At 33.6% G+C, this 115,244-nt stretch overlaps 4 protein-coding genes and 1 long non-coding RNA gene across 6 annotated transcripts; 3 read left to right on the forward strand and 2 right to left on the reverse strand.

Annotated features, from left to right (window-relative positions):
• Positions 1-23,530: 23,530 nt before the first annotated feature.
• Positions 23,531-26,285, forward strand: LOC109163451 (scarecrow-like protein 32). Its single transcript, XM_019312199.1, has 2 exons — positions 23,531-24,281; positions 25,588-26,285. The coding sequence occupies exons 1-2, from the start codon at positions 23,569-23,571 to the stop codon at positions 26,171-26,173; spliced, it is 1,299 nt and encodes a 432-aa protein (XP_019167744.1). The 5' UTR covers positions 23,531-23,568; the 3' UTR covers positions 26,174-26,285.
• Positions 26,286-37,852: 11,567 nt separating this feature from the next.
• On the reverse strand, positions 37,853-50,018 carry LOC109163452. 2 transcript variants are annotated; one of them, XR_002051274.1, is made up of 2 exons: positions 50,008-50,018; positions 37,853-37,940 (listed from the first exon to the last, which is right to left on the reverse strand). It is a non-coding gene; the product is annotated as an uncharacterized LOC109163452 (long non-coding RNA). The 2 variants fall into 2 exon arrangements; XR_002051273.1 differs by lacking the exon at positions 50,008-50,018 and adding an exon at positions 37,988-38,121.
• A 1,947-nt stretch (positions 50,019-51,965) lies between these two features.
• Positions 51,966-55,916, forward strand: LOC109163450 (BTB/POZ domain-containing protein At3g22104). Its single transcript, XM_019312198.1, has 3 exons — positions 51,966-52,444; positions 53,754-54,848; positions 55,339-55,916. The coding sequence occupies exons 1-3, from the start codon at positions 52,382-52,384 to the stop codon at positions 55,777-55,779; spliced, it is 1,599 nt and encodes a 532-aa protein (XP_019167743.1). The 5' UTR covers positions 51,966-52,381; the 3' UTR covers positions 55,780-55,916.
• Positions 55,917-66,692: 10,776 nt separating this feature from the next.
• Positions 66,693-67,822, forward strand: LOC109163415 (uncharacterized mitochondrial protein AtMg00810-like). Its single transcript, XM_019312158.1, has 3 exons — positions 66,693-67,083; positions 67,184-67,475; positions 67,792-67,822. The coding sequence occupies exons 1-3, from the start codon at positions 66,693-66,695 to the stop codon at positions 67,820-67,822; spliced, it is 714 nt and encodes a 237-aa protein (XP_019167703.1).
• An 8,717-nt stretch (positions 67,823-76,539) lies between these two features.
• Positions 76,540-79,248, reverse strand: LOC109163416 (probable terpene synthase 12). The gene is made up of 5 exons (XM_019312159.1): positions 79,100-79,248; positions 78,232-78,450; positions 77,979-78,117; positions 77,494-77,742; positions 76,540-76,845 (listed from the first exon to the last, which is right to left on the reverse strand). Exons 1-5 carry the CDS (start codon positions 79,246-79,248, stop codon positions 76,540-76,542), a joined length of 1,062 nt encoding a protein of 353 aa, XP_019167704.1.
• Between the last annotated feature and the right edge of the window lie 35,996 nt (positions 79,249-115,244).

A 115,244-nucleotide genomic window follows, 5' to 3' on the forward strand; every position in this document is an offset into this window, starting at 1 on the left:
CAGTACGTATCTCTTCTCCCTAATCCAGTTTTCACTGGAAATGCACCAAAAATCGTACCCCCTGGCGTACGCCCATCCAAGAGGCCGTCCCAACCTGCTCTGCATCTTTTTAATCCCGTTTTCTCTCATTTCTACATGGTTTTGACCCATGGTTGAGCCATAGCTTCTCTCTTTCACTTCCTTTCATATTGTAGTGTTAGATTAGGTTTAGATTTAGGTTGCTTAACATTTTTCAATCTTGTAATCAAGGATTCAACACTTGGATTCCAAGATTTACCATCCATTTCTTAGTGAAGTTTTCTTCTCCCTTTTATCTCTTTATTTTGCAAGATTTATGTTTGTTACTTATGCTTTTGTGTTTTTTATGCTATTTAATCATGAGTAGTTAGTTTATGGACTTGATTTAGGGTTGTACTATCTATCTTGATGCTTGATTTGTGATTATTGCAAAAAAAGGGAAGAACTCCAACCTATGGTTCGTGTGTTTGTGAAGGTTTTGTATTTATATCTTGTTAATGTTTGATGTACACATTCATTAGCTTGTTTCTGGAGGATTCCTTGCCTCAACAAGAGTTGGATGATGAATCCAAGCCACCCCTTGCATAGACCCGATTTCTTCCTACGAAAATAGGGGAAATTGGGGGCTTTAGATGCTTTGTGTGCTTGATGGACTTGGAATTGATTCACCACGAAAGTGGGGCAATTCCTTGTTCTAATCCTTGTTTATTAATCACGAGAATGGTTCATAGACTAGGATACCTACGTGCATTCCCGCTTGTTTCCTTGGTTACTTGTTCTCCCTAATCCCTTAGGTTGTTAAAGCATCTAGATGATAATGCTCCCTAGCTTGAGTCCTATCTCTTTATTTTGTGTTTATCTTTGTGTATATGTGTTAGTCTTATCATTTCCTTAAACTTATAGTTTGCTTAGCTTCTTGTTGGTTTCCTTATGCTAGTGCCTAGTTTATTACGATTGCATATTGCGTGTCATAACTCTCAATCCCCTGAGGACGATATTACACACCCGTACACTCACCATCACTCATTTTTGCTACAATCAGCTAGTACCGTGGAGTAATGGTCCCAAGGGACGGACCATGGCATGGTCCGTCACCCAGGGCCGTCGCTTGGCGGAGCCAAGTGGCGGGGCTTCCCAAGCCTCGCCAGGCCAAAAAGCCTACTGGCCGGGCCCTCTGTGGCTCAGTTATGTGTCGTTCGGACCGGGACTCGTGGGCCCTTGAGGCTCGGACACTCAGGTTCGCTATGACGCACTAGTAGAAGTTAGTTTCGTTGAATTTGGAGTTAGAAAGCATGATTTACAGTTAGAAATGTTGAAGAAGAATTCTCTATTGTTGTTTGTCTGTGAATTGAGAATCTGTAAATGAGTGTATAGCTTTTGGGCATTGATATATTGATTTAGAAGCATATCTAAATACTTGATAGTATTAGTTGAGAAGTTTTACTAAATGTTTGAGAATTTGGCATGAATAGTGTATGAATTCCCTATTTCACAGTAAAAGGTTTTTGCTGGCATTTGAGTATATTTTGAGTTGAGAAGCATGACCAATACTTGATAGTATTTATTGAGAAGATTTTCTAAGTGATGAGATGTTAGTATAAAGCAGTGTATATTTCCATTTCACAGTAAAGAGCATGTTAGTAGGCAAAGCATGAGATTGATCCTTGAGTATTTATTTAGATTTTGAGTTCAAGATATGAATTATCAGAGTAGCATTTGCTTACAAGAATTATTTAACTAAATGTGCTAATTGCATTGCTTAGCTCATGGTTAGTAGAATTGTTGAGATTATTGAGATTTCTTGCATAAGTCACGGTTTTGCAAACTTGCATACAAAAAGGGCATTTTGCCACTTTTAAAGACTAAGCACAGTAAAGGTTCAAAGTGAAGCCTTAAGCTATTATCAAAACCTATATCCATTTTGAAAAATCATTATCTAGTTTGCATTGAGAAGATTGCATGAGATTTGATTTCCAAAATGTGAGAAAGAGAAGTTGTTTGAGATTTATGTGCATGAGCTTGCATAAGTTAAGTTTGTTGCATAAGAAAAGAAATTGCATGAGAAAGAAGTTGCATGAGATATATATGTTATCTATCTATTGTGAGGAAAATAGTATTTTTGGAGGACCGTTAGGACTATGTCCTTTCGGAAGAAAAGAGAGAGAAAGAAGTTTGAAAAAAGAAAGAAACGGTCAATGAGAAGCGAAAGAGATATATGAAAGTGACTTGGTCGATATTCCCAAGTAAGAAACGGTCACAGAGGACCGACAAATATTTTAGAAGTAACGAGGTCGATATTCCCGAGTTACTAGGTTGGAAAAACTACCCGCCGGGCTTGGAATCCTGGTTAGGGGATGTGCACACTTAAAGTACGATACCTGATTCCACAGAGAAAGAAAGAAAGAAAGAAAGAAAGAAAGAAAGATTAAGAACCAAGAGAGTAGTTCTGTGGGCGAGTTGAGTATTAAGCCGGCTAGATCGCCGAGCCTGTAAAGGTCCATTCACGGATCGTGAAGGTCCTACCTCCCCCACGAGTTAGAGGTTGCGTTGATACGGATGTGGCGGATGCACGAGATTAAACCGTACGCTAGGGCTTCGCTATAGCAGAGTACATGCCTCACATAAAGAAGAGTAAAGAGATTTATGAGTAAGATTGAGAAGGAGAAAAGCGAGTTAAGTAACTCAATAGAAAGTAAGTAAGAAAGAAAGAAAGCGAGTCAAGAGACTCAAGTGAAAGAAGAGAAAAGCAAGTCATTGTGACTCAACAAGAAACCTCCACAGAACAAGTGTTCCTTGTTACAAAAGAAAAAATGTATATGTATAACTATCTATACTTATACTAAAGCATCATGTTCATCTTATTGCATGATTTTGTGAGTTGCATGTTTTGCATGAAAGTATTAGAAGAAGCATGACTTTATATTGTCATTTATTGATTATCTTGATAGCATGAGATTGCTTGTTAAAGTTTAAGTATATCTTTATCCATCAGTTTGAGCATGAGTAGTGTATTTCGCCAGGATAAGTTATATCTGTGAAAACATGAGATTGTTGATGAATTAAATGTTTGAGAAAGCATGCATATTTAATGATTAGGTTGCAAGCATCTAGAACTTATTGTTGAGTATGTTTAAGTCTGTTTAAAGTGATTAAGATTACTTGATCTAAGTGTACGTGGTAAATGTTTTCCAAAAGTATATCTATAGTACTTTGCAGGATTGAGTGACATTATACTTAGCATTCGTGCTAACAGGTTGTTTTCTATTTGCTTGTTTGTTAACCCCTTTCAGGTGGGCCCAGTGTTTGAGAGCGCACGAGATACTTTAGTGCGTAGATGTGAGTTGGTAGTGTCTAGATTTAGATTCTACCTAGATGTTTGATGTTTAGACTTTGTTTTAAACTAATATTTTGTGGTGCGTGGCACCAGGGTTTGTTCTCCTAGTTTTTGATGTTGTAGAGCTTGACTCTAGTTTTAGTTAGCTGTTTGTAGCTTGTGCAGTCACCGTGAGTGGTGGCTGTGGCGATAACACCCGTAATTGTTGTTTTGGTTGGTTTAAGTTATCCAAACCTTGTTTAATTATCTTGTTTAAGCTTGTTTATTTAGGAATTTGATTTTAGAAAAGTGGGGTGTTACATGGCTGCCCGGCGATACTGCCAAACTCGTTCGCTGCTCACTCGCATCACCGGTCGAAACAATCTCACCCCGCGTCGGACCTGCTGTCGGGATTAGCCATAGATCCCCCACAGCCCACGGTCCTCCTCGACACCCGCACGAAAACCCTCCCCATACGAATACTGTTCAACTGGGAGGGTAGAGTCTCTCGCCTTCAGACAGAACTTATACGAATGGCCTAAAAGTCCGCAAAAGAAACAGTAGGTATGTAACCTCGGCCTCTCGTACTTAAACGTCACCTGGTAAGTGGTTTTGTCCTGCTTTAAGAGCTTCATGCGCCACTTGAGTGGTTTAGACACGGGCAATGAAACCCTAATATGGTAGAAGGTTATCCAGGGAGCTCCCGCAAAACGATCATCACCTCTCACAAAAGAGCCTTGGAAGTTCCCAATATGTTCTAGTATGATGTCAGACGTATACCCCATAGGAAGCTCATGGCACTGAACCCACATATCAACAGAATCCAACGCCACCTCGCCAGGCAAAACACCATCCTTAACTTATCTGCAAACCAGAGTGTTGTTCTCGAAAAACTACGAAGAGGAACAGATTTGGTTGTAGCTCGGTGACTTGAACACCCTTAACCGACTGCCACACCGAAGTCGTGACTTGAGGCATGAACTCCACATTCACAAGCTTACGTGTTAAGAAATGTCCAACTACCGACCGGGAGTACTCCTCCATGTTAATAATGAGTATTCGTAAGTACAAAGGAATTAGTGTTCTATAATATCATATAGTTTGGATAACATATGCACTATAGCGTAGTATTCCCTTATAGAAAGAGAAAAAGAGGGCTCATATCCCTAATACACCTTACTGTGAGATTTTTGAATACATAACTTCAACTAATCATTATTCCAAAGGCTAAACCCCAACCTTAAGGGCCCCCCACATCCCGGCCCGACAGAGCATTTTGGGAGGATGTAAATCATGGTGACTCAACTGAACATGAACCATAGAGGCTAGACCGGTGCTCACTGCGCACAAGGAAGGGCCCCCCACACCCCGGCCCGACAGAGCATTTTGGGAGGATGTAAATCATGGTGACTCAACTGAACATGAACCATAGAGGCTAGACCGGTGCTCACTGCGCACAAGGAGCACCCCTCACGTTGAGAGGTTGCACCCACACTGCCGCTGGTGAGACTCGATCCCTGGTCATTATTCCAAAGTTTCACCTCTATGACCAGTTGAGCTACCCATGCGGGCATCAAAAATATAATCATGCTTAATTGATTAGTAGAGAAAAGTGAAAATTGAATTGCAATTTTGGTAATCAAAGAAATGTGAGAGAAAGTTGTAAAATTAATGGAGGAAGGAAGAATCTTGCCCTCTTCAATAGTGGTGCGTGATTTGTAGAAAATAAGTTAAATAACTAATGAGTTTTGGACAATATTGAAAGAGACGTTAAGAAATGTGAACTTATTACATGTTTTTCTTTTAAAAAAAATATTAAACGATTAGGTCAAAAATAAATATTGAACCTTCTAAAATTAACGTTATGTACTTTACGCATTATACACGGACCAAAAACCGGCCCTATGACCCTCATTTGTTTGGTTTAGGGTTTACTGGCAAATTATGCCCTGGACCCGTGTCCATAATGCATTGTGGACACGAGTCCAAAATGACGTCGCTTTTAAGAAAAATGCGTCATTCCAGTTTTAAAAAAAATTGATTTTGTCTTGCCGTTAACGACGTTATTCGTTTGTACCATTATGAATGTACATTTATGCGATTATGAATGTACATTTATGGCATTATGAATGTACAGTTATGACATTATGAATGTAAGTTATAAAATTATAAATACAGAATTCTGACATTATTAACTTACAATTATGAACATATAGTGATAAAATTATGAACATAGAGCTCTAAAATTGTGAACATGGAGCTTCGAAAAATATGATTTTACAGTTATTGAATTATGAATGTACAGTTACGGAATTATGAATGTACAATTATGCAATTATGAATGTACAATTATGCAATTATGAACACAGAGCTCTGACATTATGAACTTACTATATGAACATATAGTGATAAAATTATGAACATAGAGCTCTAAAATTGTGAACATAGAGCTTTGAAAATTATGAAGTTATAGTTATTGAATTATGAATGTACAGTTACGGAATTATGAATGTACAGTTATGGAAGTATGAATGTACAGTTATTGAATTATGAACATAGAATTCTGACATTATGAACTTACAATTATGAACATATACACCTATAACGAATCTGAAATTAAAAAAAAAAAAAAAAAAAAAAAAAAAAAAAAAAAGAAGATAACAGTGCCTAACGGCACTGTTACCGGCAATTTATATCCTACATCACGGCGCGCGTTGCACTATGCGCCCAGATGCAAACGACGTCGTTTTAATTTTTTTTTTTTTTTAATTTCCCACCCCAGTGAATGGCAGTAGTTTTTTCTTTAAAAAAAACCCGCTGTTCAAGAATGTACATAATGTTATACTAGAATACACATAATTGTATACATGAATGTACATAATTATATAACAAAATATACACTCTTTTTAAAAGATAATACACATAATCTAACATAATACATAATAAACATAAACTTTTAACATAATACACATCAACTATTAACATAATACACACAAATTTTCTGATTCGGATGTACATAATTGTATAAAAAGAATGTACATAATTGTATAAAAAATGTACATAACTGTATGAACCAATACACATAACTGTATGAACAAATACACATAACTGTGTAAACAAATACACATAATCCCAACAACTTCCTACCGCGCCTCGCAAAACGACGTCGTTTTGGGAGGCGCGCGGCGCACAGTGCTATGTGCGTCGTGGTGTAGGGTATAACGATTGACTGTTACCCGTGTCCAGCATACATGCCGGACACGGGTCCAGAGCATAACGATTGGGGTTTACTTTAATGGGTTAAACACATAACATTTATTTAATCATTCTACCCATATATAAGTTGGATTTCACTTGAACCCATACTTTGATGGGCTATACAAAGGCGCAATTATGTGGCCCACTTTGAAAAACTCAAACGCAGGCCCAATTATGGGCTGACTTGTTTTATTGAATGGGTGGTGATACATCAGTCGTTGGCAAATTATTGTATGGACCATGGTCCACACAATGTTACGTGAATCATAACAAAAAGTACATTTTTAATATACTAAATGTACATTATTTTTGTACTGTATGTACATTATACAATATAATGTACACTTAGTACAAAAATAATGTACAACCCCTGAATATAATGTACATTATTTTTATACTGAATATACATTATTTTCGTACTGAATGTACATTATTTTACACTATACAAAATCTACTATACTAATAAGAGCCCAAGAGTAAGCCTATAATGGGTAGAAAAAATGGCGGTCACAGATTTTAATTAAATGAATGGCTCAAATTGATTAAAAGATTGATCAGATTTAAATTTTACACTAAAATTTCCTAAAATACCCACACACCATTACTAATTCCGTTAAAATTTTAAGAATTGCCGTTAGTTCACCGTTAACTTACTCATTGATTTCAATAAAAAAAAAGGTCTTAGGTTCGAACCTCATCCCAATCAAAGTTGGCATAATTAGTACTCTATTTTACTCTTATTAAATTATATAAATAATAATTTAGTAGTTACAACAAAAAATAATACATATGCATTTCTTTAATTTAGAATTATGTGTCCACAATGTGTTTATTCAAAAAAAAAAATATTATTCATTATCAATAAATTAAATAAGATAAATAATTTTATTAGTTATATTGTCTTTATTTTTCTTCAATATAAAAATTATTTATATTCAAATTTATTAATTGATTATATTCGCTACATTGTCCTTACAATGTCTTTATTCAGTGAAAAAAATTATTAATTATCAATAAATTAATTAAAAAAAATATTTTCATTAGTTATATTGTTTTTATTTTTTTTAATGTAAAAGTTTTTACATTCAAATTCATCAATTGATTATATTCACTACATTATCTATTATCTTTTTTGTGCACTATTTTTCTAATTAAATATCAAAGTTATAACATAAAATAATGCTATATATTTATTTGCCAAGTATTTTATTAATACCATGAAAAAATTTAAAAAAATATAATTAATAAAGCCAACCATATTAACTACTTAAGAGATTTTGTGACAAAGAGAGTATTCAAATCACACAACAAATTGAAGTGAGAACTACCTCGCAATGTCCTTGTTTGACAATCAGCAGTTAGCGGTTAGCGTTAGCGGATTATACTAGCGGATTTGACCAGCGAATTTATTTAATTATTAACATTGGGTAGAAAAAATGACCGCCAAATTATTAAATCAAATGAATGATTCATATTGTTCAGGTTTTAATAACCATTGAGTCACCGTGATTTACAACTTCCCACAATGCTCTGTGGGGTCGGAGTGTGGGGGGCCCTTGGGGTTGGGGACTCAACCTTTGGGAGAAGAATTACCTATTTAAATAATTATCTATGCATGAACAATTTCAATATAATCTTGCCTTAATATACTTTAAAGTACTTATTTTAAAAAAAAGCATTGGGCATTATCCCAATCGCGCAATGCGCGTAAAAAACTAGTATGATTCATACAACTTGTGTGGACCAATAATGATTGTCAATCGTTATACAGTACACCAGGGCGCACAATGCATTGTGCGCCCCAACCAAAATGACGTTGTTTTTATTGTTCAGATTTTATGTGTATTATGTTAAGAGTTTATGTGTATTTAGTTATGAGTTTATGTGTATTATGTATTATGTTAGATTATGTGTATTCTGTTATGAGTTTCTGTGTATTCTGTTAAGAGTTTATGTGTATTATGTTATGAGTTTATGTGTATTATGTATTACTAGTATTTTACCCGTGCGATGCACGGTATATAAAATATAAACATATAAAATATTTATTATATAAGTTATATATAAGGTATTTAGTTCAAGTGTTTTATTGTAAAACATTGCTTAATTAAAATCAGTTTGTAAAGTTTGGGTAATATAACAAAAAAACTAATAAAAAATTAGATTTTTTAGAAAACATTAATAAAAGTTACAAATTAGTGAAAACTTATATACATTTTTCCATAAATTTGAGAAAAATTCAGAAGAGAAACACTACGAATTTGTTAATGTAACCCCATCTTTTATATATATATATATATATATATATATATATATATATATATATATATATATATATTTTCATATGGTTTGTTAAAATATTTGTTTTCATTCATTTCACAACTATCTTTACAGTTCTCCTTAGAATTTATACATGATTTTTAAAATATTGATCATTTTAAAACTTGATAAGTAACTTTTATTTGAAAAAATTCACCATTTTAAAATATAATATTTATGTTTTTTCATAATTAATAATGATTTAATTTTTCCCTTTCTGTTGATAAGAAATATGATTTTAAAAAAATAAAAACTCTTTTTTTTTTATTTATTTTTTATTTTTTTAGAAGAAACGAAATACTTAGATTAAAGGGAGTCTAGCTCCAAAGCATGAACAACAAACGAAAAAAGGACCGAAAAGCAGTCAACACGATCAGACTTAAGGCCTCCCTAGCTAACAAATTAAATGGGCGACCCTATTCGCGGATCGTTTAACAAACAAAAAGCTGAGGTTACAAAACTCTCTAGCTATGTCTCTAATGTCTTGCATAATAAGATCAAAATAAGTAGTCATGGAATGACTCTGTCTGCCATGGATAACTTTCATGCAGTCACTTTCAAGTTGAATACAATCCAGATTATGAGCCTTTTAACCACTTCAGAGCTTCGCGAACAGCCATGGCCTCTCCTTTATATGTATATTAATGCATGTTTTCAACTATATGTATATTAATTAATGCATGTTTCTTCTAAAACAAACCGTATACATATTAATGCATGTTTTTTTCCAAGGTTTCAAACGTTACTTGATGGATAAATATTTTTTTTCCAGTCCGAGATTGTGATTCTTGTTTTTTAAAAGAACACTTTAACCATTTATCAGTTTTTTTTTTTTTTTTTTTTTTCAAATTTACACTATAATGCTCATTGTTTTTCTGGTTATGTTTTCCCACATAAAACAAAAACTAATTTTCTTTTTCAGTTTTCGAGTTTTTTCCCACATAAGATAAAAAAAATTCTATTTTTAACACACACACACACACACACACACACACATATATATATATATATATATATAGACACACACACACACATCAAATTAAAAAATAGCGCATTATAGTATACTTGGCCCAAAACATTTTAAGAACAACTTACATATTTAAAATAAGTACAACCTAATTTTTTTTTTTAATAAACAAATGAGAGTTAACCCAATTTTTTTTCCAAGCGCATTTGACTGTTAGACCCAAGCACAACCCACACCTAAACCCTAACCCTTCAATATAAGCTTAAAACGGTTCATCTTCCTCATAATCTTCTGATAAAAAAAACCACTCAGCTTCTTCTCTAATTTCATCTCCATTTTGTTCACAAATAGAATCTACTCATATTCCGCCACCTCTTTAAAAACTTCCAGATCTTTTACCGGAACGATTTGTTTCCCACGACTGTTCTTCAAAACATGGCTGAACAATCCTTACCAACCCTAGATAAATTGGAAAAAATAAGGTTATACCACAAGATTTTCTGCAAGATAACGATGTCATTATGCATAAGATAAGTTCTTTCTATTCTGAATTTGTTAACATCTTCCTTGTACTATATTCTACTTCAATTTGGATTTCATTTTTACATTTTCTTTATATTGTTTAGATTTTCCTTGCAACAGATTCACAAATTTGTTTTGCAATTTAATAATATGAAATGTTCTTACTGCGAATTAGGATTAGAATTATAAAAGGTAAGTTTATTTATAAAGTTAAATATCTCTTTCTGAACTATAAAGTTAAAGTCGTTTAATGTTTAGTCTTGAAGATTGCAAAAGTCATATTCAATTTAAATTTAATTTGCAATTCTCCATGTATTGAATATCTTATTATTAAATATGTTCTGATATGTAAGTGACATTTCAAATTTCAAAACACTTAAATATCAACGTCATTAATGAATTTGCCTTTCCCATAAATCCAAAACGGCGTAGTTTTGCTTGGGCGGGAGTTGGAGCAAAAAATTGTGGTCAGCCCATTTTGCTTTATTATAGTTAAGATAAGATGTTAGATTATGTGTATTATGTTATGAGTTTATGTGCATTATGTTATATTATGTGTATTCTATTATGAGTTTATGTACATTCGAAACAGAGATTTTTTTTTTTTTTTTTTGAATTTAACTGTAGAAACGGGAAACAGGATTTCTAAAAAAAGCACATGGCCAAAACGACGTCGTTTTGGCCAGGGCGCACAATACATTGTGCGCCAGCTGTGCATCGGACGGGTTCAGACGGATTGGATTTTTCATCCGTCCACACGTTCAGATTTCGGATGCTTTCATTTATATCCTATCCGTAAATTTTAAACTACATAACCATCTGATATTTTACATTTCAGATTCGGACGGATAAAATCGGATTTCAGATTAAATTCGGTTTGAAAAAACAATTAAAAAATGCAAAAAATAATAACCTAGCTAATTATGTTACAAAAATTTACACAAATACTAAATTAGCTAATTAAGTTAAAGAAATTTACACAAAAATGACATAATCACAAATAACACTATTAGCTAACAGATTCACACATTCAAATATTAAAAAAGCAATTGGCTTTCAGCACTCCAATTCAGCACATGTAAACTATAATTCCACATCTTCCTGTTAAGAAATGCAAAATGGTGAAATAGCACAAATTAATAATTAAGCAATCATTCAAATATTCAATAAGAAATTGGTTTTCAGTACTCCAATTCAGCACATGTAAACTATAATTCCTCATCTTCCTGTTAAGAAATGCAAAATGCTGAAATAACACAAATTGATAATTAAGTAATCATTGAAATATTCAATAAGAAATTGGCTTCCAGCACTCTAATTCAGCAAATGTAAACTATAATTCTTCATCTTCCTGTTAAGAAATGCAAAATGGTGAAATAGCACAAGTTTAATATATGTTGTACTAAATACTGACAGAGTAACATTTTAACATGTGTAGACCTGGCAATTCGTGTATACGGGTCCGTTAACGGGTCGACACGATAATGACACGAACACGATAAGGCTAAACACGGACATGACATGTTATGGTTAACGGATTTAAATTTTTAACACGAACACGAACATGATTTGTTAACGGGTTAAACGGGTTGACACGATAGACACGTTTTGTTAACAGGTTTCAAGTCGTGTCGACACGATATGACACGAAACCCGTTTAAACCCGCTATTTCTATTAATATATATATATTTTAAAAAAAACTAAAATGTAAAGTTAAGTTCTATAAAAAAGAAATAAAACCTACAGTTCAATCATCAAACAAACTAAAAAATATTCAATCCATAACATTCATAAAATGATAAAATAACATCAAAAAATCATATTTAAAGGAGTCCATACTAGTTTTTAGAATCAAATTGAACACAATAAAAATTCAAATTTCAAATTGTTGAATGGTGTAGGATCTTGGCCTATTGTAGTAAATTCATCCTTAGTCATGTTCATAATATCTTTTCTAACCTCATTCATGACCATGGTTCTTACCTAAATGACAATGGTTCTTAGCGGGTCACAAACAGGTTTAGTAAACGGGTTAACACGATAATATTAACGGGTTAAACGGGTTCTTAATAGGTTTAACGGGTTGACCCGTTAAGACATGAAATATAACGGGTCAACCCGTTAAGGACCCGGGACACGTTAAGGCTAAACACTAACCCGTTATTTGCGTGTCCGGTTTCGTGTCGTGTTAACGGGTCGTGTCTATAATTGCCAGGTCTAAACATGTGGGACGTGAGCATGTGGCTCAGATTGCTAAGTTTTCATATCAAGGTAAAATTGGGAGCAAATTACTACTCGAGTTTTGGAACAAAATCCAAAACTCAAAGCAACATATCAACCAAAAATCCTTTGATTCAGACAAAGGTGGAAGCATCATCATAGCCAAAAGAAAAGAACTGAATAAGATACAGAATTACAGAACTGGAAAGGAAGTGTAAATCTATCATTATAATAAAGCAGTAAGTTTAGGCATAAAACACTTTCCCGTCCACACAAAACTACGCCGTTTCAAGAGAATATATGCATCAGTTCGAAATTGTTGTTTTCACATTGGTTTACAGTTTCCTATGTGGCTTTGCTGCCCACATTTTGCATTGGAACTATACATATCCGTCTGATCTGATTCAATTACAATGTATTCAAACAGATATATAATTAATGTAATCTTGGATGTTGAACCGTTTTGTGTAGCCTTCATAATTCCAAGAAAGTCTTCAATTTTGAAAGACACTATTCAGCATCTATATAAACCTTCCTTGATAGCAATTTGCACTCCCAAATTCTCCATCTATCCAGCTCGAACCACCTACAAATATACAAAGCAAAAACAAAAAATCTGATCGAAAATAACATGCCATCACAGTACATATCTGTTAAAGATATTGACCCTCTGCATACTGACTCTAATTTGGTAATAGCTATTTATTTTTATTTTCTATTATATTCATGTTATTTCTTTGTTTTTGTTTTTCTTTTGAATTTTATCATGTTTATAGGTAAAATAAAGGGAAATCTGTCCAGTTAATTCACTGCAATGCAGGAACTCTGAATAGATGGAAAGGAAGCAGTAATCATGTTGAGTGAATGAGTGAACTCATTCTGCACCTGTTGATCAAGAAAAGGATCCTATTTTCAAAATGATAGAAGAATGTGAAGATGATGAATCAGACATGGCTTCAATCCTTCATAACTTTATATATATATATATATATATATATATATATATACATATATATACCATATGGAACATACAATGTATACACATATATAATACTTCGGATATTCGGACGGATCGGGTGGCCAAATCCCTAACCCTACCCGAAGTATATAACAGCGCGGAAGTTAGTAATCGGATTCGGATATAGCATGTCGGGTTCATATATCCACCCGTGCCTATATTCGGATTTCGGATCGGGCCGGTTCATCGGGTTGGGGCAGGTTTTGCACAACCCTAGCCCTGGTGCACGGTATAATTTGCCGTGATACATTTCTTCATTTATCAAGTGATGTAGTAGCAATAGGCAAATTGAAATTTTAGAACCATGATCCATATTGTAAGGTGAATTACTGATAAATGTTTATTTTTGATAAATTATAATAAATTCATTTTTAGGTAGTATATTATATAAGGGATCGTGATGATTGAGCGACAATGTAAATAGTTACACTACTGACTCTATTACCAGATATGACCGAGGTCCCGATTCCGATTTCTCAAACAGCCAAACTAAAATCGGAACCTTATATTAAGACTCCGGTTAATGAATCGACGGTTCCAGTTAGAACCGCCGATTCAAACCGTTAGTTTTTTTTTAAATTTAATATGTATATATGTTTTGTTTTATGTTTTGCATCGGACCAACTGGCCCGTCAGTGGCGTGCCATTCGAAAAAACGAAAGTTCAATTTTTTTAAAAAATAATTCCCAGAACCGGACCCGTCCGGTTTCGAACTCCGGAACCCGATTCCAGATTTTCCATAACCAGAATTTTTTTTGTTTTGGTTTAAACCTATGACCTTCCATTCGGGAGAGCCATTTCGTGCCACTAAAGCACAAGGTCATTGGCAGCCACAATGTATTAGACTATTATTAATTGAGTTAATACCCAAAATCGTTCTCGACTATAGTTGTTTTTCTCAATTTCGTCCTAAACGACTTTGGTGACCTAATATCGTCCCAGACTTTTGTGTTTCGCTCAATTTAGTCCCAGACTTTTGTATTTTTGCTCAATTTAGTCCTTCATTTGTTATTTTGTTCATTTGGTGTTAAATAAATAGACAATTCAGTAATTTTAATATTGACATCTCTTTACTCATAGACATGTGAACTGCGAAATCTTTTTTTTTTACGAATTACTCCTAAAACTGCGAATATCAAATTTGATTTGCAGGTCCGGGAGTAATTCTGGGTGTAATTCGTACAAGAAAGAGGAATTTCGCACTTCACAAGACGAAAGTAAAGAGAGATCAATATTGACATTATTGAATTGTCCCTTTATTTAACACCAATTTGACGGAATAACATATGGAGGACTAAATTGAGCGAAACACAAAAGTCTGGGACGATATTAGGTCACCAAAGTCGTTTAGGACGAAATTGAGAAAAACCACTATAGTCGAGGACGATTTTGGGTATTAACTCATTATTAATTCATCAGTTTCTTATTTTTTTTAAAGGAAAAAAAAAAAAAGAAACTGATGAATTAATAATAGTCTAATTCATCAGTTTCTTATTAAAGCTCTATTTTCTTTGTTTTTTTTTTTTAATTAAAAATTAAAATACAATTGTCACAAAGTATAACAATTTATACTTTTTTTTTTAATCACAAGGGAGGAAATTAAAAAATTACATAAAATTAGGCCAAATAATGCACACAATGTTTTTCTAAGAAATTTTGGGCAAATTTTTATGTGGACCACCATGAATAAAATGAACATTTTTAATATATTAAATGTACATTATTTATGTAATGAATATATATTATTTGATAGTATTTTTTTTGTGTGAGAATATTATTTGATAGTATACAAAATAATGTATATTTATTATTTAAATAATATATTTTTAAATAATATACCTTTAATATATAAATAATGTACCATTAATATATTAAAAAGGGAAAATGGCACTTTTTACCCCTGAGTTATATACTTATAGCACTTTTCCCCCCTCAATTATTTAGGTAAGCACATTAGCCCCCTCTATTATTCTAAAAGTGGTGTTTTTTCTCTCTGATATATTAAATTGACATTTATACCCTTAAAGTAAACATTTTATTTATTTTACTACTCCAACAAATTATTGCGTATACGTAGGGATGACTACGGTTCGGTTTGAATTGAACCGGATACTAAAGCAATCGAATTAATAGTTTACGGTTATAATTCAGATCTAGAACCCAATATTTAAATGTCAATTTATTAAAATTATGTATCAAAAAAATTGAATCTTGAACCGTGAACCGGCGGTTCCGGATCTGATTCGCGATTTTGAACCGTCTTTATTTTAAAATTTTATTTTTTATTTTAAAATAGTCTAAATTCAACAATAAATGTATTTTATTTTTTCAGTTCGGAACATTAACCGTCCGTTCCGGTTCACAATTTTAATAAACTCTAAATATCGAATTTCGATTCTAAATTGTAATTGGAATATTTCTGTTTGGTTGCTATAGTGTTTGTTTAGTTTGAACCAAATTATGGTCATAATTTGTTGGAGAAAAAAAATAAATTAAATATTTAGTTTAAGGGTAAATATGTCCATTTAACATTTCAGGGGAAAAAACAGCCACTTTAATAATTTAGGAGGGAAAAATGCTATAGGTATATAATTCAGGGGAAAAAAATGCCATTTTCCCTATTAAAAATGTATATTTTATTTATAGTCCACACAACTATATAAATTATGGTCGTACACTCGTCCATGGAATAATGATCGGAAGTTTTGAGTACGCACAAGCTTGAATAAGAATGGTCAGGATTGACCACCACTAAGTTACACGGAAGATTACTATCCTTTACATAATTTATTCATTTTACTATCATCTATACTGCAAAAATTAGAATTGTATTTGATTTGATATGAGTTTAGAAATAAGGGTAAACTAAAATTAGGGGTTGATGATAATTGGGAAAACATTTTTTTTAGTACTATTAATAACTTTGTTACAATGTAATATTTGTTCATAGTTACTTTTTTAACCTACTGAAGTATAAAGAATCAATACCACTTTTACTGGGGGCGGGGCTCAACTAATGACCTCTCATTTGGAAGAGCTACTTCATAACACTAGACCACAAGGTCATTGGCATTAGAAAAACATTTATATTCCTTAGCGCATATATATATATATATATATATATATATATATATATATATATATATATATATATATATATATATATATATATATATATATATATATATAATGACCATTGTAATTACCATAACACGGGAATACACTATTGGTGTATTTCACTGTGGTGTGTTTTATTACACTATTGGTGCATGTTGTCAACACTGTTGGTGTATTCAGGAACCCGCCCGTTATAAATGACCACTGTAATTACCATAACACCCCCACTTACCAAAACGCGCAAAAATCCTTAGAATTATCATTGCCGTTAGATTAAACTGATTCAACGACACAGATACGACCACACCGCCACACCTAATGACATGACCATATATGAACGCTCTTCTATATATATATATATATATATATATATATATATATATATATATATATATATATATATATATATATATATATATATATTAATGAAATATTAATGAAATATTTTGTTAAGCACATTGTACTTAGATGACATGTAGTGACCTTTCCCATGTGGAGGCGTTGTTAACTTTGTGTGTTTTATTATGTTAAGAAAATTTGTTTGAACATATACTACAATCTACTAGACTTAGTAGCATTTTTTTAAAAAAAAAAAGAAATATTTTAGATTCCTCCAATCCCCTACGAATAGAAAGATCTAATAAATAGAACAATAATGGAAGTGTCAACAAGACTAGACATGACATTAGAAAAAAAATAAAAAAGACAACATATATTAAGGGAAAAAAACACATTCATATGTAGCAGCTGTCCCTATTGATGAAGGATACGTAGATCCATGAAGAATATAATCCCTATGTTTTATTCTACAAAAAGAAGACAAATCTCCATTTTTCTCTATGATTTCCTAATTACATGGAGTAATTATTTTTCATCTTATCAAATATAGATCACTGCCATTTATTAATGTCGTAAACAGTGAAACAAAAAAAAATAGAGTTTTAACAAAACGACGTCATTTAGGACCAAAATCTATCTTGTAAAGTAAACTTTGGTCCACATTGGCCATATGCGCAATCCTATTTACACATTATGATAATTATGAGTACGTCGGATATAATTAACTAACCCTCACAAATATTAAGGTTATTTCTAGTACAATTTACTTTTTTTTTTTTTTTTTTTGGGTGATTTGTAAGTTATTACATAAAATTGAAGTTTATCTAATATACAATTTCAAGTAATGGTCACAAGTTTCTATTGTCACTTAAAAAAGGGAAGGTTCCTCGAATCTTCATCAATAGATGTTAGCAATAGTCACATCTTACATCAAGGTCATCTCAAATCGATCATCTTAATAATGAGTGCCGTCCAAAAAAAATGTTCTTTTATTTTTTACTACGTGATATTTTCTAATTGATTCGAGAAAAATAGGTCATAATTATTTGATGTATTCATTTTTTGTTTTCTCTAATAAATTTTAAGCACGTGATAAAAGTTTTCGTTGAAAGTTCTCTAAAACATGTTTTGCAACTCTTAATAGGGGTAAGATTAGAGATGGTATACCTATAATTATCATGAAAAGACATGAATAAACTTAAATTTAGTGATTTTTCTTAAAAAGTTGAAAATTCAAAGATCAATAAACTTAGGTGGTTTAAAGCCTTAGCATAGTTAGGGGTGACCGCGGTTCCGGTTCCGGTTCGGTTCCGATTTGGAACCGCCGGTTCCGGTTCCGCAAATGGGGAAACCGGAACCGGAACCTTATATTAAGGTTCCGGTTCCGGTTCACGAGCCGGCGATTCCGGTTAGAACCGCCGGTTCTAACCGGAATTTTGAAAAAACAAAAACAAAAACAAAAACAAAAACAAAAACAAAACAACTAAAGTTAGGCCATGCTATTGGCCTACTGGCCAATAGCATGGCTATTGGCAGCCAGCAGGCCACTGGCCTGCTGGTTTAGACTTTTGAAAAGCCAAAGCCTTGCGGCTTTGGTTTTTCAAATTTCAATTTAATTTTTTTTTTTTTTTTTTTTTTTTACGGTTTGGAACCGGAACCGTCCGGTTCCGGTTCCAATATTATAGGAACCTTAACCGGAACCTTATAGGTTCCGGTTAAGAACCGGAACCGGAACCGTACGGACGGTTCCGGTTCGGTTCCGGTTAGCACAGTGACGGTTCTGGTTACGGTTCCGGTTTGAACCGAAACCGTGGTCACCTCTAAGCATAGTAATCTTAATTGCTTTTAAATTGCACTAATTAATGATGTTTATATTATAAATATCAACCCAAAAAAACATAGGTGGTCCAAAAAAATTCAAAAAATAAAAAAGAAGTTATAATAAGTGACATACCTATCATTCATCCATATTCTCTAAAATACTCCCAAAACTCTTAGCTATCTAATTGGCTAAATTCATGCACTTGCATTATGCCAAGATCAACTCAACATGATGTTTTGAAATCAATTGTCAAGATTAAACATTTATCACTACATCAAAAGTTATAGCTAGTAGCAAAGACACGTCTTTATTTTCTTATACTTGTATAGCAGTTAGCGCCACCTTTCGATAACAAGATGATAGACTCACCCCTCAAATTAAAGCCTCCGCCCAACACATCAACAACAACATAGATGATAGGCACATAATTTTATATTGCTCAAAACGACTATTTGGCAACATGGGTGTTTGGTAAATAGTTGTTAGCGGATTGAGTTAGCGAGTTTGACTAGTTGATAGCATTAGCTGGTTGTAGAAAGATATTTGGTAAATTAGCTGTTAGCTAATAACTGATAGCGGATTACATGCAAAATGGCCTTTAAGGGTATAATTTATTTTCTCAAAAAACTGTTTTGAGCATTTTTGAAATTTTAGCATTTTGAAGTAATAAACTGTTATAAAAAACTAATTAACCAACCATTCATATTGGTTGTTTAATCAAGTCAAACAAATCAAAATTTACTGTGGGCGCGCGCGCACACATTCAATTTTCATTTAAAAATAATTGTGTATTACTTATCAACATTCAAATGCCATCATTGCATCATAACATGTATTCAAATTCTAAAAAGAAAAATTCATTTCAAGATTAAAGATTAAAGATTAGTGAAATAGTTGGAAGAATCATTCAAAAAAAAAAAGGGAAAAAGGTCAAATATGTCATCTAATCAATTTTTGGACTCCATTGCATCAAAATATAATGTTGATGTGTTTACTTGCTACTTTAAAAAGTTTAGAGATCTAATTGACTTCTTAAGTAAAGTTCGAGAGCTTATTTGACCATTTTTCATTTAAAAAATATCATTTCATATTGTCTCGACTCTTAACAAGCTGATAACGTATCATTACCCACTACTTGAGAAGCGGCCCAACAATTATAAATTAAAATTTTCAATGATAATCCATTATATTATATAACTAAAAACATTATTCTATATTGCCCCATAACCAAGTAAATGGAGAGACATTCGAGGATTTGGAGAATTGGAGGTGACCTAAAATTAAGGTTGTCTCAACAGATGCCCGAAGGTTCATATTGTCCTTTCTTGCGGCTATATGTGACACTACACACCAATGTATGTATAGGTGTCTTTGGATGGACAGTAATGAAAGGTAGCAATCAGTCACTAAACTCAAACACCCAACAACATAATTTATTTACTAATTAATAAAATAAAATAAATTCCTGTCCTAATTAACCATATATTTTCGTGATAGCTTAATTTGACAAACGACCGGCTGGCTGGGATGGATCCTTTAACATTTTCTAAATAATTAGTCCATAAATATGTCAATTATTATTTTGTTTCTTAGCAGCAATAATAATAATAATAATAATAATAATAATAATAATAATAATAATTATTATTATTATTATTATTATTATTGATTTTACAACTTGAGTAATTGACGGTTGCACAACTTGTCAAAAATCAAGAATATTGCTAAGAGAAAATGAGGAAATATACATACTATTATTGCTGTAATTAAAAATGAAAGGTTCATAACCCCATACAAGTCACTTTTCAAGGTATTTATAAAGCTCGAAAACTATCATTGATACTTGGCTTAAATTAGAAAAGTAAAGCTCACTAATCACGCTTAATCCAATGATGTGCAAATATGCCTTACAAATCTGAAAAAATGGGCCTGGGCCGACCACTTAGGACGAGGTCAATCGTTAGGCTACTAGCTAGTACCCAATCTATCAATAATAACAATAACACCACAACAATTATAATAAGGAATTGCTAATTTTACATCTCAATATTAGTAAAATTTTGCTTGACGACATAACACAGACATAACACAAACTTGTATGGTCAACATGCAAGAAACGGCTAAAGAGTATCGATGGTGAAAATTTATAGACAATTATATTAAATCATGTGAGCATATAACCATTAATGTGTATCTAACTATCAGCTTAGGCTTTTAGTTGAGATGGAGTACATGCTTCAATTTGGTATCATGGCCAGACCGAAGGTTATGAGTTCGAATCTCAACGCCACTTGAACATATAACCATTAATGTGTATCTAACTATCAGCTTAGGCTTTTAGTTGAAATAGAGTACATGCTTCAATTAATCAATCATCTATTCATCTATCACATACATAAAATTAGATATAGGACTTCATTAATGTGAAAAGTGAAAAACAATATAATAACGAAAGTCATAGACCTTTAGAGATCAAGTTTTTACTACATATAGAGTACATATAAATGACCTTAGAAGTCATTGTCTAATAGCCATGGCCATAGAAAAGGATAGATAGAGAGAGTTTTGTATGAAACTAGTGCATGTCTATTGTCCGGGTGTGAATTTTAACTTCATTCTTGGGCTGCATTATGTAATCATGACTAATGACATTATAGTGACATTAATTTGTTCCTTTAGTTGCTCCTCTCTTTTATTTTTTATGTTTGACTGTCAAAAAAACTTGCAGTAATATAGTGGAACTTGTAACATTTTAAAATGTTATAAATAGGAATTGATACTTGACCTTTTAGTTAATTTAATTAATACTATTGAAACCAACTATGTTATAAACACTTGGCTGATACCTTTATCTAATTATATATTTATTTATGTCATTCACAAGTATTATATATAACTTATTTATATTACATTTATTACAAGTATTAATTAATATAATTAATTGTATCTATATATAAATATTAATATAAGGTTTATTTATTATATAAATTATATAAAGTTATAAACTATATATTTTATAAACTTTATAACTTAATAATATTATAATTATAAAATAAAAATATAACATGTAAATAATATTAGTATTAAATATAAATTAAATAAATTATAATTACATATTAAAAATTAAAATTTAATTACACACACATATGATGTTTATTGTAAAAAATTATAATGTGTTTGATTGGAAATAATGTTAATTGTTAACTTAGAAATTAGGGGTTCAATTCCAAGGCTATACAAAAACTATAAATTTTAATACATTTTTTATAAAAAAAAAAATACTAATAAGTGGGCTGACGGATTGACTGTCATCAACACGTTAAATCACGAATTGGGTTGTGAAAATCTAAACTCATATAAAAAACGGATCAGTCCATTTCTAGACAAATTTGATATAGGCCAGTTCGTATAGGTCGAGCTGATCTATTTTGACAGCTCCAATAACACTAACCCCTTTAATTTACTATTTTTGAATGATCATAATTCATATATACTAAAAAAGAAATTGCTTGATTAGGTCATTTGGGATATGCCAAGCACCATGTGTTCAGATAGCACATCTGTGGCTCTCTTTGAAGAAGGTCACATGATCAAACTCTGGTGGTGGGTATTAACTCTTTGAGTTACAACAAATAGAGAAAGTACATCATATACTACATTGTAATAGAATTAATAGTATTAAAAAAATGTCATAGTATTTTGTTTAAATAAATAAAGGACAGCAGTACTCAAGACAAATTATTTAACACACGTGATTTATTTATCATTAAAAATTCCAATTTCTACAACAAAAAGAAAGCTGGAGAAACAGGCCCAGACAATCTTGAGTTTTCCCAACAAATAGGAATGGAGCACGTATCAGATCTCATTACCGCCCCCTCTGTCGTACCATTGTTAAATATTTAAAGAATTATTTGTTCATAATTAACATATTATGTGTATTTTTTTTTTGAAAGTACATATTATGTGTATTTGAAGATACATAATTTATTAACTACAGACATAATATATTAATTAAATTTACATAATAAATTAACTGTGTGTTAATCATATATTATGTGCTTACCGTTAAAATATTATCAGTAATGTTATTCTAAATTAGATGCTACAATGTAATATATGAACCCTAGTCCATAACTCTTTTATGCAACAGTTATTGTGTGGACCACGTTTTATGCGATCCGCTGTAATATACAAATTTTATAATTCATAATGTACATTATTTTAACACACATTACGGAAAAGTATGGAATTTTCGACCACCTGAAAGTGATGTTAAATCAAGTGGAAAGCCTTGTTCCGACCTCTTTTGGTATCCGGAAAAATCTTTATTGCTATTTCTGACCACTTTTTGCTTTCAACTTGATTTAAGATCACTTTCATGTGATCGGAACATAATTTCCAGTAGTGACATAACGTAAATTATCTTAACTCAGAAGTTTCATTACTATGTACATTATTCTAACACATAATGTGCATTATCTTAACCCAAAAATTTTATTATTCTAACACATAATGTACATTCTTTTAACTCATCCAATTTAGCGACATGATTTTGAACCGTGATCTCATTGGATAGTAATTTGCCCTCTTTTAATACCAGTGGTCAGTGGACATCTTCTTGTCACCGGAGAGATCGAAATAACAACGTAGTATGGGGCAGGTGGTACGAGGAAACCCTACTTTTCAAAACCTCGCAACCTTCCTAAACAATAATCCTCAGAGCTCTCTCTCCGCCGGCGCGATCGTGGGAGGGTGCCTGCTCGGAAGCCTCGACGGCGCGTGCACGGAGAGGCTTCTGCTCCAATGCGCGAGCGCACTGGAGAGCAATGACGTCACGCTGGCTCAGCAAGTGATGTGGGTGCTCAACAACGTGGCTTCCGCCACCGGCGACGCCGCCAACCAGCGGCTGACGTCGTGGTTCTTGAGAGCGCTCGTCTCGCGGGCCGCTAGGGTTTATCCCAAGAGCTACCCCATGTGCGGCGGCGGCGGCGGCGGGAGGGTGATGGCGGTGACGGAGCTCGCCGGCTACGTGGATCTTATTCCGTGGTATCGGTTCGGGTTTTGCGCGGCGAATAGTGCGATTCTTGAGGCGGTTCAGGGCTGCGCGAAAGTCCATATTTTGGACTTTAGCGTCACTCATTGCATGCAATGGCCGACTCTCATTGACGCCTTGGCGGATAGGCCGGAGGGGCCTCCGTCGTCTCTCCGGCTATCAGTCCCTTCGTGGCGGCCGCCGGTGCCTCCATTGCTTAGCCTCTCCGCCGAGGAAGTCGGGCTGCGTTTGGCCAACTTCGCTAAATCCAGATCCATCCCTTTCCAGTTCAGTGTCATTGACATCAACAATGGCGGCCTTGGCTTATTCGAGTAATACTTTATTTACTCCCACTTTTTACTCCACGTTGAAGTGTTAAGTTCTGATTGATATAAAACAATAGTGCACCACTGCTTTTATTCGAGCAAATATCCATTTTGGTTGCACGAGTATTTAGTAAAATGACACTTCTGGTAATCCCTACCAATTTTTATTCACGACTATTGTTTTAGTACTAATTTTCATTCACGATTATTTTTTTAGTGGCACAATTTATCAGACGATCACCCTCCGTTTAAACCATTCCGAAATTTAAAATTTTTAAGAGTATTTTCGTCTTTATCAACTTAAGATTCCAATTTGAACATGAATAAAGGGATTTAAGCGCTAAGATCTATCCCAATTCGCAGTTCTCAACCTCATCGATCCTAACTTAATTTGAGGATGAGAATTGCGAATTAGGATTGATCTTAGGGCTTAAATTCATTTATTCATTCTCAAAATGTAATCTTACTTTGAAAATGACGAAAATACCCTTAATAATTTCATATTTCGGCATATCTTAAACGAAGAGGATGACCGTCATGATGAATTTTGACAATAAAATAATAGTCATGGATAAAAATTGGTACTAAAACAATACTCGTGAATGAAAATTGGTAGGAATTAAACATATTGACCAAAACTGTCATTTTGCTAATATTCATGAGACCAAAATTGGTATTTGCTCATTTTATTCTTTCATTTTTCTTTACTCAATAAAATTTGTACATATTGGGCAAAGGCATTAAGGGCTAAGTCAAAAATTGTTGGAGGAAAGCTTGGAAGGCCGGCCAAGTCGACCACCATGCCTTTCAATATTTGATCATAATAAATCTTCATCCCGGTGGGGTAATCCCGACCGAGTTGATCAGCTGTAAGGTTGTTGGTTTGGTAATTACTAGATTTCAAACTCAACTCCCAGTGATAGGTGTCTATTGACATTCTTGATTTGAACTAGTTAGCTATTGACAAGACGACAGACTTTTTTACCTCCTTAGAGTTTATCTCATGCACATCTTCAAAAAATATACTAAAATATAATATTTTAAAGTACATTATTTTGTATACTATCAAATAATATACACTCAGTACACAAATCATAATATATAAAAAAAAAATTCACCATTCATCTTTTTATGATCTACATACAAATTTACTGTTCAAAAGCCAAGTTCAACACCCTGTCTTTAAAAAATATGACCCTAGCTGCTAATATAGTAACATTTCATGACGTGAGTCGTATTCCATTGATTACATATATTATTTTCCCTTAATAATACACCAACAATAATATTTCTCTTCTTTAATTAATTTCAGGGACGCCGACGAGGCTCTGGTGGTGAACTGCCAAAACTGGCTGCGATATCTGCCGTGCCGCCAAACGTTTCTCGACACCATCAAATGCTTAAACCCGACACTCATAACCGTCATCGACGAGGACGCCGATTTGGACGCGCCAAGCCTGTCGTCAAGAATCGTCAACTGCTTCAACTACCTGTGGATAATCTTCGATTCCTTGGAGACATTCCTGTCCAAGGATAGCCAGCAAAGGACGGAATACGAGGCGGATGTGGGGCAGAAAATCGAGAACATAATTGGGTTTGAAGGAGGGCAAAGGATAATAGAGCGGTTAGAGTCCAGTACAACGTTGTCAACCAGAATGAGGAACAGTGGGTTCGTGAATGTTCCCTTTTCCGAGGAGACGGTTAAGGAAGTGAAGTTTATGTTGGATGAACATGCGAGTGGTTGGGGGATGAAGAAGAAAGAGGATGGCACGTTGGTTTTGACATGGAAAGGCCACAGCTCAGTTTATGCCACCACTTGGGTTCCACCTTATAATAATCATTCAATTCATGATATTTCATGCATATTAGAATCTGATCATTATTCGATCATGAATTAGTCATAGTTGTTGGTTTGGTAATCACAAGATTTCAAATTCAACTCTCAGTATAGGGGTCTATTGTATGGCATTCTTCGATTTGAACTGGTCAGCTATATATATATATATATATATATATGGACAATATAGATTATTTTACCCTCCTTAGGGTTTATCTCGTGCACAACTTTGAGTAGTAGTTGCAGTTTTCCTGATCACCCAAAAGGCCAAAACCTAATCATGGTACCACAATTTGTTTGATTGTTTATTTATTTATTTTTACATTTATGTTCGAAGTTCAAACAACGTACTTCTGTAATATTTCATCATTTGAACCATCAAATAATAGAGAAATTTGTTGTGTTTGCTTGTGAAATTAAGATGGAGATAGAAGGAAAAAGACAACGGTCATGTTTGGTAAAATAATTAGTCTATCAATTAATTTTGGATTGTTTGATCATTATTAGCTGTTTAACTTTGTTAAACAATCAATATAAGTGTTTGATTAATTAGCTTTTTGTAACAACTTATTACTACAAAATAAAAAAATTCAAAAAGCTGCTCAAAGTAGCTTTTTCGATCAACTTTTGAGAAAGTCATTTTGCATGTAATCAACTATCAGCTAACAGTCAATTTACCAAACACTTTTTGCTGCACTATCAACTAGTCAAACTCATTAACCCAATCAGTTAACATATATTTACCAAGTACCCCATCATCTTAATAAGATGCTTAATTTGTGCATGCATGTGATGTGCATGGATGGCTTAGAATAGGTTAGGGTAATGAGTTTTCGTTCTCATGGTGCATGGACCATTACGACAGCAAGTTAGCAACATACTGACCGACACCTACATTCCTTTTTGGAACGATATATATGATGATCCAATAATGGAAAACTTCCGTCGTCCTTGGACAATGGCCCATGGGTTAAAAGGCAAATTTTACTGAGGTCTAGGTCAAAAAATGATGTCGTTTAAAATTTTAGACGAAAAATCTGTTATGGTCAATGTAGCAACTACCAACTACTCTTATAATTTAGTTTCATTTTATATATACTGGAATTTTATTACAACACTACCACAATATCGTTCTAATTCAACTACAATTTCATTTGACAATATATACTCAGTATGTAAAACATGCTATTTAATTGCATTTTATACACAATATAGTTTCATTGCAGCAACATTAAAATTATTCAACTATAATTTCATTTGACAATATAATTTCACTTCAATATGTGAAACTTGATATTTAGTTTCATTTTGTACACATTGTGTTGGTCCCGGTAGTGTAAAAGGAGAGTCGGGGGGGGGGGGGGGGGGGGGGAGGGGGGAGGGTTTGAATAGACTCTTTTCGAATTTAAAAACGAAACACGAGAGGATGATGCACAACGAAAATTTTGTGTGTTCTTTTTAGTGTTTTTTTGCACGCTTTTGTTATAGAAAGATTAAGATGTGATGATTGTGGATGATATGCAATGCAAATGATAGTATGCACGAAAGTAATAACCAAGAGAGAGAGAGGATTTATATAGTGGTTCGGTTATTAACAAAGCTTACTCCATTCTTCATTCACAACTCGTGAAAGGGTTTGCACTATCACTCCTTAGTACAAACAAAGCCAAGCTATGTCCTTGATCACTAAGCCGGACCACAACTTGCTAGATTTTTCAACTCCTTGAGTTTACTCCGCCTCTATCAACTTCTTCAGAGTTGAGGGTTGGAATATGTTGATGTAGTTTCTAACTTGAAATCTTGGCTTGAGATTGCTTGATCTTCGATAAAAAGCAACAAGATTTCCTTGATGTTATGAAGACTTAGATGAATGGATGATATTCATGAAAATAAGTCTTCACAACTACACACTGATTTTGAAAGCTTAGGATGATCTTTTTGAAAGCTTTTTAGATAGCAAAGAGTGATAAAAACCAGCACATTCTTCAAGTGATGATGAAGATGAGTATTTATAGGCCGGGTGAGAAATCCATCCGTTGGAGGGAGATGGAAATTTCAAACATATTAACCATGTTGGGAAAAATACATCCAAAGAGTGCGTTTTAGCAAAGAGGCTTGTCCCACATTGGTTTCCCAAGAGGATATTTCCCACTATTTCACTACCAACCCAAATGGGCCCTTTGAAGTGTTTTCTAGAGAGAGGAAAGGGGAAGCCTCGCGCGCGTCACCGCCGCCGCCCGCCCATTCGGTTCGCACGCGCGTCGCGGTGTGGTCAAAGTTTTATTCTTTGTCCGAAATTTTTGCTCTTGAATTAGTCTTTACTAGTCCCATTTTTGCGCTCCTGAAACATTCTTGTGGACAGGAGAAATTCGAGCTACGTAGTGGATGGTTTATGCGCAGCCTCTCCTTTCTTTGCGCTCATTATTGTGGTAGTAGTGGGGAAGGCAGTTGGTATAAACTAATATAAATACCCAGCCTTCCCATAACACAAATGCAATATAGTTTCTGCATTAATACGTATACTCTGTGCAAACTATACGTGAGATACTTCTGTGTTTGCTGGTCGAAAGCCCCGGAATTAAAAGACTTGCACGGTCTCCGGAATTAGCTTTTAAGGCAGTGTGTCTATACACACGTCACAGAAACTAAACAAATAACTATCTATTAATCTCATATCCAACACACACCCAAAACACAACAAACCAGTGTGTAATGACCTCTAGGTAAGGAGACTTAAATGTGGTTGTACTGTGTAGCCGTTGGTTTCAAAAATTATCCAACCAATTTGTCATTTTGTGCATATAAAATGTACTAATCATTAAATGCTCTTTGATATTTGAAATTTCATTCCTAGGGCACCAATTGTCTAGGACGATTTACCCCAGCACTGAGACTTAGACAAATATGCTTCTGATAGCATATGAATCTTGTCTAATCAAGTCAGGCTTTGACTTGTAGTCTCGGGTCATGAGATAACGAAAGATTGACTTTATTTTTCATTAATATCTTCATACACGAGAGATGAATCCTTCCATGACTTTGGACTCAGTTGATCTCTCGGCCTTCTCTTGATCTTCTCTCTTCTTCAAATAGTTCTAACTTACTAAATACAACTCTGTTTCGTGTAAATATGCTACTGAGCACGAATCACATGGTGAGTTGTAACAACTTTCGTCTAGCGCGAAAGATGCAGAATAGAGTAAAAGAGTGGTCTACATTCCTAGTTAGTTTGGTATCATCAAAATCTAAATACACTTGTTCCTAACACATTGTAGTTTCATTACCGTACAACTATAAAGCACCATTATAATTTAACTACAGTTCCATTTGACAATATACACTCAATATGTGAGATATGTTATATAGTTTCATTTTATACACTATAGTTGATAAGTGCATTTTTGTTCATATTTTTAACCCTCCTTAATCCATTTTATTTATGGAATTGCTTTAAAACCTGTGCGGATTACGACTCATTTGTGTTGATTTTATTTGAAGGTACAATTATTCATGACAAGTCAGAAATTGAAGAAATTTGGGCGATTTTAAGCAATACTTGAGCTAAGGAAATAAGGAATCAATCGAAGAGCATAGGCGTCCCCGTACCCCCTATTTCATATTTAAGCGTTTTTGGGAACTTTTTGAGGGGGAAAGACCTTAAGTCTTTTTCTTTTTCTTTTTCTTTTTTTTTTTAATTTTTTTTAATTTTTTTTAATTTTTTTTTTTTAGTTTAGATAAGTTTAGAATACCTATGAACATTTTTTACAATATTTCATTTATTAATTCATCGTCACTCATATTTTTAATTCTTAATAATGAAGCATTAAGAAGATTGTATGGAATAATATCAAATATTAATTAAGTCAAAATAAAATAAATAAAAACATTTATTTATTATATTTATTTAATCAAAAATCAATATCCAAAACAATAAACATTGGCTCCTAGAACATACATGCCTAACACTATTATCTTTTGATACAAATTTATTTTTAATAAATTGCACTTTTATTTTGATGCATGTGTTGCAACTCTAATGAACCACAACCACTAGCTTAGTACACTAAAAATGAAAATTCAATATATATATATATATATATATATATATATATATATATATATATATATATATATATATGTATATGATCAATGATTCATTATCTTTCTAGGTACGGTGAGCCTTGTCCACCGCATAAACATGCATGTTATTAATCTCACCTCTTGATTTTTGTTTGATTGTAAGTTTTTTGTTTTGTTAAAAAAAATCAAATAATAGAGGAAATTGTTGTGTTTGAGAAATTAGGATTCGATATGATGAAGATGGAAGAAAAAAGACAGCATCCTAATAAGATGCTTTGTGCATGCATGTGATGTGTTAGAATAAGTTGGGGTAATGTGTTTTCGTTCTCTTCGTGCATGGACCATTACGATAACAACATACTGGCTGACAACTACTTCCTTAATTGGATCGACATATATAATGATCTCATCATCATCGAAAACTTAATATATAATGATCTCATCATCATGGAAAACTTACTTTTTGGAATTGAGATAGATATTGCTTATAATTTTGAACATTAATGTTTTTTTGAGTATTTTCTTATGTTTATTAACCCCCACGCCAACACATATAATTAGGATCACATTAAAACAAGATCAGAACAAGACTCTTATAAAAAAAATGTAGAGCAATTTCATCCATTCATCTTTGTTGATTTAATAATGTAACTGTTTTTTTTTTTTTTTTTTTTTTGGTTTTTTGCATATTTTGTCGTGCACATGGAGTTTTTTCGCCTACTACTACTAGCTACTATTGCTATTATTATTATTATCAGTGTTGCAAAAATCCCGCTTAGGCACCGATTAATTGATGCCTAGGCGCTAGGCGCCCCTAGGCCGTGGTGATTTCCCCTCTAGGCTCCCGCCTAGGCCCCCACCTAGTGCCTAACTCGACCGCCTAGCGCCGAGTTAACTCGTCCATTTCTGTCGAGTTAGCTGAGTTAACACGGCTAACTCGACCTTGCTAACTTTTTTTTTCATATATATATATATATATATATATATATATATATATATATATATATATATATATAAAATGACATATATGCACCTACACACGTGCACTGATTTTCTTTTTTTTAGTTTGCCGCTTAGGCGCCGCCTAAGCGCTACTCTACCGCCCAAATAGCGCCTAGCGCCTATTGCAATCATGATTATTATTATGTCTTATCTCTAGGGACATTTGCCATCATCGGTGGTTCTGAGCGGTGGTTCTAAGGATGCACATTGGTGCGCTTAGTGCGGTGCATTATAGGACGTTGGGATGTGCATTACTTCGAGGGCGTTGGTTGTGCACCGCATGATCAGTTTTGAGGGGTATAGGTGTTGGGAATAACACCCAAATAAGTGTGAATTATTTTCATCCACAATAAATTGTGGAGTGAGGTTTAACTCCTACAAATGTGGTCCTATTTTAGTGGAAATTTAATGGCTAAGAGAGGAGGACCAGGTAATTCTATAGCTATAAATACCCTGCTCCTCCCTGAGCTCTAAACGCTCAATACATTCTTCTCTTCTTCTCTTTTGCAATCTTGAGTTTCGGTGTTAACTGGTCGAAAGCAACCGGTAAGACTGTTACCGTCTCCGGGCAATATTTGCTTTTAACGTAGTGTCTTGCGCACGTCACCGATTGATTCAGGATTTCTTCTATACTCAGCCTATATAAACAGTAGCCTAGATCTACGACATATTCTGACCAATTTACCAACAGTTAAAAGCAAATATATGTGCTTAAGTTATCATGTCGACCTTCGGATCTAAACCTCCTCTGACCTCGCCAAGCTCGAACCTCTCACCGGTCTGAACTACTGCCTATAGGCGATTAAGATGATGATCCACTTCAAGTCTGTCGAACTCTGAGCTAAGTATTATTTCTTTAATACATGTGTGTGTGTTAATTCTTTTAATGGGTGTTAGAAATATTTTCATGCGTCATCACCACGTTATATTTCATCTTTTGGTTCGTTCTTTTCAGTGTGCACAACATGAGGATTGACATAACTAAGAGATAATTAGCTACATGCTTTTCAGCACACAAAATTATTAATATTCTGTATATATTATGACTTAGTCATTATTAAATCTTGTGCTCTTGAATTTAAAGTGTAAGCAATTATAGTTACGATGATGATATATCACATAATTATCTTTTATAGCATATTGGTCTTGAAGAATTGAAATAGCAAGACCATTATATTACTTAAACATGCTCTCTCACTCTTAACATCCAAGATATATAAATGGTTAATCTTGATGATCAATATCTCATGCATATTGTTATGTCTATGTGTAGGCATGTGTTTCTTGGATTTAGAGTTGTTCGAAAATGTTATATATGATGTTCTTCACAAAATGAGATCAAAAAGTGATTATGCGTTAGATAACTGGGAAACATAAATTTAAGTGATGCATGATTAATTTATTAGTGGGGGCTATTTGTTCCTTCAAATTGAATATGAGATGCATATATAATTATATATCTTTGTTACATGGTTTTAAAGATTTGAATCATGTACTAAAATTATTTGTATAAAGATATAATAAGTATATATATCAGTCTTTGGTTGCAATTTGTTTGTAGCATGGAGTTGAAGAGTCATTATTCATGTATACTCTTTGCATAGCTCAGTCTTGCCAATGAGATTTGCCTCCTCATATTTTAATATGACACATGCATACTTATATGATAATAGACTATCATATGCAAATGATTGTCTTGAGCATTAGTAGTCATATATTATTGGCATTGACCATGTCCCTTAAAATTATCATAATGACATAATTTAGAAGATGGTTTGCCTATATCTTTGCATTCAATCGATTATTATCTTTTGAGAGCATGTTAAACGTGAAATATATATTGTGACAAGCATTTTAGAAATCACCATTCCATATTTTGTATAGTGAGTGCTTTGAATATTATATAGAAAATTAACAGCGGTGTACACGAAGATAAGTGAATTGTTATTATTCACATGTATGAGCTTTATGAATTTGTTGTGTTAGACGTGATGATTTAACACTACTGCTAAGTGATTAAATCATCAATATGATATAAAGTCTATAAATTGTGTACTTATGCACATGTCAATTTACAACATTATGTGTTATTATTGTGGATATGTTACAAACATTGCACTATTTGATGAGATACATACTATATTACAGTCACATAATCTTAAATATTTAAATTGTGTACTGAGTTTAATTTCAAAGGCTTTACTCACATTTATGGTGGTAGCATGGAAAAGTCATTGTTCTTGAATACTCTGTCTAGGAAGATGGTTTTTAAGAAAACTTCGGTTTTACCACTCGACCTGGGAGATTTAAGAAGTATGGTGTTGATCATGCAGGCTAGTTAGAGCGCCACTTGATCTTCACCTGAAATGAGGTTGACTCTCATATGTTGTTAATCAAAGCTTTGCAATAGAAATTGTTGAAGTACTGCAATAGTAATATTGATCTGCATCTTATGAAGGCTTTATATGAGTTTTAATTTTCTCAAGGGAATGGAAAATTGTGCAAGTGGCAACTCTGAAGTCTCATTGTTGAGAGATATTTCCGAATAAATATGAGTTCGAACATATTCCTTGTGTATAACATTAATTTCTTATAAGAATATGATGTGAAATTTGTGATTATGTTGTTCAACTTGATGTAGCATGTAGACAACATTATTTCTATGGCTTACTAACAATGAGCGTTTGTATATATATTATTTAAACTCTTGCTTGAGTCATATTGAAATACCTATAATTCCTAATTAAAGGGTAATTGTGATCAATTGAGATAACCAAGTTTGTTGAAATATATTCAACTGTTGAGCATGTATCAGGCAGAGTGCGAAGCTTCTATAATGCTCCACAAAGCAAATCGGCAAAACTCAGTCTACAAAGGAGCTAATGTTGGGCACCAAAGATCAGTCTGGGTAAGAGATCAAATACATTTGACAACAAATATTTGTAAGTGTTGCATTGTGGGGGTAATAAACTCCTTATATTCTCATCAGAAGTTTCTTTGTGGTATTGAGAATAATGATGAAAGAGAATGTTTCATGTTCAACATGAAAATATCAAGGGATTATTTACGAGTAAACAATGTACTCGTCAAAGTGCATGTAAGTTTGGTCAAGAGAATCAGCTTACTTGAGGGCTAATTATGAGGATTAGTCGCTGACTCATTGGAAGGACTTAAAGTCCAAGTGGTAATGAATTCGTGGTGGATCCCACTTCTGTGGTCAAGCGAAGCCATGAAAAGAGTTACAAAATAGTACACTAGTTGGTCATTCCGACAGTGTGTGTACTTGTGAGGTTGAGCTACAACTCTTAATGAATTCATAACTCTTTGAGAAAGGGTGGTTTTGTTGAGACAAACCTAATGAATTCACCGCATAATGACATGAGTACAAAGTGCTCTTGGTGACTTATACTCAATTGGGATGGTCTATGTTGAGGTAAACCTAAAGAGATCCCTAACTTGAGTAGAAAAGGGCTAACCGCCTCTTAAGAAAGATAATGGGATTATCCCAAGAAGCTGAGTGGCTAAGAAATATGTTGATAAACGGCGAGTTTTGGGGGTGTCTAGCTAACACCTTCACTACATATACATTGTGATTCACAAACTGTAGTTTACATTGTAAAGAACAATGCCTATGATAGAAAGAAAAGAGTTACAACTGATTTATGTACTTAACTACTCTATAAGCCTTTAAAGGTGGTCTATACTGAGATAGACTTGATAGAGTTAAAAGTCTATATTGAGATGGACTTGACAAGACATAAAAAACTATAATGTGATTAGACTTGTCAGAGTTAAAAGTCTGGTGAAATAGACTTAGACATGGTGGAAGTCTATATTAAGATAGATATAACAGACTTGTATAAGCTAGATCAACAATGGAGAATGAATTTATACCTCTTGATCTAGTTGGGCAAAAAGCCGAGTGGCTGAGAGACCTACTGGCAGACGTGCCATGGTGGGAGTGTGCTACACCGTCTATGCCCATACACTGTAACTCACAAAGAAGGCACATTACGGTCATACATGAGTCTGTAAGACAGTTGATTACGACTGGAGCACTCACATTAGAGTATATGGAGCCCGAGAAGAATTGCAGATCCTCTCGCTAAAGGACTAAATAGAAAGGCCGTCCTCGATACGTCGAAGGAAATGAGCTTAAAATCAACAAAGTAGGCCAAGCTTACGTACTCATAAAGCAACTGAACATGAGATGTTCTAAGCTAGGGTCTACACAGAGGTAGACCACAAGTCAAAGAGTTTGACTTCCGAAGAATCTGCATAATGGGTGCTGATGTGTGCACATGAGTTCAAAACTACCTCTCCTTTGCTAGTTCAAGATTCAATTCACTTAAGGAGAAAGTTACTCAAGTCACTACGTGTCAGTTCAAGGTTTAAACCACTGGCATTAAGGTCAGCGCTCACTTCCGCTCAGACATCGACTGCATTCACACTTGTTGAGTGTGTGGGGGATGTTGGGAATAACACCCAAATAAGTGTGAATTATTTCCATCCACAATAAATTGTGGAGTGAGGTTTAACTCCTACAAATGTGGTCCTATTTTAGTGGAAATTTAATGGCTAAGAGAGGAGCAGGTAATTCTATAGCTATAAATACCCTGCTCCTCCCTGAGCTCTAAACGCTCAATACATTCTTCTCTTCTTCTCTTTTGCAATCTTGAGTTTCGGTGTTAACTGGTCGAAAGCAACCGGTAAGACTGTTACCGTCTCCAGGCAATATTTGCTTTTAAGGTAGTGTCTTGCGCACGTCACCGATTGATTTAGGATTTCTTCTATACTCAGCCTATATAAACAGTAGCTTAGATCTACGACATATTCTGACCAATTTCCCAACAATAGGGTTAGGGTTTAGAGGTTTAGGGATTTAGGGTCCACTACTTACGTAAAGTTGTACAATTGTGTACACTTGCTTGCGGTGAATACATTATGTGGGGTAGTGATGTGCATATACTGTGTTAGTTTTGGTGAGCTATATGTTTAGGTTGTGTTTGCAAAAATTTTGTGAAATGGATGTGATTGATATATTATGAACGGAGCAAACCAACCCAAGAAACAGAGCAAGCTATGTATTTCATTGTTTTGAAGGGAAAACAAAGCCAAAAAAAAAAAAAAAAAAAAAAAAAAAATCTTTTAGTTTTGTGGCCAAAACAAGAAGAAGAAAAGACAGTATCATCTAAATAAATTGCTGCATGTGATCTGATGTGCATGGAAGGGGTTCTGAGTTTTCGTTCTCTCTGTGTATGGACCATTATATATTATATATGGTGACAGAAAGCCACTTCTCTTATTTGATGAAATGTATGATACTATGATCTTAATTGTCGAAAACTTTCTAGGAATTAAGATCCATCGTCTAAAGGCATAACTGACGTAGGCGTGGTCCATCCATGTACAATGAGTTAATGTCACCATTGTCTCTTATTTCTTTGTAAGGGTTATTATTATTTTTTTTTAAATGTTTTCTGAGTAAAAGACATTTTTTATCCTAAACTTATAGTGAACAATTTTAGTCCTTTATAAAAAAATTTGTCATTTTATGAACAGATTTATTGTGACGAGGACATTTTTGGTCCTCCGTCTATATTTTTTGTTAGATAACCGTCTGAGAGAGGGATAATTACGTCAATTTAGGCTATCTCCTTCTATCTATTATATCTATGTGTGTTTTGTTCGGTCATTATTCGAAGGAGTCGAAGAGTCCAAGTTGCAGTAAAGGCATGGTTGTGGGGCATGGTTGTGGGCAGAGCATTTCGTAGTGCAAAACTACAAATAAATGAGGGTCAGAGTAAAAGCATGGTTGTAGGACCAAAATTGTCCATCTCACAATAAAAAGATAGCCTAAATTGACGTAATTACCCCTCTCTTATACGGTTATCTAACAAAAATATAGACGGAAGACCAAAAATGTCCTCGCCACAATAACTCTGTTCATAAAATGGCAAATTTTTTTATAAAGGACTAAAATTGTCCAAGCCACTATAAGTCTAGGACCAAAAATGTCTTTTACTCATGTTTTCTTGTACGGGTTTAGTATTTTGTTGAATTGAACTTACCTGATTTTGTTTTTTGGTTAAAAGAAATAGCACAGTGAAATAGTCCAAGAGGAACTCTTAATAATTGGTAATAGACGCATATATACACATAAAACAAACACAAATACACAAAAATAAGACTTTAAAATTTAAAATTTTCCAAATCTCATTTTTAAAAAATTGAAATAATTTGATAGTTTCAATCGTAACTCATAATGCTCAGTGGAAGGAGAAGTCGTTAATTAGAGGGCTCACGGAGAAGGATTAAAAATCCAACTTTTTCCCACTGCCCAAAACACCAAAGGTGTTCATCTCATCACAGCATTCAAAAAAATCAATTCTTTTTACAAATCAAACATATTCAAACCAAGTTTCAAGAAAAAAAAATCAAAAAAATGTTATCCTTATTGTTGAAAACAAGAGGGGGGCTTCAGTGTGTGTAACAATGAGATCATTGATGAATTATCTCACTGAAATCCGCTAAGATATTTTGTATTATCATCATAAGCCCAAATCAAACTAGATTTGTTTATAAAAAAAAAAAAAACAATTGCCAGAAAGAAGATATATGATTATAGAAATGAAGAAAGAAGGAGATGAAGGTTGGGTGTGCTCAGACAGCCAAGGGTTTGTCTTCAACCGGAAGATCAGAAACTCTAGTCCACATAAATTGCATCCTCACCGCACCCCATAAAACTACTAAAGAGAAAACAAACATGTAAAAGAGAGAGAGAGGAACTTACAGAAGAGAAGGAAAGATGGGGATGAGAGGAGAGGTATGGGGGTTTGGAATATATAGATGCACATTAGGAGGAGATGATTCAGTTCCGCATAGATCTCATCTCCTCCGGCGGCTCCGGCTAGGGGTTTTGTTCAGAGAGGAGACTTTGTTTAGGGTTTTGTAGTGGCCCTTAGGCCCAACCATGGATTAGGGCTCCATTTCAAGCCCATTTACTTCAAACGGCCCAATCATTCAGTTAGCAGTCGTTATATCATAGCGCAAATTATGCTGTGCAACCGAATGCACCTTGCAAGGTGCATACGGTTGCAAAACAGTGCCGTTTTGATTAAAAAAACGCGCGTCCCACTTAAAGAAGAAATCAGGTTCGATTCCCGGCAATAGCATTTTTATATATCCAGAAATTCATAACTATATATCCACAAATTCATAACTATATATCCACAGTGAATGAATGAAATAAAAATTCACAATGAATAAATGAATGAAGTAAAAATCCACAATGAATGAATGAATGAAGTAAATATTCACAATGAATGAATGAAGTAAAAATCCACAATGAATGAATGAATGAACTAAATATCCACAATGAATGAACTAAATATCCATAAATTCATAACTATATATCCAGAAATTCATAACTATATATCCATAAATTCATAACTATATATCCATAGTGAATGAATGAAGTAAATATCTACAATGAATGAACTAAATATCCACAATGAATGAACTAAATATCCATAAATTCATAACTATATATCCACAAATTTATAACTATATATCCAGAAATTCATAACTATATATCCACAATAATGCTATTGCCGAGAATCGAACCTGATTTTTTTTTAAGTGGGACGCGCGTTTTTAATCAAAACGACGTCATTTTGCATCGTATGCACCATGCGCATGGTACATTTGGTTGCACAGCATAACTATTGATATCAAAGACCGCGGTGCATGTGCACCGCGGTAAAAAACGGCGCCGTTTCTTTAAGTAAAGAAATGGCCCGCCGTTATAGTTAACGGAGTCCGCTTGTTTGGTGTATTAAACATCAACTGACACTACAGTATATCTAAACCGACACTGCAGTTATATCAAAATGATACTGTAGTTATAGTGAAATGAAACTGCAGTGTATATAAAATGAAACTGAATAACATTTCACATATTTGAGTGTATATTGTACAATGAAGCTGTAATTATATCAAAATGATCATGTAGTTGTGTTTTAATGAAACTATAGTGTATATAAAATAAAATTAAATAACATTTTCACATATTTGAGTCTATAAATATCAAATGAAACTATAGTTATATCGAAATGAAACTGTAGTTGTGTTGAACTGAAACTGCAGTGTGTACAAAATGACACTGAAGAACAGGGTTACTTTTTGCAAAAGGGTGCGAAACGGCGGAAAACAAACACTGTTTATTTTCATTTAAAAAAAAAAGACGCGCGGTGCATAATATAATTTGCCTTCAGTTAGCAGTCGTTATATCGTGCACCAGGGCGCACAATGGATTGTGCGCCCCGCCCTATCCAAAACGACGTCGTTTTGATGCATTGTCTAAAAATAAATAAATTATCTGTTTCGAATACACATAAACTCATAACATAATACACAAAAACTCATAACTGAATACACATAATCTAACACGACACATAATACACAGAAACTCTTAACTGAATACACAGAAACGCTTAACTGAATACACATAAATTCTTAACTGAATACATAGAACTCTTAACCGAATAGTGAATACACAGAAACTCTTAACTGAATACACAGAAACTCATAACACAATACGCAGAAACTTTTAACTGAATACACATAATTGAAACGTGCGTGTTTTGTGCCTGGGTGCACATTGCTATGTGCGTCGTGGTGCATGATATAAATTGCCTTCAGTTAGGGCAAATTATACTGTGGACCGCGGTCCACAATGTATTGTGGTCCAAGAATCAAATCGACGTCGTTTCTTTTAATGAAAAGAAACGGTATATGTTTTCGCGCCGTCCGCAAAAGTAACTTTGATTGTATAACATATTCAGTTTCATTTTGTATACACTGCTGTTTCATTTCAACACAACTACAGTTTCAGTTTGTATACACTGCTGTTTCATTTCAACACAATTACAGTTTTATTTCAATTCAATTGCAGTTTCATTTGATAATATAAAAATAATACGTGATGCAGTGTCATTTTAAATACACTGTAATTTCATTGGTAATTAACACACCAAAAATATGTACTCTATTAATCTTTAACGACTGCCGTTTTTTTTACTTAAAGAAACAACGTCGTTTTTGGACCATAGTCCACAATATAATTGCTGACAAATTATTATGTAGGCCCGGATTCACTTTACAATATACGGGTCGAGTCCAACCCGTTTGCTCCAATTGAAATGTGCAGTCTATTGTTCTGCTTGGCCCAAAGTACGACTGTCTTTTTTTACTTAAAGAAACAACGTCGTTTTTGGACCATAGTCCACAATATAATTGTTGACAAATTATTATGTAGACCCGGATTCACTTTACAATATACGGGTCGAGTCCAACCCGTTTGCTCCAATTGAAATGTGCAGTCTATTGTTCTGCATGGCCCAAAGTAAAATGGGTCGAGATCTTCACTACTGAATTGGGCTTCTTGTACAGTTGTTGCTTAACACCTTAGGTCCAATCGTTATACCCTACACCATGGCGCGCGTAGCACTATGCGCCGCGCGCCTCCCAAAACGACGTCGTTTTGGGGTCGTTTTGGGAGGCGCGGCAGGAAGTTGTTGTGATTATGTGTATTTGTTCACACAATTATGTGTATTTGTTCATACAGTTATGTACATTTTTTATACAATTATGTACATTCTTTTTTATACAATTATGTACATCCGAATCAGAAAATTTGTGTGTATTATGTTAAGAGTTGATGTGTATTATGTTAAAAGTTTATGTTTATTATGTATTATGTTAGATTATGTGTATTATCTTTTAAAAAGAGTATGTATATTTTGTTATATAATTATGTACATTCATGTATACAATTATGTGTATTCTAGTATAACATTATGTACATTTTTGAACAACGGTTTTTTTTTTTAAAAAAAATTACTGTCATTCACTGGGGCGGGAAATTTCAAAAAATAAAAAAAATAAATAAATAAATTTAAAACGACGTCGTTTTGAATCTGGACGCACAGTACAACACGCGCCGTGGTGTAGGATATAAATTGCCCCTTAGGTCGGTTTTCTTTAATTTTCTTAAATTTATTTTTATTTAATAATATCATGAATTTTGACATGTGTACTCGGCCCAAAGCTTAACCGGTCATTGTTATATTATAGACAAGAGTGAGTCTACCTTACATTATTAACTTTGATCTAAAACCAATTGTTATACAATGAACCATTGTGTATATAGTATTGTGTGGACTATGATCGTCAAATGAAACTATAGCAGAATTAAAATACTACTTTAGTATTATTATAATGAAACTAGTGTGTAAAAAATGAAACTAAAAAACAGAACTCATTCAATAACGTATATTGTCAAATGAAACTGTAGTATAATTAAAATGATACTTTAATTTAGTGTTGCTATAATGAAACTAAAATCAAAAGTCATACAATAACATTTATTGTCAAATGAATATAAAATGTAATTAAAATAATACTTCAACATTACTATAATTAAACTAACTAGTATGTTGATCAAGATTATGTGGTTTAATGGTACCCGAGTTGGATTTCTATTTGGAAGTTTGTGAGTTTGAGCCTCAGTGTAGGCATTATTGGCTTTTTATGTTTCAATAGAAAAAATGAAACTGGAAACTGATGCTTTCGTATTGATATTTACTACAATTAACATATTATATATGTGCTTGCAGTTAACATATTATGTATGTACATTCAATTTATTCATATATGTATAATCTGTTAGCTGAATGTATATAATATGTTAACTGCCGTCACATATATAATCTTAATATCATTTTGGACAAGAGTCCACAATGCAATGTGAACTCTGGTATAATTTGCCTTAACTAGTTAACCGATTAAAATACGTTGAGAAATTTTACTTTTCTAGCCGTCCACGGGTACAAGGTGCATTGTTCGAATTTGACTTTGTAGTGAGTTCTAATGTACGAGTATTTGGAGATCTATAAAATAATTGAAACACATTCCACGATTTATTTATCTACCCGTCTTTAAGGTAGAAGCAGTAAGGGATGTTCAAATTTAAGCTTTAAACTTATAAATTTTGATATGTGATTATGTATGTGGTTACTCCATATAAATTAAGGATTTATACTTTAAAGTTGGTACCATGGAGCGATGCAGGGTTTATAATATTATGAATTTCTAACCGTAGTTATGTATCAATTAGTGAAGACCGCGATTTGGATTTGGTTCCAAACCGACAATTCACGGTTCAAAATAGTTTTTAAGTCATGTAAATCAAAGAAATAGTTACCAGTCAATAACTATGATTTGGAACCGAAACTACAGTTATGTCTAGTAGTAATGTTTTTTTTTTTTTTTTTTTTTTTTTTTTTTAGGGGGGGTCAAACATCTACATTATAAGTTATAACAACTTACAAAATATCCAAGTAATTCAGTCACATCAGCAATCAACATTAATGTTATTTTTTGGTTGATGAGAGAAATTTGCAGTTATTATCTGAGAATGTGCACTTGGTAAATATTGCTTCTGTGTGATAGTCCGCAAACTAAACACAAGAGATAAATTGCATTATAAAGACTTGTGCGATGAGTTGGACTGAGACGGTATCAACAAGAATCAAATTCATGATATTCTAGTACATAAATCACACTCCACCCATTCAATCATCCCTTTCGAGGTATCAACATTAATGTTTAGATCACTAATTAATTTTGATGTGATTTTGATATTATCCGCACTTATGTTTTTGAACCATGTGTTGAGTTATAAAGTGATTTTTGAATATACAAATCTATTTGTTATTTTATTATTCTCTGTAATTTTTATGATGATATCAATTTAAATTCTTTGATTTATGAAAAAATTTATCATCGCTATCTAAATATGCATTATGAATGAAGTCTATCTTACGATTTTAACCAGCAAATTAAAAATCGATATTTGTTTAGACTAAAAACATATCGATTTTAACGTCGTTTTAAGGTGGTTAAATTTTGGACGGTTGTTGGATGATAGAAAATACATTATTGTGATGGTCACCAAATGAAAGAAAAGTGACAAAACGAGACCAACTGCATTTATTCATAAATGACAAATCTAAGAGATTCCTTCAATCCAACCATATCTTATGAGATCACCGACGAAGCAACCAATTCCAATGATTACAAGGACTGAGGTCAATAGTTATATAGTGCATGGATTAGAGGTCAATATTATTGCAAAGTGAATTATGGTAAAAAAAAATAAAAATTATATATATAGATTGCATCATGTGAGAACGTGTGCGGTGTGCCTAAATATGAACATGTAAATCAAAAGTGCACAACACAAATTACAAAAATTGCACTATATAACATGTAAAAATGTAATAGAAAAACGCACGAATTCTAAAAGTGTATTACACAAAATTATAAAATTCACCCGTCATTGAATTACGGGAAAACTCAAAAAATGTAGGTATTCTAAAAGTGTACTACACAAAATTACAAAGTTCAGCAACCTGTTTTGTGATCCTAGTCGGCAAAAGACCTTGTGGCCAATTGTCAACTCCCACATGAATACGAACTTGAAACATTATATTGTAGTTATCGAGTCAATTGTCTTTTACATATTCTTTGATTTATCGAAAAACTTGCAAAAAACATGCGTATTCTAAAAGTGCACTATACAAAATTACTAAGTTTACAATAGGTTTGAGCTAAAGGAAGTAGTTATATGAGTTTATATATTGAAAATATTCAATTCAAATATTTTTAATAAGACTTTTAAATAATACACTATAAAATTATGGCACTTAATAGATATATTTGGATATAAATTAATATATATTCAATTCAAATATTTTTAAAAAAACTTTTAAATAATACACTATAAAATTATGGCACTTAATAGATATATATGGATAGAAATTAATATGCATTAGCTGTGAGACATTATTCTGATTTCTGAACACCAACTTCAATAATATACCTTTAAAATTTGGACTGCCACATAAAATATCAAATTAGGTATACTCATAAAGTTGTCTTCAAGTGACCTTATTTGAAGCGAAAATATGTTGTGATTATGACAAGAGAACATATACTAAGAGCTGAGCTACTGTTTCGAAAAGAGCGGTGTAATAGTAAAATATGTTTTTAATTTTGTATTTAAAAGTTTTGTTAACGTTACATCAGTTGAGCCTATTGCACATGGACTGATAGACTATTTAGAGTGCGTTTGATTCAAACATTAAAATCAAAATAGTAATGAGCAACACTACAAATAACACCACCAAAGTTTTATTAATTTCTAGTTTTTTTTAATTGATTTTAAACCCATTATGGATTTGAAGTAAAGTATGTAGAACTTTTTCCATTCAGGCTTTATATTTGAATTCAAATTCAACCTTTTTGTGACATGACCACTCAAAACATGCAAGAAACAATTTTAAGCAGGCCAAGCACGTGATGAGGCACTATGTCACCATGTTCTTTATTTTTAATAATAATAATAATAATAATAATAATAATAATAATAATAATAATAATAATAATAATAATATTATTATTATTATTATTATTATTATTATTATTATTATTATTGTTGTTGTTGTTGTTGTTGTTGTTGTTGTTGTTGTTGTTGTTGTTATTGTTGTTGTTGTTAATTTAAATTGGCGAGTAAAGTAGAATGATATATGAATTGAATGAAAAGCACTAGCATAGTTATTTATATGCACCTACTTATGTATTAAGCTAAGGTACAAAATTAATAAAAAGAAAATTACACATTTAGTGTTTGTGTTTAGGGTAATATATAGTGGACTCAGTTCTCGTGTTATAAATATTATCGTTTCCAGTCCTCAATTTGATAGTGAAGTGGTATTATCGATTCCTTCAGTAATGAGTGTTGCAAAGTTTGCTATTACTCTTACTTGACGTTTAGTTCAAAGAATAAACATAAAAAGAATGAAATATAACTTCAATCGAAATCGAATAATAAGAAAGGAATATAATAGGAATAATACTCTACTATTTGGTTAACAAAGGGAATAAATATGAAATTAAATTATAGGAAGAATAATATTATATTCTTGTGTTTGGTTGGACTAGGTATAGAAAATATAAAAGGAATATCATTTAAATAACCAAAATATCCATAATCAAAATAAAGCACATACAATATATGCATACTAACCTACCATAAAATAACAAAATACAGAACATAATAAAAATTATTATAAAAAGTCGAATACTATTACAGGGCGTTTGGTTGGAGGGGGGAATTATGTGGGAAAGGAATTGTAATTCCATGGGAGTTGAATTACTGGGAATAAAGTGGGAAATTAAATTCCAGTGTTTGGTTGACAGGAATAGAATTACTGGGAATTTCAATTCCAATGTTTGGTATACATGGGAATTGAAAGGGAATAAGTAGTATAAAGTCCAAAATGTCCATTATTGTTGTTAGACATCAATTTTAGGTTAAAAAAGGAAGGGATAATTTTGACTCATCACTATCTTTTTTTCCCAGGAATTAAAATACCAGGGGGGGACATGGGATTTTAATTCCATGAAAATGGGGGAATTGCAATTCCATGGAATTGCAATTCCCTCCAACCAAACTACGGAATTTAATGGCCTTTGGAATTAGGTGGGAATTAAGTGGGAAGGGAATTTAAAATCCCTCCAACCAAACGCCTTGTTAGGGTTTCTTTAATTCTCTCTTGTCGTCTCTGGTATTCTACACGACTGTCGCCTCCGTGAAGCAAGCGAATCACGGAACGCGGCGTCTGATCGTCTTCCCATGCTATTATCTCCACCGCAGGCAACGCCCGCCTTCACCATTTTCTCATCCATCTCCACCGCTACCGGTCGTTACTTTCTTATTTTTGCAATGTTGTTTTCTTTTGCTTTGTTTTACTAGTTTAATTTTGTTTACAGTTTCTGTGTTTTTCCTCTTGTTGTTTTGACGAGTTTCTTCCTCTCGTTTACTTGGCGAGTTTTTTTTTCATAAAGCGTGAAATGATAAAACTGGTCATGGCGTATGTGAATCTCATCCTGGGTGACAAACATGACAATGAAAAAGAGCTGAACTATGATGACAATTTAGCCCGATGGAGTTATTGTCAATTGATAGAAGAATGGAAATAGATACTCAAGTGGTGTGCAAGAATATTCAACCTATGTTAGTCTTGGGTATGTTTGACCAAATTATTAAATAATCTTTAAGTTCCTCCAAAGAATTCAGTTTTAAATTTGTGAAACAGTAAGCAAATCAAGTTTTCAGTAGCATTGCTAGGGAAATAGTTTCTGTGTCTGACTGTAAAGAATGTTTGACCATTCTATGGATCGTTATTGTAAACGTTTCGGCCTATTATTAATGAATTAGTTTCTTTATTTTACAATAAAAATAAAAATTATTATATTATCTAAGAATTGCTCCATGGATCTCATAGGAAATGTTTGATGCTTCTTGGGGCTTCTTTGGCGACCGTGAAGTCACTGGATAAATTGCTAAGTAAAATAGTAAATGGCAATTTATATCCTACACCGTGGCGCGCGTTGCATTGTGCGCTCATATGCAAAACGATGTCGTTTTAATTTTTTTTTTTTTTTTTTTAATTTCCCGCCCCAGTGTTTGGCAGTTAATTTTTCTTTAAAAAAAACTCATGTTCAAAAATGTACATAATGTTATACATGAATGTACATAATTGTATAACAAAATATACATACTGTTTTTTAAAAGATAATACATATAATCTAACATAATACATAATAAACATAAACTTTTAACATAATACACATCAACTCTTAACATAATACACAAAAATTTCCTGATTCGGATGTACATAATTGTATAAAAAAGTGTACATAATTGTATAAAAAATATACATAATTGTATGAACAAATATACATAATTGTATGAACAAATATACATAATCACAACAACTTCCTACCGCACCTCCCAAAGCGACGTCGTTTTGGGAGACGCGCAGTGCACAGTGCTACGCGCGCCGTAGTGTAGGGTATAACGATTGTAAGTAAATAGATCAGGTCCGAATCGGACTCAGTGTACAATGATTTTGATCAAAAGAGTATATTTATAATATTCTGAGTGAATTCCATTTTTGGTCCTATTGTTATAGGGGTTTTTTTAATTTTAGTCCACCATAATTATTTTTGCCACATTGCATCCACTATTACTAAAAGTGTTTCAATTTTAGTCCATTTTAAGATTTTTCGTGGACTAAAATTAGAACACTTTTAATAATAATGGACGCAATGTGACAAAAATAATTATGGTGGACTAAAATTGGAATGACCCCTATAACAATAGGATCAAAAATGAAATTCACTCTAATATTCTAAATACGAAAATCATATTTTACTTATCTAGTTATCTTTTTCGGACTATTGATGATTTTTTTTATTTTTTATTTTTTGAAAGATGGAAGTAGATACAAAAGGAGGAATGAGATGTACATGTATACATGGAAAATGACGAATAGGTTGCCTTTGATTAGAGGGCGGCAAACGGCATTCCTATGAAAACGAATCACGCGACTCCCGTTCTCAGTTTTGCGGCGAGGTCACGTTGTTGCCTCCTATGAATGTATAAATATTTACCGACATATTTTAATTTCTCCCCCAATTCTTAATTACAAACATTAATAACATGTATAACTATAATGTTAGAAAATATCTGAATGCTACTGACTCTATTACATTGTAATATCTGTTTAAAGAGTTGAGGCTCAATCTCATGACCTTCCATACGAGAGAGGTCACTACATATGCCATCTGAGCACAAAGTGCTTAGTTGTCTTGAATATTATTTAGTTAAATCATACATGAGAAAAAGTTATGTATGATGAGTTTGATTAAAAAAGATATTAAAAAGAATGAAATTCGTGACATTCAGAATCATTCTTAACCTACTCGACCATTCATTGGGAACTGATTTCTTTATTTTTTTTTATTTATAAAAAAGCACACAGTCATACTAGAAAAGTGCGCTCCGAGAGACGCCACCTTGTATGTAACCATAGTCGACAAATGATCATAAAGAGGTAAGCCAATCTAAGTTGCTTATAGTTGACCGGCTCAAACGAAGAAGATTGAGATAGACAATTCTCATGGAAAGTCGATCAATTTTGGAACCTTGCAAATCCCCACTATTTATTTATTTCTTTGCCTACAAAAGGCAAAATTATATCGCCCCTAGGACCCCAACACCTCAGCCAGAACCAGAACCTAGAGTCTAGTGCCCACAATGAGTCCATAACATCGTGTAAACTCCCACACTGTGACTATCATGACTCGATCGACTTAAGAAGTAATTGGGATTTCCATACGAGTCTATTTGTTTATTTCTTGGTGATAGTGAATTTCGAGTACGGATTTTAAATTGTCTTTATTTGGCTAATTGATGGAGTAATTAATTTAGTAAACTCCTAATCCTTCCTAATCAAATCATTACATAACTAATGCTCAACTACCTATTTTGGCAGGAGTCTCTATCCAATAGTATCCATCATATTATGCTAACCAAATAACTATTCCGTAATATTCTGCATACCATATGTATTAAATCTTTTAATCTTTTTTTGAATGTCACCGACTCTAATATATTGTAGTATATATTCAAACATACTCACTAAGGCTCGATCTCATGACTTCCCATGTAGGAGAAGTCACTATATGCCATCTAAACACAAGATGCTTGGCAAAATCTTTTAACTTAAATTCGATGATAATTTAGAATTTTTCATATATATATATATATATATATATATATATATATATATATATATATATATATATATATATATATATATATATATATATATATATATATATATATATATATATATATTCCCTATTGTGAAGCAGTGAAGTACACATTCCAATAAAATATTATTTACACTGTAAAATTTTAAATTTAGTTCACAAAATATTTAAAGAAGCAACTTTTTTACGTGTATATTCTAAAACGCAATTTTTTAAAAAGAAGAAGGGGGGGGGGGGGGGGGGGGGGTAAGAACAATAAAGATCCTTTAGGATCAGGAGTTGATATTTTGTAATGTGTATGTATCAACTTGCGGTGTACGGCAATGCGCGATATGGAGACATGGTGGGTGGGAGGTGATGCCAATGTCTAACGGTTGGTCATCCACGAAGCTCATGAGTTTAGAGTTAGCTGGGAATCTAAATCTAAAAATAAATAGAGCCTTTAAAAAAAAACGAGTTAATACTCAAAATCGTCCTCGACTATAGTGGGTTTTTTCGATTTCGTCCTAAACGACTTTGGTGACCTAATATCGTCCCAGACTTTTGTGTTTCGCTCAATTTAGTCCTCCATTTGTTATTCCGTCAAATTGGTGTTAAATTAAGGGACAATTCAGTAATGTCAATATTGATCTCTCTTTACTTTCAACTTGTGAAGTGTGAAATTCCTCTTTCTTGTACGAATTACACGCAGAATTACTCCCGGACCTGCAAATCAAATTTTATATTCGCAGTTTTAGGAGTAATTCGTAAAAAAAAAAAAAAAAAGGATTTCGCAGTTCACATGTCTATGAGTAAAGAGATGCCAATATTAAAATTACTGAATTGTCTATTTATTTAACACCAAATGGACAGAATAACAAATGAGGGACTAAATTGAGCAAAAACACAAAAGTCTGGGACTAAATTGAGCGAAACACAATAGTCTGGGACGATATTAGGTCACCAAAGTCGTTTAGGATGAAATTGAGAAAAACCACTATAGTCGAGGACGATTTTGGGTATTAACTCAAAAAAAAAAAACATATTTATTAACATTAACGAATATGTTCGTAAACGTTAACAAACACTAATGAACGCTTAACAAATAAACACGAACACGATTTTCAAAAATCTTAACAAACGAACACGAACACTTCAAAATTTTTAACAAATGAATACGAACACCCTCCGTTTGTTTATGTTTGGTTCGTTAACAACCCTAACTAGGCCTTAGTTAGCAAACTCTTTGGATGACCGCACAACCCGCATCTGCAAGATGATCAACTCGTCAACCGAATCTTTCAAAAGGGATATATATTCTCCAATCACCACCCTGCCCCACGTTAACAAGAAAATCGACACATCTGTTCCCTTCTCGAGACATGCATGACTATGAAGCTCTCAAATCTATTGGAAGAAACATGAAAATAGTCAAATATATTAGGAAAAGAAGGAATGATGCGTTTAATAACTGGAAAAAAAAATTAGATTTTAATGTTTCGATATGCATAAAGATAATGGATGTTTCATTTTTTAAGTTGGTTAGGTCGTTGAGTTAACTTGGTAATTATAAAACTATAAGTTAAATTTTTAATGAGAACCGTTTATTAACTCTTTTGATTTGACCTGATCAACTATAAGGCAAATTATTTTGTGAACCATTAATAAAATGTACATTTTTAATATATTAAATATACATTATTTATGTACTGAATGTACATTATTTGATAGTATATAAAATAATATAAATTCAGTATATAAATAATGTATCTTTAATACATTAAAAATGTAACTTTTATTCATAGTCTACGCAATTGTGTGAACTATGGTCTATGAAATACGCAGTCTTAAAGTCATCAAAACGGGTTTATCTCACCAATCTCGCTTGGTAGCTAGTGTACTAGTGTGTTTACAGTACTACCATTAGTGTGTATATATACATAATTATATATATATATATATATATATATATATATATATATATATATATATATATATATATATTAGGTACGCATCACCAAAAACACACCATTAGATATGAATAAAAGTTAAGTACCCTACACTGTTCGGAAATGCACAATTAGGGTGTGGGGAGTTATGATGTATTTTTTGAAGTGTGTATTGGTGTTTTTTGGTGTATTTTTTGGTGCATTTCATTGTTGTGCATTTTTCAAACATTATTGCTGCCTTTTGTTAACAGCCGCACGAGAAGACGCAGCCACATTTGAACTTTTGGCTATATATATATATATATATATATATATATATATATATATATATATATATATATATATATGTTTATTTATTTATATTTTAAAAAATGTATTAGTGATTAGTAAATTGTACAAATAAGTTGTTATTGATTTATGAATTAATGCATTATGTAGTATTAAGATTTATTATTTTATTTCTTCAAAAAAAGATTTATTATTTTATTAAGGGTTAATTCCACCAGAGGTCCCTGGTCTTTGGTGAAAATTTCAAATTTAGGCCCAGACTATTATTTTTGTCATTTTACATCCTAGACTATCGTTTTTGGACACTTTTAGTCCTTATAACTTCTTTTTTTTTTTTTTTTTTTTTTTTTTAAATAAGAGCATTTTTGTCTCTTCATATTTTTTTTTGTTTTTTTTTTCAAACTTAGAAACACAATTTATATTCTAAAAGTTCACAATTTCAATACTAAAAATACACAATTTAGGATCAGGAAAGGTGGACCCTGATCCATGGTATAACAATTGCCAAATGGCAGGCTTTGGCAGGTCCCGCCCTATCAGCCTGTTTTGACAACTTTATCTATTTGTGATTTTTTATGGATTAGAGTCACAAGATTGTTGTTAAAAAAGATAATGAATATGGGAATAACATGAAAGGATCATCTTAAAAATTTGATCTTTAGCATGTGGTTAGATGGGATTAATGTTGTTACATTAGAATACATTACGGAGTATATCACAAGAACTGGGATGCTGCTCCTTTAAAAATTTACCCATTTTTGGTCACCCAGCAATGTCAGGTACAAATTGAGGGCCACGCAGCAAGTCTTTTTTGTCTTGATATTAAACGCAGAAGCGACACTCTAGGCTCTGCTCACTCCTCTATTTTATCCCATTATTATATGCATATATGCATATATATCTGTATTTTTGTAAACCCGCCATCACAAAAACCCATATTGCTTCACACATACTCCTGTCTCTCTACTTCCCCCAGTTGAGAAACCGCTTATCTTCTCCACCCAATTGACTATTATTACCTGTTTTTGCAAAACCAAGAATTGACCTTTTCTGCTTGTCTTCATGCCCTTCTCAGAATATGCTCTATCTCCAAAGCCTTGGGGTGCTCTTTGAGCTTGAATTTTAACTGGGTTTTCACTTTTCTTGAAGTAGATTCCATCTGGGACTCTGGGTTTTGAGGTGGGCCTTTAGCCTTTTGGAGTTCCAACGTTTATTTGGGTCATATGGATGTCCCTTGTGATCTTGAAATGGATGTAAATGGTGAAGAGGTTTTCATGGTAAACAAGGTAAGGATTATATTCTTCTGTTTTGTTCTACTTTGTAAAGAAACAACTTTTCCTTCTGAAATGTAATTATTTGCTTTTGGGGAACTCTTTGTTGCCTTCTTGGCTTAATTATTTCTTCTTCCATTGAAAAGTTGGTGCTTTTTTCTAGCAATACCTAATCCAAGAATTCTTTCCCATTTTTCTGTTTGATTAAGGTTGATCATAGATTCATAGCCTATGTCTGCTAGGACTGCAATTGTAGTGTGAGAAAAACTTTATTACAGAAATTAAAACCCCAATGGTTTTCAGTAATTATGGACCAATTATTTCAGCATTCTCCATAATTGCTTTCATTATCAGCTCTAATAGTAGCAGTGGCTTCCAGATTTATGTGTCTTTGCTTTCTTTTTAGCTTCCATAATTGTACTATTGTGCCATTTCCATTGACTTTTCCAGTTTCTAAGCAAAGAGAGAATTAATGTCTGCAACTGTATTGCTGGAATGTGGGGTTGAGCTGAAAACTCAGTTTTCTCCCACTTCTAACCTATCACCTCACATCCCCTATCCGAGGGTATACAATGGTTAAATCCCGCCTTTTGACCATAGCCAAGAAAGGGTTACAGAGCTGATTGGTTCAAACCAAGAACGCCAATAAGCTGTTTCCACTGGGAGTCAAACTTGCTTGTAATTGTCAACAAAATGACCAACTTGGCTGAAGATGCCCCACCCTTCTTGTTTTTGTTTTTATTAGTGTGTTTACACTGGGTAAATCCCGCCTTTTGACCATAGCCAACAAAGGACCACAGGGAGGTAAACTAGCCTAGTTTGTCCATAGCTGATCGGTTCAAACCAAGAACGCCAATAAGCTGTTTCCACTGGGAGTCAATGACCAACTTGGCTGAAGATGCCCCACGGTTCTTGTTTTTGTTTTTATTATTTATGTGGCCTCTTGTTAATTATTGGTGTAATTATGGCATTTAAATGCCCTTGCCTTTTATTTCTTTTTTGTTTCTTTCACATCTTTTTAGAGTGACTAAAAAGGTTGCTCTCATTTCATTTCATCACTGTGCTTTCCCTTCTTTGCTGGTATGGTCACTGGCAGACAGCTTTTCTTGATTCCCCTTCAAAAATTAAATGCTTATAACGACCTGTCATTTTTATTTTTCAACATTTTCAGATTAAAATTCACATCCTCCACTGCTTTTGGGCTGGTTTTCCTAGCAAAATAATTATATGACTTAATCCCAGATTATTCGCTGTATGTACAATTGTTGTTGTTCTGTCATTTTGGCTGTGTAATTTGATTTTGGTTTCTCGTAAATGGTTGCAGAATGTTCTGTCTTTTTATTGCGGGAGAATTCGCAAATTGTTTAGCAAATCGAAGGGGAGGGGGAGTAATGTGAAGGTGATTTTCCATGATTTTCCCGGAGGGGCTGAGAGTTTTGAGCTAATCGCGAGGTTCTGCTACAACAAAGGTAACATTAGTGTAAACCCGTTTAATGTTTCAGCTCTGTACTGTGGTGCCCATTTTATGGAAATGGATAAATGCGACTTTGGGGACCAAAATCTGGTCGATAAAATGGAGAAATCGCTGAAAGATATCAGATATTGGACGTGGTCTGAGCTTATTGTGGCTTTAAGGCAGTGCCAAAATTTGGTTCCCGTGGCAAGTTCTTCGGGTATGCTTGACATGTACCTCGATTCTCTGATCGGGAGGGTAGCTTCGTCTTTTGAAGCGAGCCCGTGTCCTTCTGCTTCTTCCCCCGAGAGTGGCGGTTTTCGTTTGTCGTGTGACACTAGAAGCACCGAGAGCTTGAGAACTAGCATCTTTCGAGCAACATGGTGGTTTGATGATCTTGCTAGTTTCGAGCCCTTTCTGTTCGAGATGCTGGTTAAACAAATGGTGTCCAAGAACTTTGATCATATAGTTCTGAGTAAATTTATCTTTTACTACCAAAAAACGAAAACGGGTGAGAAATCCAAAATCATGGAGACGGTTATCGAGATGCTTTATTTGCTCGATTCGGGTGCTATTCCCAGCAAGAATCTGTTCGTGATACTCCGGGTTTCTTCGCACTTAAACATGAGCAAGAGTTGCAGAAACAAGCTGCAAAGCATGATCGGTTCGCAGTTAGACCATGCGACGTTAGACAATTTGCTACTTCCATCGCCTCTCGGGACGAGCTATTTGTATGATGTAAATTCGGTTCTTAAGTTTCTGAAATCATTTCTTAGCAGAGGAGCGTGTTCTGTGCCGTTGACTCGACTAAAGAAAGTTGCCCACTTGATGGACTTGTATGTAGCAGAAGTAGCACCCGATCCTCGTTTAAAACCGGCCAAATTCCTCGCCCTATTAAGGTCGTTGCCCGATTCTGTTAGAGACTCTCATGACAGAATTTATCACGCAATGGATATGTATCTGGAGGTATAGTCCTTTTTCTCTTTTATTTTATATAAACATAAATGTGCAATCTAACTATCAGCTTAGACTTTTAGTTGAGATGGAACATATGCTTCAATTATATCACATTCTTGATTGGTTTCCTGGCGTTGTGCAACCATATTGATCTCGAAAGTTCGTTACATATGATCTATATGCTCAAGAATACAGCAGAATTTTCGCCTGCTCCAGTCGATCTCGAGTGTTGAGCATATATAATATATATAAACATAAATGTGCAATCCAACTATCAACTTAGACTTTTAGTTGAAATGGAGCATATGCTTCAATTATATCACATTCTTGATTGGTTTCCTGGCTTTGTGCAACCAAGTTCGTTACATATGATCTATATGCTCAAGAATACAGGAGAATTTTCACTTGCTCCAGTTGATCTCGAGTGTTGAGCATATAATATATAAACATAAATGTGCAATCCAACTATCAGCTTTATCTGATTGTCTGCGTGCTTCAGGTTCATTCAGGATTACCCGAAGAAGAAAAGATGACAATCTGTTGCGAACTGAATTACGAGAAGCTCTCAACCGAAGCTCGCAACCATCTTGCCCAGAACAACAAATTTCCATCAAAATCTGCACTACAAGCTCTCATTTCCCAGCAATCCAAGCTCAAAAGCCTGCTCCAGAAAACCAATCAAGACTCCCCGTGTCGTTTCCAGAGAACCGAGAGTGTGAAAAAGGACGACCAAGGCTGTGAACAAATCGTCCTCTACGCCAGAAAACTCGATCTTTCAACCCCGAACGACAACCTCAGAGCGCATTTGCAAGGTATGCAATGGAGAGTCATGGAACTGGAGAGAGTCTGCCGGAAAATGCAGATTCAAATGACAAAGATCATGAAATCAAGACTCACAAGCCAACCCAATCCCAGATCTTTACCTAGGCTTTGCTCATGATCTAAAACTATCTACTATGCACATTTATGCTCCTTAGTCCTTATTCTTTTCGAACATGCACAATATATGTACATATCATATAAAAATTAGCTGTACTCATCTGTCCTGTTCTTGTTAGGATCAAACGCTTACCACTACACCAAAATCTATACCTCATAACTAAGACGTAATTTTATTTTCTTATACCGCCACCACATTTTCGAGAGACAGGATACTGGATTTGACCCTTCAGGCCTCAGCCTAACAATCTCGCTCCTAGTCACCAATTTCTCGACTTTACCCTTTACCAGCCTCTGCCCAACAGTTATGTTGTTTTCATTGAATTCCCAATTTCTCTTGTGAAATCACATTAGGGTATTCATGTTTTGGAATCTTGGGTGTACATAAAACAGATAAGAGGGATAAACAGCTGAGTTGTATTGATGCATACAGAACTGTTTATTCTCTGAGAAATGGGAAGAGATAAAAAGATGTGTTTAATCATTGCAGAGACAACTTATTATTCTCTTATTAAGTTGTGTGAGACAAAAATGAATTTGAGGTCAAGTCATTTTCCATTTCATTCTCCTGTTCAGACAAGCCATGATGCTCCTCAACCTAATTGTCTGCCCACAGAAAAACAATCTCATAAAGATGTGAGGTTTCTATCACCAGACTGAATTCTCACTCAATACACTACTGAATCTCAGAGAATGGGAGGACATGTGAAGAAACAAGAGAGGTTAAAAATGAGGAAAGAAACAAGGAAGTTGGTGCTATGTATGGTTAATCATCTAATTGTAAATTTCCACAAGTTGGTCAGGTTTTGACTCGGGAACTACAAGGTTACAAGTTCGACTTCCAGCGGGAATGACCAATAGGCCTCCTGGTTTGAGCCGGTCATCTATGGGCAACTTAGACTGTTTTACTTTTTTGTGGTTGATTGCTGGCTAAGGTCACAAGATGAGGTTTATTCAGTGCACACACTCGGTAGTGACGGTGGATTTCCCTCGTCACTTAAAAAAAAATAAAAATTAACTACTTATACAATACAATAGACTAAGATGCCAAGTTAACCACAGGTATTAGTGTATTACAGTAATACAATTTAGTCTAATTCACTAAAAATTGAAGTTCTGCCAACTTTCCCCAAAGTCTTGTACCTTTCAAACTTTTCTTTACTAAACTTGAACCTTGTTTGGTTCACATGAAAATACTTTTTTGGGAGAATTTTTTCTTATAATTTGACAATTTTTTTTTTTTTTGATGGAGAATTTATTTAAATGAAAAATAAAATTTTTAAATTTGAGGAAAACGAATTTCTTACTTTTTTTGATATTTTATTTTTCTCACATTTTAAAAGAAAAGTTGCAATGTAAATTTTTATATTACCCTCACATATCTCATTTTCAACAACTTATTTCCCACCAACCAAATAATGAAATTAATAATTCAAATAATTTATTTTTTCCATAGAATTTAAATTTAATTCCTTTTCAATTATTTCCCATGGATCAAATGTGGTTAATAATTAGAACCATAAAACTCTATGGCTAAAAACCAACAAAATAGAGATTTCATATAAAATAGAGAAAATGCTCAAATACACCTATGAATTTTATATGAGAAAACAATGCGACTGGTTTTGTATCTGTTTTAATGCGATTGTTAAATGCCTCATTTCTTATCCTCCCGTGTTCATCTCACGCTCTCCATTGTTTGAGTGCTAAAATTTGAAATTATGTACGTTTTATCCCGGGAAACTTAGGCCGTAACGCTTCTAGCACCCTTGAGAGACGACAAATAAGGTTTTAAGAAAACAGTAATTCGCTCGACTCGTACTAACCACCTACCCAGAAATTTCTTTCGTTCTTGTGCTTGTTATTTTTTTAAAGAAATATCATTTTCGAAGTAATATTTCGTAACATTTTCTATATACACCGAATACACAAGACAATTAGTTCTATCAGGGAAAATACTATATGTACTCCTATTTTCTATTCCCAACTTTTACTCCACTTACAAAATTTTGATGTAGACACTTGTATTGGGACCCACATGAAAAAAGTAGCCTATCAGTGCTTGCCATATTAAAATTTAGAAAGTATGATTTGAGAGTCTATGTAGTAGAACATTGAACACGAAATATTTTAAATGCACAGTCACCAAAGTGGTGTGAGTTAATCAATGTACAATGGCGTTTTACATGCATATCAGATAAAAAAAAATATTATATATGAAAACTACAGTTTTAAAAGTTTGACATTTTGCATTTTGTTTTAACCAATGTAGAATGGCGTGTTTTTTGTTTTGTTATTTTGTTACAACACTGAAATATTCTTATCCTTGATCAGATGTTAGTCATTTAATTATTGCATTATTCCCAACTGTATCTGCCGCTTGCCGGCGGGTTAACCGCCGAAAGGACCAACTGCCCACCGCTTTTTGCAATTGTTATATTTTCATAGAGTTAATTGCATCTGAGGTCTCCGAGTATAGTGATTATGTCACATTTAATCCTAAACTTTTAAATTGATCATATGTGATCTTTCGACTTCTAAATTTAATTATTTGTGGTTCAAGAAGCTAACCACATCCTTCAACTATTAAACTTTAACCAACCATGGTCTTTTCAAGAGGACCACGACCATGGCCGGTCTTATCATTTTATAGGCCCAGGGCAGGATAAAAAAATGGGTCCCGGTTAATATATATTTAATGCCTAAAATTTAAATTGAATAAGGAAAAAATTATTAATATCAATAACTTTAAATAAGATTAACAAGTTTTTAACAATTTTACATACACAACAATAATCATGAAAAAAATTCTAGGTGCTTTCCTTAATGCAAAATAATAAATAATCGTATAAGTGCCTTCATAAATAAATAATATTATAATTTATAAAAATGAATAAATAATTTAAAATCGAGTAAACTTATAAACAAGAATATTGTTATCATAATAAATAATAAATTAATTATTATTAAAAATTTATAAAGTAATAATTACAAACATATGTGAAGCTAAATTTTTTTTTTTGACTAGGGGCAAGAAATTAAAATATTTCAAAATGCAATAAAAAATGCAAAAAGATATGAAACATAATTATCTAGATAAAATAATTTGAGTATAAAGCACATCATAAATCACACATCTTCTATATTATTTATATGATTTTGATAAATAGTTTTTCTTTTAAATAGATAAATTTTAAACCTTTTTAAAATAATTTGAATATAATGACACATGATAGAAGCTTCTATATTACATTGATTAGATATTCATAAAAAGGTACAGAGTAAATTATCTTTTAATTTTTTTATATTTCAGTCTTAAAATATATCATATAACCCCCTCCGTCCTATTTTTACGTGTCTTGTTTGGTTAACATAAGTTGATTGAAGTTTTTTTTAATTCAATTTTTCATAATATGTTTAGTATAAGTATATAAAAATTTATAAATTTAAAAAATGCATTAAAAATTTAATATAAAAATTTATATATTTAATATAAATTTTTTTCATAATATGTATAGTATAAATATATGAAAATTTATATATTTAAAAACTACATTAAAAATACTACTCCGTATTAAACACAAAAAATCAATAAAAATAAATTTTTAAAATATAAGCAAAGAAATAAAGTTGAGGAATTCTAAATTGTGAAGGAAGGATTGGATAACCGATATTTGATTAAATGAGGTTAAAATTCAAGTATTTTACCAACCAAGCTAATTCACCTTATTGTAAAACAAATGTATATAAATTACTTATACTCAATACATATATACTATATATATAAGAGATAGGACGGGGCCCTCCCCCAAGCATGGGCCCTGGGCAAGGGCCCAGCCTGCCCTTGCCCCAGGAACGGCCCTGACCACGACTGGTTAAATTTGAAAGTCGAAAGATCACATATGGTCAATTTGAAAGTTTAAGACTAAACGTGGCAAAATCACTATACTCGGAGGACTTCAGATGGTATTTTAAATTTATATAAACTAAAAATTAATATTTAAAATCTACATCTAATTTACAAATACAATACATACAAATTTAATAAGAGTCAATAATGTTAGGCCTTTAACGGGAATAAAAAAAATGTTGGTGTAGTTGTTTATTGAAATGAATGGTTCATATTATTTTAATTTTAATATTTTTTTTTTATGATTTTTCTTATTTAAATTGTATTATATTATTTTCCTCCCTTAAATAATCATAATTCCGTCAATATAAACTTTAGTAACAGAATATTCTGTTATTTATTATTCTTAACTTATTAATTTTTATAAGAAAGGTCTTAGGTTCAAGCCGCATTATCAATCAAAATTGGCATAATTGTTAAACATATACGACGAATATGTTAAAATGTATTAAAAGATATAATATAAAATTTAACATAAACTTTGATCAAATAATTAACCCGATTAAATACATATATAACATTCAAAGTTGAGCATAAAAGATTATAATCAAGAACCTAGAAAATCTTGCATTTTTTTAAAAAAAAAAAACACATTTATGTTAAGGTTTTTTTTTTTTCCTTTTATTTTCATTTAATTAATTAATCTTTTTTTTTTTGATTATTTAGAACAAGACTCAATATTTCAATTATGCTTTTGCATTATTGGAATGATTTAGTCATTATAATATTAATAATTTTTTTTTGTATGTATTTCTATAATGGTACAATTGTACATTACTTTATAAATATTGTACTATTATTTTTTTATCAGACAAAATTGTTCTTAGATCATTGTCAGACTTGCGCGACCTAACTACAAAGTTGTTGAACAGAAATACAACTAAACGTAGGCTCTAAAACGATTGGACTATTTTCCAAAGAATTGACAATGTTGACATCCACTAGCTTTAATTGAACAAGTTTACACATCATTTTCATAATTTTATCAATGCATGAAAACTTCTAAAGAAATTTGTAAGTTAATTTTTACTATATCATTATATAGCAATATCTATTGTAATCATATATTTTGAATTATTTATCATCATCCTCTATTGACAACAATTGTCATTGACAAACTCTCAAAACAATTTGTCTCAACAACGAATGAAAATATAAAAGTCAATGACTTCATTGTTGTGGATGAAAAGTAAGTACCCACCTTATTACTCCGATTAAATTAAATAAATTAGTAGCTACAAAAAAAAAAATAATACAAATTTAAAATTAGATGTCTATAATGACTTTATTCAAAAAAAATTATTCATTATAAAAAAATTTAAAAAGAGATATAATTTCATTAGTTATATTATCTTCATTTTCTACAATTCAAAGATTCATTACCTTCAAATTCATTAGTTAATTTATTCACTACATTGTCCGCTGTCTTCGTTTCACACTATCTTGTAATTAAATATCAAATTTATAATATAAAATATGTTATATATTTATTTACCAAGTATTTTATACAAATATAATAAATATTAATATTTGTTCAATACTTTTACATGATAATCTACGACAAATCTCACAACATATGAAACATGTTTGGAAAAAAAAACTACCACTGCCAAATATCAACATGCGCTCACAATTCAAGAAAAAGAGTTCATAGTACAACTAAAATCTCCGTCATATACACACTAAGGCAAAGCTAAAACTACCTACACCATAATCTCATTGCATAACGCTGCCATCTATGCTACATCTAGTAACCCAATTGCACATGATACACTACCAATAAAAAAGAAGAGAACAAGCAGTATTTATTTAGACTATCGTTTAGACTAAATATTTAAACTAGCATTATTACAAGTTGCAAACATTTATTTTAGTGACAATTATAAACAATCTTACATATATTATATTATATTTATATACTTTGAATACTTTGAATTACTGATTTAAATAAACAAATTCACCATTCAATTACCTATGCATGAACATTTCATATATAATCTTGCATTGATATATTTTGAAGTACTTATTTAAAAATAATTATTGAGCATTATCCGTTCACGCAATACGCTTAAAACACTAGTATTAATAAAAACCTGTATCAAGGTTTATCTTGTGGGATGGTCTCCAGAGTGCACAATAAAATTTGATATGGTTCTAACCGGCTACAACAATTATTTTTACTTTTCGGTATGTAAAATAATTAAGAAAAAAAATACATAATTCTAGTATTACCAACATTCTTTTGGTCAAACACGCCCGCCGCACATAATCTTTTTAGTATGAGTTATATCTCATGTATAATTTATTTACAATTAAATATGTGTGAAGTTTACTTAATACATGCACACATACAAATAATGATTGTGAGTTTTCCTTTTATCATCTAAACAATATGATTCTTTCAAGGATGCCATGATTATCACGCATGAAATCTCTCTCCAACAAATGAAGCTTGACCAAAATTTACCCAAGGAAAAAGGAAAAAAGTAAAGTACAAAAATGAAGAGACAAATCTTTGGTTTGTGGAACAATTTTCCTTGGACGGCATTCAGGCAATGTAGCACATCTGCATGTCACATGAGTTATATACGCAGCTTGACAACATAACTTGTACGCCACGGAAACTGATCCACTTATATATATATATATATATATATATATATATATATATATATATATATATATATATATATATAGTGAAAGGTTCCCGTGCGGATGTGCGATGGATTAATGTGCGTGAGATTTGTACTCAATGTGCGTGAGTGTTGTACTTAATGTGCCTGAGATTTGTACTTAATGTGTGTGAATGTGTAAAATGCAGCAGAAAATATTGATGTAAGCTTCTTCCCCATCCCCAGTAGCCATTTGCCCCCTCCCTGATGATGATGATGCGGAGGCGAGCTATGGTGGTTAAAAATTATGGGAATAATACAACAGAAATCCACACTTAGCTGCTGTGCAAATTTTACTGTGCGTGCGTCATTTATATAAACATACAACTGCACTGAAGGTAGCTGATAATTCAGAATCCATGGCCAAATTGAAGGAAGAAGTAACAAGAAGCTTGGGTGTTAATGTGCGTGAGTTTCTGTTCTGCTTCCTTCTGAGCTCGTAATTCTGAAATACGCACGCACATTAAGCACAAATCTCACGCACATTAAACACAATATTCAGGCACATTAAGTACAAAACTCACGCATATTAACATGAGGCACATTAAGTACAAATCTCAGGCACATTGAGTACAAATCTCACGCACATTAAGTATAAACCTCACGCACATTAATCCACCGCACATCCGCACGGGAAGCAACAAATGCACCACTTCAAAACAAAAATTCGCGTGCATTTGTTGCTTCCCGTGCGGATGTGCGGTGGATTAATGTGCGTGAGTTATATACTTAATGTGCGTGAGTCGCGTGTTTAATGTGTCTGAGATTTGTACTTAATGTGTGTGAGTGTGTAATGTTAATGTGCGTGAGTTTTGTACTTAATGTGTCTGAGTATTGTGCTTAATGTGCGTGAAGTTTGTCCTTAATGTGCGTGACTTGAGTTCAGAATTACGAGCTCAGAAGGAAGCAGAACAGAAAGAGAAGGTGGGTGAAGCTTTTCTGATTGTGTGTGAATGGATGGGTATATGTAAACGCACATATGACTGTTCTGATTTTATGTTAAAAACAAGACAAAATCCATTCCTCCACCACTTCAAAACAAAAAACAAGAAGAAAATACAGCAGTGGATGAAGAACACACTCACGCACATTAAGCACACAACTCACGCATCTTAGGCACAAGACTCACACACCGTAAGTACAAAACTCACGCACATTAACATTACACACCCACGCACATTAAGTACAAATCTCAGGCACATTAAACACAATATTCACGCACATTGAGTACAAACCTCACGCACATTAATCAATCGCACGGGAACCTTACACTCTAGTTTTATACGCACATTGTGCGATTGAATTAATACCCAATGTTTATATTAAATAAATATTTAAAAGTATATCAATGTAAGATTATATATGAGAAGTTTATATATAGGTAATTGAATGTCGAATTTGTTTATTTAAATATGTAACTCAAAGTATATGAATGCAAGATAAAATAGAAAATTCATTATAATTGTCACTAAAATAAATGTTTGCAACTTTGTAAAATCGATAGTTTAAATATTTGATTAAAAGCGATAGTCTAAATAAAAACAAATTATTTCGTGCACCGCGGTGCATAATCGATTATGCACCGAGCTTCAAAACGATGTCGTTTTATTTAGTGAAAAGAAACGGAACCCTGCATAATCGCCTGGGCCACCTGCAAACTTGGCATAATCGCCTGGGCCACCTACATGTTCGGGTCCTGTGCCAGGTTTTATCTAGTTGTCATGTAAAAGGGTTGTATCGTTCGTTAAATAATCTCTATACTGCTTGTCAAATGGACAAGTCGGCGCGCTTCCCGCTTTCACGGGTTGAACGCTCTAGTCAGTCAGTTTGCATCGCCGGTCGTCCCTTCTGCATCACACACACACACACACACACACACACACATATGGGGCCTAGCTCCGGTTTCATCAGTTGATGGTCACAAATATTTTGTACTGTTTGTTGACGATTTTCTAGATTTATGTGGTTTTATCCGATGAAACTAAAAACAGATATATACTCCATATTTAATATTTTTCGTACAACTGTTGAAAAATTATTCGGTTGTCGAATTAAGTGTATCCAGTCCAATATGGGCGGTGAATATCGTAGATTTCACACGGTCCTCACCGCCGCAGGAATATTGCATAGACAGTCCTGTCCCCACATGCACGAACATAATGAGCGTGTGGAGCGTATGCACCGCAATGTCGTTGAAACTGGGCTAACGTTGTTGGCCAAGGTTAGGTCCCTCAGAAATATTAGGCCTATGCCTTTGAGTCTGTAGTACATTTAATTAATCGCATGCCGTCATCAGTTTCTCAAAATGTCAGTCCATACACTCTTCTATTTCATAAATTTCTTGACTATAAAATGCTACGTGTATTTGGCTGTGAGTGTTTCCCGTGTCTCCAACCCTATAATACTCACAAAATGGACTATCGCTCTGTGTTGTGTGTTTTTTTGGGATACCCGGATTCCTCTGTTGGTTACAGGTACCTCGACAGAACCTCCGGCCGTGTGTATATAGCAAGGCATGTTCGCTTCAACGAGGATGTTTTTCCATTTGCCAATTTGACAAATGGGTATTCTGAGACACACTCCACCAGGACCACCTCAACGCCTTGGGCCAGGGCACGGCTTCACCAACCCTCGACGTCCCTTGGATCGTCGGTCGTCCCTTCTGCATCACAACCGTCGGTGACCCATGGTGCCCCTACTCAGCAAGTCGTTTAGACGTCATCGTCCACAGTAGGTGTTACCACCTCTTCGTTTCAACCAACGATGTCTTCCACAACAACAGGTAGGCGACGTCGAGTGAGACCTATGTGCGGACACATGTCATGTGAATGCGATCAACCATTGGTGCTCAACGACTGGTTGCAACAAATACTCAAGAATACGCGGGAGGCAACAAAACAATTTAAGAAGCGAAACAACACCGTACTAGAGGGTGGTTTGGGCGGGTTCAGAGGGATTTGCCAAACACCCCCGTGGGAACAAACAGGTGGCTTCGCAGGTCCTCCAACACCGGTTGAAAGCCCTCTCCTGGCCTTGCGGGTGTGCCAGTACCCCCCGGAAACCCCCGCTAGGTCAAAAACCTGTAGCAAAGCAGTGATCTCGGGAAAAATGGCCAGAATATGCAATTCAACTCCAAACTCAACAAAACTCATACCAACAACAAATATGACTTGAAATAGAAGAAATGGCACAACAACACAAGTATACACCTATCATACAAGCTCTAAACACAAGCATAAACACAAGATTATGCTCACATTCATCAAGAGTATCAAGAATAAACAATATGGAGTTAAAAAGGTTTTCATGGACATCAGGTTACCTTCTTAGCTAGCAAAACACCTCAAAGCTTCTCCAAGATCACTCTATCAAGCCATCATCAACTTGGTCATCTTAAACCCCCAAAAACCCAACATAGAAAAGAGAGGAAGATTCATAAGAGTTAGGAATTAGAGAACGAAAATGGTGTAGGAGTCAAGATCTTACCATCTCCTAGCTTTGAATGTTATAAAGATGAAGTATTGGTCTTGGATTCTTGAACAAGAAATGAAAGACAAGTGTTGGGGAAAGGGAGGGGAAAAGTGGCGTGAGAATGAAGGGAACTGTAAGGGGAGATTTAGGTTTTCATTCTAGCTAGGAAGTGTAGATATATGCTAGTGTATATACATTAGGTTATAAGATGTATATTTGGGCCATAAGTGTAGATAGTTTTAAAGGAATAAGAGAATTAAATTGGGCTTCATCTTTATGAATAGCATATATATTGACTTTATAGATATAACAGAATTATTGTGGGCTTTTGGAATTAAAAGGACTATAAGATATAAATAATACTAGATTAGGTCCAAAATACTAAGTCTTAGAAAGATATATATATATATATATATATATATATATATATATATATATATATATATATTTATAAGACTAGGAAATTGGGCTTTAATGAAAGAATAATTCCCTCAGAAAAATAATTATAGGAGTTAATTCAGGAATTAGAATAATTTTCGGGGTGTCACATGGGTAATGCGACAGTTGGACATGCACAACGCATTTTTAAATGGCCACCTTACCGAAGATATATACATGCGGCAACCTCCGGGATATGCCGACCCAAACCACCTCAAACACGTCTGTAAGTTATAACGGTCATTGTACGGCTTAAAGCAAGCCCCTAGGGCGTGGTTCACACGGCTACACGATTTTTTGCTGCAAATTGGGTTTCATGCATAAAAAATGGACATCTCGTTATTCATTTTTAATAAGGGACAAATCCGTGCCTATATTTTAGTTTATGTGGACGACATATTATTGTTTGGAAATGATTCGACTATGGTCACTGATGTACTAGCACAACTATCCACTACTTTTAAAATTCGTGACTTGGGCAGGCCGCGTTTTTTCTTAGGGATTGAAGCTGTTTATGATGGCGACTGGGTAGTTCTGTCTCAACAGCGCTACATGATAGAACTCCTTCGCAAAGCAGGGATGGAATCTTGCAAACCATTGGCCACCCCGATGTCCCTAACTACGTCAAGCGACACTACTGCTGCAGTCACACTAGACGACTTGACGCTATTCCGCCAAATTATCGGCTCTCTAATGTACTTTATGATTACTTGTCCCGATCTTTCATTTGCAGTCAACAATTTTTGCCAGTTCATGCACAGTCCCACGCAGGACCATTGGGCCGCTCTCAAACGAGTGTTGCGGTACGTGAAAGGTACGCTGCACTTGGGGCTCTGGCCTCCGGCTACTCCGTCGTCTTCACAGATCATCCATGCGTTTTTCGATTCAGACTAGGCCGGATGCTCGGTTGACAGGAAGTCCACGACTGGGTATGCAGTTTTTCTCGGACCCAATCTCATATCTTGGGTCTCCTTTAAGCAACGAACTGTTGCTCGATCTTCCACAGAGGCCGAATACAAAGTACTTGCTGAAGTTGCTACTGAAGTCACTTGGGCGCAGTCTCTTCTTCGAGAACTCGGATTACACCCTCCAACAATCCCAGTTCTTTGGTGTGACAATCTTGGAGCAACCTACTTGTGCTACAATCCGGCCTTCCATGCATGAACCAAGCATGTTGAAGTGGACTACCATTTCGTGCTTGAAAAGGTATCCGCTGACGCTCTGAAAGTAAATTTCGTCTCAACGCGTGATCAACTAGCGGATGTCTTTACCAAGGCCCTGCCGTTTACTCGATTCCGTGATCTTCGGGTCAAGCTGGGCGTGGTTCCTTGTCCCTCGTCAGCTTGAGGGGGTGTATTAGCTAGTTAGAGTCCATAGGGTACAGTTAGAGTCTTATGGTTTGTTTCCTATCTTCAAGCTCTGCTCCCTGTATATGTATAGCCTTGTAACTCTTTGATCAATACACAACAAAATATTGCACATTCATCAGCTTTAGTTAGTGGTTTATTTGTTTTTACTTTAGTTATAATGATGAGATAACAGTTTCTGATTAATTCATCCAATAGGATAGGAGTTACAATATAAAGCAGATAACAACTAACGTAATACTATCCTATCTAACAGGAAGACTATAACTAAATAATCTTATTACAAGACTAGTCAAATACAATAATAATAATAACTTATAATATGGTTAACACACCCCCTCAAGCACAAGGTGGATGAACAACCACATTGAGCTTGTCACGTAGAAGAGCGAACCGCGGGCCGGGAAGTGGTTTGGTGAAGATATCTGCCAGCTGGTCCTTCGTAGACACAAAATTGACCACTAGATCCCCGGAAGCAACCTTATCCCGAACAAAGTGGAAATCGATCTCGAAGTGTTTAGTCCTTGCATGAAAAACAAGATTGGCACACAAATAAGTAGCACCCAGGTTGTCACACCAGAGAGTAGACGGTTCACTAGAGTGCAGACCAAGTTCCCGTAGAAGAGAGACAACCCATGTGACCTCGGCGGAGACATCAGCGAGAGCCTTGTATTCAGCCTCTGTAGAGGATCGTGCCACTGTCCGCTGCTTCCTGGATAACCATGAAATAAGATTTGTACCGATGAAAACAGCATAGCCACTCGTACTTTTCCGGTCTTGTGGGCAACCGGCCCGATCTGAGTCTGAAAAAGCATGTATAGCAGAAGACGCGGAGACACTGATTCGTAACCCGTAGTCCAGTGTGCCCTTAATGTATCGCACTACCTGCTTTAATAGAGCCCAGTGATCCACCGTGGGAGAGTGCATGAACTGGCACAGTCGATTAACCGCATAAGATAGGTCCGGCCGTGTAATAGTCAGGTACTGTAGCGCTCCAACAATGCGCCTGTATTGCGTGGGGTTATCAAAGAGTTCTTCAGACGGTGACACAGGTTGACTGACAGCAGCTGGGGTGGTCAACGGCTTGCAATCAGTCATGCCGGCGCGAGTTAGGATGTCCTTCATGTAACGCCGTTGGGTCAACATGATCCCTGTATCAGTCTTGAGGGTCTCAATCACAAGAAAAAAGGTGGGGTTACCGAGATCACGTATCTTGAAGGTTGCAGCCAGTCGGTCAAGTAAAGTAGAGACTAGAGCCGGATCATCTCCCATCATAATGATATCGTCGACGTATACTAATAAGTATACACGTGAAGTGCCAGCGGAGTAATGGAAGAGGGAGACATCAGTATTGGATGCCAAGAAACCTGCAGTCAATAATAAATCATGTAATCGTTTAAACCAGGCCCGTGGTGCCTGTTTAAGCCCGTATAATGACCGTTGCAGGTGACACACATGATCAGGATGAGCGGGATCTTCATATCCTGGTGGTTGTTTCATATAAACAGTCTCTGCTAGATGCCCGTTAAGGAACGCATTGTGGACGTCTAGCTGGCGTAGAGTCCAGTGTTTCGTCACGGCCAGAGAGAGCAAGAGAGGAAATGTAGTCGGTTTGACTACCTGACTGAAAGTGTCGAAAAAATCTTCACCGGCCACCTGATTGAACCCTTTGACAACTAATCGGGCTTTGTAACGCTCTACCGAGCCGTCTGCAGTCCGCTTGGTTCTGAACACCCACTTACAACCGACAACATTCATGTGTGGTTCAGCCCGGACCAATGTCCATGTACTATTATGAACTAGAGCATTGTATAGCCCCCTGTATATGTATAGCCTGCTTGATGTGACCGGTCACTGCTTGATGTGCCGGTCACGTCGGTCATATTTATTTTTAATGCAAGATCCACTATTTTTGTTCAGTCTCTGATCTTTTTTTAAAGTGATCAAAAGAAAAATAAATATCATACTAGAAAAAACTCTTTCTAAAGTGACCGGTCACATCAATCAGTGACCGGTCACGTCAGTCATATACCGATTGACGCGATCCGTCAGTAGCAAATCCGTATTTGGGAAATGCGTTTCGCGTATAATACGAGAAACGCATTTCCCAAATGCGGATTTGCTTTATACTACAACCGCATTTGGGAAATGCGGTTGTGGTATATTATACTACAGCCGCATTTTCCAAATGCAGCTGTAGTTGACTTTGGCATTAAATAAAACCGAGTTTGGGAAATGCAGTTTTCAACCCAACCGCGTTTCCCAAACTCGGTTTTCTCCTTTTTGTCTAAAAAAATTTTCATTCCCATTCTTGTCAATCACCCTAGTCCCATTCCTATTTCAGTCAAAAACCCAACTATTGACAGGGTAGGTCCTGGCAATGTTTGGCTAGAGCAACTGCACAGGGCCCCCAATTTTTGGGGCACCCAATTTTTTAAAAAATATTTTAGATATAATATATTATTTTTTATACTGGGTAATAATTTTTTTTTTTTTTTTGAATTCATAGATTGTTCTTAATTGTAATTGAAAATAAAATTTTAGAAGGAATTGACATTGAAATTTTGGTGAATAATTTTGTATTTAAATATGAGCGAAAAATGACACTTTTAAATTAACTTTTGAATTGTATTCATTCTTTGTTTAATTCTTATGCATTATATTGGGACAAAAAAATTTAATTACATTTTTATTTTTGTTATAAAATACAATAACTTAAGTCCAAATGGATTTGATCTCAATTACCTCTGTTATATAGATTTTATAGATCTTCTATCTTCATCTTTTGATGTCTTATGTTTTTTACCTTTATAAATAGAAATCTCTATCATTATAGTGAAATTTAAAATATTAAAAAAAATCTCCCTCCCTATGTTTTTGTCTCTCTATTATTGTCTTTGTCTTTGCAGTTACTCCATTATATTTTGATTGCATCTCCAAACAAAAACAATAAAGTTCCAAATTCAACTATTAGAAAGAGCCCTGTTTTTAATGGATATGGAACCTTATATACAACATGTAGACATACACCATCTCTCGACGAAAGCTAGAAATGTCTTCATTCTTGCTTACTCAAAGGCTAACGGTTCAATAATGAAGGACAAGACTAGATTTTTAGATCTGTTATCTGGAACTCCATGTCCATCTCCATACTGATAAGAGAATTGAGAAATGCGAGCCAGGTCAATCGTTGCTTCAATAAATAGTCTCTCAAATCTTAAATTTTTTTTCTGCTAAACCCTTTACATTTAACAGATTCCTCCATACTTCATCGAGTAAACCTTGTACAAAATTATGAGAATTGTTCTCTGAATGTCCACTTTCCTGCATTCGACATAATATTGAATTCGCAGTTTCACCCCTCACCAACTCAGCCTGTTTACAAACATTTACGAATAACTACGTTAATAAGTTGTCATTTCACTAACATAGAGACATAATGTTAATTTTGATACTATGAATAAGAGTTTATTACCGAAATGGTCCTCCGACTATTGTGAAATTACCAATTTGGTCCTCGATAATTTTTCTTACCTAATTAAGTCCTCTGACTTTAAAAATGTTAACCATTTTGGTCCTCTGTTAAAATTTCATCCATAAGCTGTTAAATTTAAGGACAAAAAAGTAATTTCATAAATTTTATTTATTAAAACTTTTCTTCTCCTTTTATTCTTTTGGGAATCCGCAAGCAATGGTCATAGCTTCATTATCATATCATTAAATCATCATCAATCCATAATCATCTGTATAGCATCACCATATCTTATTAACTCATAATCACCATTAATCACACCCAAACATCACCAATAAACAACATCAAACTTAATCATCAACAACAACATAATCTCACCTAATCCTCCAAGCCTTGCCGGAGCTAAGACGTCACTGCCGACCACCACGCACTGCCAGGGAATTGCTTACGCCGAAACAAAGGTCGTCCCTGCTGCTCGCTGCCTTTCTTCGCTGGGAGAAACTGTGTTGTCGAACAAGAGGGAGAGTCACCATCCCCCACCGCTTGCTCTGCTCGCCGAGAAAGTAGTCACCACCGCACTGCCGCTGCTTCGCCGGAAACAGAGGAGGGAGGTCGCGTCTGTTTGCCCTCGTCTCCAACTGGTTCCGTTCCCATCATCAGCCATGGCACCTGGTTCTCCTTCCGAGCAGCAGGACGCGACGAGGAGGGAGCAGCAATAAGTTGAGTCTTGGAATTTTATGCTTTCTGGGTATGTGAAATGTGGGTTGATTGACGAAGCAAGGAGTGTTTTTGATAAGATGGTGGTGAAAAATGTTGTGTCTTGGAATGTGATTTTAAGTGGGTATGCTTTAGTGAAGTGATATTGCTTTTCAAGGATATGCAGAGATCAGATATGAAGCCTGATGATTTTACCCTTGTGAATGTTCTATCTGCCTGTGCGGGTGTTGGAGGTTTGAGTCAAGGGAAGTGTGTCGCATCTGTGCTATGACCATTGCTGTGGATTCCCAGAATAGTAAAGGAGCGGATAAACAGGAAGAAGAAAAGCTTTAATAAATAAAATATATGAAATTACTTTTTTGTCCTTTAATTTAACAGTTTATGGATGGAATTTTAACAAAGGACCAAAATGGTTAACATTTTCAAAGTCAGAGGACTTAATTGGGTAAGAAAAATTGTCAGGGACCAAATTGGTAATTTCGCAATAGTCGAGGGACCATTTCGGTAATAAACTCTATGAATAATTATTAGTAGTTACTATTGAGCAATCATTAATATATAACTAATACCATGAGGGTGTTGGTTGTTGGAAATGGTTATAGATAATCTCATTGGAAATGAATGATTCAGATTAATGAATGGTATTTTTGTGCAGAATGAGAATGGTGATTATGAATCTGAATGGTATTTTTGTGCAGAATGAGAATGGTGATTATGTTGCTGCGAAAAATGAGCATCTACGATGTTTAAATGACCCTCACCTAGCTGAAGCCCTGGCTGTAAAGGAAGCTCTATCTTGGGTTAAAGATCGGGGATTCACTAAGGTGGCTATTTTTTCAGATTTCCAAACAGTTTGTCGGCTCTTAAATATATGGTAACTCTCCAGACCTTTCGTATACAGGATGTGTGATTTAGGAGTGCCGAGATTATCAAAGACACTTTGAAGCAGTGTCCTTTCAATTTGTGTCAAGATCGGTGAATAAGTTTGCTCATGCATTAACCCGAGCGACTCGTTCTCAAACTGGTTCTCTTACTTGTTTGCTTTCATTTCCTTAATTGTATTCAACATTTGTTTTAATGAAGCTTTTATTCCTTAAAAAAAAATGAATGAATGGTTCAGATTAATTTGATTTTAGTATTTTTTTTAATGATTTTTCTTTTTTACCCTCTATTATATTATTTTCTTTCCTCAAATAACCCTACATTCCATTAGTATAAACTCCAGTAACGGAATATTTTGTTAACTATTTATTATTCTTAATTTACTCATTAATTTCTATAGGAAATGTCTATTAGGTCTGAACCCCATACCAACCAGAGTTGACATATTTGTTAAACATATACTACGAATATGTAAGAATGTATTAAAAATATAAAAATTAACATAAACTTTGGTTTAATAATTAGCTCAACTAAATACATAGCATTCAAAGTTGAGCATCAAGTATTATAAATAAGGAATCTTGAAAATCATTTTATGCATTTTAATTAAAAATAAATTTAGGTTAAGTTTTTTTTTTTTTTTAAAATTTTTTTTCGTTTAATTAATCTTCTTTTGATTATTTAGAATAAGACTCAAAATTTCAATTATGCTTTTTCATTATTGGAAATAATTTAGGTCATTATAGTATTAATATATTTTATCTGTATTTCTATAATGTTACAGTTATACATTACTTTACAAATATTGTGCTATTATTTTTTATTTGACAAAATAATTGTTGTTACATCATTGTCAGACATGCACGATCTAATTATAAAGTTGTTGATAAGAAATAAAACTACACATAGACGCTAAACGGTAGGACCATTGTCCAAAGAATGGACAATGTTGAAATTTCACTGGTTCTAATTGAATACGTTACACATCATTCTCAAAATTTTATCAATAATGGAAACTTGTAAAGAAATTTTTAAGTTAATTTTAGTATATCATTATAATAATATCTATTGTAATAATATATTTCGAATTATTTATTATAATCTTGATAGCAATTGTAGCAATTGTTATTGACAAATTTTCAAAATAATTTGTCTCAACAACGAATGGAAATAAAAAAATCAATGAATTCATTGTTGTGGATGAAAAGTAAGTACCACACTCTATTACTCTTATTAAATTAAAGAGGTAATGAACAATTTGGTCCCTCAATTATTTGCGAACTGTCAATGTAGCCCCTCAATTGCTTATTCATCGATTTGGTCCCCGAAAACAATTATTTTTAGTCGATTTAGTCCCTCAGGTTGTCTTCCGTCGATGGCCGGAGGGACTAAATCGACTAAAAATAATTGTTTTCAAGAACCAAATCGACGGCCGGAGGGACTAAATCGACTAAAAATAATTATTTTCAGGGACCAAATCGTTGATTAACTCTAAATTAAATAAATTAGTAGCTACAATCCAAAATAATGCATATGCATTTCTTTAATTTAGAATTAGATGTCTATAATGCCTTTATTAAAAAAAAATTATGCTTTTATGCTGATAATAATATGTAAATGGTAATTAGATCATTATCTTACGACTTACGTAGCTATATTTAGAACCCATTATTAAAAATGTCAATGTACAGCAATAAAACATCGTGACGCACTTAATGCATCGAAAAGATGTAGAAACTACAACAATATGCGTCCAAGGTTCCTAAACTTTGGATGTACATTGTTTTATATTTTAAAATAAATAAAAAAATTAATTATATATAGTGACATTTTAATTACAAAAACGCCACCGCCTCTCACATTACGCGTCCAAAGTTTAAACTTTGGATGCATATTCTTTGATTTTTTTTGATGTTTTTTGTACTAGTGAGACAAATCCAGAAAATGAAGATATTTAAAAAATAGTCACCGTTGCAGCATTCATTGATCTTGTATGTAAGATACTTATTGTGCATCCTTTAAATATATTAGAACTTAATATAAATTTAGAATTCATTTTTTTCTAGACTCAACTTGTATGGATTAAAGGCAAAATCAATATCAACATTAACAACAAAAACACTTAGTATTCGAACTACCAGCAGAGTCATTGTTGTTACTATCAAGTAACAAGTTATGGAACGAGAACAAGAGGTATTACTCATGAACCTTCTACAAATATAATAAATATTAATATTTTGTTCGATAAATACTTTCACATGAAATCTAAGACACACATCTCAACGCACATGAAACATGTATGGGAAAAAACAGCTACTCTCAAATATCAACATACGATTGCAGGATAAAGAGTTTATAGTATATCTAAGATTCAAGTTATATACACAACAAGGAAAATCTACAACTTCCTACACCATAATCTCATTACATGGCGTGCACTCCATGCTACCACTAGTAACCAATTGCACATGAAACACTACCAATAAAAAAAGAAGAGGACACAAATACTGAAGATGAAGACAATGACACCCAAAAGAGAATTAAGAAGACTTAGAGAAATATAAACAAAAAGTAGTATTTCTTTAGACTATCGTTTTTAAACTAAGTATTTAGATTAACGTTATTGCAAAGTTCAAACATTTATTTTAGTGACAATTATAATCAATCTCACCTATATTATCTTGCATTCATATACTTTGAATTATTGATTTAAATAAAAAAAAATTCAACTTTCAATTACCTATGCATGAGCATCTCCTATATAATCTTGTATTAAGGTCCACGAGGCCCACCCAATGAATTTGGAGGTGAGAAGGGTGGAGCTCCTGTTGATTACTGGCCTATCTTCAGGGGTACAGGAGGAAGACCTTGATTTGGTCGCGATGTTGTAGGATTTGGTGGCGGTGTACCCCCAAGTTCAAGCTTCTCTTAAATACTCATTTTGTTGGATTCCTAGTAGTAGGGGATGCAAACAATCTGAAGCATTTGGATACTACATTTACCCTCCTTGTTCCATCAACAATGTCAGATGCACTAATGCTACATCTTACATGCACTTGTTCCATGATATAACTATATTGACAGGGTAGGTCCTGGCCATGTCTGGCCAGGACAACCGCTCAGGGCCCTCATTTTTTAGGGCACCCAATTTTTTTAAAAATATTTTAGATATAATTTATTGTTTTATATACTTGATAATTTTTTTTTAATTTATAGATTGTTCTTAATTGTAATTGAAAATAATTTTTTTTGAAGGAATTGACATTGAAATTTTGGTGAGCAATTTTATTTTTAAATATGAACGAAAAATAAGGTATCCCCCTTCCTTATAATAATAATAAAAAAATATATGAACAAAAAATGGCACTTTTAAATTACCTTTTGAATTGTATTCTTTCTTTGTTTAATTTTTATGCATTATATTGGGATAAAAAAAATTTAACTACATTTTTGTTTTTGTTATAAAATACAATAGCTTGAAGTCCAAATGGATTTGATCTCAATTACCTCAGTTATAAAGATTTTATAGATCTTCTAGGCTTCATCTTTTGATGTCTTATGTTTTTTACCATTATAAATAGAAATCTCTATCATTATAGTAAAATTTAAAATATTAAAAAAAATTTCTCTCCCTATGATTTTGTCTCTCTATTATTGTCTTTGTCTTTGCAGTTACTCCATTATATTTTGATTGCATCCCCAAACAAAAACAATAAAGTTCCAAATTCAACTATTAGAGAGAGCCCCTATTTTTAATGGATATGGAACCTTATATATAACATGTGGACATACACCATCTCTCGACGAAAGCTAGAAATGTCTTCATTCTTGCTTACTCAAAGGCTAACGGTTCAATAATGAAGGACAAGACTAGATTTTTAGATCTGTTATCTGGAACTCCATGTACATCTCCATACCAATAAGAGAATTGAGAAATGCGAGCCAGGTTAATCGTTGCTTCAATAAATAGTCTCTCAAACTCTGAATTTTTTCCTGCTAAATCCTTTTCATTTAACAGATTCCTCCATGCTTCATCGAGCAAACCTTTTACATAATTACGAGAATTGTTCTCTGAATGTCCACTTTCCTGCATTCGACATAATATTGAATTCGCAGTTTCACCCCTCATCAACTCAGTCTGTTTACAAACATTTACGAATAACTACGTTAATAAGTTGTCATTTCACTAACATAGAGACATAATGTTAATTTTGATACTATGAATAATTAGAGTAGTTACTATTGAGCAATGATTAATATATAACTAATACCATGAGGGTGTTGGAAATTGTTATAGATAATTCTATGGAATTAGGGTTGAAAAGTAGGTCGGGTTGAGCCCGAGCTTAGGGAACTAGGTTTGAGACTATTATGTGAACCTAAGGTCCAAGCTTGAGATTACAATATGCCTGACCTGTACTATTAACTTTGTTACAATGTAGAATCTGTTCATAACTACTTTTTCAACCGACTGAGGCACAATTACACAAAGAGTCTTACCATGCACCACACGCAACACAAGAATGCACCACTAAACATATAGACATGGGTCTATTTAGTCAAATAAATCTTAGAATAAGATTAGGCGTAACCATTTTACTAAACATGCTATGCATGCCTAAATAATCAAGCCAGACCGTATATCCCTTGTTCTATCCGGGCCTAATATATTCAACCCCAATATGGAATTCTATTCTATAAAATAAAATATGAATTGCACTAAAATGTTAGAATAGACTAAACCATGAAATGCAAACATGACAATTGAATTGAGATAAGTATTAACCTTAGAAGTTCCCAAATCATTGCATAAGCGAAAAATCATGGATGACCATCTTAGAAGATCATGGTTATTTTGCAAGCCACCAAGTTCACCATTGGTGATATTTTGAGTGACCAAGAAGTAGGCATGTGAAAGGATGACAACACCCGAGATAGAAACCCATGCATTCTCAAGATAAACCTTGAGAGGTGGTGTAACCTTTTTGTAATTCCAAGTTGCTTCCACCAAGAATGCTTCACACATATCTGCCCACTAAAATAGAAAATCGACCTTGACAATAATAAGTGTCCATTCTTTGATGGTGTTGAAAAAAAGGGAATCAAGATATAAGAACTGAAATTGAAAAATGAAGAAGAGATCAATCACTACGTTCTACTATGCCCAACATACATATGTCATTTTCCAATACTATATGAGACATACACAACAAATTAATATCATATCTCAACGGAATTGAATTTTAACCAATTTGAATTGATTAGGTTTACCTTTTCTGCAAGTAGAGATATTGGATTTACTCCTTGTTCTTTAATGTTATAATATCCCAACTCATTTATAGTGTTGTAGAGAGCAAGAAAACATAGTTTCATATAATTTTGAAGTTGTTTAACCCCATTAAGATCCCACCTGAAATGAAATGATTTATTAAGAGTCAGTAGTATTCAAAAGTAAAAATAAAAAATTATCTCAATCAATGAGATTGTGAAAAAGATTAAAATAAATAAAGATTAATAATATTACCTTTTAACCACGTTTGTAAATAAGTGGAGCTCATCTGGAGATCCATAAACATCGTAAATATCATCAATTATTGATACTAGTATAGACACTTTTGTTAGACCTATGCGAGCTTTGGTGAGTTGAGGTTGGGGTGTAATTCCAGCCGCAAAAAAATAGCATTCCACCAATCTATCTCTGATAAAGCTTAATTTGCTTGCTAACCTTATTTCGTTCCACCACCTAAATAAGAATTAATGCAATGTTGCCATGAATAAGCTTAAAATGTTGTTTGGTATTTCTCTCATCGATTAAATTCTTGTTTAGTGTTACCATGAAAACATAACGAGTGTGTTTGGTTCATGAGTTTACAGTACATACAAGGAATGAGAATAATAACAACAACAACAACAACAACAACAACAACAACAATAATAATAATACTTGGGTTATATAGTCATCCGTAATTTGGATTAGAGTTTTTTTTTCAAAAATGGTCCCTTGACTATCACTCATTTTCAATTTCGCATTTCGACTTTCAATTGCACCTAATGTGATCCCTTGACTTTTAAAAACTACCCAAAATTGGTCCTCCATTAGGTTTTGCGTCAACTAGCCATTAAGATTGGGGGTATTTTCGTCTATTCACCTCCTTGCACCTATTACAACTGTTGTTTGGATGTCCACATCACCTACACTTCACATACGCCGACGTACTCTGTTCAGACTCTATTTTTGCGAGTTTGAACATGAAATTTACCACGTCGGAGAGAGAGGTCCACCCGCTACTTCACCGGAGTGCTCTGTTCTGCCGGAAGGGAAGAGCAACTCGTTGGAAAGCAGGGGATGCTGCGAAGCTGTCACGCTGCAAGAAGCTACTTCCTTGCTTCACCGTGGCTGCTGTCGATCTGCTACTCGTCGGGAGAACTGTTGTTGACCGAGAGAAAGGGAATAAAGAACAGGCTGCTTCTGCACACTGCCATCGCTTCTTTGCTGCACGTCTTTGCCGGAGCTCTTGAAATCACCGTCCGACACCGTCATCGGAAGGTTCAGAGAGGAGAGTGTGAGAGGAAGGGAGATACGAAGAGAGGAGGGCGCTTGGTCGACGAGAGAGACAAAGAAGTCAGCAGATTGGGGAAGAAAGATGAACATCAAACTAAGGCGTGTGAGTGGTGTGGAGCTGCCAGACTTTATCCAGAAGGACAGAGATCACGCCGGGAAGCTCCGTAGCTGAGACGCCTGGAAGGGCGTTAGCTGGGCGGAGCGTCGCGGCCACGGTGCTCACTTTCGCGGCCGAGAGAAGCCACCATCGTGTTATTAACCGTGGCGTAATGCACAAGCGCGTCGAACATCGGCCCCGGCAACTTAGACCTCGTCGAACATAGGGAATTATTTCTAACTCGTTTGGACCTTCTCGAGAGCCGCACTAAAAACAACAGATTTATGAGAGAAGGAAGGCCAGAAACACCAGTTCCGGCGACCGTGGCGTTGCTCTCCCTCTCTCTTACTTCAACTCCCACGACAGCGATGTTGAGTTCTACCGACCACCATCGACCTCCGCTTTTGTGGTGCTGCCGCTGACACAACGTTGCTCAAAACCAACTCGGAGGAAATATCCGGAAGGATAGAGATCACGTTGGTTGACTGAAATTTTTCTTTGAAATTGTTATTTGGATGTGAAACGACTGAAATATCCTCACATTTAACGTGGAATTGACGCAAACCTAACGGAGGACCATTTTGGGTGAATTTTAAAAAGTCAAGGGGCCACATTAAGTGAAATTGAATGTCGCAATGCAAAATTAAGAATGAGCTATAGTCGAGGGACCATTTTGGAAAAAAAAACTCTTTGGATTAACTTTCTCATTTTTGAAGAACCATATTCTTAGTTGACTCAAACTTTTCCAAATCATAACACACTAAACATGAGTTGATGCCTTTGACATCACTTCTATGAACAAAAGGTAAATTCCACCAAGGGTTAAAAACTCTAAATGAGTTAGATTAATGTTGTTAGTTTGATCTATTTTAATTATTATATTTAAATATCGTCACTTTAACATTATATGTTTTGAGATGCCAACTAAAAGAGAGGGGATGGAGGAAAAAAGAGAAGAAAATGAAAAATGAAAAAAAAAAAAAAAAAAAAAAAGAGGAATCTGACAAGAATTTAAAAATAAAAATAAAAAGCATATATTTAGGCGCGTTGGGCGCGAATATTGCGCCACACACGTGGATCACATCTTCCTTTTCTCTTTTTCTCTTTTCAGTTGGGCCCTAGAAAAAAAGAAGCTCAAATTTGCAGTATAAAAAACCACCTAAAAACCAACCTCCCCTTTAGTCTCAAAACTATATAGCATTGGTTTTTGACTTTTTTCTTCTTCAAAAACTGTGAAAAGCTACTATTGTGGATGCCCTAGAAACATATAGTACATAGTAGAGTTAATTACCAAAATGGTCACTCGACTATAGCGAAATTACCAATTTGGTCCTTGACTATTTTTTTAACCAATTAAGTTCCTTAACTTTAAAAATTTTAACCAATTTGGTCCTCCGTTAGTTTGACCGTTAGTCAACTGTTAACTTGGGACCAAATTGGTAATTTTGCTATAGTTAAGGGATCATTTTGGTAATTAACTTTAGGGTGAGCAATTCGGTTCAGTTTTCTTGAACTGAACCGTACTGAACCGAACCAAAGTAATATACCGAACAACCGAACGATATTGGATTCTTGTATACCGAACGGTTCGATAAAAAACCCCATCCGATCATATCCGAATTGTTCGGTTAAAAATTGAACAGAATCAAATACTGTTTGATTTTTTTTTTTAAATATAATAATAATAATAAATAAATAAATAATTAATTAATTAAAAAAAATCCAAGTCACTTGTTGCTTGCTCTGCCGTTCAGCTCATATTCTCACGGGTATCTCTCGTAAATGTTTTATTTCATTTTTTTATGGTTTGTTATCAAAAGTTCTATATTATGTGTTATGATGTTTACATAGTCCATATCCAAAGTCTAATATATAACAAAATAGCAATCCAAAGTTCAAACGATATTTGGTTCGATTCAGTTTTTACCGAACAATTCAGTTCGGTTCGAGTTTTTACCGAGCCGTTCGATGTACAAGAATCTATTACCGTTTGGTTGTTCGGTATATTACTGAATCTAACTAATTTGGTACGGTTTGATTCGAGAAAACTAAACCGAATTGCCCACCCTAAAGTTAATTACCAAAATGGTCCCTTGACTATAGCAAAATTACCAATTTGGTCTCAAGTTAACGGTTGACTAATGGTCAAACGAACGGAGGATCAAATTGGTTAAAAATTTTAAAGTTGAGGGACTTAATTGGTTAAAAAAAATAGTCAAGGACCAAATTGGTAATTTCGCTATAGTCAAGGGACCATTTTGGTAATTAACTCTACACAGTATATATACATTTGATTGATTGACAAAACTATTTTGTACCTTGATGACACTTCTTAGAGTTCCCTTTGATATAAAGATTGTACCATGTTGAAATCTAACGTAGCCAGCTCAAGTAAAATTTCATTATTATAACCCCTTGTTTTTCTACATGCCTCAATGTACCACCTGGCTTCCAATCTTGGAGGTCTATAATGCTGTGGTAGTTCAAGGGCATGATTTACCTGTTAAAGAGTTGCATTTGTTATTTGGCTATTTTTTTTTTTCCCCTTAAGATATGATGTTATTATATAAAAATAAAAGCAAATATGATAAATATAAAAATTTGAAAACATAATAATCAAATGGATCAAGCTTATTCATGCTTTTAAGTTTGTTTTATCCTGGTAATTTTTGGCTTAATGTTGTAAGTTTGACTCTCGCTGAGAATAATTTATTGACCTTCATGGTTTGAGATATTGACTATGGGTAACCTACGCTAGCTACTTTATCTTTTTGTGGTCGTTTAATTTGTTGACTAGAGTCACAAGGCATGATTTATCCCGTGCATATTGGTTTAACCTCGTCATCATGCAAACTGCAAAGGGTGTTATAATTTTTTTTTTTTACTAATTACATTTTTACCTCTTCAGAAAGGGTGGAATAATCTTCATTTGCCATGAGATTCTTGAGGCATTTTATGAGAAAGGGCTTGGCCATTTGAAGAATGCTTTCTCCCTCGAAGGTGAGAAACGAGGCTTCATACAAACTTAAAATCCCCTTTGTATCATTTCGTATGGTCTGAATGAATTCACCATCTTCACAAATATGATGTCTAAAGATGTCTGCCATAATATAAAAATAACCAAATAAGGTATCACCCGTGATAGTGATATATATAGGAGCACAAATAATTTTGGAATAAGGATCAAATAGGGTATCAAACTATAAATTGTACTAATTGCCTGAAATCGGTTAGTTTATGGATCCAATTGTAATTTTTTATTTTTTTTTTATTTTTTTTTATTTTATTTTTTTAAGTTCAGTGACCTAATTGCATTATTCTATTTGACCCTTATTCCAATACTAGTTTTTTACGCGTATTGCGCGATTGAGATAATCCCCAATGATTTTTTTTAATAAGTACTTTAAAGTATATCAAGGCAGAATTATATTAGAATTGTTCATGCATAAATAATTGAATGTTGAATTTGCGTATTTAAATAGGTAATTCTAAGTTTACAAATTCAAGACAATATAGTCAAGATTGATTATAATTGTCAATAAAATAATTGTATAGGTATGGTTGAAACCAAATACGAGACATAAGGGAGAGCAAATAAAAATTAGGGCATAAAATTTTAAATATATACTAATATTGAAGAGCTAATTGTTGATTGTCAAACAAGGACATTGCGAGGTAGTTTTCCACTTCAATTTTGTTGTGTAATTTGAATACTCTTTTTGTAAATAAATCCCCCAAGTAGTTAATATGATTGGCTTAATTATATTTATTTATTTATTTTTTTAAAATTATTATTATTATTATTATTATTATTATTATTATTATTATTATTAAATATATGTGTACCCTTAGGTCATTTTACATGTTAATCTAAAAAGTTAATTTTTTCAAATATCTTTTTACCAACCGTTGATATAATTCGCTAGTCAAATCAGCTAATATAATCCGCTAACGCTAACCGCTAATTACTGATTGTCAAACAAGGACATTACGAGATAGTTCTCACTTCAATTTGTTGTGTGATTTGAATACTCTCTTTGTCAACAAATTCCTCAAGTAGTTAATATGATTGGCTTTATTAATTATATTTTTCTTAATTTTTTCATGGTATTAATAAAATACTTGGTAAATAAATATATAACATTATTTTGTATTATAACTTTGATATTTAATTAAAAAAAAATAGTGCACAAAAAAGATACGGAGTAATAGACAATGTAGTGAATATAATCAATTGATGAATTTGAATGTAAAGAATTTTTACATTAGAGAAAAATAAAGATAATATAATATAATAAAATTATTTCTCTTAATTAATTTATTGATAATGAATAATTTTTTTTTTAATAAAGACATTGTAGGGACAATGTAGCGAATATAATCAATTGATGAATTTGAATGTAAAGAATTTTTATATTGGAGAAAAATAAAGACAATATAACTAATGAAATTATTTCTCTTATTTAATTTATTGATAATGAATAATTTTTTTGAATAAAAACATTGTAGATACATAATTCGAAATTAAAGATCGAAATGCATAGAGTACTAAATATGCCAACTTGGATTGGGATTGACAAAATAACAAACCAAAAAGTGAAAAAGATGGTTAGACACACAGCAGCAACATACAGTAGCATAGCAGTTAGTTCAGGGGCATTGCTGTCTTTTCCCTCTCTTTTCAATTTTCGGTTAAAGTGGTTATATAAGGGTTTACTGTAGCTTCTTCATGTATTCAATTCAGCTCTCACCTCATTCTCTCTGTACGGTTTCCACCATTCATCTCACCTTCAATGAAGCTTCTATGTTTTACTTCAATGGTGCAATTCACCATGTGTTAACTTTCCTATCTGGGATGGGTTCGAACTTCGAACTTAAGACCTTTCTTATTGAAATCAATGAATAAGTTAACGGTGAACTAACAGAAATTAACGGAAAATATAATATTTAACGGAAATTAAGGATAAATTAGTAAATCTTAAGAAAAAAATTAAAATCTGATCAATCTGAGCCATTCATTTGATTAAAAAACTTGACCGCCATTTTTTCTACCCATTATAGGCCTAACTCTCTTGGGCTCTTATTAGTATAGTAGAATTTTCTTGCAAATCGATTGCAAGATTTGAATAAAAGACCTTTTAATTTGTATATTATACATATTAGTGGAATTGGTTCTGAGAGCTAAAATAACACAATTAATAATATATACCTTGAGAATTACATAGACTCTAAAAGATAGGACCATTGTCCAAAGAATTGACAATGTTGACATCCCACTGGCTCCAATTGAACAAGTTTACACATCATTTTCATAATTTTATCAATGCATGGAAACTTCTAAAGAAATTTGTTATTAGTTAATTTTTATTATATCATTATAACAATATCTATTGTAACCATGTATTTCAAATTATTTAGTATCATCCTCTATTGACAACAATTGTAGCAATTGTCATTGACAAACTCTCAAAACAAATTGTTTAAACAACAAATGAAAAAAAAAAAAATCAATGACTTTATTGTTGTGGATAAAAAGTAAGTACCACACTTTATTACTCTTATTAAATTACTAGTTTTTTACGTGCATTGCGCGAATGCCCAATGGTTTTTTTTTTTTTTTTTTTTTTTTTTTTTTTTTTTTTTTAAATAAGTACTTTAAAGTATATCAAAGTAATATTATATTGGAATTGTTCATGCATAGATAATTAAATGTTGAATTTGCGTATTTAAATAGGTAATTCTAAGTTTACAAATGCAAGATAATATAGTCAAGATTGATTATAATTGTCAATAAAATAATTGTATGGGTATGGTTGAAACCAAATACGGGACATAAGGGGAGCAAATAAAAATTAGGGCATAAAATATTAAATATATACTAATATTGTTTGAGGAGATTCCGGCAGTAGGATTTGTGGTAAGAGTTCTATTAAGACTTTAATATTAGAATTAGATTAATGGTGTAGTTATAATTCTATATTAGACTTTAATATTAGAATTAGACTAACGCTGTCATATAATTAAGGATAAATTAGGAAATCTCAAGGAAAAATTAAAATTTGAATAATCTGAACCATTCATTTGATTTAATAATTTGACTGTCATTTTTTTCTACCCAATGTTTATAATTAAATAAATATTTGAAAGTAAGTACATCAATGCAAGGTTATATATGAGAGGTTCATACATAAGTAATTTAATGTCGAATTTGTTTATTTGAATATGTAATTCATAGTATATGAATACAATGTAATATAGGAGATTAATTATAATTGTTACTAAACTTTTTTTAAATAGTAACCAAGTAATTTTGTTGCAAAGGGTTCTAATATATTTAATGAATGCACATATATACAAGATCAATGAATGAATCAACGGTACCAGTCCTTTAGGTGTTTTGCTCAATGTTCATTTAGTTCAACCATTATTGTTGAATAAATTATTATGGATAAAGAAATTCCTAATTTAAGGAATTTAGGTGTAGCAAATATTTAAAATTTTTAATTATAATGTAACCCAAAGATATTAGACGATTGGTAAATATGATGTAATCCAAAGATCAAAATGCTAAAGAAAGTGTTTGGTTATTCAACAATTTGAAGCAACAATTTGTTCCACACCACTGAAAATGCAAACATTGCAATTTACAATATTTTCACTTAGTGTTTTTTAGAATGATTTCCCTAAAACACCTCTATATTTAAAAAACTAAATAAATTACTGTAGAGCCATTTGGACTCCTTGAATAACAAGAGCCAGTTTTGCTGGCTCACTGCTTGCCCATCAGTGCTTAATTTTTAAATTTGAGCCTTAAGGCTAGGCTCCCATGTCAATTTTTCCCACCGATGTGGAAAAAGTGCCAAAACTAAGGGGAGCCGAACATTCGGCTCCCCATATATTTTATTTTATTATTTTATTATTTTATTAAATTATTATTATTATTATTTTAAAAAAAATTACTATTATTATTATTATTATTATTTTAAAACAATTATTATTATTCTTATTATTATTATTATTATTATTATTATTATTATTATTATTATTATTATTATTATTATTATTATTATTATTATTATGAAATACATGTTAATGTAAACGACTAATTTTTTCGAATATCTTTTTATAAACTGTTGATATAATTCGCTGGTCAAATCCGCTAATATAATATGCTAACGCTTATCGCTAACTACGGATTGTCAAACAAGGACATTGCGAGCTAGCTACTTACTCACTTAAATTTATTGTGTGATTTGAATACTCTCTTTTTCAACAAATCACTCAAGTAGTTAATATGATTGACTTTATTAATTATATATATATATATATATATATATATATATATATATATATATATATATATATAACATTATTTTGTATTATAACTTTGATATTTAATTAAAAAATAGTGCACAAAAAAAGATAATAGACAATGTAGTAAATATAATCAAATGATAATTTGAATGTAAAGAATATTTACACAGTGAAAAAAAATAAAGACAATATAACTAATGAAACTATTTCTCTTAATTAATTTATTGATAATGAATATTTTTTTAAATAAAGACATTATAGGGACAATGCAACGAATATAATCAATTGATGAATTTGAATGTATAGAATTTTTATATTGGAGAAAAATAAAGACAATATAACTAATGAAAATTTTTCTCTTATTTTTTTTTTACTTTCTCAACCTACTGATACACAAAGAGAGCTAATAACGACTTAACTGAGGCTCAAACTCACAATCTTCTAAATGAAAGTCCAACCCGGATACCATTAAACCACATAGTCCTGGTAAATATTTTTCTTATTTAATTTATTGATAATGAATAATCGTTTTTTGAATAAAGACATTGTAGACACATAATTCTAAATAATAAAACGCATTAGTTATATTAAAATATAAAATAAGAGTTAATTCTAGAAATGGTCCTTCGACTATTGACTTTTACCAATATTTGTTTTTGACTTTTAATTTAACCAGAATTAGTCCCTTGACTATTGATTTTGTTCTAAATTTAATCATTCTGTTAAATCTTAATCAGTTGGTATTAAATATAAGGGCAAGAATATAAAATTATTTTTTTTGCTATTTTCTTCTCCATTTCTATCTCCTGCATCGCCATAGCTGCTTACCATATTCATAAGAAAAGAATATAAACAAAGGCCAAGAAAGGAGAATGATGACAAGGTATACATCATTACCTTTTCTCGCATTCCTCAAGGACCTCAACTAAGGGCTCAACAAAAGGCATAGAATGGCCACATAGGATCTGATAGATTTAATTAACTTGGGATAGTCCGAATTACTAAATCCGATAAATATAGAATAAATAGGAAAAGACAATGATTATAGGTCGTGAGGACAACTTTTGTATTGATAATGATTCGTAAGAAAATTACAAGGTGAACGTAATATAAAGACCAAGAAGTAGATATCCTAAACAAGACAAGAATGCTATTTTATACAAGCAAGCCCCCCAACCGCCCTATGAGAATAGGGTGGGCGGTTGGATCACAGTTTGACCGGGTCCACTTGCACGCGGAAATGGTCGGGGACGCCTCAGCCGAGGAAGGCCTTAAGCATTAAGGAAGTCTAAGCCTAACACTCCCTAAAGGCCTGCGCGAGGTCGTCCATGTAACTCGGCAGGTGGATGACCTCTAGACGAGGAGTCGTGGAGCGCTCCCTAACATGCACCTCCTGAACAACACCAACATATGAAGAAACAATCGCCAAGGGGGAGACCTGGGCATGGGAGGAATCCGCATTGACGTCGATCTCTACCTGACCTCCTTAGGTCGAGGCTAGACCGAGCTCAGAGCTCAATTCGACCTCCTTAAGTTCAATGCATTTATGGGGAAGGAGGAGTCCAAGACTTGTTGGTGTTCTTGTAGAGGAAGAGTTCTAATTGCGATGAAATTTGGCCAAGGAGGAAGGAGTCGACCTTCAACTCAGGCTACTCTCCATCGTTGATGAAGACTCGCAACTCATAAAGTGGGGGACTGATGATGGATATATTAGGAACAGGCTAGGGAAAACCGACCCGGAGAGAGGAAGGCGCGACATGGGAGGCCAAGAGCGACGCCCCCGGCTGAGGTCGACCTCGGCCAAGGTCGACCCCGGCTGTGGTCGAGGTTGACCCCGGCTAAGGTCGAGGTCGACGTAGGCTAGGGTCGAGGTCGATGCCGACTAGGGTCGAGGTCAACCTCGGCTGAGGTGTCCCCGACCATTTTGCCGTGCAAGTGGACCCGGTCAAAATGTGATCCAACCGCCCACCCTATTCTCATGGGGCGGTTGGGGGCTTGCTTGTATAAAATAACACTTTTGTCTCGTTTAGGATATCTACTTCTTGGTCTGAATATTACATTCACCTTGTAATTCTCCTACGAATCATTATCAATACAAAAGTTGTCCCCGCGACCTATAATCACTGTTTTTTTTCCTATTTATACGCTATTTATCGGGTTTAGTAATTCGGGATACCCTGGGTTAATTAAATCCATCAGCTGGTACGTCAATCGAGAAGAAATGGAGAAGAAAAGGAAAAAAGATTTGATTTTACATTCTTGTCCTCATATTTAACACCCAACTAACTGAGATTTGACAGAAGCACTAAAATTGGAACAAAATCAATAGTCAAGGGACTAAATTATATATCTACTATACTAATAAGAGCCCAAGAGAGTTAGGCCTATAATGGGTAGAAAAAATGGCGGTCAAATTTTTTAATCAAATGAATGGCTCAGATTGATCAGATTTTAATTTTTTCTTAAGATTTACTAATTTATCCTTAATGAATATGAGTATCCGTTAAATATTATCTTTTCCGTTAATTTCTGTTAGTTCACCGTTAACTTATTCATTGATTTCAATAAAAAAGGTCTTAAGTTCGAAGTTTGAACCCCATCCCAATCAAAGTTGGCATATTTAGTACTCTATGCATTTCGATCTTTAATTTAGAATTATGTATCTACAATGTTTTTATTCAAAAAAATTATTCATTATCAATAAATTAAATAAGAGAAATAATTTCATTAGTTATATTGTCTTTATTTTTCTCCAATATAAAAATTCTTTACATTCAAATTCATCAATTGATTATATTCGCTACATTGTCCCTACAATGTCTTTATTAAAAAAAAATTATTCATTATCAATAAATTATTTAAGAGAAATAATTTTATTATATTATATTGTCTTTATTTTTCTCCAATGTAAAAATTCTCTATATTCAAATTCATCAATTGATTATATTCACTACATTGTCTATTACTCCGTATCTTTTTAGTGCACTATTTTTTTAATTAAATATCAAAGTTATAATACAAAATAATGTTATATATTTATTTACCAAGTGTTTTATTAATACCATGAAAAAATTAAGAAAAATATAATTAATAAAGCCAATCATATTAACTACTTGAGGAATTTGTTGACAAAGAGATTATTCAAATCACACAACAAATTGAAGTGAGAACTATCTCGTAATGTCCTTGTTTGACAATCAGTAATTAGCGGTTAGCGTTAGCAGATTATATTAGCTGATTTGACCAGCGAATTATATCAACGGTTGGTAAAAAGATATTTGAAAAAATTAACTTTTTAGATTAACATGTAAAATGACCTAAGGGTACACATAATAATAATAATAATAATAATAATAATAATAATAATAATAATAATAATAATAATAATAATAATAATAATAATAATAATAATAATAATAATAATAATAATAATAATAATAATAATAATTGTTTTAAAAAACAAATAAAAAAAATATAATTAAGACAATCATATTAACTACTTGGGAGATTTATTTACAAAAAGAGTATTCAAATTACACAACAAATTGAAGTGGAAAACTACCTCGCAATGTCCTTGTTTGACAATCAACAATTAGCTCTTCAATATTAGTATATATTTAAAATTTTATGCCCTAATTTTTATTTGCACTCCCTTATGTCTCGTATTTGGTTTCAACCATACCTATACAATTATTTTATCGACAATTATAATCAATCTTGACTATATTGTCTTGAATTTGTACACTTAGAATTACCTATTTAAATAAGCAAACTCAACATTCAATTATTTATGCATGAACAATTCTAATATAATTCTGCCTTGATATACTTTAAAGTACTTATTAAAAAAAATAAATCATTGGGCATTATCTCAATCGTGCAATGCGCGTAAAAAACTAGTATATATATATATATATATATATCATGGTTGCAGTAGGCGCTAGCGCTAGTCGGGCGCCCGGACAGCGCCTAGCGCTTAGGCGGGCGCCAAGAAAACAGTAGTGGACTTGCAGTTTGACAATTTTAATGTGGTTGTTTTCAACATTTAATCAAATAACACATCCAAATAATTGAAATAATGATAATTCATAAGTCATAACATCAAAATAATGATTTTCAAAAAAAAAAAAAAACATTAAAACAATATTAATTATTAAAAATACTCAAATAAAAGTATCAAACTAGTCTACGAGTATATATATATATATATATATATATATATATATATATATATATATTAGCAAGGTCGAACTGATCGGGTTAACTCGACCGAAATGGACGTGTTAACTCGGCTAAGTTAGACGCTAGGCGGCCAAGTCGGGCCGATTTAGGCGCTATGCGGACGCCTAGGCGGCCGTCTAGGGGGGCCACGGTCTAGGGGCGCTTAGCGCCTTGGCGGACGATATATATATATATATATATATATATATATATATATATATATATATATATATATATATATATATATATATATATATATATATATATATATATATATATATATATATATATATATATATATATATATATATACACGTATATACACACACATATATATAATGAAAAAAAATTAGCAAAGTCGAATTGATCGGGTTAACTCGACCGAAATGGACGAGTTAACTCGGCTAAGTTAGACGCTAGGCGGCCAAGTCGGGTCGATTTAGGCGCTAGGCAGCCAAGTCGGGTCGATTTAGGCGCTAGGCGGACACCTAGGCGGCTATATATATATATATATATATATATATATATATATATATATATATATATATATATATATATATATATATATATATATATATATATAGTAAATACCATCCAAGGTCCCTCGAGTTTGGTGGTTTTACCACCTATAGTTCTTAACTTCTGTAATTACCATCCATGGTCCTCCTAGTTGCAAAAACTGACCTGCTTCCATCCTTCCATTAGTTCTTGCCGTCTAAGCCGTCAAAAGTAAGCGTAAAAATGTCATTTGCCATATTGATCCTTGTACTGCTACAAGTGGTGTTACTCCGGTTGAGCTACACAGGAAAAAGACATGAAGGGGGGATGATAGAATGCAGGAGCAAGCTAAGCTATCCAAAACTATGCTCCATTAGCTTCAAGAACTCACGAAAATCAATGTTCCCATCTTTGTTGTCGTCATTCACCATGATCATCTTCCTGCAATCCTCGTGCGAAAGCTTTGAGAAACCCATTAACCCATTCTGGAGAGGATCCTCTCCACCTCGTTTTTTCGTCTATGAATCCATCGCCATTCTTATCAAACACGTCAAACCCATATCCATTCCCATACCTTTCCCATAGGAATACATAAACGTGATTGTGTATATTACTTTCTTAGTTATTGGGTTTGGTGGCCGATGGTTATTACGGACAAGCCGGAGGAACCCTAACAATCACAAACCCGCAGGTTTATACGAACATAAACCCCTAGGTTTTTTATACTCCTTCTCAAATAATCTGCAAACCTTTGCAAGAAAAAAAAAATCACAAAACATAGATTGAAATAAAAACCCAACAATTCCAAGCCTTGATCTTGAAAACCCCAAAAATCAATTTTGAAAGCTATATGTAGAAAGATGTGTGTGGAGTTTTTACCATGATAAAGTCAAAGAGAAGGGGCAAAAGGTTGTCAATTGAAACAAGGAAGAGCGGTAACAGACATGCTAAGCAGACCTATTTTTTCTGAAATTGAGAATCAGAGTTGAAGCAATAAGTTGAATTTGGAGATGAGAGTTTGCCAGAAACACCCACCACCACGCCGGCAGCTACTGCTCAGTCGTGACCATCGTCAACCACGGCCGGATAATCTCGCATCGCGTAACTGTTCGCCAGAAAGAAACAAAAGGTCATCGTTCGTCGTTGCTCCTTCGCCTCTGACCCATCTTTTCATCGACTGAGAGAGAGAGAGAGAGAGAGAGAGAGAGAGAGAGAGAGAGAGAGAGAGAGAGAGAGAGAGAGAGATTAGCCGCCGGAAACATAGGGTGTCGGCGTCGATCTGTTGGGTTGCCGTCGTGCGCTGCTCGCCGGGAAGAACGGAGGTCGCCGGATGAGATGAGAGCATCGCTAGATCAGCTGCTGTCTATTCTTAACCAAAAATTAGCGGTGGCAATTTTGTAAATTAGTGATCAATAATCCGCCAACGTTGTTAGTAGTAGCTGTTGCGTATTTGAAAACTGCTTTAACTTTAAAGAAACTGTGGCGAAAAAAATATTAAAAAAAATTGATTTATAATATCCAATCGTTTCAATGAGAAACGGTTGCATATTATCAAACCCTTCTTAGAGATCTCCGCACGATTCAGCAGACCACCATTGTCACACACCACCATCTCCGTCGCACACCACGATCTCCATTGCACACCACCATCCCCGACGACGGAGATGCCCATTGTCGCACACCACCATCTCCGTCGCACAACACCATCCGCCGTTTTCCATCGTTGCCCATTGCCACGTCGCACAACACAATCCATCGTCGCACGCCATCCACCGTCGCACAGTCCCCACCGAGACGCCGACGCCACGCCACCGCCGCCAACGTCCGTAGATCTGAAGCTCCTCCATGCCTCGCGACGACGACACCGGACACCGGTTGCCCTGCGACGACAGTGTTCCCGCATCCGATCGCGGTGTTGTTGGTCTTCTGTTGTTGCCGCCATCCGGCAACTGCTCCTCTACGTCAATCTCTGAGATAACAATAAAATACGTAAAAAAAGAATTATATATGCCAAATGACATTTTTACCCCTGCTTTTAACGGTAGGAACTAACAGGAGGATGGCAACTCGGAGGACCACGGACAGTGGTGAAACCACCAAACTCGAGGGACCTTGGCTGGTATTTACTATATATATATATATATATATATATATATATATATATATATATATATATATATATATATATATATGTATATATATATATATATATATATATATATATATATATATATATATATATATATATATATATATATATATATATATATATATATATATATCAAGGTTGCAGTAGGCGCTAGGCGCTAGTCGGGCGGCCGGGCAGCGCCTAGCGCCTAGGCGGTCTAGGCGGCGCCTAGGCGGATTCTAGGCGGCGCTAGGCGGGCACCAAAAAAATTAAAAAAAATAGTGACAGACTTGTAGTTCGACAATTTTAATGAGGTTGTTTTCAACGTTCACTCAAATAACACATCTAAATAAATGAAATAATGATAATTTATAAGTCATAATGTCATAATAATATTAAAATCAATAATTAATGAAAGACGACATCGGTCAAAATCGGTCAAAATCAGACAAAATCGATCAAAATCGGTCAAAACGGTCAAAATCGGACGAAATCGGTCGACTCGGCCGAGTTGGCCGAGTTGACCGACTCGGCCGAGTTTGACCGCCCAGGCCGCCTAGGCGGCCGACCGAGTTTTGGCCGCCTATAGGCCAAAACTCCAAGGCAAGTGGCCGCCTAGCGCCTAGGCGGCTAGGCGGCCGAGTTTTACAACACTGATATATATATATATATATATATATATATATATATATATATATATATATATATATATATATATATATATATATATATATATATATATATATATATATATATAAGGAAGGGTTCAGGTGTAGGTATAGGCTTCCCATGCGGTTGTGCTATTGACGCACATTAAGTATTAAAATGGCGCATCAAAATGGCATATCTTAAGTACACAAACCATGCACCTTAAGCACACAAACAAAGCACCTTAAGCACACAACTCACGCAACTTAAGTACACAACCCACGCACCTTAAGTACACAAACCACACACCTTAAGTACAAAAATTACTCACCTTAAGAACACAAAACACGCACATAAGGTTTTAAAATGGCGCACCTTAAATTTCAATAACTCATGCACCTTAAGCATACAATTCACGCACCATAAGAATGAAAATCACGCACCTTAAGATGGAAAATCTCGCACCTTAACAATCGACCACACACCTAATGTTTTAAAATGGCACATCTTAAGTTTCAACAACTCACGCACCTTAAGCACACAAATCACGCACCTTAAGAAGGAAATCACGCACCTTAAGAAGGAAAATCTCACACCTTAACAACTGCACAACCGCAGCAAAAAAAGTCATCCGCACGGAAACTCATTTATATATATATATATATATATATATATATATATATATATATATATATATATATATATATTAACTATAACAGATATAATTTGTTAACTGGAACTACATCATAAGTTAATTATATGTATATAATTTGAACAAGATCCACCATATACATAGTGGACCCGATCCACAATATAACAATTGGGGATTTAGGCTGTTATGAAGCCTCAAGAATTGATATGGGTAAATGGAGGATTGAAAGGGCTGTTGGGGCCTGGGGGGTAGGCAATAGCGGAAGGTGTGTTAAAGATGGAGAATTATTATAAAGAGCAATCTTCCAAAAATGGGCTTTTGGGGGGACTGGTTTAAAGTAATAAGGTTAGAACCCATTGAATTAGGCATTTAGGCTTAGAGAATTCAAGAGCAAAAAATATAAGATGAAACTAGACCTGTCCTCTGATTTGAGCCCAAATCGCCGGTTTACCTTCCTTATATGTAGCCCATGCCAACTTTTATCAATCGTTATGCTATGGACCCGTGTCCAGCATGCATTGTGGACACGGTAACAGTACCGTTAGTGGCACCGTTATCTTTAATCATTTTTTTTTTTTAAAATTTCAGACCGCTTCGTTATAGGAGCATATGTTCATAATTTTATTACTATATGTTCATAATTGTAAGTTCATAATGTCAGAGTTCTGTGTTCATAATTCCATAATTGTACATTTATACTTCCATAACTGTACATTCATAATTCCGTAACTGTAAATTCATAATTTAATAACTGTACATTCATAATTTTCGAAGCTCTATGTTCATAATGTCAGAGCTCTATGTTCATAATTTCATAACTACATTCATAATTCCATAACTGTACATTCATAATTCCATAACTATACATTCATAATTTTCGAAACTCTATGTTCACAATTTTAGAGCTCTATGTTCATAATTTTATCACTATATGTTCATAATTGTAAGTTCATAATGTCAGCGCTCTATGTTCATAATTCCATAACTGGACATTCATAATTCCATAACTGGATATTCATAATTACATAACTGTACATTCATAATTCCACAAACGAATAACGCCGTTAACGGCGAGACAAAATCAATTTTTTTTTTAAAACTGGAATGCCGTCGTTTTCCCTAAAACGACGTTGTTTTGGACTCGTGTCCACAACATAAATTTGCGAACTTTTATGGCTAATTATATCGTGGACCATATATGATTCACATTGTAAGCTTGATCACTGATATAAGTTCATTTTCAAACATTGTAAAGTTGATCACTGATATAAGTTTATTTGTAGTATTTACTAATTCATTTTTAGATAATCTAAAAATATAATAATCTTTTAGTGCACTAAAATTGAACCCTGCAATACACTAAACAAATGAACTTGTTGACTGCAGTGATGAAATTTTTTACTAGATTTAGTTTTTCGCGAATTCTTATTATCTTTTACACCAATAGATCTTTCACACTTTGACGTCTATGAGCATCTGTATATATATCCGATCCAAGTTGGTGAAAGTATGTGGATCTAGTTACTTTTTTATGATTAGTAAATATGTTGGCATGTTATTTGCTAAATGTTAGTAAATTAATTATCTTTTGAATTTATAATTCAATGTTATTAGTATGCGAATTTAAATATTAAAGATATTTATTATTTCATGAAATTTTTCAGCATCTTATTAAATTTGAATTTTTCTCCCGTAATATCGAAAAAATGTTCTTCATCATGTATACAACAAGTGCACCAGGCTATAATTTTTTAACCAATATATACCTAATTTTTTTTTTCATAGCCTCTAATGGTACATTGTGGTGGTAACATATGGACCACCACCGCCGCCGTCGCCGCCACCGTCACGCCACCACCACCACCATCATCTAAAAAAGCAGAGATGGGAAATGCTTTTTCTACACCACATACTAAGTGTAAGGGAAAAATAATTATGATATGCAATACATCAAATCTAGATAAAAACAATACTATGTAAGATTGAACGCCTCCAACAAGAAAACGAACAATTTAAAAATTTCTCTTAACACATGATTCATAAAATATTTATTTAAAGAAGGTAGAATATCACTCAATTAGTGATCCTTTTATATTTTCAATCAATTAGTAATATTAGCTTCATTTTCAGCTAATTATTCTTTTTAATTTTCAGTCAATTTGTCAATTATAATATCAAATGCAATGATATTTTTACTTAATTTTCGTTCCATTTTTAATTGATGATGTAGATATTATTATTGAAATATCTCCGTTCCATTTTAATTTACCTTTACTATTGTTTAAAATATGCATTTACTATTGATGATTTAGAATATTATTATTCAAATATTTTCATCTAATTTTTAATTTCCATTACATTTTTAATTATAATACAATGATTTGACCATTTCATTTTTTATTTTAGTCAATTATGGATCATTTTTTATTTGCAGTCAATTATTAATATTCATTTCTTTTATATTTTTAGTCAATTAGTAATATTAGATTCATTTTCAGTCAATTATTCTTTTCTATTTTCAGTCAATTAGTCAATTAGAATATAGATGCAGTGATATTTTTACCTAATTTCCCTTCCATTTTTATTTGATGATGTACAATATTATTATTGAAATATTTTCGTTTCATTTTAAATTTACCTTTACTATTTTTTAAAATATGCATTTACTATTGATGATGTACAATATTATTATTGAAATATTTCCTTTCCATTTTTAATTTTCCTTTACTTGATCATGTAGAATATTATTATTGAAATATTTTCGTTTCATTTTTAATTTCCATTCCATTGTTTGAAATTGTGAAATATTTATGATATAATTGTGATTTGATTTATTCTACTGTGTAATATTATTGTGAAAAATTAAAATGCAATAATTTGACCATTTTCTATTTTATTTTAGTCAATTATGGATTTTTTTCAGTCAATTATTAATATTCATTTCCTTTTCTAATGAACCTAATTTGAGTAATTTCCATTCATTTTTTCATTTTTAATTTTCAGTCAATTATTAATATTCATTTTATTTTTCAATTTACATAATTCTCGTTCCATTTTTAATTGATGATATAGAATATTATTGTGACATATTTCTATTCCCTTTTTAGTTAGCGTTCCTTTTTTAATTTACCTTTACTATTTACTATTGTTCGGGCGGGAAATCAATTAGTAAATATGATTTTGTTTTTAATTATAGTATAAATATAGATATAGTTTATTTACTCGAGGGGTTATAATGACTTTTTACTCAAGCTTGCTTCGTTAGATTTCAACGTGGTACAATCTCTATATCAAACAGAACTCCAAGAAGTGTCAAGGTACATATATTAATTTTGTCTATCAAAAAAAAAAAAAAAAAAAAAAAAAAAACCCTCCATCACATGTACTATGTACTATTATATTGTTACTTATTGATCATGAAAATTAATCTAATTGCAACATTACATTAATTCTTAGGTGGTGGAAAGACATAGAGTTAGCAAGCAAATTAAGTTTTGTGAGAGATAGATTAGTGGAGTGTTACGTGTGAGCAGCTGGAGTTACACCCCAACCTCAACTCAGCAAGACTTACATAGGCCTAACAAAGGTTTCCGCATTAATAACAACAATTGATGATATCTATGATGTTTATGGATCTCCCAATGAGCTCCACCTATTTACAAATGTTGTTAAAAAGTAAGATTAAATCATATTTATTTCTTTCTATCTTTTCCTTGATTTCTCTTTTAGATATTTAATTGAGTAAAATATCACTTTTGGTTCCTTGACTATCATAGGTGAAGCACTTTTGGTCCTTGACTATTACTTTTTTCAAATTAAGTGCATGACTTTCTAATTAGTATCACTTTTGGTCATCCGGTCTAATTTTCCAGCCACATATTACCAGAATTTCAACAGGAAAAATAATATGTTATAATTAGAAAGGTATTTTGGTCCTTTTAAATTTATTTCATTTTTATCTTCTATTTTTTTTTTCTTCTTCCCGCTTTCTTCCTCAGCTATTCGATTAGGCCTGCTCTGTATAGGCCTGCTCTGTGGAGTTTGATATCGAAGAAACAAGAAGCGAAAAACGCAGAGCAGGCCTATACGTTTAGGAAAAAAGAAAAATACCAAAAAAATAATAATACGAAGGCGAAAGAAGAAAAATACCCAAAAAAACTAATAAAAATTTTCATGTCAATAATATTATTACTAGTAACCTGTAGGAAACCTATAAAAAGTTTTAGACGAAAAAAAATTTATGATTTATTGCTCTAAATATCACTTATTAAAGATCATGGTGCGGCATGAATAATCAGGAATGCATGGTTCATGGTGCGGATGACACTTTAGCCTAAATTGAATTATATTTGGTAGTGATATACTCCATCTGTCCCATTTTATCTTGTCCTATTTACTATTCATTTGTCAAATCATCTATTTCTTCATTGTTTATTTTCTTTAGTAATTAAATTTTTTGTTGACAATTACAGTGTAGGAATTATGCCTAAAGTACGTGGATAGATCACTTGTGTGCATCGACATTTGACTCTGTCTGTTAAGCCACTGAGTTAATCCATTTTGGGAGAAGATAGCTCCTACAGATACTCTTGATATGAGGGCAACTCAACCAAGTTGGTAAGACTATTAACTTGGTAACCACAAAATTATAAATTTAATTTCAAGTGGGAGCAACCTATTAGCCTTATAATAGTAAACCAAGTAAAATAAAGCTAATGGGTTTATGGGTTACTAAATAAAGTTAGTGGAGTACTAGTTGGTTAATGTAATGGGCTAGTGGCGTGAGACGTTAGTTATTATAGGAAATGTTAAATATTGCTATAAATAGCATGTTGATTTGCATTGTAATAATCGTCAAAAGTTCAATCAATTAAAGAGTTTTTTAATTGATTCTTTCTCCATTTATTGTATTCTTCTTTCCTTCAAGTATATAGATATATTATGTTTTAATATATATCTTATATTTGGTATCCAAAAAAGTGTAACTGATCCCCTCAATAATTCAATTTTGTTCAATTATACTAATTTGTTGGCGAAGTTAGTTTTTAACCAGTAGTTTCCAACGCGAAGTCTGATGTGTCATTTTTAGACTGTTCCATTGTAATACAATCATGGTCCATACAAACTTGTGGACCATATTTTATATACTGTAAAATAATGTACATTCAGTACAAAAATAATATATTTTTAGTATATTACAATTGTACATTATATTTAGGAGATGTACATTATTTGTGTACTACTGACTGCACATTATATTTTATAATGTATATTTAATACATAAATAACGTACATTTAGTATATTAAAAGTGTTTTTTTTTTTGTTATGGTCTACACAGCACTGTATAAACCATGGTCCACACAATAATTTGCCCTTGTCAGATGTACTAGATAAAGTGAATATTTACTATCATTCAGAACCACAAATGTTATCTTTCCTTTTCATTATGGATAGGTGATTCAACAAGCATATGGCATAAATTCCCATGTGTTAATTTTCTGAATTCTGTGTACAATGATTGAGTGGTACCTCTACTGTTTTCCGTAGCCCAACACATTGAGGGTCTGTTTGGTTTCAACATGGGAATCAGAACCAAATTAGGAATCAAATATTTCATAATTGGAATGAGTTTTGGTGAAAGTATTTTACATGTTTGGTAGTAGGTTGGAATTAGAGTGATTATCAATGTTCTTGTTTGGTAATGTATAACTTTATAATCGAAATAAATGTTTAAAAATATATTTTTTCAAGTGATTTTCATTACATTAATAATTTGTGGCGAGTCAATATGGAATAGTGGATTTAAACATTTTTAAGTGATGAGATAAATTTGATATATTTAATATTTATACACTTAAAATAATTGTTGATGAGAAAAAAGAAGTTAAAAGTGTTTTAGAAAAGAATTTATTCCCCATTGAAAATGTGTGTATGTTTAAATTTGTACAAATATATTTTTTATATTTAAAAAAGTGATGCATTATGTAATTTCCTTGAGTTTTTGAGAAAATGTCATTTGACAATTTTTGATTTATCTTTTCAACCTAAAAAGTAGTGTGTATTGCTTTTCCCTCTAATGAATTGAAGAGTCCAATTTGGTAATGATAATTGGATTATTCTTTATGTTAATGCTAACTATATATAAAGACAGAAATTTATATATATCATAATTTTAACATTTTATTTTGTGGTCAAAATAACCCTTACTTTTATAATTTTTCTTCTTCATTCATTAATTATGTTCATTTCTTTTAATATATTTCGCATTTCTTTAAACATAAAAAGTTGTATTTTCTTCTTTTTCCTCTACAGATGTATTTTCCTCTTTTTCCTACTCTCTCTTCTATGTGGACAAGAAAACTCTCCCCCCCCTCCCCCCCCCCAAAAAAAAAAAGCTAAAAAAATATTGTTATGATTGCTCTAAAGGGCAAGCTGATCGACAGTCTCACATGCAACAACTATTTTGTACGCTTGCAATGAAATAATGAATAAAAATGTGATGAAATGAAAACATACCCCACCTTATAAAATGATAGATGTATATTTAAAGAAAACATTATATGCACTTTATACTTTATAGTACGTACATATAATCTTGATCTTTCGCTATGTCACAGGTCACTGGCAGACATCTTTAGACACATCTCATAGGTGGAGAAGGATGAGAATTCATCCGGACCATAAAAAATGATATTTACAATTGGAGTGGATTAGAATTTTACTCTCACCTAATTTTAAAGGCAAGTAAATTTTTTCGTTTGCCTTGAGAGAATGCAGAATTGCGATTTCATCATTTTCATGGTATTAGAATCTCATGCCTCCCCAGATATTGTCTCAAATCGTATGGTTACGTATATTTTGAGAGCTATTAAATATGTTCTAATTGTTTAAAGGAAATATTAAAAACGGAAGAAGCAATACAAGAATGGAGATCAAATGCCAATATTCTCATTCATCAATCTGTGTCCAACATAAAATCACAACACATCTATATATAATATACAAATATAACGGAAGACATAATGCAGCCATTAATCACTTAACCGTTACGTAATCAATACTAATAATGGTCACACTAAATATATTATTTATAACACTCCCCCTTGGACATTATTTGGCCACGATCTTGCCTCATTAAAAAAAAACTTGCTAGGAAAACCCTGGGAAAAACCTAGACAATAAGATAGTACTATTGATAGTACATTTAAATATATTCATGCCTCGTTAAAAACTTCACTAGGAAAACCACGTGGGAAAAAAACCTAGTTGAAGAAAAGAGTGCATGATATATGTAGAAATTGTATTGGTTACCTCATTAAAAACCCTAACTTAAGAAAACTCTGTGGGAAAAACTTAGTTAAGGGAAAAGGAGTACAACCATAAACCTTCGGGGCATAATCTGCATAATCTTCAGGATTTTGGAGTTTGTTCATTTATCAACCAATTATTTTGCAACTTTTCCCCATTGTCATTACTATATCATACTCATGCCCCATTAAAAACCACACTAGAAAATCCATTGGGAAAAACCTAGTGAGGAAAAGAGTACATGGTATGTATATGCTGCAAAAAGTATAACTATTAGTCCTTTTAAGACCCAATCTACATGATTGGCCAATCTACAGGATTGACTTGAGTGAATGTACTTCTCGTCTCCCCCTGAAGATAACAATCTTCAAGTTGATTTTTCTTTACTTACGTACACATATCAATCTTATGATTATGAATATTTTGTAGGTACACATTTGCTAACTTGTCACTGGAGCAAACCTTCTGAACAAATATTTTATCACTCTTCTGGAGTTCATGTAGATCAAGGTATTTTATATCATGAAAACTATATACATTTTTGTCTGTAACAAGTATGATGACTCCATGCCAAAAAGCATCAATACGAGTATTTGTACCTTGATTTGCTATTCGTTATCTCATCTCATAACTTAACATCATCAAACTCTTTTATATATTTCATTGATGTTTACACCATAAATATTGATTGAGATAATAGATAAGTCCATTATCAACTCTTTATTGAGCACATAATGGTACATATTATTCCTTCTATATGAGGATAATAACCTCATTCGCAACTCTTTAAAAAGTAAATAATGGCACTTAAATAAATCCTCATTTCGGAAATTATAAATCCATTAGGGATTTTTCAAGATAAACTAGAGGATATATTTAAGATATTTCCAAGAGGAAACGATATTTGAGTTTCCCAATCACATATAACATTACTAGGCATGTTGATGATAATGTATTTTCATACTTTGTTCTGGGGGAGAAAATACCTTTAGTCAATTTATATTGACTATAAGAAAGATCATAGTTAGTAACTTACTAACTTTTATATTTCTTATTTTGTGATTTTCATTCATCACATTTTGACAAAATTCATATAACAAGTTACCCATATAAATATGTGATAACTATAACTATTAGCTACATATCTAATTTATTTACTGCTAATTTTATTGAATAGCGGAATATAAAGCCATGACTAATATTGGGTCTCTGCAAAAACCCCCACCTTGCTTTTTATTAGCGAATTTTGATTTGTATGCCTTAATTGCTATTTTCTATGAAAACAGTTAGCACGCTGCAGGCGTTATACTACTATTTTCATTTCTGGATCCAGATTTAAGTATTTATGAGCAATAGAGGCAAAATATGTTGTCGACAACTGTTACAGCTTTGTAAATATCTTTTATACACATGACAATTTTGTATCAACCAAATATATGGCATTTCCCAAGAGTATTTGGATTTGGTTGTTCCGCTTCCCCAGTATTTTAGTTATTTGGTGCACCTACAATTTTACTGGGGGTTTTCGTCTTATAGACGAATATCTTCAAGATAAAATTTCTATTTTTATGGAGTGACGAAATTTCTATACTAGATCTAGTTTTGTAAATTCTTAAACTAATATATGCTTTTGGCATAATGGTAGAGATGTTTAGTCCTAGTTGGAGATTTCAACTCTTAAAATGGACTTAGTCACTCCTTGGGTTTTCTAGCAGATAATTTGTTCAATGTTTGAAATTCTGGTTCTATAAGGCTAGTACATGGGTTTAAAGATTTTTATCAATTTCTCGGCATTTAATTAATTAGAAATTTCAAATCTCCCCCTAATGCCGAGAAAAGATCTTATAATGCAACCAACATCATTGTTGATTTCTCATGATGGGATATAGCTAGAAGAAGGGTTGCATACTAAAAAAAATGAACGCAGATAGGGAAATGTATCTTGTACTAGCGTATGTGATATGTAATTGATCAACATATTGGTTTTTCAATTTTGAAGGTCCCCAACAAAATATTTCCTCCAAAATTGCTTAATTTGCTTTCCGAACAAAGTTGTATTAAGATTTAGAACTTTGATTAAAAAATGATATTGTCTATCTTAAATAATTGTTTCATGACAATTACAGAAATAAGTAGAGTAATATTGCCTTCTCACAAATTTCAAAATTGACATGAATAGCCAATATATATATATATATAAATGTCATAAATAATATGGACAATAATATGACCATCATAGTTGACAATGAGATCTACATACACCAAATATCCTTCAGGGATTTACTTAGGGTCTATAGATCATTTTATATCAAATATTCATAACTGATGGTTTAGACCAAAATGTGTCAAAAAAAATTAGTGATGTAAGTGTTTACCTCTGGGCAAAATTATATTGAAAATATGCACTATTATTTTGTTTTGATACTCAGATTTGAGATATTCAAGATTCAAGACTCGTGTCATATAATTTTATGATAAAAACTAGCACCAATATGCATGAATTTGGACAAATAATCATTGAGTTACAAATCAAAATTAAGTCAATTTGACATTAGTCATAGAAATTGTCCTAATGCTATTATCATTGCTATGAATTCACCTTTTGAGCAATGCTATGTTTAAGATTTCGGCTATAATCACTTGTTGATCAAGACGATCCTTTAGGGATGATCATATAATAAGTGCTTCATTTCTAGGCAAAAATTACATGCATTTATGCAAATTCCAATTAAGATTTAAGAAAAATCTCATCATCAAATATGACCTATAGCAAATAATTGTACCATATTCTAATCAACATGAGACTTGGTTTGTGTTTATAGTCATGCACACGTACATTATAATATGGAGTAGCATTAATATGATACGCACAGAACATGATCAGATACATTAAAGAAGCATTAATATCATTATTAAGCACATACGGAGCTTAGCCATACCACAAACAACATTGGCACTATTATTAAGCACAACATATAAGAGTTGGCAAATTTAGATTAGACACAGTACTTGCCAAAATCGAATTGAATTGAAGCAGTAGTAGGCACTTTAAGACAAAAAACAACTGCCTAGTAGATCGAAAAGCAAGAGTCGAAAGGAAAACCCACCAACCAATTTAATACGGAGTAATAATTCTTGTTACTTTGCCCAAAAATTTAAAATGGCCGCCAGATTAAAGAAATTAAAGCAATGGCCACAACATTTTAAGGTCTTGTACTGAAAACAGAGAAGGAGACCGAGGTACCAGTCTGACTTCAAAGTTTAAATAGCAAACTTCAATAAATTCCAAAGCTCACACCCAAAGGGGAGTTCAAATGGCCGGGAACAAAGCAAGGCTCAAGAGAATTTCAAGTAAAGGTCCTTTGTTGGAAAGATCAACTAAACTTAAAATAAATGAACTGACAAACACGAATTCATGAATATCTTGGCCAAGACAACGCTAAAGGATATGCTATTACTCTTAAATAACCAAACCTCGCCGGGGTAAGGCAGGTTCCCCGGCTCCTTTTCCAGCAACGGTGCAACGGGAGGCAACGTTTTCCGTAGAAAATCTTCCCAAGCCGTCGACTCTGGCTCTGGCTTTGAATCGGGAGATCGCGGCCTGTTTTACGAGGCGGTTGCAGATGCGAATTATGGAACCGTGGTTAGATCCCAAACGATCGGCGAAGGCGATGGTTAGATCCTGAACGATTGGCGAAGGGATGACTGTGACCGTGGTTGGAATGCCGTTTCTGCAACAGCAACGAAAACAGTAGCCCAAGATCGTCGTTGTTATTCATTTTTTATGTGGGATTTGACAGCCACCACATATTTGTCAAACAGATCCTACGCCTTGTTAGCCATCAACCAGATCTAGGTGATGAGTCATTGGAGGATTTTATTGTCCTAGCAGATCTTTCCGGCTTCTCTGAGGAAAATCTTGAAGTCACCGTAGGAGTTGAAACCGTTGGTTGATCTGCTAGACGGCGATGAAGATGACGGCGTAGATTCAAGACCAGATGATGGAGATCCAGTTGGATATGGAGCAATTCTTGCCAAGAAGATCCGAAGTTCGGCAGTCTCCTGCGACATCTCACGATCCTACTCCCTCCAGATCAAAACAGACAATCTATTGGGTAAAGCATGTGTGCTGATAACATGTTTAAAGGAAATATTAAAAACGGAAGAAGCAATACAAGAATGGAGATCAAATGCCAATATTCTCATTCATCAATCTGTGTCCAACATAAAATCACAACACATCTATATATAATATACAAATATAACGGAAGACATAATGCAGCCATTAATCACTTAACCGTTACGTAATCAATACTAATAATGGTCACACTAAATATATTATTTATAACACTAATAATACAAGTTTATATTCAAAGTGAACAATCAATGTAAAAAATGTTGGCATATTCCGAATAACAACTGTATTGCATTATAGTTTTGGGATAAATTTACTTGTCATTTAAGATTTATAATAATAATAATAATAATAAGTATGGGCATTTTGGTCATTGTACTACTTATTCCCATTCTAATATAATTTCATTGATACCAAACATTAGAATTGAAATTCGCAATAATTCTGATCTATTCCTTCAAATCAACATTGAAATTTAAATTCTCACACGGTTCTTCTCGCATGAAATTGCAATTCCTTTTCTTCTTAATCCCCTCATTGCAACCAAAACCGGTTGTAGCCTTTCTGAAGAGGTAATAACGTAATTAGTTTAAAAAAAAAAAACCTTTAGTGGTACTTAAAACACGTTTGGTTCGCACAACAAGCATGAAATAGAATGACATGACTTATTTCGTTGTTTAGTATTGCTTTTTGTTCCCGAAAATATTATCCCGACACTCAGAAATAGCTTAAATTTGTTGTTTCCGACTTTACCCAATTAAACGTAAGATTTGTTTTTAATGTTTTTTTTTTTTCTCCCTATCACAATTTTTATATATTTTTTTGAATTTATCTAATTCTATAGTAAATGTATGTTGCTTCATTTTTTATATGATTTTTTCTATTTATTAGATTATGGTTTATATATAATCAGGAGAGAGGTCAAGTCAAATGAAAGCTAAGTGTAATCTTATACTGAAAAATGTAATACTAATCAGGAATAAAGTGCTTATTACTTATAAGAGAAAATGTAATACTTTTATATTATGGTTTACAAGTATTACATTTTTTTTTTCAAAAGTATTACATTTCCATTATAAGTAACAAACACTTGTCAACATTACTTATAAGCGGAAATGTAACACTTTTGAGAAAAAATGTAATACTTTTAAATTTAATTTGATTTAAAAGTATTACATTTTTCATCAAAAGTATTAAATTTTCCCTTACAAGTAATTATAACAAATACTTTATTCCTAATTTGTATTACATATTTCAATATAAGCATTACACATTTTCATATTGACTTGACACAACCTGTACGGTCTCTCTCTCTCACACACACACACAGAGTGAAAGAGAGAGAGAGTGGCGCATTCAAGTGAGAACGGGAGTCCAAGAGAGGAATGAGAACCAGTTGTCCATCTGTCCAGATCTAACAGATCAGAAATAATTTAAAATATGCAGTGAGGTTTTTGTAAATAACTCGAACTTTGGTGCAAGTAACATGTGTTAAAAGTACAAGTAACTGGTGCAAGTAAAATGTGCAACTAAAATCAGTTAAAAGTGAAACTATTTTCACTTAATAGTGCAAGTAATTTACTTTTTCGCATTGATCCACCTAACAATATCATTATGCATACTTAATATTGTTGCTCGGTGTAATACATTTTACTTGTACTTTAAATACATTTTACTTGCGGGATAGCGAGCATGAGGCCGGGGTCGTTGTGTGGATTAGTACGTTCGCGTCTCAGGTGATTGGTTCGGAGGAAGTCGGATAGGGTTTGGGATGAGATTATTGACTTGGTATGTTCAGGATAATAAATTCACTATCGCCACCCATAAGATGGCTAAAGAGGTCAGCTAGTGGAGACATGGTGAAAGAGACTATACATATGTATATAAACTGCGTGCATACGGACTTTTTTTCAAAGACATCATTCTATAAGGTGGGGTATGTTTTCATTTCATCACATTTTTATTCATTATTTCATTATTGAATCTTTGACCATATACTTCACAATACAAAAACATTAATAGTTTCCCACTTGCCTTGAGCATAGTGTTGGAGGATGAGAATAAATAAGCAGATTTAGCATAGGGAGTTAGTTGTCATTCTACTTGTTCTTTTCTTCTTCTTCTGTGTATATAATGTAAAGTGAAGTTTTCTTCAATACAATCTTCTTCTTCTTCTTCTTCAATTTGTTCTCTCTGCTTCTCATTCAATCATGTAGTTCACTATTCCAACATGGTATCAGAGCGGCGGGAGCTCATCCACGCTGCTGCATTTTCCGGTGCCGGAGAAGTCGATGAAGCGACGCCGACATCTAAATCGCCAGTTCATTCAAGTACGATTTCGCAGAGGAATCTCTCACCACAAGATCAGAGGAACTACGTCGAGGAAGTAGACAATCCTTTGATTATCAACCGCAACGATAGCCCCTGTGCAATCTTAGTTAATCCGCAGAGGATTCCAAGTCCGGAGAAGCAGACGTCCGTAGCCGATCCGCAGCTCAAGGCGATCCAAGGATGTCCGTCAATTCCGATTGCTCGATCTTCAGTTCGATCAGCATCGGCAATCTTAGTTAATCCGCAGAGGATTCCAAGTCCGGAGAAGCAGACAGCCATAGCCGTAGTCGTTCAGCAGCGGAAGGCGATCCAGGAAGCTTGTTCGTCGTTTCCGGTCATTCAATCATCAGTTCAGATTCAGATGACCTCCACAACCGTTCCGCAACGGAAGGAAGGAGTTCTTAGCCAAAAACAGATGGAACAATCCTCCGATTCAGCCACAGTGGTTGTGTCTTTCAATCCAAAATTTCGGAGAGAAACGGAGAATAGTATGGCCGGCAGTTCTCTGTCTCGCGGTTACCTTCGAGCCAATGACCGCCGTTGGTGAGGAGACGGTGCCGGGATTGGAGCCGCAGGAGATGCGGCGGGAGGTAACAGCTCAGAATTTATTGAAACTTTTAAACAATTTTAAGTTTGTTTTGAATGAGCATTCAATTGCTCTTAGAATTGTTGCATATGTAACAACTGGAGGACTAAAATCTGATGGTGCTGATATTGTTGGGCAAGTAGAGAGCACTGAATTGTTGTTAGATGCTTCAAATGAATCAAAGCTAGTACGGATATTGAAGGGAAATAGCCCAGGAGTTGATATTTGTCTGGTGGAGTCTGGTGATGCTGAGAAGCAGAGATACATTGTATGCCATGGAGTTTGCACTTCCATTGGAAAAGTTGACTAACGAGAAACTTGCCCATGAATGTTCTGGTATGCTCTTCTGTTTTACTACTTATACAAGTCCTGATTTGCAGAATAGAAGAATGAAAGCTGGTTTACATCTTCTGAGCTGTAGTCAAACCCAAAGCTTATGAAGTTGAAGGAATGGCTACCAGGGTGCTGATCTCACAATGAGAAATGATGCACCATGCTTGAATGAATGATATAGAGCTGATTGTGTACAATTTGTGAAGTTTGAAGTTTACAGAAATGTGGGGGAATAAGGGAGGTCCACCAAGCTTGATGGACCTTTGAGATAATTACAAAGTTGGATTCTTATGTTGAACAGAAAATAAGGAAGGGTTAGGATTAATCTGATTCTGGGGCTAAGTGGTTGATGCTAAGTGGTTGATTCTATGTTGGAAATGAGGCCCTTAGCTGATCCGAGTTCTATGAGAATGAAACCTGCAGCAGAACATTTAAACTTTTAAAGTTGAGGTGTTTTGCTGCCATGAAGTTGATCCTTCTTTGGGAAGTGATTCTTCATGCCTGTAGCATCTGAGCATTTGGGAGAATTGCTAAAGTTTTGAGGCAGAACCAAAGGCTATTTTTTTGTCTGTAAACAGAGAATAGGCAGTCTGAATAATTCTGGATGATGTTGACAGTTGGAGAATAGAATCAGATATAAGGATGGAATAATGCAATTAGAAATGATGTTGAAATGGTTTTCTGAATCTCTGAGGAGCTGGTCTGATTTACAGCAGGTTGCGGCAGAAGATCAGAGTTGATGGATGGTCTGATCTGCTGCAAATGTTGAACCTGATCTGCAGAAATTTGTTCTGTTTGCCGCATAAGTTTTGTAGCTGCAATGCAGGGAGATATGAAGAGATGGAGAAGGTGTTCTTGGGGATGCTTGAGAGTGAAACATGCAAACCTGATATATGGACCATGAATATCATTCTGAGCTTATTTAGCAACAAGGGCCATATTGAAATGATGGAGAAGTGGTATGAAAAGCAGCAGTTTTATTGATCCTTTAAATTTTGCTCTTTTGTATCTAAGCTGGGCATGTAGGATCTACACGCTCCAGCTTACGGGGGGGTGTTGGAGGATGAGAATAAATAAGCAGATTTAGCATAGGGAGTTAGTTGTCATTCTACTTGTTCTTTTCTTCTTCTTCTGTGTATATAATGTAAAGTGAAGTTTTCTTTAATACAATCTTCTTCTTCTTCAATTTGTTCTCTCTGCTTCTCATTCAATCATGTAGTTCACTATTCCAACATAGTACGGTTCCAATTAACAAAGTGGTGGTTTGAAAATTTATTGAATCAAAATTAGAACCTTAAGAGAAAAGTTTGGTTGTAATTTCGCTATTCTGATTTTAATATGTCAAAAATTTTCAAATTTTTTTTTAGTAAAGGAGTGGTCAAATGGGAGAGGTTCGTATAATTCTAGTATATAAATGTCACGCGTTCAATTTTTGCAAATACCTTCTCAGTTAATTCTTCAAATTTATTTACAAAAATTCAATTCTTGCAAATACCTTCTCAGTTAATTCTTCTAATTTATTTACAAAAATTTATAATTGATTTAAGAAATAAACTAATAATTTTTATATTAAGTTCTCTAATATTTATATTTTAGGATCGAAACGGGTTCACAACACCAAATTTACTATAGCAACTTGAACTGGAAATATTGAGAATAAATTTTGGTGTAAGATTTAAAATAAATCATACACAGAATAAGGCAATTTGAAGAATGGATTTTCTGTATTGGCAAAAGGATAATTCAATAGGGATTACAAATATAACTCTCTATTTTTTATCTCTATATTTTGCTATACGCTCTGTAAATTTCGAATGAGATGGGATGATCGGATGAATGAAGGATGTTGCCATATTTATAGCAATCCATGTGCTTAGGGATTTGCAAAGCTAGCAACCCATGTGCCTAGAATGCTATTTTTCTTGTCCTGCAAGAAAAAGAACAACACTCAAACTTAAGCCCATGCTTTTCCCTTAGGCAAACCTCCTCCCAAGTTCCCTTGTGAAACCTCCTCCCATGTTCCCTTGGGAAATCTCCTCCCAAGTTCCTTTAGGAAATCTCCTCCCAAGTTCCCTTAGGAAATCTTCTCCCAAGTTTCATCCCAGGCAAAACGTCTACCCTTCCACATTTTGGCTTTAATATTTACAAATCTCCCACTTAAAGTCATAATGTGGGTCTTCATCCTTTTTGCCAATTCGCTGCTGCTTGCATTCCTGTTAGGCCAATTGAGGATCTACACCATACGAATTTATCGTTGGTAATATGCTTTGTTAACATATCTGTCAGGTTATCTTTAGTATGGATTTTCTGTATATCCACACTTCCTTCTTGGAATGAAATGTTGGATTCTTTGTCAAGTACAAAGCGCTCTGATTGTCACAGAATAGAGTCATTTTCTCTAACTTGTGCCCGAGCTCCTCCAATAGCATTTGCAGACATATTGCCTCTTTACTAGCTTGAGTAGCCGCTATATATTCTGCTTCCGTCGTTGAAGTTGCCACAACCGACTGCAACTTCGAGACCCAGTTTACTGCTCCACCAGTAAGAGTAAACACATAACCCATGGTGGATTTACTACAATCAAGATTACCTGCATAATCTGAATCACCATAGCTTTTAATGACGAAGTCTGATCTTCCATAACACAATGCAATATCTGAGGTACCCTTGATATATCTAAGGATCCTCTTCACAGCACTCCAATGCTCTCTACCAGGATTCGCCATGTACGACTGCTCGCTACCACTGCCTGTGCAATGTCTGGTCTAGTGCAGATCTTAGCAAACATTAAACTGCCCACTGCTGATGCATACGGTACTCGAGACATCTCCATCCTCTATGCTTCGTTGCTAGGACTCATACTTGAGGATAACTTGAAATTAATAGAAAGAGGGGTACGTAGAAATTGGCTTACAATCTTGCATGTTGAAGCGCCGCAAGATTTTCTTTGGATAATTCTACTGAGAAAGACAAATCTTCCTATTATTTCTGTCGCGGTGAATTTGCATCCCTAGAATCTTGTTTGCTGGTTCTAAGTCCTTCATTTCAAATTCCCTAGCCAATTGAGCCTTCATCTCTGTGATACGATCATTGTTGGGGCCTACTACCAACATGTCGTCAAAATACAACAGCAAGATGATAAACTGATTATCATCAAATCTCTTGCAATATGCGCAAAGATCGGAATTAAACCTGTTGTATCCAAGGCTCAGAATGAATGAATCAAATCTCTTATACCAACATCTCGGCGCCTGTTTGAGACCATATAGAGATTTGGTCAACCTGCAAACCAAGTTCCCTTTTCCTTCTTCAAAATCTTCTGGTTGGAGCATAAAAATCTCTTCTTCAAGTTCTCCATGTAGAAACACAGTTTTCACATCCAACTGCTCAAGATACAAGTCAAACACAGTACACATCACTAGGATTACTCGAATTGTTGTAAGTCGTACAACAAGAGAAAATATCTCGTTGAAGTTGACTCCTTCTTTCTGAGCAAATCCTTTCATAACTAATCGAGCACGATACCGTTCGACTTGATTATTGCTATCTCGTTTGATCTTATAGACCCATTTGTTTCCAATAGCCTTCCTTCCTCGTGGTAACAGGACAAGTTCCCATGTTTTATTCTTATGGAGAGCTTCGATTTCATCTTGCATTGCTATCATCCACAGAGATGCATCTGGACTTTTCATAGCCTCAAGGTAAGTTAAAGGCTCACCATCTTCTATTAGTAGACAGTATGCAACATTTCCCTCCATAGAATAATCTGAGTGCCAAGCTGGTTGCTTCCTCTCCCGAGTTAATCGTCGAACTTCTGAAGTTGAAGACTCAGCTTGCTCTTGTTCATCATGCTCTATTGTTTCTTCAGGGGAAACTGGAATTTCTTCTTCCTTCCCTCCCTCAACTTGTACTGTAGCTGTCACTGGTTTCTCCTTCCCAGTGCTTTCCCTTTCTTGTACCTTGTCTTCTACAAATAGAACATCCCTGCTGAAGATAACCTTGTGGGTAGTGGGGATCCCACAGGCGATACCCCTTCACTCCATCAGCATACCCCAAGAAAACACATTTCTTGATTTTGGAACAAGTTTAGATGTTTCTTGAGCGTTGTATATCACATATGCCGGTCTCTCAAATGTATGTAAGTGAGAATAACTAGATGGCTTACCCGTTCACATTTCCATTGGTGTTTTCAGATCAATTGCGGTTGATGGTGACCGATTGATCACATAACATGCGGTTTTGATTGCTTCAGCCCAAAATGAATTCGCCAAATTTGCAGTTCTCAACATTGCCCTTGTTCTTTCTAACAAGGTTCTGTTTATCCACTCTGCCACTCCATTTTGTTGTGGAGTACGGCAATGTGAACTGTTGTTTGATGCCTTCTTGCAAACAGAATTTATCAAATTCATCACTAGTGTATTCTCCTCCAATGTCTAACCTCAAACACTTGATCCGTTTCTCGGATTCAAGTTCCACAAGCGCTTCGAAGAATTTGAAAACTTCAAATACATCTGCCTTCCGCTTGATTGGATACACCCAACATCTCTTTGAGTAGTCGTCGATGGATACAAAATATTTTGCACCTCCTAGGGATATAACTGGTGCTTGCCAAACATCGGAGTGGATCAGCTCCAAGATAGCCTTGCTCCTTACTTTAGAGCTCTCGAACTTCAATCTATGCTGCTTACTTGTAACACAATGCTCAGAAAAGGGTAATGATACCTTTGTTAGCCCTAGAAGAAGATGTTGATCAGCAAGAATCTTTAGACCTCGTTCCGACATGTGGCCAAGTTTTTGATGCCACATCATCGTTGATTCCTCCATAAGATTGTCTGCTGCAATGGCTATTTCTCCTTGTAGTTGTGTTTCTCCTTTAAGCATGTATAGATTGGCTGCTATCTTTTCAGCTTTCATCACAACAAGCGCGCTCTTGATTACTTTGATGATCCCATCCTGAATATGAATTTTACATTCACAGCTATCTAATTGTCCTAGAGACAATAAATTTTTCTTCAGGCCCTTCACGTGTAGTACCTCTTAGATACTGCGAATCATACCATCAATCATTTTTAGTTTAATAGTACCAATACCAGCAATCTCTAAGGCATGATCATCTCCCATGAACACAGATCCTCCAGAGACAGGTTCATATTCATGAAACCATTCTTTCTGTGAGGTCATATGCCATGTTGCTCCTGAGTCCATTAGCCAGACATCAGCTAGACTTTAATAGTTTCATTATTGAATCTTTGACCATATACTTCACAATACAAAAACATTAATAGTTTCCCACTTGCCTTGAGCATAGTACAGTTCCAATTAACAAAGTGGTGATTTGGCTTCATACAAATTTACGAGAGTATCCCATACCTCTTTTGCCAAACCTTTTTCCGCCACACTTGACAAAACTTCATCAGCAAGTGCTAAGTGCAGATTGGCAATAGCGTTGCTATCTATTTCTGTCCACTTCGCATCGTCAGTGAAATCGGCTGGTCTTTCTTCAATTGCTGCTATGCAATTATCTTTCCTGAGAACTGCTTTCATTCTCATTTTCCACAAAGAGAAATTGTTCCCTTTGAACTTTCCAATCTCATACTTAGCCGCCATTGTAAGTGGTGTTCTTGATTTAAATCCTGAACAATATATCTAAATAGTATTGTATAATAGAATAATACCGGCCTTGAGAATTTACCAGTAATTATTCTAACATAAACGATACAAAA

This window comes from Ipomoea nil, unplaced genomic scaffold (assembly GCF_001879475.1).
Source record: "Ipomoea nil cultivar Tokyo-kokei standard unplaced genomic scaffold, Asagao_1.1 scaffold3025, whole genome shotgun sequence".
NCBI classification, from domain to species: domain Eukaryota; kingdom Viridiplantae; phylum Streptophyta; class Magnoliopsida; order Solanales; family Convolvulaceae; genus Ipomoea; species Ipomoea nil.

Excerpts from the sequence above, each read along its gene's own strand:
- LOC109163450 (XM_019312198.1), top strand. The coding sequence starts at position 52,382 with ATGGATGTCCCTTGTGATCTTGAAATGGATGTAAATGGTGAAGAGGTT. Across the intron at positions 52,445-53,753 it reads AGGTTTTCATGGTAAACAAG|AATGTTCTGTCTTTTTATTG; the intron begins GTAAGGATTATA and ends AAATGGTTGCAG. Across the intron at positions 54,849-55,338 it reads CAATGGATATGTATCTGGAG|GTTCATTCAGGATTACCCGA; the intron begins GTATAGTCCTTT and ends TGCGTGCTTCAG.
- LOC109163451 (XM_019312199.1), top strand. The coding sequence starts at position 23,569 with ATGGGGCAGGTGGTACGAGGAAACCCTACTTTTCAAAACCTCGCAACC. Across the intron at positions 24,282-25,587 it reads GGCGGCCTTGGCTTATTCGA|GGACGCCGACGAGGCTCTGG; the intron begins GTAATACTTTAT and ends AATTAATTTCAG.
- LOC109163415 (XM_019312158.1), top strand. The coding sequence starts at position 66,693 with ATGGTCACTGATGTACTAGCACAACTATCCACTACTTTTAAAATTCGT. Across the intron at positions 67,084-67,183 it reads AGTGTTGCGGTACGTGAAAG|GAAGTCCACGACTGGGTATG; the intron begins GTACGCTGCACT and ends CTCGGTTGACAG. Across the intron at positions 67,476-67,791 it reads ACCATTTCGTGCTTGAAAAG|TTATAATGATGAGATAACAG; the intron begins GTATCCGCTGAC and ends TTTTTACTTTAG.
- LOC109163416 (XM_019312159.1), bottom strand. The coding sequence starts at position 79,248 with ATGACGGTGTCGGACGGTGATTTCAAGAGCTCCGGCAAAGACGTGCAG. Across the intron at positions 78,451-79,099 it reads GCAGATCGACAGCAGCCACG|GTGGTGGAACGAAATAAGGT; the intron begins GTGAAGCAAGGA and ends ATTCTTATTTAG. Across the intron at positions 78,118-78,231 it reads TTTACAAACGTGGTTAAAAG|GTGGGATCTTAATGGGGTTA; the intron begins GTAATATTATTA and ends ATTTCATTTCAG.